The sequence below is a fragment of the Corvus moneduloides genome, chromosome 6 (assembly GCF_009650955.1).
Source record: "Corvus moneduloides isolate bCorMon1 chromosome 6, bCorMon1.pri, whole genome shotgun sequence".
Classification (NCBI taxonomy): Eukaryota; Metazoa; Chordata; class Aves; order Passeriformes; family Corvidae; genus Corvus; species Corvus moneduloides.
This window is the reverse complement of record NC_045481.1, coordinates 27,167,166-27,311,344: the sequence shown is the minus strand read 5'-3', so window position 1 is coordinate 27,311,344 and position 144,179 is coordinate 27,167,166. Positions and strand designations below refer to the sequence as shown.

General features: G+C 38.2%; 2 protein-coding genes and 1 long non-coding RNA gene across 7 annotated transcripts; 2 read left to right on the top strand and 1 right to left on the bottom strand.

Moving 5' to 3' along the window:
- The first annotated feature begins 45,911 nt into the window (after window positions 1–45,911).
- Window positions 45,912–55,433, top strand: LOC116446075. Of its 2 annotated transcripts, XR_004241030.1 has the most exons (3): window positions 45,912–49,355; window positions 49,674–53,264; window positions 54,897–55,433. It is a non-coding gene; the product is annotated as an uncharacterized LOC116446075 (long non-coding RNA). The 2 variants fall into 2 exon arrangements; XR_004241029.1 differs by having other exon boundaries at window positions 45,912–53,264.
- Window positions 55,434–56,750: 1,317 nt separating this feature from the next.
- On the bottom strand, window positions 56,751–59,753 carry LOC116445467 (transcription initiation factor TFIID subunit 4-like). Its single transcript, XM_032112054.1, has 3 exons — window positions 59,656–59,753; window positions 58,679–58,743; window positions 56,751–57,721 (listed from the first exon to the last, which is right to left on the bottom strand). Exons 1-3 carry the CDS (start codon window positions 59,751–59,753, stop codon window positions 56,751–56,753), a joined length of 1,134 nt encoding a protein of 377 aa, XP_031967945.1.
- On the top strand, window positions 57,119–104,920 carry ARHGAP5 (Rho GTPase activating protein 5). Of its 4 annotated transcripts, none has more exons than XM_032110647.1 (9): window positions 57,120–57,389; window positions 64,504–64,610; window positions 67,072–67,194; window positions 68,158–72,057; window positions 81,721–81,868; window positions 93,823–93,900; window positions 94,887–95,018; window positions 96,619–96,724; window positions 101,119–104,920. In XM_032110647.1, the coding sequence occupies exons 4-9, from the start codon at window positions 68,335–68,337 to the stop codon at window positions 101,447–101,449; spliced, it is 4,518 nt and encodes a 1,505-aa protein (XP_031966538.1). In that variant the 5' UTR covers window positions 57,120–57,389; window positions 64,504–64,610; window positions 67,072–67,194; window positions 68,158–68,334; the 3' UTR covers window positions 101,450–104,920. The 4 variants fall into 4 exon arrangements, with proteins under 4 accessions (XP_031966539.1, XP_031966538.1, XP_031966537.1 ...); XM_032110646.1 differs by lacking the exon at window positions 67,072–67,194 and adding an exon at window positions 62,634–62,727; XM_032110645.1 differs by lacking the exon at window positions 67,072–67,194.
- Window positions 104,921–144,179: the final 39,259 nt, after the last annotated feature.

The following is a 144,179-nucleotide window of genomic DNA, read 5'->3' as shown; positions in this document are numbered from 1 at the left end:
TCATAAGAAAAAACATATGCAGCAAACAGCAGATAGCCATAAGCCTGGACATACTTCAGTCATGTCCATATGTTGCCTGGATGTCGGATAATTAGTTTAATAAAGCCCAAGATGTTAGGTTCAATACAATTGAAATGCCTAACCCAATATGTTTCTTTTAAAAGCCTAACCTTCAGTTGTAATATATTTTAACCTTGTAGGCTAATTAAAAACCTGGATAAGGGTCTTTAAAAGACATTGATCTGGAACACCTAAAGACATTATTATGTCTATAGGTGTGGGATTAGGGCTGTGGCATACTGAGCTTTTTAACGCCCTGCATCCATTCCCATCATCCTTTGAAACACACTGTCTGAGCAATATATGGTTAAAAGAACAATCCCAGCCCGGGCCACGCTTCTATTTCAAAATCTTCAGGGTATATTGAATAGACTGCAGTTACCTCATTGCTGTGTCCTTGAACTCTCAGCTACTGGTTCCTGGCCTTCAGCTGAGGAGCATTTTGGGTTGACTGGGTTAGTCCTCCTGGCCCCTTCCAATGCCAAATCAGACAGATTAGGTTAAGTCATTTTGGTAGTGGTTAAACTTTGTAGTGAAGTATATTAAAGTGTTTTCCTGCATTCATCTTCTGCTTCTCATCACTTTGAACACCAGGAATTTACTGTCTGGAGCAGCTGTGACATATTTTCTTCTTGAACTGCTACAGCTGTTTCCCAAGCAAACTGAGGAGCTTGGCACTGACACCCCTGTACTTTTCCATTCCTACTGCCTTTGAAGAGAAGGTCAGATTCTCTTAAAAAGGGCCTCTAGCCCTCTGAGGGCTAAGAGACTTCCTTAGCCATTGGAGAAAAGGCATCCTGGCGTAGCTGCATGGCTGAACAACAGGTGCAGTGTTGTGAGAATCTAGTCTCAGTCCCAGGTCCTAAATACCGATGTGCAGGCCAGAGTTACTTCTGGCTTTACTCACTTGACATTAACTCTTCTTGCCCTATCACTGTGATAAAATTCAAGCAGCTTGTTTGGTAAAACCATCTCTGAGAAATAGTCACAGTCTGTGCAAGCACCAGGAAAATTATGGAACTGGCCCCCAGAACAACTGTGACCATTGCTGTACCTGACGAATTGCTGCTGTAACCTTGCAGAGGTCTGCTCATAAACCAATGGGGTGGTTGGGAGTGAGTGTACATCACTAGGAACTTATACCTGGGATCTGTACTCAGCATCGTTTGCACAGGAGATTTTTGCCAGTAGCTCACTGAAAACTCTACTGGAAAGTGCTCAGGAAATGGGGCAGTACAATCATAGCCAGGAGGACATGGGTAACATTGGCACAACAGCCCTGGATGCACTACAGAGGAATATCTGAGCCTGCTGCAGCCTTTGCATGTGAGTAATTGATTCTGTCTGTCACCTCTTCTAACCCAGGGAGAAGCAAAAAAATCCAGAGGAGACTGCTATTACTGAGCATTTTTCAAAAATAAAAGATGGTGGCTAATAATTACCTCAGTCTCATCTTAAGAGTAAAATAACAGTAATCAAATGAGCTGGGGACAGAACTAACCCGTGTGCCTAAAAAACAAAAATCTGAAAAGAGTAACAGAGGCTTTATACCATCATCATAATGAATGAAGTTGAGTGAATGCACATTAGCCATCACATTGATGTTAATAAGAAGTGAATTCTTTTTTTCTGGATGTAGATTAATGAGTGAACCCTATGCATTAGTAGTAGTGGAAATACTTTGTCTAAACCAAAGAAAATCAGAAACTGTTGTTTTCTAGCACCCTTCCTATGAAGAAACTCAGCTGCAAAGATTTTTCAGCCAGCATGAGGCAAGGCTGCATGTAGGGCAGATCCCAGCATTATCCAGCCCTCTAGCAGCATTTGCAGACCAACACAGCAGCCAGCTGCCCATCCAGCTCTCCCAAGGCTTGGCAAGACTTACAAAAAAAGCCGGTCACTTGGAAAGTGTGGGTTACAGTAGCAGGGGATGGTAGAGCTCTGCAAGAGAAGTTACGAGTATTTTATCCCACAGGGGTGTAAATCTCTGTCCTCAGTGGCTGCTCTAACTGCTTTGGGAGAGCAGCCAGCTGGATATTGCATAGCTGCACTCCTGTCAGGGCCTGGGTGCTAGGCCTCTTTCCAAAGCCTGGCAATTAAACCAGGAAAACATTCAGTTGAGGGTTAATTTAAAGCCTTAACTGTAGTACTAACCAGAACAGGAAATTCCATCATTTAGCAAGACTGGTAATAGTTCTTTGCTCTATGACGACGGGAGAAGCATGGAACAAAATCTAACACTGTGAATATATCTTTGCCCCTCTGGTGAATCAAGGTTCACCTTTGCACATATTTTACTGGATAATTTCAAGCTAGTCATAAAGAAAGAGTAACAAAGAAGCCTTTCCTCTCCCCCCACCAAGGAAAGGGTGGCTCATCTGGTGAGCACTGTGGGCTCTCACTGAGCTCTTCTGCAGGATGCTGCTCACCATCACTCAGGGTATGACACTCCCCTGCTAGCTGAGCAAGGCACTGTGCTGCTTAGAGCAAGGACTGTGAGAACAAGGATGTCCCTGGAAAACAACCTCTGTCATGACAGGACAGTCTGTGGGTGCCGTTAGGGTGAACTGTTCTCACTGCAGGGAAAAGCTCCAAAGGGATTGCTGATGGATACTGTACATCTCTGACAGGGTTTCAGTATAATCTTTTTGCACGTGGAAAACTTGAAGATGTTGCTTAATCTGTTCATTAATTTTTGTGGTTTCTTTTGGCTTGTGAAGAGGCATGGAGTGAGTGTAAATTGTCCGTATGTCTGTAGTCCAAGACAGACCTGTTGAACTTTCCTTTGAACATTGCTTTTCTACATAAAAATATCCCTATTGGAGGAGAAACTGAAGCATATTTTTTCCCAGGATGTGTCTTTACTAAGGCTATTAGACTGTTTTTTTAAGCTCTTTGTGTCACTGAATATTTAAGTGCTTTATCCAGACTGTTTCATTCAATCTCTTCTAGCAGCAGGAAACAGGTTTGCTAAACAGCCGGGGAAGGCTTTGAGAAGGAAGAAGGTAGTTAGTGTAGGTAGTAGCAAAAGTAGGTGGAAGCTACTCCTACTTTATATTTTTTTTTTTTCCCATCTGCTCTTTGTTCCCTTCTCAGTCTGCTGTTTGGGCAGAGCTTGATATGAAGAGTGTGTGGTGGAAGGAAGATGGAAAAGCAAGGGAGAGCCCTTGCCCTTGCCCTGGTTGCTCCTTCTGGATTGCTGACTGCTCACCTGAGCTCAGCCACGCTGTGAAATATCACAAGGCCTGACCAGTTTTATGTTGTGTTGCAAGACAGAGTGATGTGACATGGATGCTGATGTCTAGAAGAGGATCTAAATGTGAGTTTTTATGGCGGCTTAGAAAGTCCATGAGCACTCAAGGTCTCAAGCTCCAGCCTTTGCAGTGTTTCTTGCTGGAAAGCTGAGGTTGTTGCTTGGACTGTTAGCTGATGTCTGTGAACCCTACTTTTTAGCACTTATTTCTCTCTATGAAACATGAAACAGTGGCCTTAGGACCAGGACCCACTAGGCAGCAGGATGGTTAAGATGTTGAAACCAATTCACCTTTAGAAATTAAGTGCCTTTTTATTTCCTCTGTATGGTACAGTTCGCAATCTGGCAAGTGCAATTAGCTCTTGTCTCAGTCTCTATAGATACATAATGCTTTTTGTTTGCTTAAATCCTTCTACAAGGGCTCGTGTGTTTGAGGACTCATCAATAAATCTGGCAGGGTGACTGCTGTATGTTTCTAATCCTTTAACCATTTATTTACAAACAACAGTTGGTTGTCTATGCTGTGCAAATTAGTCAAAAGGAGGAGAATGTAACAAAAGGCAAATGAAGAAGGATTCAATTTTAACTATTTGTTTTTCAATTTCTAAGAAAATACACATAAATACCCATTTTTGTGGAATTTACATACTTCAGAATTTATTACCAAGTTCTTAATTTTCCTTTTTGAGATACTTGCTTTGTGTAGCTGTCAGAGTCCAAGTCTAAAGGTGGGGTGAGACAAAAATACCTATTCCATACTTGGGGATATCTTGAGTGAAAAAACTTCACTAATTCAATGTAACATCACGAATACAATTCTAGTTCTAAAGTACTTCATTTCTATGGAAGGTTTTAATCTGTATACTCTCATTCATGCACTTTAGTGAGCATGCCTACTTAAACTTCACCCCATTTTGCATGGGAAATGGGAGCACAGATCTGAGTGCCTTCTTCTGTACAGCAGGCACACCTGCAAATCTATACAAAGTCAGGACCCCCACCATCTAACAGATATTGGACTACCCTGTTCAGTGTTACTGGTGTATATATTGTTCTTAAATTAAATTCAATTAAAATATCATCCATATACAAGCTCTTCTGTCATATCTTAGAGGTAGCTATCAATTTATTATTAAAATTAAATACAAAAGTACATAAAAATAATCTTATCCTGAAGAAAAAACAATACTAGAAGCAATTGATTTTCACAAATGGCTTGATTTTGGTTGATACCAGTTTGGGGTGCCAGGCTTTAATGGATATTAGCATGGACTCTATGAAAAGATGCTTCAGTATATTTTAAAAGGTGCAGGTTTTAGAAAGCTCAAACAGTAGTAACTTGAAAATAATAGCCTATAATATTCTGTAGTAGAATTCTGTAATTGCTACATGCTTTTGGGCTACTGTTTCCAGAATGCTGTAGTGTTTTTATAAGATTGTTTAGACAGATGTTCTTCCTTTTTTGTATAAGAGCTATTTGCTCTTCTGGGGCTCAGAGATGTTCCTTCTGATGTTGAACTGACATCTGGTCTCTCTGTGGCAGGATGTCTGCAGGTAGAATTGCTGTAGAAATACATCTGTTAGATAATTTAGGTGCACTAAGTTTTAGAGTTGTGGCAGACAACAAGATTTGTAAGCTCACAAATCCTGACTGATATTAAAGGTACTTCCTACCGGGTATGAGAATTTAGGGACTTCGCAGGTCAGATTTTTCTCTTAGATGTTTCTGCTGCATCTTGAAAGTACAAGGACAGATTAATCCAATCATTAACTTAACATTTAGTTCTTGAGAATCTAAACAGTTTTCTAGGAGACTCAAGTCAAAGACAAAATGGATAACTCCTGAGCCAGAGGGAGCAGTATTAGAGACACTTAAAATTGCCTGGCTGTGAGACTACTCACTCCAGGGTTGTTGGTGAGTTTGTAGGGATGGATGAGCATGGGAAAGGTCACAACAGGGCTTATCCTCACTGCTCTGTCCTACTAGGATGACACAGTGAGATAATGGGATGAGCTTCCATTAGTTCAGAGAATACTTTTGTGTTTGAATCAGAGAGTATCAACCAATACCGAACTGGTTATCTTTGGTATCTGCTGACCATTGGAATATTTTCAATTTTCCAGATACTACAAGTTTCACCCTACAGAATATGCCTCTTTCCAAAATGAGGGGCCCTCATATTTCTGTCCAGGATTCCAACAAGGAAACTTTTGTGAGCGTACACTATGTCATTCATGTGTCATAAATCCAGCTTCTGGATATGTCACACTTACTGTGCGTACATTTAGAGTCATTTAGAGTCAACCTGATCATGTTTAGTTCTTATCTGCTCCAACCAGCATATCCAGAAAAATAACCTAAGTCCTCCTCTTACATCCAAGCATGTCCAGAGTAACTCAGACATACCACAGCCAGACAGGAGTTAGACTGTGGCTCGCTCTGTGAAAGAAACAATGTGGTTTCCTCATGCTTTTTGAACCTTTTTACATGGACTTCCTGTAGTCAGAGATGAGAAATAATGCCATGTTTTTCTTGTATGGACTGAAGCTGCTACCCTTCCAAAGCAAACAGGGCCACGGTATCCCACATTCCAGCAAAAGAAGGAATCTCCTTTTGTGTGGAAGGGCTTTCTCCTCTGTAGTCTCAGTCCTCTGGGTCATGCATTCCCATTCCAGCCAGGCCAGGTGTGACACTGCCTCAGTCCCTTTCAGATGGTTGTTTGCTCAAAACATGAAGCCTGTTGCAATCATTCGTCCTTCCCTTTTGCAACTATGAGTTTCTGTTCAAGCTGTGTCATTTTAGGAGAAAGTAAAAAAGATGGGAATGAGGTCTAGCTGCTGGTAGAAAAGGAGAAAGAAAATACAACATTGAATTATCCAATGTGTAGTGGGAAGTGCTGTTGGAAAAATACGGTGCATGTCTGTCACAACCTAAGAATCCGCCTCATCCAGAGTAGGATGTTTGATAAGCAGCTCTCTGTTCACAGTTCTGCTGTCACAGCCAAATTACCTATTCATGCTGCTGGGACTACCTTCAATGGAGCTCCCTGCAGAATTGATGTGCTTACTAGGTTTGCTGGTGTTTGTATTCTAAAGTTGCATGTACAACTGGGTAGAAAGCTGTCTTCCTACCTCAAAACACTGAATGCTAATTAAATAGAAAGCTACTTGCAAATGAGTTCTGTAGTCACTGGCCAGTTTTCACTGTGGTACCTCATTATTTCAAGCTATGTAATTGTCTTCTAATAGGAATTCTCATACTGGATCTTACTTCCTTCAAGTGAATTTCCACAGGTGCACCATTTCATACTTCAGCTGCAAGACATTGCAAATGACATAGTGCTATTTAAAGCCAGTGCTTCTCAAGGACAGAAAATCCTTTATTTTGAATCATCCCTAGTCAATCAGCTAAAAGCATCAGATTTGCCCTAATCCAGTAGTGGCTCCAAAGAGTTAAATACATTCCTCTGAAGCAATGCCACTGAGACAAATTAGATATTCCAAGCAGAACCAGGTTCATTGTGTAGTTTGCACATGTGAGACAGTGCTATTCATGGAGTTTTTATCAAGAAAAGATACTGAACTTGTCAGAAAATAGTATGTATTGGCCTAAATTGTGCAATTCTCATTCATGCTTGTGAACATTTGTACAAATAGACCCACTGACTTCATGAGGAAAGTGTTTCATTATGATCATTCCTATTTCAGTGATCTTTATGTGATTTGAAATAATAAAGCACCACAGGCCCATTGACTTCAGTGATAGTACTTGTTCCACCAACATGAGTTGGTGTGTTGTGCAATGTAGTTAAAAGGATCTTAATAACAGAACCTCTGTTACCAAGCTAAATATAACCCCCACCCCAACCCTGCCACAGAGTAGGCACAAAACTGCATGGACACAAGCTCCCCCATCCCCGCACATACACACACATCCCCCTCCAGTTTTTCTTTCAGAACAAAACCAGCTGTAACTAGAGTCTGAGTTTTACAAATTGAAAGGAGCTTGTAGCAAAAAGAACAAAAGTGCTAGTGTGCAGAAGCCACCCTGCAAAGAATGTTGGCAGGAGAGGAAGCCAGGCCCTTCCACTGCTGTAACCTTAAACTATCATTTGTTGATGTTGATGTATTTCTAATAAGAGAGGAAACGAGAACACAAGAAAAGGGAGATGGAGAACTTGAGACCTTTTGGAGACTAGGCTTTTCACATTTTTATGTAGCCTGGTAAGGCAGAAGGAACTCTGTTGAGTGATAATAGCATACACTGCACAATTTACCCGTACGCTAATGTGAACGGGATAGTGCCATAATCTTCAGGCTTTTCGTTTTACAGGAGTGAAACCAGTAAAGAAAAAATGCTTTGTTGCTCAAGTCTGAAGTGCAGACAGATATGGGATTGTGGCTCCAGTTTCAGAGAGAGCTGATGTTTCTCCACTGAGCAAGCTATTTAGCTATCACATCAAGTGGTGTGATCTGGAGCACAGCAGTGCATTGCTCTAGTGTGAAGTTTAGTCTCTTCATGCACACTGGGAAGGAGTCTTGCTTAAAAAAAAGCACCATTTTCGTAGCAGTGCTGCTGCTTAGGGAGCTGCAAAGCCTGATGCATGGATTAATCTGTAGTTTTGGACTAAAGGGCTGTTTTTACTTGCAAAACAAAAAAATCTCTTTAGGTGTCTTCTATTATATGAAGAAAACAAACTAATGTCCATAAGCAGTCACCTTCCACCTGAGGATCTCTAAGCACCTCAGAAATAGGCAGTGCTCTTATACCCATTTGACAAAGAAATTGTGACCAACAGAAGTTGTGGCAAAGCCATGCCCAGCACCCACATTTGCCAGCTCACTCTCTCTGACCCCAGAACATACCAGTAAAAGGAGTTTTCTATGTCAGTTTTACAGCTGCCTTCGACTTTGAGTGGTTGAGGTTGAAATCACAGATGCAGAGAAGTCAACAGCAATTGGGTCCCTCAGTGCATTGTCCCAGTTAAGTAGTAGATATTGTAATAAAAATATTTCACAGGCATCAACCCTATATGAATTATCAGCAGCTGTCAGTTTTTATACTGAAAAATATAGGCCAATAAAAGACATGGTATCTTTTTAAGTTATAATGCTATAAGAATGAAAAATTCAGTCTATTCCAAGGGTTAAACCCAAGCTTCTGCTCTAAAGTTTCTATGGCAACTAGATGCAATCTATAGTGATATTGTAGCTAATGAAATGCTTCTTCCAGACCAACAGGGCAACATGTAGCATTCAGTAATGAGGAATGTCTTTGGGGAAAGAAGAGTGGCATAAAAGATGCCTTCTAGCAAACTATATTGGATGATAAAAGCCTGCAGTAAAGTGTGTCCTGAAGTCCAAATTCCCTTCTGTTTATTCACAGTGCTTCCTTCATATCTGCTCTGATAATGAGAAATACTGGTAATAAGAACAGTACTTGAGAAGGAAGAGAGTAAGGAAAGAAAATGTATTTTATCACTTCTTTAATTGAATCATAAAAAAGAAAAAGAAAAGCTTGTAAAGAATATCTTTTGTGTGTTTGAAAGAGGTTTACTTTTCTTTATGAATGGAATAGCTAAATGTTGACATTTGGTGTCACCATGCTATATCATATCTGTATGTGCTCGTGTATGAATCATATGGATACAGATTAAATCTCTCTTCCTCTTGACTTCTCAGAAGCTGAAATCTATATTAGCCTCAATGCAAACCCCAACATTTTCCAGTTGTACTCAACCCATCTCATAAAAGACAGATTAAAGACGTGAAAGCCATGCCGTGTGTATCTGAGAGCTGGAGGCAGCAACTTGGACACAACACTGCACCTGAGCGGTGACACAAAACTCCCCTCGTGCCCTCTGGTCCCTTTCAGCAGGGGTTGGCCATGCTGCCAAGACCCTCTGCTTCTGGAAAGCAGCCCCTTTCCTGTGCACAGGGGCAGAGCTCCTCCTCTGCTGAAAAGGGAAGAAAGGCAGGTCAGAGCAGGGTGCAGGAGCTGTCTTGTGGCTTTGTGGTCTGCATGGGAAGGCCTCTTCCCTTTTCTGCTCTGCAGTGAGGCTGCTTAGCCACTTGTGCAGCTTTGTCCTTGCAGGCCCTCCAAACTTGCAAGAAATCTTAACAAACCTGTAAGTAAATATGACCACACATACCTGATATTAGATGTTCAGGTTTCTGAGTTTCTAGAATTACTTTGCTCCACACAGGCCTTGAAGAACTGTATTAATATTATTATTGAATTTAATTGAGTATATTGAATATAATTAATATTATTGGGAGGTATCTAGACCTAATGGATACCTAATGGACTGCCTCCTTTCCATGCAGTTAGTCGTTCTGTGTGTGTGCTGTGTTTATGTTGTACATGATATATCTGCTCTGCTGTAGTAATGCTGCTGTTGTAGCTATGGCAGGCTAAGAGCATAAAGAAAGCAAACAGGGCCTCCAACACAGAAATCCTTCTTCAGGGTTTGGAAAAATGTTTGGATGCTAAACTGCTTTCTGCTTCTTCTGGTGCTGTAAATGGATTCGGTAAGGAGAAGCATACTTTTTCTTTCCACTTGCCTGGCCTTGCTTCAGACACATACAAACGAGAAGAGAATAAAGTGGGTTACATGCAACACAAATTCTTACCCTGGACAGAGAAATGGTGGCTTATTTTAGCAGGGGAGTTTCAGAAATGCACTGAATATGGAAGTGAGAAGCGCTTGTGCTCAACACCAGCACATTGGCTGAGGGGCTGTGGTGCCATAGTTTCTTAGCCACAAGGTAGATGCTCTGTTAGGCCCTGGGTTTTTGTGGGGTTTTTTTTTGCAGAGCACTGCTGAATAGTGAGAAGGCTATGTCCTTTTAGCTGGACCTGTCAAGGATTTTCATGTCCATGTGACAGTCAGTGTTTTCATTTAGATATCTGCATTTGAAGAGTTTTAGCAAATCTAGTTTTAAATGTATAGACTGGCTTTAAAAAACCCTCACAGCTGTATCCTTGCCTGTGTACTATTAAAGTACAGTAGAAAAGACTGAACTCATCTCTAGTGGTGTGCTGGATAAGAAACAGTGTTTCCTTAGGCAAAATTACCAAGAATTTTTTTTTTTTTACTCTCTGGTTCTTGAAGTGGCATTTACAGCCACAGGAAATAAAGAACAAGGTACCTTAAAACACCCTTGTAAACTTTATACAGTCATTTAAAGTGAAGCACAGTAGTAATTTACTTCCAAAAGGCTGAACTTCGTAAAAATTTTTGTCACTCAGAGAAGCTTTCCCTTCCTTAGCCAGGTTACATTAAAATGTATAATGCCTCTTCTCTGAAAGGCCTTGTGCCCTCTGTCTCTCCTCTTTTCTCCACTCATACCAAATACTTTCATGGTTGAAGTACTGATAGTTAAAGCAGTGTTAGGTCCAGAAACCTTATCTTCATGTACAGGGATATTTGCCATTGTTTTAGCAGCTGCCTAAAGAAAGTCCTACAGTATTAAACAGAAGCACTCTGTTGGCAGCTTTCTCCTTATTTTGGAAACTGTTTGGATCACTAAAATGAAAACAAAACTGCAGGCAGGAATTTATATGCCTGAGAGAAGGATTCTAAAGCCTCATTTTTACAGCCTTCAGTTTTGTGAAATAACATCTTACTACAGATCCTTTGCTATTATCTGAGGTTCAGAATAGAATTTCTGTTTTAGATTTCACCTCTGTGCAAAAAAACCACCCCACACAGTCCATCAGGATCGTAATAAAATCTTGTGTCATCAAAATTCAATGAACCGTTCACAGGCAGTGAGAGCGCTTTAGTAGGACAGACAGTCATTTTGGTGGTCAGGGTATTGCACGTGTCAGCATGGCAGCTGCTGTGCTATGAAAAGATCACTGTGCATAGAGCTGAGGCACAAATAAAGTTGGCTGGGAAACATGTTAAGTTTGCTATGGCCAAAGAAATTAGATTCTTCTGCAAAAGTAAGTCAACTTTGTGATGAGTATACATTTTGCATTTTTATTAATTTGGTGAAAGTTTCGTTAGACAACTAGCTCATAAATACACTCACTTTTTGATAACAGTCTCAGAATAATTAATGTGTATGAGCACTGATCAGTTATCTGATGAACTGTGTATTGTAACAAGTGAGAAAAATTTCTTTGAGATGGATTATGACTTTGCCTTACAAAGTTAGGAAACTGAAGATACTGAATAAGCCCATCCAGAACATCTCAGGCAATAGACTGAACCTGCTGAGACCCTGTCCTCACTTCTGACCCTGTGTTTGCCCTGGTGCTCATGTGGTTGCAGAACAAATTGTTCCAGAGAAGTGATGAAAACTCATCCTACAGGAAAAGGCATTAGTTCATGGTTAGATCAGCTTTCTGGTCAAGCAAGGCTAGGAACACACAAACAGGAACAAGGGGGAAAGACTTAGGTGGATTTAAGTTGTCCTTGAGGCATTCTCTGGGGTTGCTTTTGCATTCCATTGGTAAAATTGCTGAGAAGGGTGTTGGAGGACCAAACCTGTTGGTGTATATTCAGTGAAATTTGCTGCTTTCAAGAGGAAGGGACCTGGAAAGCCCTGATATGAGGAGGCTTCTTCACCTTTGCCCACTGGATAGGTCTAGGTAAGCAGATCTGCATGTGTAGCTTTCGCTTGCCTTGCTCACAGTAATTTGGTTGGTATAGAGCTACAAACAATTCCCATGGCGAGTGGATTTAATTCCTTCTTGGATTTCTACAGTGTGAAAGGTAGAAAACAGAAAACTCCTTGCTGAATGTCTGCCCTTCCCAGTTTCTCACGAGTCATTTTTGTTCCATACCTAAAGAAAATGTGGTCTCACACTACTGAACCAGTACAAAACAGTAGACAGACACAGGATCCCTGCTCCTTCTACGCCACGGCAAAAGCACTGCATCCTGGCTGCAGTTTGTGAAGTCCCACACTGCTGTTACAAGTGACCTGTCCTTGCTCTTTCATTATTGATGTGCTTCCTCACTGCACTGAAAGATTCTTGACTCAGAGAGGTTTTCAGCACACGACTCTCATCCCCGTGAATCAAACACTGTAATATAGAGCTCATCATTTATCAAGCAGGCGCGGGGCTGAATTCAGATCCGGTGTAATGGCTATATAAAGATTACTGTACATGTGGTTTTTCTGGGTCACTCTGATTGTTTTGTGGCAGTATAATGTGTCGTATGAGCTGGGCTGATTGTGGCTGGTGTGACAGCTCTAGCAATGTGAGATATTAGTGTATGCTGTTTTACCACCACACCTACAAACTCAGTGTGCAGCAGCTTTGGTGAACGTGATGGTATAAATCATGAGATGTCTATAAAAGCATTGCAAGCATGACAACTGGGAAGGGTTTTCCCCAAAGCAGTGGCAGGGGAGTATGTACAGGAAACCAGATTTGGATGCTGAACTTGTTCCCTAACTGAGAAGAGCTTGTGCGAGTTTTACACAGAGAACATATTGGGTCTTTTAGCAAGAACACTGCACTTTTGGAGTCGGAGGTGCAGGACAGGAACACCAAACATAATGATGCTTCTCAAACACAGGGAAGGTTGTCATGATAAAAGACCAGTTGAGTAAGGAGGCAAAGGTTAATAAAGAGAATACATTGCATTTTGGGAGCAGGCCTCCTCTTCTTTACACACTGCTCAGTCATCGTAGATATGAAGGTCAAGGCTCATCAGTATTCCCCCGTCTGGAGTCAGTGTCACAGCTAACAGTTTGTTGTTCTTTATGATGAAGTCTTTGCTTCCCCAAATAAATAAAACTGTCCATACCACGTTGTCTATTGGAAATAAGATGTGCAGATTTGCGCAGCTCCTGGCTCCACAGGAAGCTCTAAAGCTGAGAATGGAGCTGGCTGAAAACCTGGGGAGTGAGGCGGCGTGACAGAACCAAGTGTACTGTTACTGCTGTCTCCATGTCTGCTCACAGTTTGGCTCGTTCCTCTCACCAGGTGAAGCAGCTGGGGCAGTACAAAGGGATTTCCAGGCTCTGATAGGGCCCAGATCCCCTGCGTGTGCAGTGGGGTGAGGGCTCACGTCCCCCTGCCCTGCCGTCAGTGGGGTGCCGCGTATCCAGCAGCAGGGGCCCGGGCAGCTGGCGGCAGAAAGCTGCTGGGAGCGAGGGACCCTCCCGGAGTGCCCCGGGCCACCGCAGCCCCAGGGCAGCGAGCCCCGCCCGGCTGCGCCCGGAGCGGAGCCGCGCCCGGAGCGGAGCCGCGCCCGTAACCACGGCACCCCTCGCTGCGCTCCCGCTCTGCAGCCAAGCGCTGTGCCCCTCCTGTCATTTCACGGCACGAACCTCCACTACTCGGTGTGCACCAGTATAAACTTTTTTTTCTTGAATATTCTTCCAGCACCGGTAATGTCACTAGGTGACCTAAATCCTTCATTCACTCACATTTATTTTTAGTGAATGTCAGATAAAATAAGAGCATCACTGTGCAGGGAAGAAAAAACCGACTGTGTGAACTTTTTTCCTAGAGGTGAACGGTCTGTGGGAAAATTAATGTCAATTTTTAATCACAACATCACAATAATATTTGACTGCCGCTAAAGTCTTTGCATTTCAAATGCAGGGGAAGAGCTAGAGTCTTAAATGCATGAAGTAAATAAATACAAAGGTATACAAAACTACTTTTGAAATGTGTAATTTAAGTGTAAGATAGCTGAAAACAAAGCTGCTATTCACTTATAGATGAGAAAAGAGACCTTAATTCATATAATTAGGCAGTTAATTGTCATAAATGTTATTTAAAGGTTCTAATCATAATCATGCATATCTAAGTAAAAACTTGGAGACTATTTAGCATTTGTAAACTTATTTATTCTAATATATTTATATATTCTAATACATATACATTATATGAGAATATAAATATATATAGCTCTATACACACAGCACATCCATTAACATAGAGTAATCTATTGCAGCTTTGCATGTATTGCAGATTGTTCTGTAAGTCTCCTTTTCTTTCCCTTTCATATGTACCAGGTGTGGTAGTAGGCCTCACTGCAAATGAAAGCTAACATTGTTGTTTAAAAATAAAATTCCGTTCAGTCATTTTACATGTAAAACAAAAGTTATGTATGTGTATGTAGACATACATATTTACGATTGCAGTATTCATAATGGTAGTATGGAAAGGCTGAACATCTGCCTGAATGTAGGAGAAAAAGCTCTGCTGAAGTGATAAGTGAAAGCTGGCCTCAAGTACTACCTGTATGCAAACTTTTTGCAGGCAGAAGTTAATCAGTGTAAACATTTTTTCATTTTGAATGGAGCAGAAAGAAGAAGGGTCACTAATAATAGGTAATGAAGTAGAAAGATAAAGTACTTGAAATGAAATAATGGATTGGGAAATGGACTAAAAATAGATATTTTTTTTCTATCAGGAATCTCACCATTAATTCCAGGCAACAACATTCACTGTGTCAGTTCCAGGTTTCTGTAAGTTCATGTCTGCAGCAATCACCGTTTAATCAGTGACGCAACAAACAGGCTTTCTAGATGTTCAAGGCTAGGCTTTGCTTTACACAGGGAACTGCCTCTGTGCTCCAGTTTAACAGTGTGTCTGGGACCCTGGCTCTGTGAACCTGCTTCCCCAGAGCCTTGCAGAGTTCACATCCAGGCCTGAACTCCATGGCATCGGTCTGTCAGCTGGGGCAGAGCTTTTACTGTACAAATAACAACCTCTGATTCCCCTTACTGTGTTTGCTACACATGTTCCAGTGAAACGAGACACAGGATTTGTCAGGGAGAGCAGATTAGCCTCACTGAGGCTGAAGTAGGAGCAGTGTATATGGTGAAATCAATTTACAGACACCTTTTATTTCTGGGGGGAACGGTATTTTGTGAATTGGATTAGTAGTAGAAAAATGTTTTAATTTACCTAATAGATTTTTGGGGGCATTATGCAGAATCTCCTGTGCAACACTTAGCGTTGCTCATGGGGAAAACAAAGTCATGCCTGAAAGAGAGCCATGCATAAAAATGATCTTAAGAGTACTTGTTTGTTAAAGCCTGCTTGGACTCCATTAACTGTAGCAACTGCTGCCTCCTGTCGCTTACCATCTGCTGGTCCTCAGTTAGACCATCCCCCGGGAACTGAGCTGCGCGGCTCCGCCCCGGCTGGCGCGTGCTTATTCCCATGGCTGGTCCTTACCGCTCCCATGAAAGTGCTCGATGCTGCACGAGCTGCCCAGTCCAGCTCTTAGTGGCTCTCCAGAGGGACCAAGTAGATGGACTGTGTTCAAAGTGTTTGGCAGGAACCATTCCCTCAGTGGAGGCAGCACCTGTGCCAGGGACCCTCTGGGACAGAGCAGAGAGGCTGGATGTCCATGTGCCAGTAGGTCGGACAGGAGCTGGGGCAGAACTGCATACTCTGTTACTCTCACTAATTTCCACTCTGATGGCTATTATGCCAGTGTTACATGTCAGAGAAGCTTCTTTGTGACTTTATTGCCACAGTCTCATAAACCTAAATCAAGGACATTGTCTTAATAGCTTCATCTGCTGCTCAGCTGAGTGGAATTTGGACAAAAACAATAACTGAAACTTTTCCTTTATGAGAAAACATTATTCTAAAGCACTGCTAGAAATATTGTCTAGAAATATTCCTTTGGAAAACCTCTCAGTGCCTGTCCAGTTCAAGAAGTGCCTTTGCAGGTTGAGAAATGGAAATGTTGCCATTAGAGGAGTGCTGTCCTGCTGTAATTTGGTTTGGCTTCATCCTTCAAATGTTGCTTTTTAAAACCAGACTATCACTGCAGCAGCCTACTAGAGACTCCTCATGCTGGAACAATTTCTTAAGCAGTAATTTGCAGCTAAAGTAGCTAGGCAAAGTTTAAAGACATGATCCTGAATTTTAGGAAGATGAATGAAGTTTTCTTGCTTTTTGGAATAGCAGTGTAGTTTATTATTGCCTGTAGTCCTTATGATGAGGATAACATGGCCATGCTCATAGGAAGTAACTGAGGAAGTGACCATTTATGCTGTTGCTGCCCAAAAGTCTACAGCATGTGGTTATTTATTTATCCACTGCAACAATTGCTCTATAAACACACAGTACATTCTTGGAGAGAAACAAGTCAGGATCTCTCAGCAGGGAAGAGGGAGCCCACTTGTGTGTCCCACCCAGCAGAGGCAGCCAGCCATTGTTCAGGGTTGTGCTCAGTTATTGCACAGGGGATCTCAGCCTGGGCTAAACACAGCCCTGGAAGCCATTCCTGTGCCAAAAATCAGTGTCCTCCCAGTCCAGATGAGAAATTTGAACTGAAACAGGTGAAGTTGCCCACAAGGAAGCATCCCATTTTCGTACTGCTGTCCATGTTAAATAAAAAGTGTGAGAAATTAAGCATAGAAAATGATACTAAAGTAAAATGGTTACTGAAAGGATACAAATTCCATTAAGCACCAGCAGCACTGAGTTCAGTAAATAGAAAGGTCATCTTTCTGTCTCTGCCTCATTCCCAATTGCAGCATGACTCAGAAGAACAATCGAATAGGTTTTGTTAGATGCTTGCATGCGTTCTGGGGTTTTTATTACTTGAAATTTCATTCTGTTCCCTGTTGATTGTACCACAATCAACAAAGTAAATACTTAAAAAATTAGTTGTAAACCAAATAATTTTTTGCATATGTTTAACAATCAAGTGTCCTGATTTCAGAAAGATTTCAGCTGATTTTATTACATGTCCCTGCTTTGGTGGAATTGTAGAAATTGAAGACAAAAAGGGAAGGGAGAAGTGAGAAGAAAAGCCATCCTCGACCTGTCGAGAGGTTGAAAGTGCATACACAGCAGGTGTGCATGTGCTTTACAGCTAACCATAGCAGTGGTAATGGTTGTCATAATCTGAAGAGGAATAAAAGGAGAGCTGGATACCACCAAGACTTCACTTAAACTATCAGATTTGGGATGCCTCTCTCTGCAGGGCAGACTTCTTTCCAAATACTTTGTGCCCTCTAGGACAGGCAGAAAAATCTAATCCTTGTGACCTTTTTTTAAAAAAAAAACATAAGTAAAGTTTGCAGCATGGTATTTGTATGCAGAGATTAGCTCTTGATTTCTTTGCTTGGTACCTTAGGGTATATTTTTAAAGTACTACACAGAATTTTGGTCTCACTTGTCAACTTCTATTGACTTTAAACCTCATGAGTCACTTTGACAATATATCCCAGAGGGTTCTATCTTACATCGGCTTTAATTTAAATTCCCCTGCTTTTAGGGGGGTTATTTCTGAATTTAGAGTTAGCTTGCATGGGAAGTTGGCTTTCAGGAGAATTTTCCTGTCTTAGAGATATTCTGCTTCCAGGTTTTCACAGTATTATTTTATGTTCTGGTTTTCTTTGGGGGGGGAAAAAAAAAAAAGACATTTTTGTTAGTATCTGCAATTTCTTTTACTTATTAGGTTTATTCATGCTGGCAGTGGCTGCATTACTCAATGTCAGTATGCATGGCCCCCTTGTGAGTGCTATTGTAACTCATGTGTAACTGTAAAAGTATGTACTTGGTAAGACTCGTAGTACAACAAAGGCGAAACTCTGTAAGTAAAACCTAGCCAAGCATTTATGCATTATTTTCTTTGCAGAAGGGCTATGTTCTTCTCTCTTAAGAAGAAAATCCCAGCTGATTTTCCATATCAAAAATTCCAGTGAGTCATGTGATGTCATAAATCCCTACGGGAGTGATATGCTGCTCCATGGCAGCTGGATGCACATCAAGTCCTCTGCCTGGTAATGTGTTAAGGTGCCCAGACTGGTGGATTGGTCATTATTTGTGGCTCTCACATAGAAGTTACGTCAAACAGATATATACAAGGGTGAGAGTGACATTTTGCTAGTCCCCAGAAGGGTTTTCTCACAGTTCACTCCATTACTCCTCCAAAATGGTAAATAAATAAATGACATTTAGAAAGGGAGCTCAGTGAGAGACAGGTCTGTGTTCTGCTAAATGTGGATGGCAGCCCGAGTTATCCGTAACTCCCCTCGTTGACTGGCAGCACCAGGGGGGCTAAAAGGCATGGCAAAGAGCCAGCTTCCTCAGCTGGAGAAATCCTGGGCATGGTAACCACCTTTGCCAGGCTGTGCCATCATGTACCTCTGGGTAGAGCATCAAACAAGTGTGCTAACAAAAGGGTAAGTATTTCCCCTGAAGTGTTTGACAGAAAATAAACAGCTGGAGCAACTGGCAGTAAATTCTAGTTTCCTCAACAGCATTCTGGTAACAATGGGAAAAGGAAGGAGAAGTCAAATCAACAGTACCTCTGTTATAATTGGCACAATAGTCTGGTTTCTCCTCTTTTGTCTTATGTGGTCATATACAAATATGCAAACAGCAACAAATACTGCCTTAGCTAAAGACAACTGCTCTCTGTCTAGGAATTCAGGTAGCAAGATGGTGAAAATTCAGGCTGAGCATTGCTTTCAACATAATTTTCTACTTTGCCATGAAATATGAGCTGATCTTCCATTTTCTCAGTATCTTTCTCATCTAAGGGACAAAACATTGCTCCAGGATTGGTAAGCATATTGAAAACATTAAACAATATAAATGAAATTCTTACTATTGGGCAGAGAAAATAAACTCTCAGTCTTTCCTTAGTTCTTGCCAGGATAATAACTATGGCATACATGACATTGCTACACATCATTATCAGCAGTACTAGTTTCATTAAAAGAAACATTTTCTCTAGCACCACTAGCCATTTCTCATTTGATTTTTTGATTCAAATGCTTTACTGACCTCTAATCAGCATAGGTGTACTGCACTACCTTTGCCTGGAGAGTTGGTTATCTTGGAAAAGGAAGATAAGATTTTGTTAGTATTTAGCTATTAAGTAAGCTCATGTTATATTCCATTCCATTTTCATTGCACCTTCAGGTCTTATTGTCTTCCCCTTCAAAACTCTTTCTACAGCTTTGCATTTTGTTTGGATCAGTCTAATGGGCCTGCCATGGTCCCAACCGCTCCTTTTTCTTCTTCCTTTCTTTCTTCTTCTACTTCATATGCACCTATCACAGACATAATTTTCTGGTTACTTAGTAGCATTCAATTGAATAAATTTATTCCTAATATTTGGTATCAGATCTGGAATTTTCTGTGTCCCTCCTTTTGAGATTCAGTTAAAGAGATGATCGAGCCCTTCACATGTGGACATTGGCTTCCAAGACAAGTTCCATACCCTTTTTCTAACCTGTCCTTGCTTAATTTTAGGAATGTACCTATGTGTCCTTTAATAAGTCTCCCTTCATGTATAATGAGCTTAATGTTATCTTTCCCTGCTTTTCAGTTTTATGACTAAAGGGCATTGTTTTAATTTCCTGTGAGTATTGAATATATTGACTTTATTCTTACACCTCCTGACTAGCAAAATGTTTGTTTCTTGGCTGACTGTTGGTGTTTTTTTGTGATTTCCTTATCTTCAGTAATGTTTTTGAGACTCTTCCTACAAACCTTTGCCTTAGTGTATGAATTCCAGATAAGATTGGCACCTTTGACTTAATGACATTCCCGCCTTCCTGAAGACAGAGGTGTTTTGCCTGGCTGACTTCACTAGTCCCCTCACTTCCTTAAAGTTTGTCCTTCTAAGTCTGGAGCTTTCACTATTATGAGCATTGCAACCCTTGCAGTAATAAAAGTGTAGTGTAAACATCCGTGGCAGCTTTGATTTAGGTTACTCATGCACTGCTCTAACTGCAGCAGTTAGTTTTGCTTAGACTAACTTACTCAATTTCTTAGGTAGGTTTTGCAGCCTGCCCTGAGCTCCAGGCTGCTTTATTTCAACCTCTGCTAATGCCCCAGTTTATTACAGTTTACTGAGTTACAGCTTCTGTTTGTTCTTCCATTCCATTTAAATGGCATCAGCTTCAGACTATTCAATTCACGTGTTCCTGTGACCAAATTCTGTTATTAATGTTCTCACTACTAACAAAACCAAGCTTCAAATAGAATTCTGTCCAGTTGTTTTAAGAGTTATTTGGTAAAAATATCAGTTGGTTATTGTACTGGGGAATAGCAGGCCTCTGAATTATTAGTGGCATTTCTCTCAATCATTTTGCTTGGGAAGCTAATGTCACTTACAATTTGTCTCCTTCCAAAGCCACAAATTTCTCTTTATGTACACAGAATTTCCTCTAAGTAATTCTTGGTCAGAGGAAAAGTGGTTTTGACTAGACCTCATTTTGTCACTTGTTCCTTAGCAATAGTCTCTGTTTTAGCTGCCGTTTTTTCTACTATCTGAATAATTGGGTATGTTTGCTCTTAAATATCTTCATTCTTCTGTGGTGGAAGTTACATCCTTTGTTCTAGATCCAAAAGAAAACAATAGATGGCAATTTCTTTGATGGACTTTCTGCTGCAGTTTGGCATCCTACCGTTATCTCTTTGTGTAGCATCAACCCTGACCCTAATGAGCAAATTTACTTTTGTATCCTCCTACCTGGCAACAAGTCTTTGCAACACTTCTCTGTATATCTGGCAGAGATGCTGGCTGTAGCAGCATCTGCAGGCAAGTGAGGAGCAATTGTTATTGAGTTGTAGTAGAGACGCATTTCAGGGATGTGCTCTTAAGTATTCCTGAGTTGAAGTGTAGGAAAGAAAGTCAGGGAGAATTCTCTCAAGGTCGCAGAGTAAACCACATTCTTGTTCCTATGCACTGTTTCTCTACTGACATCCCGTCAATGAAAATCTGATAAAAAAATGAGTAACTTGAGGAAGTCATGCTTTATTTATGGAATTTGGTTTGCTATTTATTTATTTATTTTGTATTCTCAAAATTTCTGCTGAAAGGGTGGAAAATTGGTGCCTGGAAGCAAAACTGGAGAAAATTCAAAGCACAAACATAGAAATTCTCCTTGCATATTCATGTAGAATAAATATTCCACATTTTATTACTCTATTTAGGAGTGACTGTGCCTAAATTCACAGACAGTCCGCGGGTAAGTTTTAGAAAAGATAGTGGATCTCATGTCATTCTGTTTAAAAAAACTTCAGAATATTAAAAGTAACTGAGTATATTAACTGTAAAACACAACAATTTATGTTCATTCTAATTTCACTTCAATACCTATGAGAATTTTAGTACTTTTTATTACTCTTTCTGAAAGAAGCTAAAAATTACAGTTCAACATTCACCCTAATGCATTTTCATTTTAAATCAAGATTTGATTACAAATGCCAATGGAAAAATATCATTCAGAAAATCTAAATCTCCATAAAACTGTTTCTTTTTGAGCAGTGTCCTTCAAAGTTAATACAAGCTATTTACATGCGTGCTTGGGCATTTACCTACATATCCGTATTTTTTATTCCTTTTTTCTCTTCATGTGTATACAGGGAAAGGCAAAAGAAAAGAAGGAGAAAAGGGAGACAGAAAGTTGAGAAATCTCTGCTTTGATTGCTGATAAAATATTTTCTACAGAAGTCACAAGTGTTCAAGGAGCTTGTAGAGAGGTTTAACCACTACCATCAATAAAATATTTCAATGGTTTATAATCTCAAAGAGTGAGATCCTTTCAAATTTGTTGCCTCTTTCTGTTACGAAATCTGCAGCTGGCTCTTCAGTGTGCTTTGCCTGATATATTATGTTAATCAGCTCCCTTATTTTTGCTAGGCAGCAACCACTCCTTCAAAAACCCCACCTAATTGAGTGCACTATTTTGGGGTGTTTTGTCTTGCAGCTGGGAAGCCACATTTTTTGCCAGTAATTTGTAGTCTCTACTTATGAATGAAACATCTTTGTAGCTTCCTCAAGCTGAGTTTTTGGAAGCTATTTGTCAAAGCATTTTTCATAGTTCAAGGCAGAAGCCTCCACTGCGGAAGTAATGAGAAACATTTGGCAACTAGCGGAATTTGTTGATACTATTTTTTCTGGTTTTAATCATAGAGGTGGTCTCCTGCTGGGAGTTTCCCCTGTTATATAAATCTTCTGTAGAGAAGACATTTCATGTCTCTCTCCTGTAAGACAGTTTGGATTCTTCAGATTCTTCCTCTAAAGTATCTTTCTTCTCCTGTGGCTTGGTTTTTAAATTTATTTATTTTCTTTTCCTATGAAAACTGTACATATTCAATAGTACTTTAAAAAGTTTTAAATATCCTCTCTTGGTTTTTTGTCTCCTTGAAGACTTTAATTGCTTTGGAATTTAACAATCCCTGTGTTATTAAAGTTTAGTTCTTAGATTTACCTGCACTTTCACCTTTATAAGAGCAGTCTTCTGGTTCCTAGTGTTTCACAGTGCTGGAGAGATTGCAAAAATATTGACATGCTCTTTTCTGTCTCTGAAAAACTGCCCGAAACAGATTTTTCTCAAGCCTGTTCCATTTCCAATTTAGTCAAGCCACTAGGCTGCATCAGTAACTCTTCCTCTGTTAAGATTGTTTAAAGCAAATACTGTATTTTCCTATTAAAGAATCTCCCTATTTCCCTCTAGAGATGCACTGCTGCTAGAGGCTGCAGGGCTGCCTGCTCAGTATTGTGAGGTATCAATTTTTCCCTCACCAGCCATGAATAACTCTATTCACAGCCTTCAATCTGATTATGACTTTTCAGATGAAGGTTGTCTGAGGGTGGTGGAACTGTATAAAACACGGGTATTTGTGCTCACAGACACTGATGGCAGTGGGTAGTGTAGCCTTTTTCTCTAAGGAATAACCATTTCAAGTCTTTTGTTGGCACTCTCTACTGCTTTGGCAGATGGGCACAGGGTGGGCAGGCATTCTCCTGCTTGAGGGATGGGCTCAGAATCCCCAGGGGATCATCTCAACTGCAGGAGACGTCCTTTGTAAAAGCTCTGCCACAAAGTGCCAAAGGCAGGAAGCAGGATGCAATAGCCAACACAACTGCCAAATGTAGCAGGACGGGATTTGGTACAAACTGAATTGTTAAGAATTCTGTAGGCTGACATCTGGAAGTGGTAGAGCTCTAACCAAGGGCAGCAAAGTCTAATTATTTTCTCTTTATCTTCTCCCAATGTCTTCCATGTATCTCATCAAAGTGTGAAATTTTCAAGGGAGATACTGACCTCTTCCCACTTTGAGAGCATGGTCCTTGCTAGAGTGCTGGGGCCACAGAAGGCAGGAGTTACCAACTGAGTTGCCTTCTATTTAGATCTTTGCTTACCTCCTACCAATAAATAATAATCTAAGAAGTTACACTAGTGGTATTTACAGCCTCTTCTGTAGAACTGAAAGGCATCTTTTCTATTAAAAAGTGAATGTAGAGCATTTCCAAAGGCTCTTGACTTTGGTAAAGAGACCCTTTACCCAGGAGACAGCCTAATCTTTTAAACTTCCTTCCCAATGAGCCTGTTTTTTGGATAATCCATCTTTGCCTGCTAGCATGCTACCCTTGATAATGAGCCTGTCGTGACATCAGGTTAAAATGTATCACTACAATTAATTTCTGTAAAATATATTGTTCAGAGGATAATGAGAAGTAAGTCCTATTTTAAAGCTGATCAGGCGGTGCAAGACAAGAATCTCATTCTTTTAATGAAAACCTACAGACTTTTACTTCAAAACCAACTATACTTGATTAAAACTGTGATAAAAGCCTGCAAAGTAGAGCTAAAATGTTGCAGCTGGGATTTCTTCAAAGTAAGAGAAGAGCTCTTATATTGTTTCAGTATGACGTAATGTGCATGTGATGGATTAACTCTATTTCCAGCTACATTTGCACCTGAAGTTTTGATTTTCTTCCTTCCTGTTCATATAATTAAAGGAATTTGGAGCCAGACCCAAGAAAGGACTTCTAGGCACTTCAGGTGGAATTTAGATGCCTATATCCAACATTTTAGTGCTTAAAACCTTTGCTTGATTTGCCAGCTGATCTTGAAGATACCAGAATTCTTATCTTTTGATCTAAAGCTTTCCAGGCATTTTTTTTTGTACAAGCTCCAAGCTGTCTCAGTTCTGTGATCAGATGTAATCAAAATCACCAACTGGAGAGTAGACACTTTCCTTCTCAAGGGCTTGAGGCTGTAGGTATTTCTAGAATGCACTTAATACTACTGACCCCTCTAAAAATAAATTAGTGGTAGCCACTGTCTTCTTGTAAGGCATAAGAGGAAGCACATGCCATTTCTTCTAGCTTGGGGCCCTGAGGTACCCTAGGAGAACCCAGATCGGTCCTTTCCTTTTGATCACATGAGGAAATTAGATAGTGTTCTCAATGTATGGCATATTCTGCATGGGGGGAACCAAAGAGGAACAGAAAAGAGATTAAATATTTCACTGAGGAGGAAGAACACTGAAGGTGATATAATTTTGTGACTAGGAGGTTAAGGTAAACCTCACAGATGCTAGGGAGGTAAATTCTACTTCCACATTTTTTTCAATGTTCAGTGTAAAGCATTATTTTATATAATCCAGTATTTTTTTCCCAAATAAACTGATTTAAGGCAAAATGATTTTTAATTTGGTACTATTGCATAATGGTGCTGGCTTCTGATAGAATGCTGGGGTTTTTTGATGCTTGTTTGTTTCTTAAGTAATTTAATTGCAAAGGGTGCAATAAAAATACAAACCGATATAGGAAGGGTAAAACAAGTACAGAATGATGTGGTGTATTTCTTATTCCTCACATGTTTGTAGCTTGCAGCTTGCAGCAGTATTTTGCCAGTCAAACTCTTTACAAAAAATAATGGTATTAGAAATAGGTTGATCTCATCTGTATGTCATGGAAATAACTTGTGATTCAGATGACAGCTGAAACCCACTATCCTTACTACAAATAAGCAGTTCAAACACATTGAACTTCTAAGGATAAAATTTTTAGACATAAACTTAGAGTATGATTTCTTAGTGTTTAAAATAACAAAATTAAAAATTCTTCGTGAGTAATAATTTCCTTTATGTAAGAGTAACCATCCTAAGAGACATCATTGGCAGCCTGGCTGTGTATGTCATTACAAGCTCTGGGTGGACACTCAGCATATGACATTATGGAAAAAGGTGGGGTGCTAACAGTTCCATACGTAATTATGGTGATATTCCTATCAACTCATATGGTGAAAACAACTAATCAGACATGGAGGACATCTCTACAGAGGAAGATATTACAACTGGGAAGCAAGATGATGTTATGTGGCTTTTCTTCACCAGAAATGCAGATGCTGGGGTGATGAGGAGAACTTGGATGCTGGATGCCAAAACAGGCTGCTAAGAGACATCTAAGCACAGAATTGCAGTGCCACAGGAGAATACTTTGAAACATTTGCTGGGTTATCTGTGAAAACAACACAACAATGCAAAGAGAATTTAATTAAATTTAGAAAAGGGCTTGAGAGCAAAACAAAAATATTATTATAGCACATTGTGGACCTGTAATATTCCCACATCTTGATTATTGCTTTAAGTTTGGTGATTTAATCTCTAAATGAATACAGAAGAATTAGAAAAGAAGAACTGAACAGGACTATAAAACCATGTATTCTGCATACCTTCTGAGTGAGGCTAGAGCGGGACAAATTTTGGGAGAGGATAGATGCCCACAATTTCATCGATGAAATGGGAGAAGAAAATGGGAAATACTTAGTGAATATGTGAGTCAGTATAAAGGGGATCCCGATGAAATAAGGTTTTAAAACAAACCAGCGGAAGTTGTTCAATTGTGCAAGTTCAGCTGTAGAAGTGAAGGTATTGTCTTATCCAGAAAAAGGTTGGAATAATCTATGAAAAATAAGGAATCTTCTTAACATCTAGCATAGGAACTCCTTCTATTCGTGACCTAGGTAAAGGTCATTCAGCTTGACTTTACTCTGACCTGATATGGATTTCTCAGGTGGAGAGAAGGCTGGCAACATGAAAATTGTAGTTGCTGAAAGAACCATGCTAACAGTGTTCATGAGCATAAAATATTGCTCAGAATGGCTTAGAGAAAACTGTGAAAATTAAAATAGAGACCATCAACAATCTTTCTCACCAGCCCAATTGAAATGTGTGAAAACTTTTTAAGTCCTAAATGTAAAAAAGAGCAGAACTCTCCATTTCCAGAGATGCTATCTGTAGCTGGTGTAAAGTTACTATGATTGCAAAGCCTGCTACAACACTTTAGGAGTGCTGTGACACAGCCTGCAAACTAAGAGGTGGTGAGCATTTTGTAGAAAAAGAGTAAAGAAGTTATGGGGTGAGGAGCTTCCTTACTGATCCACAGTGAGAACTTTGATAACATCTTTTCTACCTAATTGTAAAGGCAGAAAGTTTTTTGTACAGTATTGAGAACAAATGTTGATTTGCAGAAATAAATTTGTTCCTTACAGTATTTTTTTTATGTACTGCAAAACATAGAAACCATTGGAAATACCACTCCCAGTGCTACAACGTGTCTGTTTCCCCCTAGTACAAGCATTTTTGTACAGGCCTAATCAGGATTTGAGCATTCTCTGAGGCTATGACTTTAATGATTGGTTTGTGAAAAGATATTAAAAATCATTGAAAATATTACTGAGTTCATTGCCTGATCTGCCAGTAGGCAGGATCTGAACAAAAGTGTTATTTCCCTGTCTGAATCATGAGCACTATTGATTGTCTTTCCAGTAAATGTGTAGAGCTATAGAAAGAATATTATAACTTGTCCCTGTAAGTCATATTCTGAGTGAATGAGCTTTTAGAAATGGAAGTTCTGGTGATTTATATTTACAGCAGCTGAGTTTGAATTTCAGGAGGATGCTTGGTAAAATTGAATGAGGACAGAGGCTGGATGGCTTAGCTTGTGCTCAAGGAGTCACAGGATGTAAAACAATTATTATTATGGTTGCTGCTAATAATGAATAGAACTTCTCTGCCTCTCTTTGTGTAGATCCTTGTGGCTGAAAACATGCAACTTGCCTCACATGCTGTGTGAGAAGAAATAAGCATGTATATTTACTGGTAAGAAATATATATTTGTACTGGTAAGAAATTTTCTCTTATTTAATGAAAGCCCAGTGCTGCAACCTGCTAAGCATTCTTGATATACATTTAAGGCAGATGCTCATATTTTTTATTAGTCAGTTGGCATACTTGAGTTCTTTAAAACCTTTTGAGCTTTTAGTAATCCCAAAGTGGTGCCAATGTACAAGACTTACCTTGTCTTTCATGAAATTTTAGCAGGAATTTTTGGAAAACATGCTGAATCACTCACCTGCTATATAATATCTATTATTATTTATAAGAACTTACCTGTTGCCTTTAGTGACATAGGAAATTATTTCAGATGAAACACTAATCATATCACTATAAAATTCACCTTAATTACTCTGCCTTATTTTTGGAATTGCTTATTTGGAATGACCACTGCACAAATCCATCACCATGCGCAGCTGGGTATTTTCAGCTCACTTACATCTATATATATAATAATACAATGTAGAAAATAAGCAGAATGCTATCCTGGGGAGCATTCAAGGTCAGCTTGGATGGGGTTCTGAGCAACCTGACCTAGCTGAAGACCTCTCTGCTCTTTACAGAGGGGTGGGTCTAGCTGATCTTTAAGCTCCCTTCCAACCCAAACCATTCTATGATTCTGATGAAGCTGTATCATTGCTATCTCAATGATCAGGAAAAGCACAATTATGTGGTTGGTAAGTGTAAGAAAGTGGGTGGACTAATATACCTGATAGAACACAGCCAATATTTTGGGTTAACCTGACCTCTCCCTCTACAGACACTTTCTTAAGAACAGAGAGGTATGATAACAATGCTGCTTTTTAAAATATCCACGTTGAATTATTCATTGTATTTTAATAGAGAATAATCACATGCAACAGGTGTTTTTCCTCTGGCTTGTTGAATTTCAGTGTAACTAGCCTCCAGTTATTGGCCTCAGGGAAAGAAGCAGTAGAACAAATCAGCCTTATTTTAAAATAATTACTGCAATCCTACAGTGCCTGTCAGTTGTTGTTTTCCTATTTTATGTCAATGTACAGTACATGTACAAATAGGACTCTGAAACTGGGAGAAGAAAAATGCAACCTATTAAATAAAATTGAGAAAATAACTGGTGGATTTAGTAAATATGTTTTTAGTAGAAGTGAAGGGCCCTTTCTGTATGTTGTATTAAAATCCTTTTGAGCAAAGCAATAATAAATTGCTAGCATGATGATAAAAGGAATAAGGATTATTATAATTTTTCTCCAAGTAATTGCTATGATATAAAAATGCATTTGGGGGCTCCTTTTGTGGCTTTTACATCAGCATTTAAACATGATTAATTTAATTTAAGGAGGATTAAGTAAAATTTCAAAAGGGATAGAAAGTATGTTTCACTAGTCTGATTCTTTTACATTTCAAAAATACAATGGCTGTTAATAAGATATTAGGGAGAACTGCATACCTATTTAATTTGACTGATGCAGCAAGGCCTTCTGATGGATCCTGGGTACTCATGAAGGGAAAATCCAGCTCATTCCCTATTCCCACACTTCTGCATTTAAAACACTGCACGAAGTCTACAGGTCAAGGAAGAGGTTGGAAATAAAATAATCTCTGAATCTGGGCCTCTCTTAAATCTGCAGAAAACTCATGTACTGGATGGATATTTTGGAAGAGGGCATAGTGATCAGAGGCATGCATCTGCATGTCCACCTCTTCACCTGATGGTTCTTCCTGTTAGAGCTCTTCTCCCACATGCTGGTCAGACCCCAGCTCTGAATGATCTCTGCCTGATGCCTGTTAAGGAAGATTCTCCTTCCTGTGACAGGACACTGATTCTGCACTGCTCTTAAGTGCATCTGCAGGTGTAGATGCACTTAGTGGGTATAGGTTTTGGTGTCAAGGAATGACCCTCCTGAAGGCGAACCACCCACACCTAACAGCAACATCTGGCAGCCTTTGAACAACACAGCGCCGCTCTTTGCGTGGGGTTAGCTCAGGGACTTAAAAGGTGGGGGCTTTCCAGAGGTGGTAAATTACTCAGAGAAGGCTTAGGATACACACAACTGAACAGTTGCTGTATTTCTCATAATTTTTTTCAGTCTCTCCCAGGCTAACATATCAGCAGGACTGGGAGAGACTTTTGATGGACTGCAATGCACTGCAGCAAGATGCTACTCAAGCATGCAGCCTTCATGGAGCTGGTGCAGTGTGAGGTGGAGTTCTTCCTTGTAGCAGGCTCAGAATTTGAAAAATTTATTTCACTGTCATCAGATCTACCTATTGGAATGTAAAGACAAGTGAAGAAGTAGTTTAAATTGGAAGTTATTAAACTTATGTAAATGGATAGACTGCTAAGAGGACTTTCCCAACCATAAAAAGAATATAAATGTTTTTATTATGCTTTATTCTTGTAAGTTGATAATTTTTTAATAACTATATCTCAGTGCTAGAAGACTCTTGTGCTTCTGAATGAGGCAGGGAAGATTTTGTTTCTATTTTAGCAATTAAAGATCCTCTCACAGCACAAATATGGACATAAATTCTTTATAATTTTCACCTTGTCCCTTTACAGCAAATTATGTTCAGAACATAAAGTGTTACCCAAAAATTGAAAGATGAGATAAAAGAGATATTTTCAGATTTGGAGAATAATATGAATAAGATCATATTTGTTGGAAAATAGACTAAAAGAATTGATGCTTTGTGCCACAAAGGCTAGGTGGGAATAGTAATCATCACAGCTCTTTTCACAGTCTGCATCATCACCAGTAGTGTTTCATAGTATGAAGACTGGACAGTAGACCAGCACACAGGTAAATGATAACTAATACAACACATTTCTCCTATGTGTTTTTAATTAATGTAATTTGTTATTTTGGTACTTTTTAAATAGTAAAAATCTTTTAATAATTTTTTTTTAAGTAATAAAAGCATTCCTGTTAGCTTTTTACAATGAGAACATTAAAATAAGAAAAAACGTAGTCCTATATTTATTCAGAAATAATAAAAATTATGCATTTAAAATGTTAATGAAAGCTGGTGAGTAATTAAATGTAATAATTTTGTACATTTATTCTTCAAATTCTTCACTAGCCTGTATTAGTGAAATACACAGATAATGAAAATTAGAAAATGGACTTCACCGCTCAATTAAAGATAAAACAGGAGACACTTTAAATGTTTTCCTTTCTATTCTATTTCTATCTTGTGCTTCTCTGTCTCAGTTTCAGAGGGAAGCAGAAACTCAAGGAGTTGCTGCACTAACAAAAAGACACTTACACAGGTGCATTCCCATTTCTCCCTCTTAGTGCCATGCAAACATTTATTTCCCTTCCCTTCAGCCAGGAAGGAGACACATTCTGTGTCAGATTCTCAATCCAGAAGAACTCTCCATGCCCTTCAGTGAAGTTATTGTGAACTTACTTTTACCTAATTGAATCGTCACTAAAATCAGAATCCAGCTCTACATCTCTGACAAGAGATGGAACAGCTGAACAAGAGTAGGCATAGAAGAAACACTCAGCTTTTCTTTGTATTTTCCTCCTTTGGCATCTTCACAATTCCTTCTGAAAGCTGGAGACACAGGAGCTGGGAATCCTGCTTTTACTCCAAACTGAGGTTCAACAGGGAAAAACAACTATTTTGCAACAAATTTGAGAGACACGCAGCTTAGATCTTGATGTCTTATTTCTTCTGAGTTGTATTAATAAAGGCCCCTATTTTTTTCCTACCGAGGAAGAGATGGAGCAAGATTATGTAAAAATTATAGAAGAGATTTGACTTATTTTAATACTATTTTCTTTTGAAACAGGAGGAAAGTATGAAATGTTTCTTACCTTTTAAGTAATTTTTCTTATGTCATTTATTGTTCTAGTGATGAATGGTTAAAACTTACTTCGATAAAATATCAGGCTAAGTGAAGTTAGTTATGATGAATCTTTCATTTGTAGATCAAGATTTGTTGCAACTAGCCTACATTTTCTTTATACACTTTAAAAGACATCATCAGTTCCAGAATTCCTTCATCTAAGAATGCACACATGTACAGACTAACACATCTTCTTTGGAGGGCTTCTCCTCTGTTAGAAATTGTATACTTGTGGTCCTTTTGGAAGCCTGGACCCTAGTGGAACACTTAAAAATGCTCAACAGATGTAGATAGTTAAAAGCTCAGTAGAGGGGCCTTCATGCATCTTCAGTTATGTTTAAACTTTTTTTAAATATCTGAGAGCTGGAAATTCAGCTCTGAGTCAATTTTCAGATGTTTTCATAAAGTTTTACTCTGCGGCCATTTTTCATGGTTTTGATGTTTAGCTTCTATCAGTTAGAAACTAATTTAATGAATGCATCAATACATAAATTAGTCTAAATATGTCAGAATATAAGCCTTATGTCCCACAAACACTCGTTCTTGTATCATCTGTACATGGGGTTTATTCTTGTCTTTTACAAGGTGCAGTAGAAGGAACAAGCACACAAAATGTACAGTTATTCAGACAGAGTACCTCAACTGTGTGCATCACTAGACAGGAAGTCATTTGGGAGTGTGTCTGTCACCATTGTCACCTGCTGTAATTAACAGCATGCTAAGAGCTATAAGCAACCCGAGAAACTTGATTGCATCACACGTTGAGGAAAGGACAGCTAAAAGTTTTTCTAAATAAAAACCAAAAAAATAACTTCAGATATGGTTCTCTGTTCTGTAGGTTCAATAAAAATCCTGCATAAGTAGTGAAGGTGATTTGACAAGAAGAGCCATTATAAGAGACAAATAAAATAAAATAAATCAAGTGAATTACTGATAAGATGAATTTCAACTTAGATGGTTTGATTTGATCATGCTCAGTGTTTCTGGTTCATTGTGATTATAGGGTCTGATTTCCCAGCTTTATACTCTTGATTTATGCCAAAGAATGAGGTATACCATTGATTTCAGACTTCCTGTTTTAATGCAATGCTAAATTATGGGTTGCATCTCATTACATTTCTGATTCCCAAAATTAAAAGTGTGTTTGAGAAGAGACTGCGAAGGAGAGAGAAGACAGGAGTGCGATGAACTGCCCAGCTGTCTCTAGCAGGAGCTCTATCTAATGCTGGGAAGCAACACAGAACAGCAGTGTTCCTAAATCTCTTTTTCATTTGTGAATGTTTGCCAGAGATTACAATCACACCACTTCTCATCAGAGCTGGAGTTCGAGTTTATCAAAGTGTCAGTATGAAGACTAACACTAGGGAAAATTTGCTGCAATATGGCTGGAATATGAGCCCTAGTCTGACAGCTACAACATAGAATCAAACCCATCTCTGTAGCCGAAAGGTTTTGTAAACATTATTGGGCAGGAAGGCACAGCTTTTACAGGTACTTAAGGCTTAAATAGTTTATTGTGGAGTGTGCCATTATAGTTTTTAAAGCATTTGCATGTCTGGTACTGTTATTTTACTGGGAAGCAGGCATAAAGGCATTTTGTAAAACCGTAGTGACTTTTGTTTCCAATGCTACTGCACACCTAACACTACAAAGTATATCCAGTTTCTCCCTGGTGGGGGTTTCACACAACAGGAGGTGCCACACCTCTCAGGAGGCTCCAAACTTTGTCCTTAGAGCCTACACTCACAGTCACAAGGGAAGTGCCATCTGGGCTTATGATAGTGCCCCACCCCGTTCTGTTTTTCAATGGTTCTAATCATCAAGGAATTACTCACAAATATTGCAGATTTAAAAATTATGATGCATATAGCAAATATGAGTGTGCATAGTCACTCTTTTTAGAAATGGAACTCATTTAACAATGTAGTCTGCACCAATAAACTTTGGGTATTCCTTACCCCAGTCTTAATTATATTTGAACTTTAAAAAGCTCTCAGACTATTTGCAATCTTTTATATGTTTAGTGTATTCATGATACAGAAATGCAAAGCTCATGGCTCAAAAAGAGTAGGGGACAAAAGGGAGGCAGTAAGATGAGGGCTCGAAATACCAAAGAACTGACATTCATCATTGTATCAATGGTAGCACATAGCTGTATGGACACCTGCAGGGAACTGTTTGGCAGCCTAACTCCAAACCAGGACAGCAGAAGGCTGTCACAGAAAGAGTCTGCAATGCTTTCTTACAGACCCCAAGATTCATTATGCAGTTCTGAATCACAGTATCATTTCCACTCACATCACCTGGCCTTGCAGAATAAAGCTGAAGAGGTTGGGATTGTAATTCCCAAAAGCACACTAATGCACTCATGCACTTTTCCTGGGATCAAATCTCCCCCAAAGTCATAAACCCTTGCTGCATGCTCTGGTGACTAACTAAAACTTTAACTATGCCTATAAATTGATCCTTTATGTCAGCAAAGTTTTTACTAGACACAATTTTTCTTCAAGATGTGTTTGGTTAGTGGAACTAGAGTAAATATTTCATAGGATGATAGTAGTAAAACTGAATGGCAAGCAAATACCTTTATTGATCTTGGACTTGCTGACTAGACATCATAATGAAAGACACACTGGGAACTCGTGAATGGATGACTGGTCACTGTTCACTGTGAAGCATTATACTGGTACTCAAATCCTGGGCCTGAAGTGCTTATGCAGAGAAAACACTGTCCGCTGGAAATCTGTGGGAGATTTGCCCAAGTAAAAGTTGATGGAAGGGTCCCAAAGAGCAGTCATCTACAGGGGAACTCATGGATTAAGGTCACCTCTGTCTTTCTACGGGAGATGAGTCAAGGACCTTCTGCCAGGAGTGCTTTCCTGGGTCTAGCCTGGCTCAGGCTCTGGTGTTGTTGACAATCTTAGTGGGTAGCCTCTGTGGTGAAAAATTACCAGGACATCTTTGAAGGGGTGTAATTTTTGGGATCTAAAGATTTCTTTTTTCAGAAATAAAAGGCAAACCATACCTGTTTAAGAGAGTTTCTTTATCCTGCCACTGAAGGGATATAAATACGAATTGAATGTTTTTGTTTGTTTTTCTATGGCTCTGGAGCTTGTATCAAATCTCTATGGTTACTTATTTGTATTTTGTTTTAGAAGTATCTTAAAATATTCAGTGTTCATGGAATATTTTCTCCAGAACAAAGACTGCTCTGAAGGATAGCATCAAATGCTAAAAGGTTGCATGATCCAAATTTGTTGGTTTTAGAAGAAAGGCACTTCCTCCTTTTTTGAAATCTTCTGAATTATTATGAGCCCCTTTCTGTAACAACTCTTTGCTTCTACAAGAAATATTCTGAATAACCAAAAGGTAGAAAAAAAAGTAGCTAGAGAACAACCTTCTACCAGGTCTATTTTTAAAATGGAACTTTGCTTTCTTCTCCAGGGCTGTGACCAGACATTTATTGCTAAACTGAGGTGTTTCATCAAAGCTCTGAGTAATATGGTGGGATACATGTGACCCAAAAGTGTGTATTGGGGATTGAAAGCTTACCTATTTAATGGAGGACCTTGAGACAGGAGCACCTTGCACTATGAGTACTATGTGTAGGTGCTGCCATGTTGAAAGAAACTGTACTCATACAGGCCATTTATTGCTGTTTTTTGTTATTCCTTTTAAAATTGATTCACAGACATTAGAATCAGGTAAAAATATGATTTGTATAAATAAATATATGCAAATTCACTGGTTCACTCTCTAGGTTGCAAGAGATTGTGAAAACTTCAGCTTAGTTGGAAGATGCTGTTTACCAGATTATTTATTAGGTCTCCTTCAGCTTTGTCCAAGGGTGAGAATTTGGCTTTAAATACACTTCATTTATTTAATGCAAGCCTCCATTGAATTATTCTGATTCTGCTTTTATTGCTGTGTAAATACATTTCTGTTATTTTTCAACCTAATAGCTTTTCTAAATTTCTGCTATTTCACTTCTGGTCATTTTGAACTTAGAGGATTTTGTTTTGGGGGGGATGAGGTTTTGTAGAACTGTGCTTTGAAAACATGATGTGTGCAATTTGCTACTGGCCCCCTTCAGTGTGCAGCACGGCTGCCTGCTACGCACCATGTGCTTCACCTACAGTCAGGTGCTAGAAACAACAGTCCTGTTTTGTCCCTCTGCCCCATATGTTTCCACTCCATCCTTCATATGAAATCTAGGCTGAAAATTGACTTAATTCAATTCACTGGTTTGCCAGTACTTTTGTAGTTTTGTGCTTGGCTCTTGCTTTAGTTGAGTCAGACATCTGCTAAAGCAGTGAGCTGGCCCAACTCACCCTACAGCCACTGAGCTAGTGGGCTGAATGTAAGTAATGAGGGACAGACCACACAGATAAGGTGTGACACAAAATAAGTAGTCTCAGTGACTGTTCTTTACTCCTGATATTAGCTATGTCTGAGCCAAAGTCCACTGCTCCATGGTGCTTGTGCCAGCTGCGTCTACACTGCCTGTAGCAGCAGGAGTGCGTTGCACTGGTTTTGAGCTTGGAATCTTCCCCACCCGTGCCTGAGTCGTCCCTCTTGGCAAGCCAGGATGGGAGCAGTAACAGAGCTTTGGCTTAATCCTGTGTGATGATATTGTCATAGTCTGAACTCCAGAATCTGCAGCCATTTTGTGAGGCCAGACTGCCCAGCTGTAGCACCACACCACAAGGGGCTGGCCAGCACAGGTGGCAGAGCTCAGCGCTGTCACGCAGCCTGTGGTGGGTAACCCTTGGCAGCAAGGGAGGGAGCATCCTTCTCACCAGAGATCCAAGCTCTGGGCATCTGTCCTGTCTACAATGTGGTGACAGAAACAAACTGTTCTAGTTTGTGTTTTCTTTCTGTGAAAGAAAATGTGTAAAATAGGACTGAAGAGATACATACAATCTTTCACAGACCTTTATTTTAACTGAGGAATTTAATCCAATGTAAATAGATTGCATTTGAGTAAAACAATGCAAATATGTATATTAATGTAATTAGAAGACACTTATCTGCCTGAAGGACCTTTTAATGATTTTATTTTTATGGGTTTTTTTCCCCTGGAATGAAGAAAAGTTCATTTTTATAGAATCCTCTGAAGTCTCTGGGATATGTATTCTATGTATCTTCTGCATGTAAATTTACATATATTTTGGAATGTAAATACAGTGGCACTCTATATGGGGGGGGGGGCATTAGAATCTAATAACAACTCCAATCTCCAATAACAAAAAGTGTTCATATGAATAAAAGAATTGTTGTGGTTATACAGTAAAGAGACTAAAAATGTATATGAAGTTAGGGAACTGGAAAAACACATAATTTTTATCATCACTAGAAAAATATCTGGTAGAAGTCAGTGGAGGTACTTGGTTACCATTGTCATTAGTCTGAGTATTACCCAAAGAGAGAGGTAACTAGAAATAAAATACGAAAAATATTTTTAGAAGAGAAAAGCAAATCACTGCGCAGTTGCTTCTTTATCATTCAGAGCATGAGATGCATATTAGTCATAATAAGTGTTGTGCTGGGGGAGTAGATGCTTTAAAAGCTTTCTTCCTCTTCTGGAAACATCTTGAATGAAGAGCTTAGGAAGAAATCCCTAGAAGAGAATAAACTATCGTGTTTATTAAGAACATCCTATTGATGGATTATTTGGAATGGTACTAAAAGTTTCCCAAGGGAAATATCTATGACTTTTACAATCAACACTTGAAACAATTTTTTTTATAATGTCATAGAAATCCATTTAAATTGAAAATACTTTGTATCAAACTTTCTAATATGACCAAAGATTTAAATCCAACCAGTAACAGTGAACATAATGATAAAATTAAGCATGTGGTAGAGAAAAAATATCCTGTAACAGACAGTATGGCCCTAAGTTCAATGTTGCTTTAATATTTAAATTTGTGAGAGTTTATTTCAGTAGAAAAGAATCAAATGCCATATCTGAAAAACAAAATGCTTTCCTTAGAACAAAAATTAATGCCCCAAATCTACAACACACTGTCCAAAGGGTTGGTCTCTCCTCTGCATTTCATTTTCAGGCTGCCTTGTATTACAACAAAAGTACTGCAAAGGCAATCAGAATGATGTTACTAAGGAAAAGTCTGCAAGCAGAAGCTAAGGGGGTTTCTGTCTTTGCAACAGAAAACATGAGAAAACTCAAGAGCTTTTCAGGGAAAATGTAGGAATCAAGCAGAGAAGCAGGTCAGTGAATCCAGCATTTAACTTTTCTGGTGAATTCCTGCACCAACCATTGCTCATCTTTTATTTAGTTTCTGATCTCTAGCCCCTCTCTGAACCCTCTCTATCTGTCAAATTTTTTTCTCTCTGATACAGCCAACTTCAAGGAAATGTCAAGATCATCTTCAGGAGTTTACTGTGTCAATTGCCAGCTATTTAGAGCTAGCCTACAAAAAGTACTACTTAACACTGTTAAAAATATGTTACCTGATTATAACTGTATCTGAAGAACCAACTCCCCCAACCATAACTGTTACAGGAATGTCATACAGCTGAGCCATATCAGTCTTTGGAATGTCCAGAAAATTATTCATATCCTTTTTTTAAAAAATGTTGGTGAAAATGAATAATGATGAACTTGAAAAATACATAATTTTGTTCCATACTTCTCTTAACTTCAAAGCCATGCTTGTAAGACATGTTACAAGTTTGTTTCCATTATCTTTACAGTGACCATATCTTACACACATATTATGAGCTCACAAGCCTGAAAAGCAAACTTCAGTTGTAAATTCAGTATGCTCTACCTGTCTGCTAGTGAATAAATGTAAAAGAATATTCAATTCAGCGATACATTAAACATATCCTCTGTACTCATCCCAGGGAGGATATATACAATATAAAAGATTTATATGGATTGGTTTCACATAATACCATGATTTCCTTGGTCTTGTGTTTTTGTTACCTTGTATATATAGCACCAGCAGAGACTAGAAATTTGTTTTTATCTGGAGCTCTGCTACAGCTCTGCCTATCATGTAGACAAGAAATTAACATGGCTTTCTTCAAACAAAATACAATTATTCTGAAGGTCTTTCTGGTTCCAGTTGTGACTGAACATTCTGCTACAGGTTCCCGTGTTATTTCACTTCAAGCTAACATTTCATTACCTTTGCCAGTTCTTTCTGGCAAATACAAATCATTCCCATGACGAGGAATGAGAGTGGAAAAGGAAAATAATCTGTCCTTTCTCAGCATCAGACGTGCTCTCTTCCCACTGTCCAGCTGGCATCCAGAACCTAAAGTGCGGTTTGAACAGGTATCAGCAGGCATATGGCAAGAGATAGACAAGTCTGACCTGAAGTTTGTGGTCAGACTTTTTTTGCAATCATGGTGCTACATGTTTAGCAGAAATATTTTTTTCATTTTTCCAAATGACCTCAGTGATGCTCCTTGTATGCTTCCTCTCTAGACTCTTCACTATCTTTGTACCCCTCATTTAGATGCTCTTTAATATCCTTCTTATCCTATCCTAGCTAATGTCCTTCTTATACTGTGGCACCCAAAACTGGACACAGTATTCAAGGTGAGGCCGCCCCAGTGCAGAGCAGAGTGGAACAATCCCCCCTCACCTGGCTGGCAATGCTGTGCCTGATGCCCCCTGGGACATGCTTGGCCCTCCTGGCTGCCGGGGCACTGCTGACTCATGTTCAACTTGCCATTGACCAGGACCCCCCAGATACCTTTCCACGGAGCCTCTCATTTCCCAGTCTGTGTGTACTTCCAGGATTGCCCCATCCCAGGTGCAGAACCCAGCATTTGCCCTTGTTAAATTTCATATGGTGGGTGATTTCCCAGCCCTCTGATTTGTTTAGATCTCACTGCAGAGACCCCCTGCCTCTGAGGTAGTCAACAGCTCCTCCTAACTTTGTGTCATCAGCAAACTTAGCATACTTTTGAGTCCTGTGTCCAGTTAGTTTATGAAGACAGTGTTGGAAGGCCTTTATTTCTCAAGTTACACAGACCTTCCCAGGCATCTGCAAGTGACTTGTACACACAGCCTTCCTTCCCCTTTCTATACCAGCCTAGATTAGCTGCCATGGCAGCATGTTCAAGTTGTTCTACACAACTGCTGAAAGCAAACACACCATTCAGATTGGTAAACAATTACCTGGCAGGACTCTGTTATGATTACATGGCGTGATCTGGTTCTGATGAGGCCCTCCCCACCCTAAGTAGACAATCTCTCAGGCACCTCCCCCTTCTTCTGGCTTTGGCTCGACTCATGGGCTTGTTGAGGCACAAGTCAGTATCATTCCCCCTGAGGATTTTCTACTCATGATCTTTGTCGCATCCTGGTCACTTCTCCTCTGCACTGACAGCTTGATAGTTAAACAAGGTATGGCTCAGAGCAATATCAAATAACTCTAGGAAGGAAAAAGGGTTTTCCTGCCACCCATTGGGAAAGCAGGACAAATTGGCAACTGCTGCATTCTTTCTGTGGAATGGATCTTAGGCAAAGGGACAACAGTAGGGTTATGTGCCAGGCTTAGATAAGGGCTATGTCCCACCCACTCCTCGAGCTGCCAGGTCCTTGGTAAAGCACTCCATTAGTACACAAATATGTATCCTCTGAGAATAAGGAAGCTTGGGAAGGCAGTGTAGTTGGTAACTTGGTGTGTGGACCCTGACTGACTAGTTAGGGTGATATGGTCCATAGTCCAAGAATTGTTCTATCTGCAGGGCAAGCAGGTAACTTGCAATCAGGAATGTCTCTCTGCTGTCATGAAAGGAGTGTTACCTTATGTGTGGTGAAAAGGAGCAGAATACCTGGACAGGAGAAGGTGAACTTGATTAGTATAGCTGCTCATGGCACTTGAGCCACTTGAGAGTGAGAAAACACTGAAGCACCCTGGGCAGATATCCTATACTGGCTTGCTAACTTGTAGGTGTACCTTTTAAAGTGGTAAAATGTAAAGTATGTTCCTCAGTTTTTCTGCAGAGACAAAATTTAACCCTTGTCCAGGCTCAGCACTAGCTAAAAAAGACTTCTGGCTCTGGCAAGGCTGGAGTGCTGTGTGGTTGGTGCTATCTTTTTTTGTTCATGCCTGGCCCTCTGCAAAGGTGAGACTATTTTGGTCTATACCTGAAGCCTGGTATACAGAGAGGCAGGTCTGCTCTTCTCCTGTGTGTGGGTATGGATCCGGTAGGGCATGCTAGATCCCTCCCCTTTGCCTAGACATCTGATGGAGATGGAGAATGGCCCTAAAGTGGGTTTGCTGCCCCCCAGTTTCAGGATGGAGCCTGAAGGACAGCAAAAGAAGAGATCTAGATTATATAAAGCACACTGGGGTGATCGCAGGAGATATCTGTCAGGAAAATACCAAATAACAAAGTTTGGCAAGAAGGAGTGCACGTGTTGGCTATAGTTTGCTAGGGACAAACTGTCTGCACACCTTAGGAGGAGGAACACTGAAGGAGCTTGGTGTGCCACTCTGAAAGAGGCATGAAATAAAGGGTGGATCAGCATGGAGGTGTTGCAGTCATACTCTGTTTAAAACAATGCAGATAATGGCATCAAAGGAATGACCAAGAGCTGAACTTTGCTTCAATAACACAGAAATACATGTTACTTTTCATGCCCTGCATATGCTAATGAAGTAAAAACTTGCACATGCTTTTTATGTGCTACTAAAATCACTGAAATTTCACCTAAACATGAAATGACATCAATTGTAACTTTATGTTTTCTCCTCCCTCAAAGGAAACAATATAAATATAGCTTCAGTGGGGAAGGGGATCAGAGGGGGCTCCACCTTTGTATCCTGGGACAGTCGATGGGCTGTAGTTATCTCCTTTCCCATAAGGACTCCTATGGCTATTGGCTAGGACCTGAACACTTGGCTGTGCCAAGTGCTTCTTCAGGAAATTCAGAAAGCAAGCTTGTGTTTGTGGTTAAACTTGCAGTGCTATATAGTCATCTTGCAATTTAATGTATTTTTCACTGGCTGTATTATTTGTATTTCATGTATTCATGCCCACTTCTGAGGACAGTATATCACCACAACAAGTAAGAACTTGCATTTCTGTTTCTCAATAAACGACACTATTTTGCACCTGACCATGAGAGATATTGAATGTGACTGGACTTTTAGTCTGGCTGTGAGAGTTCTTTGGGCGCAACCAGGCTTAGAGTGGATCGCATTATTTGTGAATCCATAATCATGGTAGTTCTTATTGAACATGACCAGACTTACAGTGCCACGCTGGCTCTGCATTTCTGTTGCTTAGTGTTGAATTGGCTATCACTCAGAATCTAAGCCCAGTGACCCCCAGCCACCTGACATCTGAGGACCAGCTGGAATGCAAGGAGGTTTATTTTCTGTCAGATCTTCCTCTTAACGCAAAAGAAACATTATCCTTACTCTTAACACAAAAATGTCTGTGGCAGCAGAGTTTACTGAATCTTGCACAGTATAAAAGCTGGTGTTTGGAGATTGCAAAGACCTGTGGGATAGTTCACAGTGCTCCTTCCAAAGCATGAGATGGACATCATTATGGCATTTGCCAAGGCCAGGGCACTGGACTGGGTCTGGCAAATGATTTGTGCATCTGTGTGCTGTTAAAAGAGATAGAATGGGCATAGCCAGAGTAATCAGTTTAATTAACTTCTTTGTATCTATAATTAGTCTGATTTTAGAGCATATTAAAATCGAAATTAAACTTCCAATACATTATTACAGGAACATATTATCTTTCCTTTATGTCCCATTATAGCTGTAATTAATATATTCAAAAGTATACATTACACTGTCACAATAATGAACAAAGCTAAATGAATATAAATATCTGCAGTAAAATACAGTGAAGTCCTGTGGTGCAATGGTAATGTTAGTCATTTTTGCATGAATAAATTGAAGTAGAGTGTGAAATTCCATAACTCTGCTGTGAAGCAAAGTCTCCAGCTGGCATGGACTGTCAAGTCTTTGCAGGACTAGTCTGTTGTAAATATTCATTATTACTAATTTAACGCTTAGTCACAAAATAAACCTCTTATTCTTCTGTGTGATTTCCTATCTGCACTGTGTTCCATTTTCATTCTTTTCTGGAAATGAAAGCTTGAGATATGATTCTGACAGTGTGAACTTTGGAAGTAAAAATCAACAGAGAAACACTTGCTCTAGTCTCGTACAACAACTGATTCAGCACTTGTGGCTGATTACTGAGAATCTTTAGATATTGAATTGTATTGGCCGAATTCATTGATTTTTTTAAGATCAGAGAACAGTATTATTTAGTTTCAGCTCCTTTCATAGCACAGACACCACATCAAATGAATTTATTATTAAAATAAAAACATCAGCAACCTGTAATCACTATTCCCTTGATTACTTGAGAATTCTCTTAATTACTAAACTAAGGGGTCCTTTACTATGCAAGTCTTCTCCGTTGCAAACAAATAGAGAGCATAAACAAGACAGCTCTTATTCTGATGGAGAAATAAAAAGTATAGGGCAAGACAGGCTTTTCAAACTTTTGTCCAAGCTTGCAATGCATTTCCAAAGTCTTTCTGATTTAAAATGCAAATTCTGAACAGGTATATAGATTTTCTAGTACTTTCATTACAAACATGAGTTCAGATGTGCTAGCAATGTTATTATACTGATGTGTATTTGTAAAATTGGAGTATCATGTAGTTTGGAAGGGATGTCTAGACCTTGTCTGGAACAATGTCCTGCTTAAAGCAGGGTCACCTAGAGTGGATAATTGAGGGTAATTCCCAGCCTGTACAAAGATTACTTTAAACAGTGCACTGGAACTTGTATTCAGACATTATTTGCCATGAACCTTGATCCTTTTTCTAAGTCACCTCTTGACAGGTAAGGAAGTCCTGACTTAAAGAAGAACGGTTTAGATCTGTTGACCTTTCGGATGCAATCTCCACATCTTCCTGACAGATTCTCAGTGCATGTTAAAACGGCATAAAATATCTCCAATGCATTTCTAAATGTGCTGTTAAGGGTACCGTTGGCATGAAGGAATCCTGAGGTACCCCAAAGGCAACTTTGTACTTCTCTTTGCTACCCTTGCCAGGGTGACTTGTCAAGATTACTTTGGGGATGGAAGAGTAAACCAGGAGTGTCATTCACTCCATGATCAGTTGCAAGATCTGTAGTCTTTCCTGCTTTTGTGGAAGAATTCTAGCTTGTGTTGGGGCCTGCTTTGACCTCAGGTAGTTTCAGGAAGAAGGGGAAGCCATTGGTTGCTGCCTTCCAGGGAGTGGTTGCTGCCTTCCAGGGAGTGCCTGGAACAAGGCCAGAAAGTCTCCTTAGCCTAGTCAATTGTGCGCCTTGAGATCCCCTTCAATCCAGGCTTAGTAGACTGAAGAATTCAATATGACAAATATTGCTGTGACAGTAGGTCATGGACAGAGCCCTACTGCCAGGCTACGTGGCTGCATGAAGAAATTCTTTGAACTTAAAAATACCCAGTTACCTAAATCCCAGGTGAAATGCTCTCTAAAGCAGCAACTGAGCATTTTGTACTGCTAGTAGGCTTTAACAATTCTTGGATAAAAACCATAAGTAGGGGCAAAAAAGGTCACATTTCTATATCATGGCTGAAAAGCCCTTATACAAAAGGAATATGCACATTCTTCTAGGAATCTGAAGACAGAAAATGTTTCTTACTATTTACCTGGCAGATTATCAGGAGGAGATAGTAAGTTCCTGTGCTAACCACGTTTTTGACACATAAAAGGACATTGTCCTACTTAGAGTTCAAAGAAGGTTTCAGTTAAGTGTTTTACTCTTTCCTGTGTACTTCTGTGCTGCTGTCTTCAGCAGGTTATGCTTGAGCCAGTTTTTTTTTTTTTTTTCCTTTTTTGAGACATTCACTATTTCTATTTTTGAAAACAAAGTTGTGGAAACTATGTCAATGTCAAATACTGGGTAAAACCTGCTAGAAGTGATGGTATCAGAATGTGGTTTTACAGGCTTGTATAATTTTTGGACATGATAAAATAAAAATTCCTTTTGTGATATGTTAATTCTTTATAAATACGGGTTTTCTTTGTTCAGCATAGACCCTTGAAGGACTTCAGCAGTCCCACTGGAAACCTGATTTTATTAGTGTTTTAGAAGAAGTACTTGTTGAAAAATCTTTAAAAATTTGTTTGGAGAACTTTGGAACATAGCCTTACTTTACCCATCCACAGTAATGTCTGATCTTCTAAAATGAAATGTTAATTTTGTTCAAATTGAGTAAATGTTATGACAGGGATGGTCTCATGGTCATTTACAAGCTGATGTCTGATGGCACTGTTAAAATACTTTAGTAGCTTTAAGTCATTGCTCCTTTGTAATATATGGATTTATCCATGAATTTAATATTTCTGGTCCTAAGACCTGGATTACAATCAGAGGGTTTTGGTCTATGTTGTGATCAGTGCAGCTACTGTACTCATTTTCAGGAATACGGAAGTTTAATTTACAGCAAAAGCAGGTTTCTTTACATTACTTTGTGCTGACTTTCCCTAGTACAACTTCTGCAATTTCTGCTGACTCTGCCAACATATTAAAGGGCAAGAGTGGCAAGCAGTCAGAGGACCCTGAGTGTATGGGGATGAACTGAGGAAACCTTTACAGTCAAGCAGTTCTTCAGGATTATATTTCTCTTACCTGTCCATTAATTTAATTCTAAAATGTACCATATAAAAAGACCCCTTATTATTTTCAAGGTATATAGAAAGTGACATCAACTCACTTAAAAATCTTAATTGTGGAGAGAAGCAAGAGATTTTGAACAGCTAAACTACCTCACTTTAAAATCCCAGCAACAAGAAATAGTCTTATAAATTAATGCCTTGCCTTATCTCTGAATAATTTACAGTGTTACTTGTGCCACTATCAGAATGGCTTACTGATCAGAGTTATGCACTGTTTCAAGTCCTGAGAAAGTGCTAGTGAGTTTTTGCAGCAATTCCCAGGCTGGCTGTGTCTAGATCTGGGCTTACACCTTCTAATGCCAGGCCTGGACCTAATTCTTCAATCTCAGGAAGTATGTATTGGAGAATTTTAATCAGAAAATAGGGAAGAGAGTTAAAAAGCTTGTGTTTCAAAGAAATAAAATGAAAATTGGATAGCTGTACCAAGGTAGTGCTCTATTTGTAGTATGAAGAGTCAAGGAATCTGAATGAGAAGAAACAGAGTGAAAATGCTCAGTTAGATCATAGCATAAAAATAAACAATTAGTCTGAACTGAATTAAATTACAGATATTTAGATCAAAATGTAAAAGACTATAAGAACAGTATATGCATTACTGAAACGCCCTAAGATCATTGTGCTTCAAAACACACCACAGATTTACATTATGCTGGAAGATTTATTAAAAATGCAATTTTAAAAGAAGAATTAAGAAGATGACTATGGTATTTTTGGAAACTAACAAGAACCAAGGAGAAACCTTGCCTGACACAGGAGAACATACAGCAAACACTTCACAGAATCACAGAATATGCTGAGTAGGAAGGGAGCCACAATGATCATCAAGTCCAACTCTTATCCCTGCACAGGACACCCCAAGAGTCATTCCATGTGCGTGAGAACATTGTCCAAATGCTTCTTGAACTCTGTCAGGCTGGTGCTGTGACCACTGCCCTGGGGCACCTGTTCAAGTGCCCAAACATCCTTTGGGTGAAGAACCTTTCCCTAATATCCAACCTAAACCTGAACCTGGCACAGCTTCAGGCCATTCCCTTGGGTCCTGTCACTGGTCCCCACAGAGGAGAGATCAGTGCCTGCCCCTCCTCTTCCCCACAAGGAAGTTGTAACTGCAGTGAGGTCTCCCCTCAGTCTCCTCTTCTCCAGGCTGAACAGACCAAGTGACCTCAGCTGCTCCTCCTATGGCTTCCCCTCCAGGCCCTTCACCATCTTCACTGCCCTCCTTTGGATGCTCTCTAACAGCTCAGTGTCTTTCTCATATTGCAGTGACCAAAATTGCCCACAATATTCAAGGTGAGGCTGCACCAGTGCAGAGCAGAGAGGAACAATTACCTCCTTTGACTGGCTTGACAGATTACATTTATTTAAATGATGGATAAACTAGAATATTACTGACTTAACGTCTCAAGTTACTGTTGAATCTTGTAACTTCGGAAATTAAAATAATTTGTGGTGATTTTCTTATTGATTTACTCAGAAGCATGATTGCTATATTAGACACACAATTTTTCTAAGATTTCTGAAAATTGCAATATCAATTATAAGAGCAAACAAAAGGAAATATAGAAACCACTCAAACAAACAAACAAACAAACAAAACCACACAAAAAACCAAGCAACCAAAAAAACCCCACCAACAACCAAAAAGAATACTAACCAATGGTAAATCTATATGCCAGGGAATAAATTTTCCTATAATCCCCCAAAGAAAAGCATTTATAAATTTCATAGAATCATATCATAATGCAGGTTGGAAGGGACCTTTGAAGGTGTTCTAGTCCAAAACCACGCAATAAGGAGGGCCATTTTTAACTAGACCAGGTTGCTTGGAGTCCCATTCAACCTGATCTTGAAGGTTTCCAGGGATGAGACATCCAATACCACTCTGGGTACCCTGTTCCAGTGTTTCACCACCCTAATTGTAAATATTTCTTCCTTGTATCTACTCTGAATCTATCTTCTTTTGGTTTAAAACCATTAACCCTTGTCCTACCAGACAGACCCTGCTAAAAAGTATGTCCTCAATTTTTTGAAAACTACTGCAAATTATTTTAGAGCAAATTCATTAGTAGCTTTTCTTTATTCAGGTTGTCCATTTCAAATTGTTAAATAAATTCACTATGCAATCTATAGTTCATAGCTACCAAATTGAAATTAGGTCACATCACAAGATAGGTATCTTCCTTTGTTAGAAAATGGAACCAGAAAGTACAACTTGTTGTATTTTAGGGGCCTCTATGTATTGTTTACTATAGACTTCATGTACAAACAGAAACCTAAAACATTCTTCTACATATGGCATATCCTAATAAAGTCACATTCTCTACCTACTAAATCAGTAAGTGTCTACCTGGAATTAAAGTGCATGTCAGAAAAATAAAAGCTCAGAAAAATAATGACGGATGTTGTTTCTTTTAATGTCATTTTCTCTTATTCATCACATGGGGACAAACTGTGGCCCTGTAGTCACTGAAATATATGCTCCAAATGTTCAAACTTCGCATATTGAACTTGGCTCAAAAGACTAACTAACATGTAGAAAGTTAACATATAGGGATGTTCAGACCCATTATCTTACAGAAAAACAATGACAGCAAGAGTACTATGCATTTTTCTGGTGGTTCCTAGGCCTTTTACAGATCTGAAATTATGAAGCCTAACAATAACCTGAGAGATTGCATTACAATTTGTTTGTGGATCTGAGCAGAAAATCTGAGCTGTAAAAATGAAGAAGTATTTATAGTGAAAGGCAGAAGTACCTATAAATTAGGTGTACAACTTTTAAGTATAAGGCACCTGGTGCTAAGAATGGGATTCAAAACCAGGCTAGATGCTCAGGCTCCCCTTAGCAATTCATGGCACCTTTGCTATTCAAAGCACCATCTGGTGAATGGAAAGGGATGTAAAGATGCCCAAAGGAAGTTTGGGAAGCCACCTTGGAGGTGACTGTGCCTCTTAGTTCGAAGACCTGAGTGCTGTGGAAAGTCACCTAGGGAAACAGAGAAGTGGATGTGTTCAATGTGGTCTTTACCTTTTCTCTTCAGATGGTGAAAATTCAAACTTCTCTAATTACCATGGAAAGACCAAACCATAGACAGGAGGAAAATATTTCCATTGAAGCTGTGCCACTGGGCAGAATGGAAGGAAAGATTCACATGATTACTAAGAGTTAAGAAGAGCCTGACACTGTAGTTGGAACACTAGCTGTATTGGAGGATGCTGAAACACTGTCCTCCTATCCATCCTATGTTAGACAGTTGCTAGAGAAAAATATAAGGACTGAAATAGTTTACAGCACTGAAGCAGTGGGCCAGGATTCCTTACTCCTAAGGAAATTCCCTGGCCAATACAACACAGAGTGATCTGACAACAGTCGGTTGGGAAGGGTTTTCTGCATGTGTTTGTGTCCTGCTTTGTATATGTCCTCATATTTTTTGAATCTGGCCCTAAGCAATTGTTGATTCCACATAGCAATTTAACAGCAAAACTAATCCATGCTTCCATTCCATGACCAGAAACTGTAACTCCTGCAGAGCACTTTTGAAAGGAATTTTAAAAGCCTGAGGCAGACTCAGCAATTTGTGTGATGTACAAATGTGCAAATACCAGAGAATCTGGTTACCTCTCCTGGCGGAGAATGGGTTTTTGACAGCGGAAAAAGAGTCATTTTTTTTCCTTTGTTGGCCACAATGGGTTGCACACCCTAATGTAAGGTGGGGAAACCTTGTAAGTACCTGGGAAAGAGTTCTTCCTCTATTTGTATTCTAGATGTAGGTTTGGCTTAGCTCTGCTGGGGATTATTTGCCACACACTGCTTGCATCTTATTATACTAATGAATCATATACAGGCATCATGGGAGAAATTTGGATCCTAGTGGAGATGTTGGCAAACATCCCACTGACTAAACAGCAGACTTAGATGAACCCAGTGAAGACTAAGGACACTAATGGATTCCTGTAGGGTGTTTCTCAGCAAAAATGGCCTGCCCTGCTGCTGCTAAGCTTCTGAAACAAGCCAACCATTAGCTGTCCCACCAACTCTTCAGGTTGTCCTTCAGGTAATGCATTTAACTTGAAATAGAAATGAACTGTTACTTTTATTTTTCAGACAAAGCTAAAATGATACTTCTAGAAAGGTGAGACTAAATGTTCTTTTTTAAAGCAAAGAGCAAAACCAACGAGTCAGTTTTCTGAATGCAATCTGTGTGATTAATGTGTCTCGAAATACAGACATTTCTATAAAATATTAATCACTTCACTTCTGGACTGTATTAAATTACATTTAGCAGTTTTGAAATTCCTTCCATATACTTTTATAAGCAAATAATATTTATTAAAATTTTTGATCCTGTAAACCACTTCTTGCATGATTTTACTCTTTTTGTTAAAAAATCTGATTTGTTTGCCAGGCAAAATAGAAGTTCAAGGAGCTTCCTAGGAGAAGAGATGACTTTTGTGAGCAGGAATTCAAGGAATGTACTTTTTTCCTTATAGCTACAGTGCACAAAATTTCAGACACGTGAATGTTGAAGAGTAACTGATTTTTTAAAAAACATTTTGCTTTTTTAACAGGATATCGTCATCATAGCTTCTCTAATTAAAATTATTTACATAGGTAAGTCTATATTAAAGTTATGAATACAGTTTAAATTCTTGATGTATCTTATAGTACCCAGAATGATTGAAATGTGTTTCTGTTTTACTAAAAAGAAAAATTCCCCTAATTGCAGAAGTAATGTGGTTCCATATTGGTTGTTTGATGAATTAAGGTGTAAAGTTCACAAATCTATCTATTAGTTGACATGATTATTTTCATTTCAGTCTTATTAAGGTGAAACTTGGTAATGAAGGATTAGATTATAAAAAAACAAAATGGCAATAATGATACCTAGTGTTTAATAAACACCGTATTTTCTCTTATTGGTGTCTTCAGAGATAGAGAAGAGTGCCACACCTCTTTCATGAGCACAACAGATTCACTGTCAGACAAGGAAGGAGTTGGCAGGCTCATGAATACACTAAAGGAGGAGAGCAGCTGTTTAGCAACAAAACCTTCCTAGCAGAGCCTTTCAGCCAGTTGCTGGACCATTTGATGTGGTGCTTGTGAGAGCGTGCGCACGTGTACGTAACTGGAAAGGCAGGAATGCAGGAAAAAAGCTTACAGTGGATGCACTGATTGTCATGTTAACTAGGTAAATATGTAACTTTTATAAGTGGGAGGTATTTTAAGATTTTACATATGAAAGAACCACTTTCATGCTTTTCAGACACCAAATGAGAAAAATGTCTATGTTGTTGTTTATTGGGATAGTTCCCATAAATGTATATGCACTCAAGTTGTTTCTAGTCCGTAGAGTACTTCTCTTGACTGCAGTCTGTAAAATCTACGATGAAGAATGGGAAGAATAGGTCTGTTATCCTGAATTGATACCAAAAAAGGGCAAAAGGAGAGAACTGCATATCTATTCAAGGCAATTATCATCCATTATGAAGACATGGCTGTTCTGCATTCTTCACACAGGCTAAAGAGCCATATACACTTTTGATGAAAAAATAGAACACGTGTGCAGAACAATAGGTTTCTAGAGGATATATTCCATAGTTGTATTTCTTTGCTGTTGTCCAGGACTCCAAAGCACATTCTCCACACCAAGGACCTAAATCCAAAGGTTTTGCATTTTTTTCTTCAAAAGTTGGGCAGAAATTATCTTAAAAAAAGAGATGTGTATACCATAATGTCAAAAATCCTATTACATGAATAAATTTTGATTTGCATTTAAATGTGTTCATATGAATCCATTAACTCATCTTACAATGACAACAAAAGATCTTTTTTCCTGTTTATTTTAGGTGGATAATAACTTGGGCTTTTATTTGGCATCACGTCTTAAGACATGTTTGCTCAACTGACTATTTTCATGCATATATGTTTTAATGCATGATGTAAAGTATTTATCATAGGCATGTAGACCCCATTTCAGAGTCATAGCTTAGAATCCAAGTTTTAGAAGTAAATGTTTACTGTTTTATTAACTTACTATGAGCTCAGTCTGAACTCTCCTAATGTAGTCTCACCTGACTAAATACTGGATTTATAACACTGAGCAAAAGAATAGAGATCTGTTTCTGTTGAAGGCAATTAGGACCTATGAGGAAAATAATGGCTGTTCTGTGTTCTTCACACTGGGGAAAAAAAAAAAAAAAAAAGAGCCACATACAATTTTGGTGAAAAAACCAGAGCACAAATGCACAAACAGTAGATTTCCAGAAGAGGTATTTGTTTGCCTTTGTCCAGGATTCTGATAGATATACAAAAGAAAAGCGTATTCTGCCTCTCCAACCTTTAAGGCAAGATTCAGCTACTCTTCCCAGCACACTTTTTTCCCAGCTCTGCCTTTATATCTGGGGAGGGAAGACACAAGAACATACAGTCCTATAATTGTAATTTGTCTTGAAAATATTCCAGCTTGGTAGTTGGTGAATATTCTTTATGTGTATTAGATTAGCTATTTAAGATAATTTCTATATAAGTAAAGTACCTTCACAAGGATAGTTGCAATAGTAGAAGTCAGCATGATCACTGGTGTGATCACTTTGTAATAGTAATCTGTTGCTAAAATGAATGTCTTTCCTGCTCCTTCCCTTGGCATTTGTTGCCTTTAAATCTCCTGCGATGTTTGCAATTTGGAGGAATCTTCTCTTCCTGTGATATTAAAAAACCTACAGTCTCTGACAACATTTTATTAGAGAAGGAAAGGTGCTTTCCCTATAAGAAAGACTGCTTTAAAGCACAATGCTTAGTACTGTTTCTTTAGAAATGCAGTATTTTAGCATATTTTTCTCGTAACACCTAAACTGTTACTATTTGATAGCACAATAACTTGGTTATTGAAATCACCTTGTTATGTTCAGAATTTGACCAGAAATATTGTAGTCAAATGAAGCAATGTACTATTCATGCTTAGTTAGGTCAGCTGAACACATTTCAGCCTCACCGTGTTTGCAATCATCTTGACTAGTGTCATAATATTTTCCATCACCTCTCCCGAGGCACATTTATCACCTTTTTTTTTCCCCCTTTTTAGAAAAAGAAATTCTCAATTATAGCTGTAAAAAAAACAGGCAACTGAAACCCACCCATTTCCTAAAGCTCTATTATCCCTGAGGCATCTGAAACAAAAACATATCAATACCAATTACTTAGCAGAAAGCAATCAAGAAAACCTTCTCACTTTCAAATCTCTCTTCTCCCTGTACTCCTATAACCAATGTGCCTCTAAAAGAAAAGCCTGAGCTGTCTGAAAGCACACAGGGAGACATGGTGATAGCGAAAGCAAGCCTCCTTTATGACCTTGACCCCATGAGTCTTTTGTGGTATCTTCTTCTCACAGCCCTCTCCTGGTTCACCTGTGATAAGTGTAATCTCTTCTCAGCAGCTCCCAATGCTTCAACTCACTGATTTCAACAAGCAAGCAAGCAACAGAAGAGGTGTTGTTCATACAAATCTATCCTCTCCCTTCATCAGGCCGATGCCTGTACTGAAATGAGCTATCATCAGTAAGTCCATAAGAACTGGCACCCACGCCTGCGCAGGACTGGCACCCAGCCTCACAGCAGTATCCTCTGTGGGCTGGAGAGGATGCTGCGGGCAGGCCTGTTGGGAGGCTCCAGCAAAGGCTGCAGGGTGCTGTGGGTGGCTCGGTGCTCTGCTGTGGCCAAGGCTTCTGTAAGGCTGGGCTAGAGCAGCCAGGGGCTTGGGACAGGAGTTAAAAGTGGCTCATTATAAGTGAAATAACAAACTGAAACAATCCTCTATTTCCTTCTCTATGTTCTCTGTGTTGAGCTAGGCAATCACTCCTCAGTATTTAGGTTTCATTAGTATAGATACAGATACAGATATAGATATAGATATATATAGTAAGTGGTAAACGTACTCTGGAAGGTTTGGGTTTTTTTTTCCCCTTTTTCTGAACTAATTAATACATGTACGGTGTCTGGCTAGTTTTCTTTTCCAGTTAATTTTTAAAAGGATTATGGATTCCATAATTTTTCTCAGTCTCCCTCTCATGCTCTGTTAGATCTTTCTGCACTCATTTGGGATTTTCCAGTCCCTGGGAGTCATGGGGTTCATACCAGCAGAGTAGAACATAGCAAGGCTTAGAAAAAGGCACGGCTTCATAACACAAAATGCTGAATGTGTGAATTATGTGAATGCTTGATTTTGCATAAGCCAGGTTCACTGCAATCACTGGTCATACTCTTGATGTTTCTTTTGAAATGGTAGATGATCAAAATTATCAAAAATGGTGATCAATGTAGTATTTAATTTAAAAAAATGAATAAAATATTTGTTACAAAAACACAACCCCAAAACCTGAATCCCCAAGGGTGGAGTAGGAGAAAGGTAAAGTTTACTACCTGCTCTTTGTTTCGTCAGGTGTACTGATGATCAGAAAACCAATAATGTTGGTGAGCTTTCCCCTCAATGCCATGGGATTATGCAGTGATGTGGGTCTCTTGGCAAGTAAGTGCATTTATCTAAATTATTCCTATTAGAAACCAAAAAGTCTTCAATAATTTGATATGATGGTGTAAGTATTTATGCTTCTATTTTGCCGTCTCTTCCTGTATACAAATGTTTTTACATGGAGCGCAATGAATTAACGTGAGCATAAATAGCAGAACAATTTCAAAGTATGTGAAGATTTTCTCACAAAGAAGGTGTTGTAACATTGATTCTTAAACTTTATGCAAAACAGTGCCTTTCCCTTGAAGTGAGACAGACCTGGGAGTTCTCCTGTTTAGTTAGGGATGTTGGGGAAGAGGTCTGAAAGGCAGCTTGTAGTAAAATCATATGTGCAGATTTCATGTCCTGCAACCACCAATAGCACATTGATTTTTAGTTCAGTACACTGGTAAGATTGCTTGTTTTGCACTTCCAAGTGCTGCAATGAAAGCAGTGATGGAGGAGCGAGGGCAATTAAGAAAATGCTGTACCCATGAGAAGTACGTGCACTGCTCATCTGATTTGTGGTTTGAAATCCACCAATTCCAGAAGCATGGGGAGATATGCACTTGCCTCTCATTTGGCTTCAGATCACCAGAATCAGATGAAATTGATATTCAGGCTTCTAGAGATATACCAAGTGCTTACTTTGTGTTTATAATCAGCCCTTGAACTATGAGGATATTTCTAAGGGGAAATCTGCTACAGGAAAAGGCTCAAGTAACAATAGTCATTATAAATAACAAATGTTGCAAATCATTAATGTAATGACTTTCTTCTGAGTTTCTCAAGGTTTACTAAGATGTTTCTTTGAAGTGCCTTTCTGTATAATTTACAAAACACTAACCTACTTAAATTATTAATCAGCTTTCATTATTATAGTTTATTTTTATGCCTTCTCTGAGTTACTGTGCTCCCTGTATTCTACTCAGTCATTGAAAAGGCTTTTTGAAAGATTTCTTCTGACAAACATTCACAAATATTTCCGATCTATTTTAATAAAATTTTATATGAAAATGCCTTGACAGAGTTGCTTTCATTTATCTTACTTCATTAGTGACATAAAATCTTAAAGTAGCCCTAGAAATCTAAATATTTTGCTCTCATAAGGGCATAAAACTACCTGTTCTCTCATGGATTTGCAGTTTTCTCACCACTTTCCCTTTGAAACTTTATAAACCTTGCATGTCTTTTTAATATGCATCTGAAACAGTCCATGGATATATCCCTATCCAATAGTTAACATTAAACTGCAAAGTTATAAATTTCATAGAGTCTAGGAAAAACACTGTGTCACAAGTCTGCTTAGAACCCTCCTTGTTGATTCATTGGACATAATTATTGACTTTTTGTAGCTTTATGCAAAATCAAGGGGTTTAATATGTTGTGCAATACCATAGCAAGCTGCCTACTGCAGCCTGACAGAAGTTTTGCATGCTTCCTGGAAGGCCACAAGCAAAGTAAGTTTCTGCACATCAGTTTCCTCTGATTCTGGTGATCTGATGTGAGGAAATCTATATGAAAATCAATTTTCTGGCTTTACAGTCTTCCTGTGTTACATTAATTTTTGGACGACTATTTAGGATCAGAGGAAGAAGAATTAGCTGATCTAATTCTGCCTGAAAACCTGTTTTGTTTTCTTTCAACAAGGAGTGCTTTTGGAGCTGATGGTGTCTCTTACCAGGGTAACATCACAGGAAACTACTGGTGCCTGTTGCCTTTTGTCTGGCTGCTGTGCATTCTTGTGAAGAGGGTACCTCCACACTCCCTGCAGCCAATGGTGCTGCCAGCTGTTTCCAGCTGAGGCACTCCTTGCTGGCTTTGCACGCTTCAGGTTTGAGCTTGCTGGGAAAAACTTCCTGCTATTCCCAAGCCTATTTACCTTACTGAGTTTTTTTTAAACTAAAATCAGGATCAAAGTAATTTATACAATCAATTCCTACATGAGAGATCTTATATGTGATGGACCTTTATGAAAATTCTCTAATATTAACGCTTATGGTAATTAATAACTAAGCAGACTTTCAGAAGGATACAGATTCAAATTTAATTTAAAGATTCCTTTAAGTTTGTGTTAAGCTAAGAAATCTCAAAAGATTTTCATCATATGAATACAAGCTTTTAATTCTGCTAATGCAAAATGGGACTTTAATACTCCAAGGTATTTATTTTCAACTCCCCCCCCCCCCCAAAAAAAAAAAACAACCTCAAAATCAGGCAATTCAAATTAAAATTCAGTTTTGGTTATATGCTTGTTTAGCTTGCCTTTTGGTCCTTTTTTTTTTTTTTTTTTAAACTGGGATGTGACTGCAAAAACTCTTGCGCAAATGCTGTGATTACAATGCCAAATAATTTTACATTTCTTTAATGTGGACCTACCTAAGGTAAGTATTTCTGGAAATATCCTCGTATAAGGCAGTGTCCATACTAGGTTGTTCAGCCAAATATAACACAAACAGTTTTAGCTAGTTCGAATTTTCTCAAAAATTCGAGTTTACAGGCAATGTGTCTTTAGAAAAGATCTAATTTTGTAAAACTTTTAATTTCCTAATTTTCAGATGTAATATTTAAGATGTTGTCTTGGGGTGACATATGCACAGATGTGCACGCAGTATGTAAAATTGCACAGAATGAACCATATTGTTATTAAATATTATGATTACAAATATAACACTCAAAACTTGGACTGTGCCAAGAATGAGGTTGCTAGCAAAATATTAATTTGTTCCTTTGTATGCATACATATAAACTATTTTTAGTAATAAATCATGCACAGAATATGCATTTCTGTGTGCACAGAAATAAGGTGTATGTGCATGATGACTAGAGATGTCCTGTTCCCTAAGGTGGATAGAATAGATTAGCACCTACTTACTAGCTCTTTTATATGTGCCATGCCTCACCTGCCACTGCTTGAGGAAACCCAGCCCCAGGGGCAGGAGCACAAAGCTCCTCAACTCTATCCCTGTGGGTTTACGTACAACCCTGGAGGGCTCTGAGAGTGGGAGGGGGATTTCATCTCCTGCAAGCCATGTGGGCACCCCTCCGAGTGCCTGTGCTGCCTTGGGTTGCTTTAACCCGACTTCCAGGCTGTCCAGTGCCTGGTAGGCCCTGCGAAGGAATGTCCTACAGTGATTCCCAAGCTATCCAGGGCCTGGTATCCCCTGTGAAGGAATGTCCTGCGCCTTGTCCCACAAAGGCGGGTGTCACACCTGCCGGCTGCGAGAGGCCCCACTGCAGTGCTCTTTCTCTTTTTAATGACTGACAAACCAAAGAAGTACTCTGTTACACCGGCTGAATCTAGGAAATATTGTGAAATTTACAGGTGGCCAGGCAGGAGAGGACCTGGGGGCACAGGATTGACCAATACAGCATTTTGGCATCTTTTAATTTCATCCCAGTCATCCGCCAGTTTCTTCCCCGGGAGGCAGCGCTGCTGGCTGTAGGTTTAGGGTAGGCCCCAGCTTAGGCTGGCCCCCACCCGCCAGAGCCGGTGGCCCGGGATCAAGCCCGTGGCCACCTGCACACCTCGGAGCCACTCTCGCGAAGGGGCGTCGCGGCGTCCCGGCCTGCGCCGCTGCCCGAGGCGGGACTCGAACTCCAGGCCCTGCGACTCCCGACTCCCCGCGCTAACCGCGCGGCCACCAGAGCACGAGCGGGTGCGCGCCGCGCGCGCCCCCGCACGGGCCGGGGAGGGGGCGGGAGGCGGGGCGGCGCGCGTGCGCGCGCAGCTGGGTGCCGGCCGCGCGCGCCCTCCCAGGCTTCCCAGGGAATCCAGCGGCAGCAGGAAGAGGCTCTTTCCCGCGCACGCGCAGCTGTCCGGGCGGGCGCGCGCTGAGCCGCGGCGGCGGGAGGGAGGGGGGAGGGGAGGGAAGCTGCTGAGGTAAAGTTAGGGGGAGAGAGAGACTCCGTCAGCGAAGCGAGAGCCGGGGAGGCTCGGCGGCCGCCATTACTGAGCGCCGGGGAGAGAGCGGAGAGGCGGGACGGGGCTGCGGCGGCCGGGAGCGCTCGGGAGCTGCGGGCCGGAGAGCGGAGAGAGCCCCGCGGGGAGGAGAAGCCGCCGGGGGCGCCGGCGTGGAGAGAGCGTCCCGGGAATGCTGCCGCTCCCGCCGCCGCCGAGGAGCCGGATCCCGACGGCGCGAGGTGAGGGGAGGAATGCGGTCCCGTGGGAGCCAGCCCGGCCTGGAGCGGGGCGGCCGGCCCGGCAGGCGGAAGGGGAGCGGGGGGAGGAGGCGGCTGCAGCCCGGCGAGCCGGCGCGGCGGCCGCTGGCTGTAACCAGTTCGGAGGGCTGGGGCCGCGTGGGGAGCGGGCACCGGCCCCGCGCCCCCCGCCCGGCCCCCTCGGCCCCTCCGCGCCACGGAGGGCGGGCGGGAAGGGCAGGGAGCGGAGTGCCTGGTCCCAGACAGGTGATGAAGGCCTGAGCAATGGGAGGGTCTGAGCCTGCTCTGCGAGGCTGCCAGCTGGTCACGGCTCTCTAGGGAGGGAGGAAGGCAGGAAGGGGAGCTTCCCTGCTCCTCTCTTCTTCCTTCCTCATTCCCTTCTTCTGCCTACTCCTTTAGCTTCCTCCCTTCTTCCATTCCCACTGCCTTTCCTCCCTTTTCTCCTTTCTCTGTACTTATTTTCCTCCTCATTACCCCCTAATACTCATTCACGCCTTCTCTGTTCTTTTCCTCCTCTACTAAATTTGAACAGTTGTCCATTCCCCTCCTCCTTCCTTTCACCTTCAAATATTGCTCGATATTAAATTTCAGAAAACTTCACTCTCCTAATGATGTGTGTGCATTTCTGTTTTTCCACCAGGTGGATTTTAAGGCTTTGGAATAGGGTAGCCAGTTGCAGTGTTGCAGCTTTGAAGCATTTTGAATCCCTTCAAGCAGCATAACCTTTAGACTCTCTCCACCCAAGGGAATCACCAGAGACATACAGATGTAATGCCATGGTGTTGTAGCTATAAGACATAAGGAATATGAAACACTGCTTTAATTAAAAAAAGAAGCAGGACTGTGTAGTTATAAAAGGAAGACATACTTGTCACCTTCTCCCCATTATACACCCCACCCCTCTGTATCCCCCTCTTTTGCTCTCTACAGTATCGCTTTTGATATCAGCGTGGAATATTTCCTTAATAAGTAGCAGGGGAACGTTTTTAATCTAGACCAAAATAGGCCTGTGGGAGTATGTGTGTATTCTTTAGTTTCGTGTCATGCAGATAAACTGGAGGATTTTTTTTCTTAATAAAATCCTTGACAGAAATTTGAAAACTCTACACTGCAGAGTAAAAGCAGTAGAGAGAGAACAGCGTTTGCTGGTCAATTGGACGTCCATTTTAAACCTGTGCATTGAAGCCAGTTGCAGCACTGATGCCTGTATACTTATTTCATCAAGAATGAGGAGTCAATAGGTGGCTTTTTTGTCAGTTGTGCTGTCTTACCTTCTGAAGGGTCTTCTGCATGACAGTTGTTTTCAGCAGTGACATCAGTGACCAGAGTTGGCTGCCTTCTGATAAAACCCGTACTTATTTATAGTACAAATCTAAAGTAAAGAGTATTACAAATATTCATCCAGGTGCATTTTTGTAAGGGTTTACTATCATTTTTGTGTTGCTTTGAAAACTATTTTTAAGAAGTGCTAAAAATCTTAAAATTATATTTATAGTACTCTACTAAAACTCAGTATTACTAGATCTTAAGAAGTATGATGCAAATGTAGGGGTTTTTTTAAAGTCTATAGTACTTAAAGTATGGGAAGTTGTTGAAGCATTTGTTATCACTGACTTGTTTTAGTATAAGTTGCTTTAGGCATGGAACATACTGAACTGAAATTGCATTTTTTTCTAAAGTATCGCTATCTAAAGCAGCTGCCATTGTTGTAAAATTGTAAATAATTGCAACCAAATGCCTACCACTCCCTGGTATTGGACTTTACTTTAGCTAAGGTGTTGCATGTGTAACATAATCTGATTAAATACTTTAGGGTCAGACTAAATTGTTTTAAAATGCTATATTTAGCACTAACAGAACCAAATGCTCCACATGTTTTTCCAGCTATGTGCTTTCCTAAAGCTGTAGGTGTTCTTTCGGTGTGCAGACTTTGTAGAAAAGAAAAGCACTGATTATAATAATAGATTGTTCTGTGTAAGTTTCCCTGTTGGGACTTGTTATTTGAGGAGATGGTGGAAAAATAATTCCTTTATGTTTAATAAAGATATTAAAAGGATGCTGACGCTATCTTTAGGCTTCCAAAAGTACTTTCTTGACACAAGATAAATCCCATGTACTGGCATCCTTCAGGAGTATGTCGCATAAAACTTCACAAAGCACTGCACATCACTCCGTGTAGTAGACTGCTCCGCGGTGTGTCCTTAGGATTCTGTGCAGAGGGCGTTCTTGGGGGGTGACACTCCCTGACCTCCGAGAGAGTGGCACTTTGGAAGGCAGATACCCACGGCTGAGTTCTGCTGGCACGGTTACGTCGGGCGGACTGAAAACAGCCCGATTCGTGGCCATGACGTAGCTGTGCGAGCGAGCCCGTGGTGCATTCCTGCTCGGTGATAAGGAAGGAATGCTTTCCAGAGGGGCCTGCGTCCCGCGGCCAGGGAGGGCTCGCGCCGCCAGAGGGCTTTGTGCGCGCGGCGCTGGCGGGCGCGGGGCTGTCCGGCGCGGTGCCCGCGCCCCCGCTGCCCTCAAGGCCCCCGCAGGGCCCGGCGGGGAGCTCAGCGCAGTTTAGGGGGGTCGCGGTCACGCTGGGAGGTCAGGACTAGCGCTCCCGGTGCTTTTTCCTCCCCTGTATCTGTGTTACGTCTCACCTAATGGGCACACAAAATACTTAATCGCTCTTTAATCACTCTTTGTTTGGTTGTTTGGTTCTTTTTCACTCTTGAGAATTTTTAGCCTAAAGGTCAGTGTAAGTGAGCTGGAAGAGTATTGCATTTTACAGATTATTGTTTGAACTATCTCATCACTTCCTTATGTTTATAGATTTGGTGAAATATTTAAAGAAAAGCAAGTTCATAGTTCCTCACAAGAAAATCTGAAACAATTGTGAAGTTATTTTGCATTTGCATGTTAACTGTGTCTTTCTAGTCACTAACATCTATTGGAAAACAAAATAATTAATCTTTGGCTAGTTCTGCCCATTACATTTTGTGGTAAATAAAGAGGTTTTTTGGCTTTGAGTTAAAATTCCCACACATTTTTGCAGTTCTGCATCAGTTGACATTCAAACATGACAGAAGAATGTTTGCATTTAAAAAAGCAAAACCAATACCTGCATGCGCAGTTTTTGGAAAAGTGTATATTGTTGCATTTTGGCATTTATTAAAGTTGGCTAATTTTTACGCAGAATATTATTTGCTGCTTATATATGCCATTTCTCTTTCTCGTTTCGTAATTTTAAGAAGGGGATAACCAGTGTTGTTTTACACAGGTAGATATGACATATATTGCTTGTACAAGGTCAAACAACAAACTAAGCTTTATGGTGTCGAGTCCTGGATTCTATACTGCAGTTGCTCATGAAGCAAAATAATCTGAAACGATCCAGATCTGGGGATCAGTGAAATTAGCTGTAGTTGCTGATACAGGATGTAAATGTTCTTGTTTTTTTTCTTCCAGGCAATGCATTTTACCTCTTTTTCTGTCCTTACTTTGATCCTTCCTTCTTTGTCTGCTTCTTTTTCTTTCTTCTATTTTTATAAGTTTTTTGATGGATCCCCTTTTTCCGATTTCTCCATTAGTTCTTTTGTGTTCTTCCTGAGTACCTCTGTAAATAAGCCTGATTGGAGACTTGCCCTGAGAAACTTCTCTGACCACTCTCCATGTTTTCGGTTGGAGCTTATCCTATGCATAAAGAATTAAGAATTTATTATTTCTGTAAACTTGCACTTTCCTTCCCTGTGGAAGTACAGGCTTTGAAACTATACTGAATGCTTTCAGATTTTCAAAAATCTGAAGATAGGTAACTTGAGAGGCCTAAGTTCAGAATACTGCGGTGCTGGTAATTTGAACCTTTGCAATTTACCTGTTTATTGTACCTTGGTTTAATTTATTTAGGTTGGTTTGGTTTTTCTCTTGTTTGTTTGGTTTTTTTCTTTGTGGAGAGCAATGATGATAATAGGTGCCCTGGGACTGCTAGATTCCACCTAAAAAATAATGTTTTGTTTAGAATTCAGAAATAATATTTAGGCTCTGATTTAATTTGGGTAATACACAGTCTTCAGTGTATTATTATTAATAGAAGACATTTATTGAACTTAGCAGGAATGAAGAGCTTTGAACTTCTGTTTTTAAACACAGTTTTTCATTGCTTTGTAATATGAAGTTGTCTCTCTCTCTTTTTTTTTTTTTTTTTTTTAAATACATTGGTTACTTTGCTTTTGTATGGAAAGAATAATCTAGGCTACAGAACTACTGTAGGGATGGTAGTTGGCCATCATACTAACCAAATCTGAAATGAACGGTGATTGTAGTCACCCATTCTCATCCTTCATTTCCCTGGCATGATTAATCAGCATACCAGTTACACCATATTCCTTTTCAGCCAGAGGATCACTCTTGAGGGCATTGCAAGATACTGTCCTTTACAGTCTGGATGTTGCTTGATTGAGCTTACTTTGTGATAATGTGATAATGTCTGTATAGTGTTTTTTCTCATGTTGGCTGATACTTGGGTAATTGTTGTATTTATCATTATTTATAAGTAAGATTTCAAGTGTGATTAATTAAGGTTACCAGCACTTGTGCAGGCAAGAATATTGGTATGCTTGTGAAGTGGACAGGACACATTAAGTGTTAGGACCTCAACAGACTTAGGTGATTTGAAATTGTTGATAAGGTGACATCAGTATACTCTGGTTTCATTTCTAAAAAGGATTTTCACTTGAAGGGAAGATTTCTTATGCTTGCTTGAGTGAAAAAGGTAACTCCTGGTAAATACTGAACAAGAAATGACAACATTACATTAGGGTACATCAACTTTTTTTTTTTACTGGTTGTAGAAGGGAACACAGTTGAATTCTTACTCTGTTTTGAGTAGGGCTATAGTTATTGTTGTGCTGATAGATCTTGGGCATTGGGTACTGTAGTAAATGTTTTCCAATGCCAAGTTTTGGTTCTCAAAAAGTATCAAGTGAGGAATGACTCAATATAAAAACTTGGTGTCAGTAGTAACTTGAATCTGGAGCTGTAACTTTCTTGGAATCATGGTCAGTGATATTTTGAGTGCGCAACACTTTCAAACTCATCCTCCAGACCATTTCAGTGATACCTACTGTGTTTGAATTTACTTTGTGATCTGCTGTAGAGGTTACAGTAAGTTTCTGTTGGTGTATTCGTGTACCTGGTAAAGCAGACTAGGCTGTTCACGTATGCTTTTCTTTGCTTCTCCAGGTGATTTACAAACAGACTTGCAAGACTATGCTAATTGAAACTAACCCCAGAAAATACTAATCCATAAACGATTGGGTCTATACAACACTACAGAGTGAGTAAAGGACTTGGGGAAAAAACTCTTTATTTTTCCCATTGGCAGCTGCTTAAATAGTTGACAGTCATAAGCAATTCTGTAGACTCTTTCAGACAACATTTTTACTTCAGCCATGTTAGGTCTAAAACATTTTTAGGTTCAGAAAACAGGAGGGTATTGAGAAATACTCAGGAGTATTTATCTGTAAGTGATTTTCTTGACTGTGAACTCATCTACAAGTTCCTGTGCAGCCACAATTACTAAATAATGATAGGTGATTAACTCTTCAAGTATTTATTACTTGCTAATAATATGTCATTCTACTCTAGTGTTTAGAATTCAGCTCAGAAGATTTTGGGAAACATGTATTTGTAAATAGAGATTTCTCTGGCCTCGTAACGTTTCTGACTGATGTTGTGGGGGCCTGTTTTTGAGCTTTCTCTTGTGGCCGTGTCCGTCAAACCTCAGATGCCATCTTGCAAGCAGAGACACTTTTCTCTCAGCTCTTCCACATATTCCTGAGTTCTTCAGAGTCCCATTGTCTTTTTCCTCATGAGCAACTATCTGCTCTGCTCAGGTAGCTGTGGATGTAGAGGAGTGCCACAGCTTGGAGATAAGGGCAGGGAACAGCACTTACCGCCTGTCTTCTTGTTCAAGTGATAGAATTTAGCACTGAAGCTCAGCCAGGCTTAATGCAGGACTGATAGACTGCTGCCTATTAATTCAGGTGTTGTTTGGTACCACCAGATTAGTTACTGTTGTGATATTGGTATATTGTTTATCAGTATAGCCAAACCGTTTTTGTCCAAAAGAAAATTTTGCTAAAGCTTAGACTCTTTCAGTTACCTGCATTATTCCCAATGCCGAGTGAAATTACTAAGAATATAATTGTAAGTGGCAAAACAAAAAAAAGCTCTGCTGTTTTGATATAGTATTTAGCATATATAGTGTGGTGCTGCATCTTGCCTAACAATGACACCTTTCCTTAGTTCAGAATGGCTTACATAATATTCCAGTGCAGGTGACTCAAGTTCCTTTCCTTTTCTGCATCATAATGTATGGATCACTGGCCTGGCAAAGTCTGGGTTTTGTGTGAATGCAAAGGGAAGAACAGTGGAAGAGAGTTCAGTTTTTTGTTACTTTATAGTAGCATCCCTGCAGTGAGATCAGCACTTAAGAGGGTTATATTAATAACTTGTACCCTAGTTGAGAATTCAAAATCTTCAAATATAATTATACTTTCAATTTCTAATTTGTCACAGTTCAGGAGGCCTTTTAATTTAGAAGTGGTGTATTACAAGTAAAAAGGTTTTGAGGTAGACTGTACTTTTTTTCCTAGTAATAAAATATATGTACATAGACATACATTTGTTTAATATATTTTGTGCTTATGACTATACCAACTTCATCTGACAAAGCTGTGTTCTAAATACTTTAGAATTCCAAATTACTCTACAAGTGATTAGTGATTTTTGTAGCTCACATTTTATATGTTATCTGAGAAACTGCATTAATTTTTTTCAGAACAGCCTTCTGCAAACTAGGTATTGTTGAAATATCAAGTTGAAATTCAAATCACAGTCATGTAAGAACTCTCCCCTTTAACAGGTGTACTTACAGGATTTAAAACTTCTAAACTTAGATAAGTACCAGCTTGAGATCTTGAGTTTTGTTTATGGGTTTAAAATAAGGAAAACAATCCTCATGCATAGCTGAAGTGTTGTACCTTCTCTGATTGCTGCTTCTTCCTTCATAAACTTGAAAGTTTTAATGGTTCTTATTTTTTGTTTTCAGATCCCTCAGGGAAGGACTTACTGAAGGGCACTGTTTAAATGTGTGACATTACTGCAGGAGGATCACAGCAGGATAGTCATCTTGCTTTGCACCTCGTTTTCCTAAGGGTAAGTTTGGGCTTTAGGCCTTTATTATGTTTAAGGGGGAAGGTGGGTAAATAAGTACAAGATGCTACCTTAATTTCTTTATAACTACACTTGGAAATCTAAAAATCTGTAGAGACAAGGTCCTACAGTGCATCTGTAGATGGTTAGAGATTATTCCTGTGGTGATGTCAGACACTTTGTATCTTCTGAGTGCCTCAGAATTTTCTGTATATCATAGATGTATTATTTTCAATCCTAAGATTGAAATTAATTGGGGAAATCAAACAACCCCTTGTTTGAATCTGTAACAAAGGTGGGGGGGAGGGTTGGGTGAATCGTAGTATTTACAATTTGTTATAATTGAATTAGGCAGATTGAACTAAGATAATGGAACTAATTTACAATTAATTTCCAGTGTACGTGCTTTAAAACAGTACAAAACTATAAAAGTATCTTTACATTCGTGGTATAGTGAAATGAAAAATCTTCCATTTGGAGAGCAATTTAATGATGATTACATATTAAATGTGAAGCCATTATAATGTCAGATTTTTACCAGTCGTATTACTTAATTAAAATAGATTTCATTTTGTGACTTTGTACAATCAGTGCAAAGTAGGAACTGTATTTAAAAAAAAACCAAACCCACACTGATTTTAAATCTCTTTAGTGATTCAGCTTCTGCTATGGTTAAAATCTTCCATGTCAGAACTTTAATGATAGACTGATGTGTTTGTTCTCCCTTTGTCAGTGTCCCCTTTCATCTTACTCCTTGTACTTACTTGCTTAAAAATGTATCAATTTAACAAAACATTTCATAGATGGAGGAGGAACAACCTTTGTTACTGATGATGTAGAGTAGCTGAAAGTATTAATTGTTTCTTATAAACTAATTGCAAATTGACAGTGTCTTCCTGATGAAATGAAGTAATCCTGTGGATGAAGATTTTTGTGTTCTAGTTTAGTCCACATGAAATCTGTATTGTGCTGTGGCAAACAGAAAACATTTTATAGTGAAAGTGCTGACTAAATTTCTCATTCTAACAGTTTGAATGATGCTACTATGATAAGCTTTGCTTTAGAAAGAAAACACTGGGTTTATTTGTAGTAATATAAATACTGCTTGTAAAGGATGTTACTTTTGCTAAGTATTTTTATTCCTGGAGCCATTTTCTGTTAGCTCCAAATTCTGTGTTTTAAGAATATAATAAACACAGTGGAAACAGTGAAAAGCAAAATTCCAAATACAAGTTGTCTTTCTGAATGTGTCTTTGAGTAATCTGATTTAAACAAAAAATAATTCTAAAATCTGGCATAAAAGTTTCAGTTTTTGCAATAGAAGAGCTCTCAAGTATGAAAATTAGGTGTTCCTCTTCATTTTGTAATGAAGTTGATACTTTTTTCCTAAAAAAAGTACTTTCCTTTTTCTGTAATTTCTATAACTAATAGCTGGTTTTATGTATGTAGTTTGTATTTTATATTTTGGTTAGTTAATTGATGCTAAGAAGGGCAAAGTATGTAACACTAAAATTTCAGTACCTATGCTTGTTATATTTGTGTTCTTATAAGGGCTGTTTGCATGTTTGTTTTAAGTACCTTTATGTTGTTACTTTGTACTCTACAAATGTAAAAGCATTTACAAATATGTTAAGTACCGTGGTATCTACCTTTCATTTACAGTGCCATGTAATAGTTGTCTTCTTACCAAGAAAATGAGAAGTATTTTAATCAAAATATTTTCACAGAGTATAGAACAGTCACCTAGGGCAGATTTCCCAGGTCTGTGTCCAGGTTTCTTTTGAATATCTTTGGTGCAGGAGCCTTTGCAACCTCTCTGGGCAAACCAGACCAGTGCTCAGTCACCCTCACAATAAAAAAAGTATTTTCTGATGTTCATTTGGCATCTTGTGTATTTTAGTCTGTGCCCATTGCCTCCTGTCCTCTTCCGGGGCACAACTGAAAAGAGTCTGGCTCTGCCTTCCTTGCACCTTTCCTCCCAATACTTGTACACATTGATGTTCCCCTGAGATCTTCCCTGAGTCTTCTCTTTGCCAGGTTAAACAGTCCTAGCCCTCCTAGCCTTTCCTTGAATGAGAGATGCTGGTGGTGCTTTAACCCCCTGCTGCATTCTCCAATAGTTCTGTATCTCTCCTGTACTGTAGAACTGGGCGCAGTGCATCAGGTGTGGCCTTACCAGTGCTGCAAAGAGGGGAAGGTTCACCTGCCTTGACCTGCTGGCAGTAAATTGTCTAGTGCTGCCCAGGGGACTCTTAGCCTTGTTTGCCACAAGTGCACACCGCTGGGGTTCACGTCCACTGGGATCCCCAGGTCCCCTTCTGTCCAGCTGCTCTTCAGGCAGGTGGCTCCCAGCATATACTGGTACATGGAGTTATTCCTCCCTGCATGCAGGCCTGTATCACCCGCGCCTCCTAATTTTGTCATCAGCAAACTTGCTGAGGATACATTCTCCCCTGTCATCCAGGTAATTAATGAAGATACTGAACAGTGTTGGACCCAGTACTGGCCTATGGAGTGCACTTCTAGTTACTGGCCCCCAACTAGATTTCATGCCACTTGTCACAATCTACTGGGACCAGTTATTTGGGTATTCAGTTTTTTCTTTCTTCCTCATAATGTAATTGATTCAAAACCAACAAATACATTTCCATTTGCAGTATGCATGCAAGCAAAGTCTTCTGATTAATAATTGAGACGTAGTCTTAATTGTTATACTTGATGACAGCTTCAATAAGGCCACTGGAACCTTGTAGTAATTCTGTTAACATCTGAATGTAGATATAGTAGTTTTTTTGTTTCCAGTTAATAAAAGTCTGGTTTTTTTTAATAGAAACAGAAGAAGTGACAACACTGTATTCTTAAAATCTATACATAAGTCCTACTCTTAGTATTTTTATGATATTTGTGTTTTCCTGTAGTATTCAGGTTTGAAACATCACCTTAAAAGCAGTTTGCTGTTAGTGTACAAATAAAGTAGTCTACTTTGGCAGATAGGTAGCAGCTGAGCCATGCGGCCAACTGCCTGCTTTTACAACTACTTATTTTGAAGTTTTCTTTACTGCAACCTAAGCTCAAAACTACAAATGCACATAAAAGTAGTGTTATTCATGCAGATGAGCATACCTAGTGAAAATGTGAGTGTGAGTAGAAGTACATGAATATTGGGTTGGGTTTAGAGGTTTTATGTTGTATTTTTGCTTTTTAGTGCCCAGTATTCATAAGTTAAGGAGGAAAAGAGTAATTTGGGGATTTGGGTGTGGGTTTTCTTTTTTTAGAAGTAATGCTGATCAGCTATCAAAACAGCTGACAAACTACTACTAAACTGTGCCTAAAATCTGTTTATTTTTAAATTTGTCGTATAAATAGCATTAACTATAGTTCATACTGAACTGTGAATTTAAAACCTTGTTCAAAGAAGTTGAAGAATTTTCATATACACAGAAAATCAGGGTGATCAAGTAAAAGTGCTTCTTAAAATCTCCTTTTTTAATGAATATTTTAAAGAAATACCTGCAATCTTGAACAATCTTTTTTTCTCTGTATTTTTTAGGAAGATGATCCTCCTTGTCATGGTTGTCTGAGTTTGTCTTAATCACAAGCTGAAGCAGGAATGACTGAAAGCGATTTTTGGAACCCTGGATATACAATTTAAATTTGTAGGAACCTTTTCCAGAATGAAAACTGCATACAGTTACCTTGATAATTGCAAAAGGATGAGAGGAAAGTTATGATGGCAAAAAACAAAGAGCCACGCCCCCCATCTTATGCTGTTAGTGTTGTTGGACTGTCTGGAACTGAAAAGGATAAAGGTAATTGTGGAGTCGGAAAGTCATGTTTGTGCAATAGATTCGTTCGATCAAAAGCAGATGAATATTATCCTGAGCATACCTCTGTGCTTAGCACAATTGACTTTGGAGGAAGAGTTGTTAACAATGATCACTTTTTGTACTGGGGTGACGTAACACAAAGTGGTGAGGATGGAATTGAGTGCAGAATTCATGTAATTGAACAGACTGAGTTCATTGATGATCAGACTTTCTTGCCTCATCGGAGTACAAATTTACAACCGTACATAAAACGTGCAGCTGCCTCCAAACTGCAGTCCGCAGAAAAACTAATGTACATTTGCACAGATCAGCTAGGCTTGGAGCAAGACTTTGAGCAAAAACAAATGCCTGAAGGGAAATTAAACATAGATGGGTTTTTATTGTGCATTGATGTAAGCCAAGGATGCAATAGGAAGTTTGATGATCAACTTAAATTTGTGAATAATCTTTATATCCAGCTCTCAAAGTCTAAAAAACCCATAATAATAGCAGCAACAAAATGTGATGAATGTGTGGATCATTATCTGCGAGAGGTTCAGGCCTTTGCTTCAAATAAGAAGAACCTTGTGGTCGTGGAAACATCGGCAAGATTCAATGTCAATGTTGAAACATGTTTTACTGCACTGGTACAAATGATGGATAAAACTCGTGGTAAACCTAAAATAATCCCCTATCTGGATGCCTATAAAACTCAAAGACAGTTAGTTGTTACGGCAACAGATAAGTTTGAAAAACTTGTCCAAACTGTGAGAGACTATCATGCAACTTGGAAAACCGTTAGTAACAAGCTGAAAAACCACCCTGATTATGAAGAGTACATAAATTTGGAAGGAACAAAAAAGGCCAAAACCACATTTTCAAAACACATAGAGCAACTTAAACAGGAACATATTAGAAAGAGAAAAGAGGAGTACATTAATGCATTGCCAAGAGCTCTTAATACTCTTCTGTCAAATCTAGATGAGATTGAACTTTTGAGCTGGTCAGAAGCCTTGAAGGTAATGGAGAAAAGGCCTGACTTCCAGTCCTGTTTTGTAGTGCTTGAAAAAACACCCTGGGATGAAACTGACCACATAGATAAAGTGAATGACAGAAGGATTCCATTTGACCTTCTCACTACCCTAGAGGCAGAAAAAGTTTATCAAAACCATGTGCAGCATCTTATATCCGAAAAAAGGAGGGTTGAAATGAAAGAGAAATTCAAAAAAACTCTTGAGAAAATCCAATTCATTTCACCCGGGCAGCCGTGGGAAGAAGTTATATGTTTTGTGGTGGATGACGAAGCATTCAAATACATCACTGATGCAGATAGTAAGGAAGTGTATGGTAGGCATCAGAGGGAGATTGTTGAAAAAGCCAAAGAGGAGTTTCAGGAAATGCTTTTTGAACATTCAGAGCTATTTTATGATCTGGATCTTAATGCAACACCAAGTACAGATAAAATGAGTGAAATTCATGCAGTTCTGAGTGAAGAACCTAGATACAAAGCTTTACAGAAACTTGCACCTGATAGAGAATCTCTTCTGCTCAAACACATAGGATTTGTATATCACCCAACTAAAGAAACTTGTCTTAGTGGCCAAAACTGCATGGACATAAAAGTAGAAGAGTTGCTTGCCAACAGTCTTCTGCAACTAGACCATGGACGCTCAAATTTATACCATGATAGTGCCAACATTGATAAAATTAATCTTTTCATTTTGGGCAAAGATGGCCTTGCACAAGAATTGGCAAATGAAATTCGGACACAATCCACTGATGATGAATATGCATTAGATGGAAAAATATATGAACTAGATCTTAGGCCTGTTGATGCCAAATCCCCATACCTGCTGACTCAGTTGTGGACCTCAGCCTTCAAACCACATGGTTGTTTCTGCGTGTTTAACTCTATTGAATCACTGACTTTTATTGGGGAGTGCATTGCAAAAATAAGGGCTGAAGCATCTCAGATAAGGAGAGACAAGTATATGGCTAATCTTTCATTTACATTAATATTGGCTAACCAGAGGGACAGTGTTAGCAAGAATCTACCTATTCTGAGACATCAGGGACAGCAATTGGCTAACAAGTTACAGTGTCCTTTTGTAGATGTGCCTGCTGGTACATACCCACGCAAATTTAATGAGGCCCAAATAAAACAAGCTCTAAGGGGAGTACTGGAAGCAGTTAAACACAATTTTGATGTTGTAAGTCCAGTTCCCACTATTAAAGATCTGTCAGAAGCTGACTTAAGGATTGTCATGTGTGCCATGTGTGGTGATCCATTCAGTGTGGATCTTATTCTTTCACCTTTCCTTGATTCTCACTCCTGTAGTGCTGCTCAGGCTGGCCAGAATAATTCTTTGATGCTTGATAAAATAATAGGTGAAAAGAGACGTCGAATACAGATAACTATATTATCATACCATTCTTCAATTGGTGTAAGGAAAGATGAACTTGTTCATGGATATATACTGGTCTATTCTGCGAAGCGAAAGGCATCCATGGGAATGCTTCGGGCATTTCTTTCTGAAGTTCAGGATACGATTCCTGTCCAGTTAGTGGCTGTTACTGATAGCCAGGCGGACTTCTTTGAGAATGAAGCAATCAAGGAACTCATGACTGAAGGAGAACACATAGCAACAGAAATTACTGCGAAGTTTACAGCTTTATATTCATTATCTCAATATCATCGTCAAACTGAGGTTTTCACATTGTTCTTCAGTGATGTATTAGAGAAGAAAAACATGATTGAAAGTTCCTACATGTCAGACAGCACAAGGGAATCAACGCATACAAGTGAAGATGTTTTTCCAAGATCGCCGAGAGGAAGTTCCCTTGACTATAATTACCCAGATTCAGAGGATGATGCCGAAGGACCACCGCCTTACAGTCCGATTGGTGATGATGTAAGGTTACTCCCAGCACCTAGTGATCGTTCGAAGTACCGACTGGATTTGGAAGGAAATGAGTATCCTATTCACAGTACGCCAATCAATTGTCATGACCATGAACGCAACCATAAAGTGCCTCCTCCAATAAAACCGAAACCACTTGTTCCAAGAACAAATGTGAAAAAACTGGATCCTAACCTCCTGAAAACAATTGAGGCAGGTATTGGCAAAAACCCCAGGAAACAGCCTTCTCGAGTGCCTGCAGCACCACCAGAAGATACAGACCAATCTGACAACTATGCTGAACCTATTGACATGGTTTACAAACACAAAGGCTTTGCAGATGATATCTATGCAGTTCCAGAGGATAGTCAGAATCGTATTATTAAAGTTCGAAACTCAATTGTTATAAATACCCAAGGTGAGGAAGAAAATGGGTTTTCTGATAGAGTAGCCAAAAGTCATGGGGAAAGAAGGCCTTCAAAATACAAATACAAGTCTAAGACACTGTTCAGCAAAGCCAAGTCTTACTATAGGAGAACACATTCAGATGCAAGTGATGATGAGGCTTTTACCACCTCTAAACCTAAAAGAAAAGGAAGACATCGTGGAAGTGAAGAAGACCCACTTCTTTCACCTGTTGAAACATGGAAGGGTGGCATAGATAATCCTGCTATTACATCGGATCAAGAATTGGATGATAAAAAAATGAAAAAGAAACCCCACAAAGTAAAAGAAGATAAAAAGGTAAGTCAGTTAATTTAAATTTTATTTACAACTTCTGGTGCGTTGTAAAAAGGGAAGACACAAAATATGAAAGAGTTGCACCCTGTTTTGAAACAGGTGCTTTAAAATTTCCAATCAATATTTGTTAGATTTTTTTTGTCTTAAGTTCCTGTTAAGTTGCTTGGAACTAGCAAACCTTAGGGAATGAGATGGTTTGTCACCTTATCAGCTGTTTAATAAATTTCAGTTGTTTTCATCTCTGTACTTACATGTGGAGGCTTCCTTTCTTTTAAGTGAGGTGGTGGGGGTTTTTTTAAGGAAAAAGATGCTTTATGACTTCTTGAGTAGAACCGGTTCTTTCAATTCTTGCAGTTTTTGCTGTTGGAATGAGGTTTAGGGCTGGTGAATGAAAGGAGTGATTTCTTTTTAAGTCTTGGTTGTCTACCTGGAACTCTAGAACAAGTGCATGAAAAGGAAACTTTGTATAGTAGTTCTACTGACTGCTGCATTTTCCTAGTGTGAGCAAACAGCTGATCAAGTTGAAAGTTATACCACTTGTAAGGTTCTCTATTCAAGCAGAGTAAAAGGAACAAAATAGGGAAATAAAAGGAAAATAACAATGTTGCAGTTTACTTGAAAAATGTTTCATTTTCATCTTTATGCCTGAGAGTTACTTATTTTTTGACTTACTGTCTGAGAAGTTTTATCATCCAAGGTAGTGTTGTGGTGTGGGTTCTATATGTACATTCTTTATAGTTTAGATTTTAATTTTAGGCCAGCAGTCATTGTGTTGGGTATAGTTTTGACATGAAATCAAGACTGTTCCTGATCAGTTAGATACTTTCTGTCTTGTCTAAAAATAATCTGACCTTTTTAATATTATCTTTTGTAGCATTTTCAAAATGTCACTTTTTTAGCTTAAATCTGATGGTACTTGAAAACCAGGTAGAAATAAGTTTTGTTAAAGTAGAGCATAGTTACATTTTACTAGTAGATAAAATTTTTCCTGGTGTGCAGCTGTGATTTGAATTACACATGACTGATTTAAAGGGCACTAAATTTTCTTAGGGCTTACTCATAAGCATGGATAATGATGTCTTGTGGGCATAAAATCATATGGTTAAAAATACCTTGAAGTTATCCTTGTGGAGAAACTTCGATTTAAAAAAACCCCAATAATTTATATACTTTTCATAGGATCGTTGAATATCCTGAGTTGGAAGGAACCCACAAAGATAATCAAGTCCAACTTCTGGACTCCTTTTGCTTGAAATAATCTTGTTACATAGAAATTGAAATGTAGTTTCATAATCTTCCTGCTGTCCCAGCTGTGTTGAGTTGACACAGAGTTATTCTGTGTTGAATATTTATGTTTTAAACTGAGTAGATCTAGTAGAGTGGGGTCTTCTCTTCCTATAATTGTGTCAGGAAACCTGCTGATGCCTCTACCAAAGCCTCCACTTTTGGCTTTAGCCTGTTGAGAAGAAGCCTGAGTTGCAAGTTTCAGGCTGTTTTAATTTTTGTAGTGGGTAAGTTTCTTGAAGAGTAGAATTGTTTTAAGTTTTGGTTGGTTGGTTTTGCTTTGGTTTGTGATTTGTTGGTTATCTGGGGGTTTTTTTTGGGAAGGGGTTGTATGTGTTTTGTTTTTTTTTTTACTCGCAAGTAGCAAAGCTGCTACTATTAGAGAAAACTTTTAATAATCGTGGAAATTATTGTAATGATTGAGAAAACAAATTTAACTTGATAGCTCAAATGTTTGCAAGTTTTTAAAGTATCTTGAGTGCTATTTTGAGTGCTCAGTGCTTTTGATAAGTAGTGACTTCTGTGTTGACTTGAATGAAGTTGAAGTGAGAGCAGTTCCAGTTCAAGTGAGTCATTCTAGTTCATTACCTGTTCCTTTGGGTTTTTTAATGCTTAATTTTATTTCAGAAGAGATGCAGTTTTATTAATTTTGGAACTTTTTCCACATGTTTTCCTGTGTTGTTTTGGATGAGGAACTAGCAGTCTTTTATTACAGAAACAAAAAATTATTCAAATTATATTTTCCTTGTCAAGTGTTCTTTGGTCCATGTGAGAGATGTTAGTGCACCACTATTTACAGATTACTTGCCGAGTTTTTTTGAGAATTTTGACTGCTTGAATGTGAAAGAGATAAATAGAACTTGTGTACTTTCTTTCTGACTATTTCTTAAATCTCTTGCTGATACTTTTTCTGAATTGTTCAGCTCTTTGTAAAGGGAACATAGGATACATGTGTAACTATTCTTGCTTTAATTACAGTGGTTCTGAAATACAGAAATCCTATGAACAAAATTAATTTGTTTGGAAAAACTTGAACTTTGAAGTCTGAAGTCCTAGTTGTCTTTTTCAGAGATTGATTGTTTTATTTTAAGCCTGAATAGGGTGTAACACTCTTGATACTCCTTGCATTTTTGTTTGAGATGTGATGTGTTTCTGGGTGGGTTTCTTGTAAGGTGTCTCAGGAGAGACATAACTGTGCTGCAGGATGCTCATTCTGCCCTGATGCTTTCAGGACCCCGGTCTCCCAACTCACAAGATAAAATCACGTAAAAATATGGGCACTAGGACATTTATAGGGAGGCAGAAAATGGATGTAGAGTGATTGTAGGGTTCAGGTAAAAAAACTGAAGGCAAAAAGGCAAGAGTTGGGTGGGTAGGAAGGAGGAGTCAAGATCTGACGAACAGTAGAGTGGGAAAATGAACAGCTGTAGTTTGGCTAACACTTACGTATCAAACTTTGAAAATCTATTGTGAACACATGTTATTAAAGGCAGAAGTAAATAGTCAGAATTGTGCTACTTGTTGCTATTTGGAAGCATAAATTAAAATGTTTTACTGTGGAAAGTAATAGCAATGACAAATCTGTGGAAAGCAGGTAACATTACTTGCAAGGTCATCTAACGTTTTTTACTACCAAAAGAAACAATTTAAAATTCAGGCCAGTTAAGCAAGTGTGCTTTGGTCTGAATTATTTGCCCATTATTTTTGTCCATAACACTGTGCTAGTGTTCTTAGGTCTTCTTTCAGTATACTGGTAGTCAGAACTGGAAGAGAATTGTCCTTGAGCTCTTCTTTAAATTATCACAGCAATACAATTCCTCTGAAAACTTTTATCCCCTCATTACTCATTTACTCTGAAAAACTCATCCAGAGCTTCTGTTTCCTCTGTATTGGTGAGCAATCTTGCAATTCCTAGTTTTCACCTTTCCATGTGGTAACCTCTCTCCTGGAATGTTTTTTTCTCTGTCTGGTCACCTCCAAACTGGTAAAGAAAAAATGGCTGCTTCTTGACCTGAGTTTTAGAAGATTTAAAGAGAAATTGGAATTGTCCTCTGAACCTGTGTTTTTGAATGAGGGTGACTGAAACTGTGCATAGTATTGCAAGGAATGTCATAACAGTGCGTCATATAATATTAATGTTTGCTGATGTCTACTAGAAATTACTACCCGACACAGTTGTGTGATTGTACCCAACCTTTGCTTAGCTGCAGTTGCTGTCACTTTAGGTACCTTTGGCCTGCTCTTGTCCTTGATAATTTCCAGGTAATGACTTCACACTGTATAGTACAGGTGGTTTATTGTACATACACACCTGTATAGTATATACACACAGTATCCGTACATTAGAGCACGTGCTACAGGCACATTACAGCGCATAACTGTTACTAGTTGCGCATTCCAGTGCATGATTTTTCCATTACTCTACGACTTTGTCCTTTTTGTTGTTGAGTATCATCTTTTTTCTGCTCCTCCAGTTGTCACTGTAGTTTCCTATATGCCATCACCAAGTGCCTTACTAAAGTTCAGATTGGTACGACCAACAAAGAGATGGTAGTTCTATCTTTGCCTCTAGAAAAGTGGAAAAGGTTGAATCAGTATAGTCTAATCTGTGATACACCCACCTTTATCCTATTTTATTTTATTAGCGTGTGTCTAAATGTTCTGAAAAATCCATTATATGGCCTTGCATGTGCTATTAACAAGTTGACCATTGAACTTTTTCTGGTGGGGATAAATATGAAGAGAAGTGAGGACGTGGTGAAGAAAGCAAGCAGACTGGCTTCAATCACAGGACTTTTTAGCCACGTTCATGTGGAGTTGTGTGTGCACACTGAGCTTGAAATACTTCAAGTGCATGTTGTTCAATATTTGAAGTGCATGCTGTGTGCTAGTATTTGTTAAGCTGTAGTGGCCTGTTTCTTCACCTACAGAACTTCTTCTGTAAAGTTTCTCTTATGAGAAAAGCATCTTGTCCTTTCTGTTGTTGCTAAACAAAATAGCAAAAAAATGCATTTTGTGGAGTAAATTCTCCTCTATATTGTCATGCTTTCTATGTTTGATTGTTTATTTCCATCATGGTGTTCACAAACTTTAAAGGATCTAAGCACAGACTAAAATGTTAAAATGTAGCTTTGTGCTGTTTCTTCTTTGCCAAGTTAGACCTCTCCAGCTGTGATGTATGCTCACTCATCTCCATGTCTTTATCAGAAACTGGAAGTGGGAATTACAAGTAGATGCTCATCTCAATTAGAATTTTTAACATTAAGGTCTAGTATAAACATTATTGGTGTTGGTACACATGAAAAGCAGCAGCCTTGCAAGCTGTATCATAAACTGAAGACAAAAATAGTTTAACTTAATTACTTTGGAGATACAAAACAACAAACTACAGAAAATTTCAGGTCATGAAAGGGCATGAACATTCCTAGAGAGGAAAAGGATCTTGCTGAAGGAAGCCTTCTAATATCTTAGGAAGAACTGTTTCATGTGTGTGCAATAACCTTAAAGCTGCAACTGATGCATTTTATGCATTAATAGAAAGCCCAAACCACAGTAGTCCTTGCCTTTCCATTCTCACTGTGTAAACAAGCCCAGTGTAAATATTTAAAAAACTAGTCATCAATTATTATCAATGATTTTTTTTTTATTATTATTATTACTATGAAATAATAGCCAGTTGTTTTTGATCCTTGTCTTAATTTAGTAATTCCCTCTTCAGCAGGAAGCCTGCCTGATGTGGAAACCGGTAGCTATTCCATATAGTGACAACTAATAACCTTGTTATTTGTTTTTACAATGGAATTGATGTGTATTAAAACTTTACCCACCTGCTTTAGAGCTCTTATCTTTGTGAACACTTTGAGATATGTTCAGTGTCTAATTTAAGCTGTTTTTTTTCTCCTCTTATAGATTATGGTTGTTTAGGTTTTTGTCCTCCACAACATATAAAGAACAGCAAATATCCTGACTAAATTTTTGCAAAGGGAAAGGAAAAGCCTTATCTTGAATTTTTTAAGTACTTCTGAAAAGAAATCCTAACAAATCCACCCACCACAGAGACTAGAGAGATCTTGTAAACAATACAATCAATTACCTGTTCGGTGATAATTCTTTGGCATGTCATTGTTGAAATCTGAAAAAGTTCCACTATATGTTCTTTGACCAATGGTCAGTAGTTTGGTTATTCAATGTCTGATGGGTTTTTTTTTTTTTTGGTGAATGGAGTTTCCATCTGTATTGCTAAATCTGAGAAACAGTGTTTTAAAACATTGCTTTGTAATCCTGTTTGCAAACAACACTGGTTGCTTCCAGAGAAGTTTGTGAATTACTTCTTTCCATTTTCATTTATACCAAGATGATTGATTGTAAGATGCTTTTTACTTTAAATGAATCTGAACACTTTCCTCAGTTATTTCAGCAAGAAAAATCCACTAGCATCTTGATGAAGTCTCACATATTTTACTTTTGACTTTTTAGAACATGATATAAGCAGTACGTTTCTCATCTATTTTTCTATGCTTGAACTTGCTTGCTGCCATTATAATTTCAAAACTATATGAAATTTTGTGTTAAAACTATTACAGAAATAGTGTGAGGAACTGTAGAGCCCATGTGTGTTGATCTCAGTTTTAATAAGACTATGGTAAACATGTGAGCAATGGCAGATCAACTTACATTTTTATTCAGCTGTTCTTGTGTAAATTCAGTGGTTAATTTAGCAAAATACTGTACTTCAGACTGGAATGTGCAGTGAATTTTTTTTTGTTCTGAGGAATATAGGAAATATTAGAATCTGTACTTTCAGGTTTCATCTGTTCAAATTTAACACTCTTAATATGCATATTGAGAGCCATATGCCTTCTTGAGCCACTGTAGTTTAAAACAGTGTAACAAGCTGGAATTCTAAAAATGGCAGAAGGCATGAAGTGAAGAAAGAGCATGTTAGGGACAGTGATCTGCATTATTCATATATCATATAATTTCTGAAGAGCTGGCTGTGAATTAGAGATTACAAATACTTTATTAAGTATATTTATTCACTATAAAGTGAATGCTGTTCATGGTGTGTGGTTTTATGAAGTCCTGAAAATACAGACTTTGCCCTCCATGACCCTAGGGCTGACTGCAAATGATGCAGGCAGAAAATTTCCTTTGCATCAAAAGTAGCAGTGAAGTCTTTTGGAGGTAGAGAAGTGGTTGAATTTTGTACTTAATAAATAAATTATTGATGGTAGTTCTGGTGGGATGGCAGTGAGAGGAAAAAAAAGCCTGTCTTGAACAGAGGGCTTGCTAGAGTAAGCAGCCCATCCATAAAGGGACTTGATAGGATTTTGGCAGTTTTTAGTTTTCTAGGTTAATTTTAAAAGGTTGTATTTAAGTGCATTATACCCTCAAGGCTCACAACCGGCTAAAGTCTTAGCCTAGTTTCTCTCTAGATGATGAGTGTTACTTAGCTGGTTCCCTAGTACCTGCAGTCAAGAGGTTAAGCTTGGGTATTCTTTACATCTATATTTTCAAAGTTAATGTTCTTTGTAATAATATTTCTTTGAAATCAAGAATTGGATACTGTGCCATGCTAAACTGTTTTTGTGTTTACCTTGTCTTATGTTAAGAGGACTTTAGCTAATCTTTTGCAACATGTATCTTGGTGATTGAAGTACTGCAAAATAAAGCAGTATTGCAAGTAAATGCAATGCAAGGCAAGTTTGGAATTATCAGAGTTATAATGCTTTCCTGCCAAAATATATAAGGATCAGTTGAAAGTTTGGCATTAATCTGTTAGGGTATGACGAGAAGTTGTCTTTGGCAAGAAGCAAGTGGTGAAACCCATGCTGAAAGCTCAACGTAAGTGCAGCAATCAATTATACAAAGCCCCACAGATCTATACGAAAACGAAGGATTTCAACTTCATGGTCTTGGGCCTGTATTTTAATTACTAGCAGGAAAACAGTGGTATGTGAAACAATGAGCTTTTTGCTAGGCTTAAGTCACAAAACTTTTGTGCTGGTTCTTGTCTTCTTTAACTTGGTGCCTATTAGTTATTTTTTTATGATGATGTAGGAGAAGCATACAAAATTGGTTTTGGCTGTGCCTAGATTAGTACTTGCTGCATGCAGTATTACGTGACTGCTGCATTGTCGGGCGTAGGTGTTTTGGGAGGATGATTGAACTAAAAATACCTGGGGCAAAATCATAATCTCTTTGCCAAAATCTAGGAATTATGGTTCACCTTACTCAGGTGCTGTTTAACTAAATGAATAATTTAATGTTTAACAGTTTCTGTTTATTGTTTCATTAGAGATATTTTAAAAGAATTTTTTCTGCGTAAAATTAAATGGTAGTTACTATCTTGACTAGAAAATCTGAAAGTTCCATTCTATGTCTGATAGATCAGAAAAAAAAGGTGTTTTCTCAGAGTGGGGAACAGGGCTTAAAGAAAGGCTTTCACTAAGACTTAATTTTGTTAGAAATAAGACCCATATTTTTTTCCCTGAAGCCGATTGGTCTTTTGGCAAAGATTAGGTCTTTTGCACAGTACACCTTTTTGTTCAGAACAAGTTCTCCACTTAAGAAATCTAGACCAACAACTTCAGGAAGGTGTGGAAGTCTAAAATCAGGAAGTAGCATGTTGGTTTTTCTTAATGCCTTAAAGTTTTGTTTTTAATTTACAGAAGTATTTTTTGTAAAGATCATGTAGATAGTGTTATTTGCAGGAGGATTTGATTTATGCTGTCAGTGGAGAGTTTATGCACTCATATACCCCAAAAGAAAGGAAAATAATGAGGGAGATATTTTAATAAATACTGGCCAGGAGAGGTACAAAATACATAATGATACATAATGAGAAACAGCTGATAAACTTATTGTTGTAGCGGCCTTGTGAAATTGTAATTTCATGTTTATGGAATAGTCTTGCAGTGATCATATCTTGTACTCTGCCTTTAGACCAGTTTGCAAAAGGACTTCAGGGTTCTCTCCTTTTTCTCTTTATTGTTTTATTCTTTATGCTTCATTAAGTTCTTTAGACAAATTTTCACTTTCCAAACTGGGGATTAAACTGTTTTCAAGTAAAGAGTTCATCTAAGAAATCTTTTTGCATTTGTGTGTGCATAATGTCAAACGTGATATCACAGTCCCTTGCAACCTTTCTTCTAAAAGCAGGACAATTATTGGAAAAGAGCACTATTTAGTCCGATTTTGTAGCTGTGTCTGGTATTTCATACTATGTCCAGGTATTCTACACAGATAATATTCATAATTTTCATAAAATTTCTGTGGAGTCCTAGTTTATTATTCCATTTGCCTGACTGCTTTCCAAGAGACACACAGAGTCTTTTTCTATCTTGTTGATCTTAAATACACAGTCTTGAGTGTTGCTTCATTTATTCTGTGATGGTGAAGATGTGCAGTGAACACCCTGGGAAAAAAAATTGAGTTGTTTCTCCTTTCTTTACCGCCTTAATATATGTATCTAAAATGATCTTTTGTTTAACATTTGACAAAAATGTTTTCAGTGAGTTTTATACATTGTTTAGCTTCAGCTTGGCCCTTTCAGCTGTTGCTCATCTGAGCTGGATGCTGCCTAAATAAATATTTTTGATGTACTTTATATTTTCATCAATATTCAGAATGCATTATGGTATCTGATACAATATAACTCTTGTAATCATCCAAGGCTGGTTTATCAGTTCCACTGATACAAGTCCTTCTCAGTGGAAAAAAAAAAAATAAAAACAGGAAAATTCCGTATGAAACTCTCCATCTTAGATTTGATTGTGTGCAAACCTCCTTTTGGCTAAAATCCTATGCCTGTAACAAAGCATCCATGCATAATAGGAGTGCCTGCAACTTTAACTTCAAGACTGATTGTTAGTCATTCTCCATTGTCATGTTTCTTGTATAGTCGCAATATAAAGATTGTTTAGTATCTTTAAATATATGCATAAGACACCAGCCTTGTTTTGGTGATATGACACCGGAGTTTTATCCTGACAATTTATAAGGAGGTGTGGTTCGGATGTGATTCCTGTGAGCTGTGCTGAAAGACTTGTCACAGCACTCTAAACAAGTGGTGTCTTTACTTCTGTTCCTGTGGTCTTTCAGTTACTGATATATTGGGTCATCCTGTTCCTAGTGTAATACAAAACGGATCAAAACTTTTAGAAGTTGAGTGCTTTGTATCTAATGTATTATTACTTTATAATTAAGTATTTATAAATTTATCATTTTAAAAGTGCATTTAATTTTTATTCATTCAGTTTGCTGTAGAGGAATTTTAATGTCTGATAGATATATGATCTGGTTGTGTTTACTGAATGATTGAAATATGAGTTGGTTAAAATTTTACTTGAATATTACTTAAATAACTCTGTTTTGTTGTAGCCGAAAAAGAAAACTAAGACATTCAATCCTCCAATCCGTAGAAACTGGGAAAGTAATTACTTTGGGATGCCCCTACAGGATTTGGTTACACCCGAGAAACCAATACCTCTGTTTGTTGAAAAATGTGTGCAATTCATTGAAGATACAGGTAAGATAGGAGGACTGTTAGAGGAAAGACTTGCCCATTTTGCATAACAAGTAAAGCCTCTCGTTTTCTGTTATAAAGTACTTACAGAATTTTTTACTATAAATAAATACATGGAGTTAGGCACATTTAGAAAGAATGTTTTCTAAATTGTGTGCTTAATATGTGATTTTTTTTTTGACTTAATTTATACAAATACTTAATTACTTTTTGACAAATGTCTGAAGTTTAACATGTTCCCTGTAATTTAAAAAACTTGTATCACTGTCTAATGCCAAATGACGTTTAACCCAATGGCAGTCCAGTCTTACATGTCTTACTATTGCCACTGCATTTTCTTTCATATATTTAAAAGCTCTGAAATCCGCCTTTTCCAATTATAGAAAACAGGGACTTGAAATGGCTTCTGACTTGGTTTGATTAGTCAGCTTGCTTTCTTGATTTTGAAGGTGAACCTAGTTTTGCATTCTAACTTGTCACAGAGACAGAAACATTATTTTCTAAACACTGTGTAATTCTCCATGAAAAATGTTAATCTATTTAAGATGTAATTTCACAGTATGGTTTTCTCTCTCTCCTTTTTCCCTGGCTTCCTGGTTGTGTGTTTGTCCCTGCTTTCAGCCTATTTACTGTGTGACCATGAGGCAAGTAGGATGATTTTGCTGGTCCAACAGAAGACTACAGTTAGGAGTGGGGATTTGTTTTGAGGTTTGGGAATGACCTGTGGTTGGGTTTTGTTTGGGGTTTTGGGGGGATTTTTTTTGGTTTGTTTGTTTTTGTGAGCACTGTTTTTCAGTTAGTGTGTAGATCCTGCTTGCTCTGAAGTTTTATAAATGCTATATTGCTGTATTTAAAGTAGATGACAGTGTGACAGCTGAAACATGCAGGACCATCTTTTGATGTGTGTCTGCAATTGGATGTTGTTTAGTGTAAAGTAAAACAGCATCTTTTTTCTAATTTGCTTAGATCTCTAATACAATTTTGGCTGTAAGATGACAGTAGCAGTTTTAGCCAGAGTAAAGCTGAAAGGTTTTTTTTCTTATAATAAAATTCAGTTTTACTGCCATCTGTAAGAATAGTGTTTCCAAAAGAATTACCACAGCTGGTAAGCCTAATAGCTGTTTTTAAAGACTTACATACTGCATTATTGCAATAAAAAAATTAGGTGACCTAAACCTCAGGCACTTCAGAGTCAGAGATACTTGTATAGGTCTGTCTTTAACCTTTACTTTCTATGGATTAAAGGTAAGAGCTGTATTTTCTTCCCTCTTGCTTTTTGCTTTTTTTTTTTCACCCAGTTAAAAATGGGAAAGGAGGAAGAAGGGCAAGGAGTAGTAGAGTAGCATAGGCAGTTTAACATATATATATATGTTGTGTTTGCTGTTTTCTGTAGCAAAAAAAAACCCCAACCCAAAACAAACCAGCATAAATTATGGGTGAGTCACTGTTGGAATTGGTGTTCTTTAAAAGTGGGTACATACAGCTACTATGTGTAGCTATATGAAACAGGTATTAACAGGTATTGAAGACCAATTTCAAGAGTTTGTAGAATCTAGCAATAACTTAATCTGAGCATGTTTCACTTTTTAAGAATACTTTCAAACAACAAAATTACAAATCCAGTTCTAAGGGTTTTATTTGCTTAAAAATATTGTTGTCTTTGTGGTAAACTTTCTAAAAAAAGGTGTTTGTCCTGAAGAATTTTCACCAGCTTGTGGGGTGAGAGAGAGAACTATAAGAGTGTGGAAACATTATTTGTTGTCTTTTTTTTTTCTTCATGATTGTCAAACCGTGCGACCAGCTGAAAGATTCAGGACATCTTTTCTGGTGGTCTGTCTTGGGAAAATGTTTGGTTTAGCTGCTGTGTGTTCAAAATGTAGGGTCTCCTCAAAAGTGGTGACTCAGAAGGCACAACTTCACTGTTAGGTGCATATATGTTAGTTCATCCTGGGATGCTGCTATACTGCTGGAGAATTTTAATTCTGGCCATAAATGTAAGCTGGACAAACATTGTGCCATCTGCATACTTAGTGACTGTGAAGACAGTAGTTGTCTTGCTAGTTTTGTTTAAGCACTTAGAACAAAACCTCTACTTTTGATCTGTATTACAATTTTCTTTCTCTTACTCTGGATTCTGTGTAAGTAGTTTTGGTGTTGTTTTCAGCTTCCATAGTTGGCTGTGGGAGTTTTATTTTTGGTGTATTATTTTTATACTGAATTAATATGCTGTAGGCATTTGAGGTTCAAGCAGGGTTCTGATAGAATGTATTTGTTACCTTTGAGAGAGGAGAATGTTCACTTGCATTGCCTTCAAATCCTGTACTGAGATAGATTCACATCATTGACTTTGTGACTGTGAGAAAATTCCACAAATACAGTTTTGAAGATTTATCAGTCTGCACAAGACAAGTCAGGACCTACTGTCTCCAGGCTGGAGTTCAGAATGGTACCGTTCCTTTATGATAAAGCTGCTTGGCCCTGGGGAGTTATTCAGTACTCCTCTGTCTATTAGCAAGTCAGCCTGCTGTCAATTTGAACTGCACTGAATTACCAGTGTTTATTATCATGGTCTTTTTAATCAAGAAGTGCAGTCTTTTCCAGTTTGGCTAATCTGTATCTTTCTCTTACAGAGGATATAATTGTTTAGCATTTCCTTTTCAGGTACTTTCATGGAGTTCAGCTTCTTCCTATGTAATTTAGATTGTGGCTGAATTTGTGAAGCTGTGATTAATCTCTGTTTGAAGGGCTTATCTTAATTTTTAATGTTCCCTCTTTCTGTCTCATGAAATTATGCAAGGCAATGCTTTGTACCGAGACTAAATTTTGGCCGAGGCTAGAAAGTACACAGTGTGAAAAAGTTTTCTGTATTTCAGATGCCTAGATGAGACAATAGCACCTTAAAGTGTCTTTGAAGATTCTTGCTCCACCATAAACCTTAAAGAATCGAGCACATGCAGAAAATACTATCAGATTTTTGTTTTACCATAATATTCTGGAATAGCCTCACAAAAAAAAGTGTTTGTCAGTAGAAGAGGGACAGTTTGGAAAAACTAAAGTAAATTCAGGAACTTAAAAGTTCTAGCCTTTTGTAAATAAACAGATTTTTTTCTTCTGAAGAAGCCGTATTGTTCCTGTCAATGTAAAGGGTGATCTGGTAAAGATCAGGGATCCTAAGTCTGTGCCTGCAGGTGAAGGTTATTGTCTCTGTGTTCCTCTTTAGTGTGTTTCAACAAAAAGCTTTCTTCTAAATTGGTTTAGCTTTATGGAGCCGACCAGTTAGTTTTTGAAATATAATACAGAGTTTGAATCCCCTTGTAATCTTCTGATAGTACTGGAAGCAGAAACTGGGGGGCAAAGTGGTTAATACCTGAGTAGATCTAAAGCTGGTAAGCTGTAAATATATGTCAGAACCTCCATTTCAGAGCAGTCTGCACTGTCACTGGTACTGGGGGTATGAAGCAGCAATAGCACATAATGGTCTTGTTGGAATCTATTGATTTAAAAAAAAAAATAGCACAATATCATGTGTGAACATCTTAAATTTTATACCACTGGCACTTCTGGATAAGAAGGAAGGAAAAATTTGCTAAGTATTGTAAACAAACTTTGCTTCTGTGTTTCTGCATTGTCCATGATTACAGGAAAACCTTTTTTCTATCCAAGCCTTTAATTTTTGAATTCATTGTAATTATAGCAGGATGAGTAATATTTTGTTTGGTTGTCAGAGCTCTTTCTTGGTTCACTGAAGATGATCAAAAGATTTTTTTTTTTCAGGTAAGTGACTTGCCAATGGTGAATTACGAAGTTTTCCACTAAACATCTTAGTATAAATGTATAATGTTTTCAGGAAAACTGATTTTTTTGTAAAGATCCTGTGATCTTATCTGTAACCTTTTACAGACTATATGAACACTTTTCTGTCACTAGTGACATGTATGATATTTGTATGCTTTTACCTCTGTCACAACCTTTGCAAATCAGTTTGTAACTTGCCTATGAGGGCAGCTATTTCAATTGACTCTTTGTCATTGGTAGCCATTTTTGATTATGGGCTTCCAAAAGAGTATTTTGATGATACAGTTGTTCTGGTCTGTTTTTTGCTTTCTCCTGATGGACTCAAGAGAACTTAATTTTGTTGCATCATTTGAAATGAACTTCTAAAGTATATTAGTTTTCTGCAAACTAGGTTTATGAAAATGTATTTAGCAGGGAAACTAGAGTTTTAATTTTTAAGAAAATTGTAGTGGCTGTTTTTGTGTAGAAGTAATGGTGCTATGCTAAGACATACTAGAAAAAAGATTACCTGCTCTTTAAAAAAAAAAAAAAGTCCAATGTAGACCATTACCTTTTTTAGGGCAATTCATTTTTTTGAAATATAGGCAGCAGAATTGAGATACTTTTTGAAACTAAACTGTTTAGCTGTATGAATTGCATGAATTCTGTGTTTCTCTAATAATTATCATGGAGAGAATAAGGTAGATATTCTGATACGCTGATAATTTTTTTTGAGAGAGAGGAGCAGATTTCTGAAGGCTAATTCAATGTCTTCAACAAAATGTTAATATGGTTTGAATTTTGTATTGCAGTGTAATGGAAAAATATTTACTGAATGTTCGATTGTAAGTGTAAAGAGTGTACATGTTTATGCCAACTTTGTAGCTTGAGTGTTTTGTTAGTAACATTTTTATGCTGTTATACACACCCTGAATTTAGTGATGAACTATTCCATGTACTGTTTGTGTACTGTTCAGCACCTACTGTTGTTGATTTTTAACTTTTCCCAAACTTAAAATAATTCAGGCAAGATGACTTATGCTAACTGATACTATTAGCGTATGAGGGGTTTTCTAATATTTCAGTATTTTTTTGGGTTTACTTTTTGTATTTGTTCAGGCATTGGTGGAAAGTTTGGTATAGATCACATTTCATTATGTTTACCAAGGAAGGAGACAGCAAATTAACATTACAAATACTAGCAGTTTTGCCATTTAGTACATATAGCTCTTGAAGATATTCAACTTTAATATCAGTATTTTAAAGTTTTTTTTCTCTGAGCTTTCGAATGTTTTAAATTTTTTTGTAGAATATTGCTATCCATGTACTTCATTGAGCAGATTATAAGTTTTAAATTCCGTACTTCATAGAAAACTGATAATATTAATAGATTGTTAATTGTACATGAAATAATTTAGCAAAGAGAGGCTTACTAGAATAATTTGTGGTTTAATAATTTAGTTACTCAATTAATATGAGACAAGGAATGGAATAAAGATGGAAGAAGGAATTTGACAGAGTTAAATGTCAATATCTCACATGGTTTCTATGGAGAGCTATAAGAGAAATTAAAAATTGTGTACTTGGTATATGTACAATAATTACTGCTTTTGATATTGAGACCATTTTTGTAATGCTGCTAAATTCAGTTTTGGAGGTAATTCAAGTAAAAAAATATTGCCTTCTGTGATTCCTTCAAACCTAGGTTACACCAAGGTCTTTTATGCTGTATCTGCAGTGAGGCCAGATTTTTACACTGACAGTATAGATAAGGCAAAGTTTGTCTCCAGAGAATGAGGTTTGATAGAAATAGGTGAAGAAAATGAATCAGCAGTGCTGCTTGTGGTAAAAATGTCAGGTAAATCATTGAAATATATTCCTAGTGGCTGGAAAATCCGGAAATCCAAGGTTGTTTACCTTACCTTTTATTCAAGGGGCTTGGGAGAGCTAGAGGGTTTTAGGAGCTTGGTGTTTTGGACAGAGAGAACAGAACCGGACATCCCCCTGGCCTGGTGTATGAGAGCTGGCATTCTCAGCGTAATTTCATAAGAAATAGTATAATAGCCAGAAAGATGCTCTCCTGCTGTATGCTTCTGCCACTTTTTACTTTGGGTACTTGTCAGATGTCTCTGAATCAGTGGCGTTCGCTGTTTTGAAAAGCTGTATCAGCAAAAATGATTAAAGTCCTGCTGTGTAGTATTACAGCTGGTAAGTTACGGGTCAAATATGTGCCAAAACAAGTGCAAGGCAGGGAGCAGGAGCAAGGGAAGGACAGAAACAGTGATTGATGAGGCAGGGAGTTAGACCATCTTTTTCAGTCGTATTGTTCAGTTAAGTTGACCCAACTGCCCATGAAGCTTTATGTTTAGCAAAAAACACACATGGGCCATGCCTCTGCTACTTTTGTTTCTGGATAGGTACAGTAACAATAGATTTAAATAGTTATACAACACATTTTGTACCCTCATCAAGTTGGCGAGTGATTCTAGAGTGGGTGGTGTGGTTAATGTATTTAAGACCAGGGCTTCTGCTCAAGGGAACATATCCCAGCTGGAGGAATGGGATAGTAGGAACCTGAAGGAATTCATTGAGGACAAATGCCTTCAACTAGAATTGCAAGGACTAAACACCTGCAATAGTACACGCTGAGGACTTGACTGGCGCCGTATCAGTGCTAATGAAAAGAATCTTGCAGTCATGGTGGATAATAGGCTGATCATGCCTTCTGTATTGGACTGTCCCAGTAGAAGGGCAGGCACTACAGAGCAGAAGTGGTTACTAAGCTTTGCTCTGCACTTGTTGGACATCATCTGAAATACTGAAAGAAAGGCGTTGACAAACTTGAGTCTGGCAAAAAGAGGTCAGAGGCTGGAGTTCCTAATATGTGGGTTTATTCAGGTTGGAGAGAGAGGCTGAGGAGGCCCCCAGAAGCGGCTTCCCATACCTATGAGGAGGTTACTGATAAGGTGTAGCCAGGCGAAAGAACTGAAGAGCAGTGTCACTAATATAGGAGGTTCTGATTAAAAAGAAAGGCAGTACTTTTGCTCTGAAGGTTATTAAAGCACTGGTTCAGGTTAACCAGAGAGGTTGTGGGGTATCTTGGAGACATTCAAGGGAAGTTTAGACAAGCATCCGAATCTAAATTCTATGTTGACTGTTGTTTGAGCAAGAGGTTGCACTAGATGATCTCCTGAGAATTCCTTCTGTGATCACTTCAAAACTGGCATAGAATTGGTTTCAGTAGTTAGGAGACTGTACACCGGTTTGTGTTTTGTAACTTTGAAATTAATCAACAGGGAGGAAACAAACTCAAGAGGGTAAAACAGGCATCAGTCATTTCTCCTAATGGAAGACTGACTACCAAACAGGGGAGGAGCAGATGCATTTAGTTAGTAGTGTAGAGAAATAGTAGTAGTAGAGAGAATCACTGAAAACTGTAAACAAATATGTTTTGAAATACTCATAAAACACATGTTGTGCACTTGGGTTGTATGGCTAATGAGTTGTCTCTTCAAAGGAAACATCATGGGAGTTATAAAAAGAATTCCTAAACAATGCAGGTAGGACCAAGATGCCAGGGTATGTACGATAGTTACGCTGCTCCACTTACTCCATCTGCATTCTCCAGACCCAAAGTGACTAAACAGCTGTACTATATGCCTGGAAAACTACAATGCTTCAGTTGTCACCCATTTTTAATGAAGCAAAGAATGCACCTACCTTTTCCTAGGCATGTTTGTAATGTCATATTAATTGTAGTCTCTTGTTCTTTTTTTCAAAATGAACAGGCCATAAAATATGGGCTTGAGGGGCACTTCATAAATGATTGAGGCCTTGTTTAATAATCAGTTAGTGTAAATTGTAGAAATGTTAATTCAGCTTTGGAGAGCTTCCTATTATAAGAGTCTTTCTAAAAGTACTGCTTACTTCCTTACACTGCTTATTGTTTATTGAACATTTCAATATGCTATAAATTATTTTATTTCAAGAAGCAGTTAGAAACTTATTTGTGGTTCTGGTTTTCAGTGTGTGAATTGAATATCATATGTCTTTAAATGTCAGTGTTGAAAAGGACACATTAAGTGTGTTTTATGTAAGTAAAGTTAGTGCTAGATTCTTACTTAGAGTTTGACTTTTTTGCTTGGTAATTACATGCATTCTAGGTGTACATAGAAATTAATGTTTTGGATCAGTAAATTGGTGGTTCCTTTAGTCTTGTGTTGTAGCATAGGGGTTGAAAAGAGGTACAGCAGATCCGTGGAATCAATCCATGGAATAAAATTAGAGAAATATATAGATCACCAAATTTATAAAGATAAGTGTGGGAATGATAGTCTTAGCTATTGTAATGAAGAAGGAGTCCTTAAAGTACCATTGGGCACTGTAGAGGAAGGAATTGAACTGGGGAGAGACAGGCTTGCTGTGATTGTGGCATGTATTCAGAAACACAGACAGAACATAGCAGAATCTGGCTGTGGATGTTCTTAGCAGACACTCCATGACTTTCCAGCAGTCTAAATGTTAGTGTAGCTGTTGTCACTTTGGAAAAGGCTTTGGAAATCATCACAGACAGCTCTCTGAAAACTTAAACTCTCCATACTTGCTATCAAGCAAGCAAAAACCAAAAAAAATAGAGTGTTATGGAGGAAGAAAAATCATGCTATTACATAATGCCATGTATATGTACAATTTGGATACTGGTTGCAATTTGGTTCAGCCTTTCTCAGAATAGAAAAGAATTGGAAAAGATAATACATATGGCAGTAAAAGTAATTCTTGGATAAAGATGAACTGAATGGATTAGCTTAGAACATTTCTGAGGAAGAGAAATTACATAAATTTAAAAAACGTGCTGGGAAAATGTAGAGAAGTTAGTACTTCTTGTTAAGAATAAAAACTATGCAAACTTCAAATACTGAGCATAAACTCAGTGTGCTTTCATAATGTACATTCTGGAATGACAAAGCTGCGTTCACCATGATGTAAAGACCACAAGACTAGAAGGGGTTTGGGTGAATTAGTGATGGATAAATCCCCAGGTGGCTATTACAACGCCTTATGCAAAAGCCTGTGTAAGCCACCATCTGCAGGAAGCTGACAGGATATACCACAGAAAGATTGCTGGTAGGTTTTGGTTTTTTTCCTCTCCTGTCCTTTCTACGTTTCTCCTCAAGCACCTACTACTTAGTGTAGTATATGGGATGGAAAGTAGATATTGTACCAGGTTGACTTCGGTCTTCTCTTGTGCTGTAGTTAATTCATTCTATGGAGGAACCAAGAATTGTGAAAATATATTGAAGCCTAAGAATGGAAGTGTCCTACAAACTGATTATGCATATAGGTGCAGGTCCACCTTGCTCATTTTCTCTGAAATGCTTTGAACCCCATGTGGCGAAATTCCAGTTAGATGGGATGGAGCCCTGGTCACAACTGGCAGCACAAAAGAAGTTTATTAGGCTCTAGAAAACTTTGAGAAAAGAGTAGTCTAGGCAAAGGGGATATGATTGTTAAATATATATAGGTTATTGTGATGTGAAGTAAGGAGAATCTAAGTTTTTAAACCTAGTGGTGTTGTAAAGCTAGCAGGACAGAGAAGCAAATAAATCATATGATTCTGATGTATAATATTACAGTAGCAGTTGTGTTCAGTAAGGGTATATTGAAAATTACGACTGGACCAGAATGCAAGCAGGGTAAGAACATAGAAAAAAATTCTGAAAAACCAAGAGGCTTGCAGATGAAGGAACCGAATTTTTAAAAGGGTGCCAGAAAAAAGAAATGTTGAGTGCTCTCTGTCTCTCCCTCTTTTATTATAGATATACATTATAGATATACAAGAAGTTTAAAAGCTAAAACTTGTGAACTAGAGTGTCTGGTACTTGCTGAAGGTCCTGATGTAAGAAGTGTTGGAGAGACCTGGTTGCATGATAGAAAGCAACAGAGAATTGGAGCAGTACTTAAAGAATACTTTCAGACTTCTAGCTGTGTGTATACTCACAAACAGCTTAAACTTAGAAAAAGTGTAATGGCAATTGACCAACTGTTTCATGAAGTGTGACTTTCTAGAATATACACAAGCAAGAAAAAGTTTTTCCTTGAGGAAGAAGACAAATTTAGTTAGCTTAATCCAGAATTGCAGCACTTCACTATTTTTGGAAGATGCCTAAATTCAGTAGGCATCTCTGTGTTTAACCTGAAAATTTTCTGAAGTACTATAAGTTGTTTTTCTATGTTTCTTAGAGCTGTAGCCCAGATACCACACTAGAGCATTTATGTCCAGAGCCAGTTGAAGTATTCAGGGTCTATACACTAAACAGTGGCTGGGTCAGAAACTGCTATTTGCAGCACATTCAGGTTTTTTTTTTTTTGCAGAAAGAAATTGAATTGTAATTGGATAAGACAAAGAATATCCTGGGGCTGTAGGGTCTCCAATTGAGAATTCTCCCATACTAGACAAAGAGAATCTTGATCATAGCTTGTTCTTATCTACCAGTGGTCTTTTGTGTTTATTTACAGCTTCTGGAAGAAGAATGCAAAGTGTTTCTGGCTTTGATCACATATAGCACATTTGGGGCATTCTTTTGAAGGCAGGTTTGAAAACCCTTTCAGATGGATTGAGTCATTGAAACCACTTTTTGCCCTGTGCCACCAGATTATACCTTCTGGTGGTGTTCAAGGATATCAGTGAACAAGGCTCAGGTTTTTTGAAAGGACTGTTCTGGTGTCTGGCTACAATAGGAGAACTCCTGGCTATGAAATTGGAAAGCTAAAAGGTAGACATGAAAGTTTATTGAAGAATTGCTTACTAAAATAGCCTTGATGCAGCCAGTAAAGAGACACATGAGTTGTTGAGGCATTAAGAAGGAAATGAGTTAGAAGAGTCATATGAAATCATTAAAAATTTCCCAGCTGTATGAACCAGTCAAGTGCTTCTTGTACTTTGAACATTGTAATAGGGTTCTTAATTGTTGTTGGTAACTTAAAAGGAACACTTGGTGGATTGTGGTGTGTCAGAGCAGTTAAGTATTGATCTGATGATCTAAAATGCATTCAGTTTTTGACCTGTGATGGCAAAAGGCCAAGAGATTCCATAAAGCTGTGAAACCTGTGAATTTTTTAATACAACTATGTAGTGTTATGGAGATCTAGCATACAGAGAATTTTGCACCCATACAGGTAACTTGCAGAGTTATGGACCTATAAGTTGTTTAAATTCCCTAATAGTTTCTAAATTAGAAAAATACCTCGGGTAATGGTGTGAATATCAGGATGGACTCTTTCATTCAGTGAGTAGCTGTGGGCAAAAAAAGATAACGATATGATAGGAAGCATAATCACTGGAGTGGAGTGTGCAAGTGTGTGTGTGCATAATTAAGGTGTACTGTTCAATGTTTACCATGAAAGGCTGATGGAATTATGATGACTCTGTAATGTGTGGTAAAACAAAGTAATAATGAGAAGCTTGGGGAACCTCTGCTTCCTAAGTCCTTTCCTCTTTTTCCCTTTTCCCCCACCCCTTAAAGAAAGACTTGTAAGTGATGTGGTAATTTACCTTAGATAAGAAGTGAGGGGAAATGGATTCAAAGTTTATAAAATATAAATGTTAAAAGGGAAAGAATGTTGGAAGATTAAGTTCTTATCATATACAGGAGTGTGTTACACCATGAAATTAAAAGATCAGGATTCAGTTACAAAGGCTTAATTTTTATTTATTTATTTTTTTTTCTCCCTGCAGAGTATTTTTAGTGTGTTGTTGCTTACCACAGTAAGTTGTTAAGCCTAAACTGTGAAGACAGTTTTTAAAACCATAAATGTTGTGGGTACCACAGAATTTAGGTTTTTGATTATTATTTAAAAAACTGTATAAATAACAACAGTCTAATAGAGATCAGTGAGAGAATAATTTTGGGTACATTATTGAACAAATATCTGCCATCAGAGTTTTGTTATCCTACAATGTCATTTCCTCTGATTCATATTAAATGGAATAGTGGACTCTAGACAACTGACATTTTGTGTTTTGGTAGTCCTATATCCCTGTAACGGTTAATGTGTTAACTTTTTAGGCACTTAAGAATTGTATTCCTACTTTTGGTTTCTGAATTAGTAGTTATAACTGGTTCTGCTTTGCTCTATAGTATATAAACTTGCTTTTAATTATTTATTTTTCTTCCTCTTCTAAGGATTGTGTACTGAAGGCCTGTACCGTGTTAGTGGGAATAAAACAGATCAAGACAACATTCAAAAACAGTTTGATCAAGGTAATCAGAGATTTTATTATTTAAAGCCAAAACAGAACATGAATTCTCCATGGATTTATCACAGTGCAATATAAAAGGATTGCACTTTCAAATCAACTTCCATAGCACTGAGTACTTCACGCTCTGGTGGGTTGTATTGGTATAGTCCAGGTTATTACCAGTGAAACTCCAAGGATGGGAAGGGAATCTTGTTGCAGCTGGATTAAGTGCTATTAAAATATTATCTAAGTGGTATTTGAAGGTTTTAAAGAGTTTAAGTGCAGTCGTAGCTGCTCCTTGTGTTAGCAGTTCATCAGTCCTAAGGCATTAAGGCATTCACTTCTGCTTCTTACGCCCCAAAGATAGTAATTCTTGATATTTACTGGAGTGAAAGGTCTCTTGAATAATACACATTAACAATTAAGTCTGGATAATTTCTAACACAGCCTTTGTCACTGTAGAATATAGTGAAATGTGATTGGTGGATTAGGCTGTTCACTTTGGTGTATTTGTTTTTTAAAATGATAACTCTTATTAAAAATTCTTGGATGTTAATAATGAAGTTGAGCCTGTGAAAAATAGTAAAATATCTCCTAGATGTTAAAGAAAATAAATGTACTATTTCTTAATGCCTTGCTTTGCTGTTTAGCAGCATTTGGGAAATAGAATTTATAACTCCTTACTGGGCAAAATTGATTAATCGGAAGCCAGTTAAATGACAAATACAGAATCATTCAAGTCTTCATTGAGAATTAGACAACTTTATTTTTCTGATCTTCTACTGTTTTGTAATACTGTCAGAGTTTGTCATATTTGATTCCTTGTTGGTCGGTGTGATAGCAACTTATCAATATATTTGCCTTTTCATGCCTTATTTAATAACCATTTGGCAAAATTTTAGTTTTCAGTGTTTTGAATAAATTCTTGTTTTCATAAAGTATTATAAGGAATGATAACAGTAGGTTTTACTTACACTGCTATTTAATTTTTCAAATTTTGTTTTGCAGATCATAATATCAGTCTAGAGTCAATGGGAGTAACAGTGAATGCCGTGGCTGGGGCTCTTAAAGCTTTTTTTGCAGATCTGCCAGATCCATTAGTTCCTTACTCTTTGCATCAAGAGTTGTTAGAAACATCAAGTAAGTACTAAACAGCCTTTTCTTTATTTGTGTTATTTCCATTGCCCTTATTGCTATTTTTACTTCATTGTAAGTTGAAAGGACTATCTGCACTGAATATTTTTTAAATTGCTTAGATATGTGCATTTTTTAATATTCTTTAAACTTAGAAGAACTATATGATGAGATGAATGTAATACATTTTTTCTTCAGAATGAATTTGGCTTATTTCTCCTTTTCCTAGAAAATTTAATTGGGAGAAATCTACTTTTTTCCGTTTTTTGTTAAGTGATGAAAATGATGAAAGCTCTTGGAGCGGCTTTGCAGTTCTTAACAGGAAAAACCTCTTGAATTCATGAAGTCCTACATTCAGAGTAGGCTTTAAAAATCAGACACATCTATGGGATATTATGGTAATTCTCTAATTCTCTTAGATTTTTTTCAAATTCTTTTTTGAGCTCTTATAAAAGATGCTTAGTTTTGTTTGCCTTGCAAACATTTTTCAGACATTTCATAGTATTCCTATCTTTGAAGTTAATGTCTTGTGTTGGCAGCAGGCTGTTCCACAACATGACCACCACACTTTTTACAGAATACAACTGTGACATACAGTATTCCAAAGTATTTTTTGTTCAAAACATGGAAACACTAGTATAAGCCTAAGGCTGGGGCCTGGGCTTGAGTCATATATAGCCCATTAGAAATTTTGTATTTTTTGATGATATCTGTAGATACCTGTTTCTGGTGTTTTTACTGTACATTTCAGGCATATTGCTTGTTTAATGTAATTACCTTAGTTTTATTTTTTCTTAAAAGTATAGCAGTTAAATTCCAGTCAAAGCATAAAGTAGCTTAGAATATAAGTGGAATTACTGTTTTAAAATCCCATTAATACTGCTTTAAATTTATATTTGGGATATACTGGACCGTATTTAACATTTTTTCTATGACATTAGGATAGATCAAATTTCTTTTTAGCAATGCGACCTTGTATTCCTTTTTATGATATGAATCATCATTGATGAGAAGTGTATTCTGCAGAATGTATGGGTCCACAGCATTAGTTGCTGGGTTTTTAAAAATAAAATTGTTACTTTATTTCATATTCCTTTCCTACATGTTGGTTATTTCCTGTTTGAAACATGAATAATGTCCTTTGGTCCTGTGAAAAATCTCTGCTCTTCTTTAAACAGTATATTTAAAATAGCTGCACTAGCCCTATTAGTAATTATTTTCTTATTTGAGTAACTGTGAAGTTTAAGATACTCTAAGCTCATGTGAATGTCTTTCTGTCATAATGTTTTGCAAGCAGAGGGAACTCTTAACAAGAAATGACCCTGTCACATTGTTATTCTACAGGCCAGCAGTAAGCTAGTCAAGTTCAGTTACTTGCTGAACACATAAATAATTCTGCTTAAATTCAGAAAAATATTTTTGTGCTTAGTTAAACTCTATCATAAAAAAGTTACTCTGTGGAAATAGGAATTTTATTAAATATTTTCTCACTTGATATTTCTCTGTGGGTATCTTATCTGTACTGTTATACTAGGGAAAAGACTTAGCAACACTTTGTTCAGTATGTCTTTCTAGATGTGTCAGAAAATGTCACTTATTTCTATAGAAATCGTGGATAAGACAGAACGGCTACACGAGTTAAAAGAAATTGTGAAGAAATTCCACCCAGTGAACTATGATGTCTTCAGATACATAATAACACATCTAAACAGGTTTAGTATTTTTCAATTTCATTTAAGTTGTAATAATTGCAAAAAAGATTGTGTTTTTAACAATGAAATATCTACTAGAATTGAAAATGTGGAAAAATAAATTAGGAGTTACAGTTGATTATTAAAGCCTTGTAGATTTGTTTCTCACATTTTACTGATATATTTATCTGGCATCATTGCTACTATAAAGCTATAAGAATGATTGCTCTACATAAAAAAAGCTTGAAAGAATAACTGCACCTAATAATAACAGCGTACCTAATTACAACTATTACAGACACCCCCACCCCCCCCCAGGAAATAATAGCCATTAAAATTACAGACTAATCTAGCTTTTAAGGAATTTGAGTCATTTGGCCTCTTCCCCCTGTCCCCCTCCTGCCAAAATATCAAAATCTAAAATATAGAGCCCAAACCTTGTGCTGAATAGTAAAACGTAGAACAAATCTGTAAGTAACAGTAACTTGGTTACATTTTCTTCTTAAATTTTGCCTCTTGCATAAAAATTTAGTGTTTTTGTCTTTAAAAGTTATTTCCATATTTACTAAAATAGTATTTATTAATGGATGTATATCACATCATAATCTGAGCCTTTACATATACAATATTGTCATAAAAAAAGAGAGAAAAAGACTAGCTTACTTGTGCTTCTTATGAAATTATTCTCTGGAATCCACAGAATGAGATAAACAGTATTGTTGTTGAGGTTCAGGGAGAGATTGATCTTTGGAGATTGTTTTGTTCAACACCATTGCTTTGACAGAGTCAATTACAACAGATTGCCCAGGATGGTGTCCAGTTTGGTTTTCAGTATCTCCGGGAAGTGAGACTCCAATTTCTCAGAACAACTTGTTCAGTGCTCAGTCACCCTCACAGTAAAGAAGTGTTTTCATATGCTAAGAGAATTTCCTGTGGATATTTGTGCCTGCTGCCTTTTGTCCTATGCTGAATACCACTCCAAAGAGTCTCAATTCATCATCTTTACATCCTCCTATCAGATACTTAAAACCAATGATAAGACTTTCCCTGGCCTTATCCAGGCTAAGCAGTATTAACATTCTTGGCTTTTCCTCATTTGAGGAATCTTGGATCTCTTAGTGATCTTCTTTGTCCCTTCATTGGGCTCACTCCAGTAGTATGTTTATATGTCTGTTGTGCTGGAGAGTCCAGAGCTGGATCCCAGACTCCAGATACGGCCTTTGCAGTGCTGAGCGGAGGGGAAAGATCACCTCCCTAGATCTGCTGGCAGCACTCCTAATGCAGCCTTGGGTGCTGTTGGCCTTCTTTGCCACAGGGTCACCTGGCTGACTCATGCTCAGTTTGTTGTCCATCAGGACTTTTTCCTCTCTCTCTCTGCGCTGTTACTTTTCAGCCAGGCAGTTTTGTGTATACACGCATATGTAAGCTTTTCATGACATATAATTGTTCTGGACTACTCTCTGTGTGTTTGTGTTTCTGCAGGTATTTGTCATGATCTAACTGTGCTTGTATTATGGAGGTAGAAATAAGAACCTTTAACTTCCCTACTTAGTCAACAGGGAGAGTGTGGGTAGTCTGTTGCAGTTTGGAAGGAGTCCTTTTTCATGGAATGTGTAAGATTTTAGAATTTAGGTGCCTACTTTTACACTTCTCTCCATCACATATACAACTTGCTTAACGTTTATAAAGTCATCCATTTTCCTTTTCAGGGAAATGGATCAATTTTTCCATTGTAGTCTTGTCCAATACAAATTCAGCCCTAAATTAGATTAAACCATATCAATGAACAAATACCCATATTAGAGAACTTCATGATGTGCTTGCAAGTATCTAAAGTAAAACTAAATGTGTCAGACTTGACTTGGTTATTAGTTACCTGAAATGTTTTGTTAATTCTTAATCAACCTGATAAAAATTTTTGTGGAAGAATGGCAGTCTTGGAATTGTCAAAAGTCTTCATCTGGTCACCTATTTGCGTAGCACAGCTGAATGTACAATGTCAAGTACCTGGATTGCTGCAAGTAAAAGCGCTAAACATAATTTTAAAAATCCCTGAATAGGTTCTAATGCATGCATATCTACAAACAAATGAAACATATTAATCATGGAATTCACTGGAGAACATAAGTGATGTATGCTGGCCTTTACTTTCTGGTCTGGTCCACTCTATTAATTGGTGATTTACATTACAGGTTGCTAGTAACAACATGATCTTTTCTTAAAGAAAGGCTGTCATTTTTTGTCTCATTTGCAGTGTCAGGTAGTTGCATTCCATTCAGCAAGAAATCTGCTTCAATGTAAGCAATTGCATATATAGAAAGAGGTGGATACAGCTGTGTACAGGATCTTAAAGGCTACTTGCAGCTAAACTCTTGACAGTCTGTATTTATTTTTAAGAGATTAATTTGTGGTAAATTACTGCTGGTATATAATTAAAATGGAAATGTTGTTTGCCAAATGAATTGCTCATTTAATGAGGTAAAGCAGTCTTCTACATGATGAAAGAGCTCTCATCACAAGCTAATGTTTTAGATGCTTTGTTTTTACATCCTATGTCATTACACTAAAATGTGTGCTATTGTTGTATAGTTAGTAATGGTTGATTGATAATATTTTGGTGTGTCCACAAGCACAAGACCTGGTTATTGAAACAAAAAAATGTAAGTATTGTCCACATCGTATGAGACCAGTAAGCATAAGAATTCAGTAAATGGCAACAGTGAGATGAATTTTTCATTAGTGTTATAAGCACCTCTCTGAGCATTTCAGGTAATTGTGGTTGATTAACTGTAAGCAGAAGTGAGCTTTTAAAACAGGATAGTATTGGATTGAAATTGGCTTTTTTGATACTGGTTGTGTTTTATGCACGTTTTTTGGTGACAAGATCCTTTATACATAAGGACTAATATGGCATAATATACTTCTGAAGTCTGGGAAAGCACCAGTGTACAGCTTTTGAAGTCTGATCAGAGTGGGTTTACAGTCTGAATTTCCTCAGACTTGGCAGTGGAGGAAGTGGGCAAGATCAGGAGAGATACTCGTCATTTTTCATTTTGAGTGAACATAGAAGGTAAATGAGCATTTGCTGAGCACTTAGAAGAGGATTCTGAAGTAGTTTGGGAAAGTTTGGTAGGAGTTAGCATAGAGGTTTGGTAGGGTTTTGCTTACTCTTAGAAAGTACAAAGGTAAAGTTGAAGCACAGGAGGGTATACAGTTGATTGTTGATTTTGTTTAATCTGATAGTGAGCTGTTGTTGGGGATGAGGTGCAATGCCTTTCTGTTTATTCTGACCTCTAGCCATAGGTTCCCATTGCTTCATTTATTGGGTGTAATGATTGTGGAGATACAGCATGTTAATAATAATGCTAAGCAAAATGTAGCTTACATTTATTCTTTTATCTGTAAATTAATTTAAAATGTAATTTTTTAGCAAAGAGATTATGCATGTTACTGCCATTCAGAAATAGTATCCAAATGTCCTTTCGACCAAACTTACTCAAAACAGATTGAGAGGCAGTATTTGTATACCTTCACACTATTTTTTATGCTTTATAGTTACCAGGATACATGCATTGTAAATGAGTGGAAATATTTTCTTATAGTGTTAATTCTAGTGTTTACTATGACTTTCACAGCTTTTGAATCTATGGGCTACAGCCAGCTGTCAGAATTTCTTGTGGGCTGCTCTTGTTAATCATCAAAATTGTAACTGACAAATTTCTGAAGTTTTATTTTCTATTTCTACAGGACAATTGTAGGTCTATTGCCTTTGTGATGTGTACTGTAATATAGAAAATGCATGTTGCCAGCTGAACGCGTATCTTAGGTGTTTTTCAGATGTATTAACACATGCTTTTTAATGTATCTCTCAGTAATTACTTCTTGATAAAATTGTGATGTTGGTTTAGAATGCAGAATATTTTAGAAAACAAAATATCCAGGCTCTTTGTAGCCTATTACTCTGAAAAGCATTTTGTTTTTTCTGAGGAGGCATTTACTTGTAGGTGATAAATTTGGTAACAGGATGGTTTGTTATTCTTTGGATGTTTGTTTTTGGGTTTTTTTTGTAATACTATTGCAATAATGAATTCAGATAAGTGAATAACTTGTTTCAGTTTGTTTATTATTGTCAGTTCAAAATGCTGGTGGAATGTTGAATTTCTTTCTTGATTAAAACTTAATCAGATTTATATTAGTTAACTATCCAAATCTGGAAACAGCACGGTTTCTGAATTTTCTTCTGCATAATTGCATAAAGTATTCCAGCACAATTGTTTTAATGGATTGCTGGAGGAAAGGAGCAAAAATCTTGAGATTGTTTAGTAATGATGCCTGCAGTTAGAGCGTGATGAGAATATTTCTAGTCGATTGCATACTGGTTTTAATTCACGCTGTGTGTATCATTCTCATTTCAGGGTTAGTCAGCAATATAAGACCAACTTTATGACTGCTGATAACTTATCGATTTGTTTCTGGCCTACTTTGATGAGACCTGATTTTGAAAACAGAGAGTTTCTTTCTACCACCAAAATCCACCAGTCGGTTATAGAGACCTTCATTCAACAATGTCAGTTTTTCTTTTACAACGGGGAGATTGTAGAAGCACCTAACCCAGTGGCTTGTCAGCCACCGCCTTCCAACCCAGTGCAGATGGTGGAACCCATGGTACCCCTGCAGCTGCCCCCCCCGCTGCAGCCTCAGCTGATACAGTCGCAGTTACCAGCAGACCCTCTCGGTATTATATAGACAGAAGATGATTGCAGGCAGCCTGGCGCTGGACAGTAGAGACAAGCTATAGACATGCATGTTTCAGGATACAGTAATGTACTTCATATTTATGAAAAATAATTCCCATCCAGCTGATTGGACATCTTTTTGTTATATCCCGTACTGTGCTCCTCATTTGTACACACTGCAGATAAAAACTATGTGATAAGCATGACTGGAGAGGTTTAATTTTTAAAAGCAAAAAATAGCTATAAAGTACAAAGCTGCTGCTGCATGATACCTTATTGCAATCACTATATCATTCCTGTGACGGTTTGTCACAATATATTGTGAATAAAATTTTTCTATAGAAATGAAATGATTAAAAAAAATTACATTTATGAAACATTCAGTGCTTACAGCCTGCTTTATGGCTGGTTTTTGTTATTTAACATGCTATTTTTGGCAATTTGCTTCACATTCAAGCATTCTGTGTAAACAACTAAAGCCCAGCTATAGTTCATTTTGTAATCTCCTGGCTACTTATGTGACTTTATGCTTAGGGTGGTTTATAGAAGAATGCAAAATGCACTGTTGAGAATTTTACGATCCTTCACCATCCATCTTTACTTATAAGTAAACCTGTGGACAGTTTAAGGGTGGGTGAACTTGCTTATTATTTCTTACAGCACAATACCAAGGACATGCTTGTTGTAAAAGTGAGTTTCAAATATTGTACAAAAATTTTGATGTTGCCTACTTATTTCTTTATGTTCCATTACTGAACTAAACATTTTGTAAAACTGTTAATTCTGTAAACAGCTGCATGTTTAAAAGATCATTGACGGTCTTGTAAACTTAATCTAATATATTTTAGATATTTTAATTTTTCCCACTTGGGAATACATGTAGTGTTTAGAAAATAGTTCATGACATTTTCGTATAAGGTTATATAACTTTTCATACATAAACATGATTTTTGTTGTAGTAAAATTCTCTAAACCAAACAATGTTTTAATCTAGGACTTCAATTAATCTATTCTTTAAATCTATTTTTATGTGACCCTCTAAAGATATACAAAAATGCATTGCTAATACATAGCAATAAATACTTTGGGTACTGACAATTAACCTCTTTGGAGTGTGTATATATAAAATCACATAAACTTGTATTCATATTTTTTTCCTGTGGTATGTTGTACTAAAATTTCAAATGACTCTCTTTTTTTCACCATATTTTTAAATTATCTTTTTTTTTCATTTATTTTACTTTTATATTGGTACCAATTTTGCTGTAAAAGAATGCTGCTTAATTTAAACAAATCTTTTGGTTAAATATTTTGATAGTGGTAAAAAAATTAGAAGGTTACAAATTGTAGCAAAGGGGAGACCATAGATAAACACTACCTGTGAGACTTTTCACAGCAGCTTTTTTTCTTTCATGCTCAAAATGTACCTTTTTAGGTCTGCAAAGAAGAAAGTTTATTTCTCATTCAGCTGCTAGAATGTTTTGTGTAGTTTTAAAAAAAAAAGCTTTATGATGGTCACTGTTGTAATCTTCACTTATAACAAGATTTAAGATCGTCTTGTATGTATTATAGTAAATAGATGATTTTGAGAATTAAGGCTTTTATTAAGAGATTGATTTGCTCCATTTCCCCAAAATAAAAATTGCCTTTCCCACTTATGTCCTAGGTATTGTACTTCTAATGACTTGGATTATCATTCTAGATTACTAAGATACCATAAACCTGGCTGCTGTTTGAAGTACATGTATATTATAAATTATCTTGATATTGTGTTATATTCTTGCAAGTAATTATCTTTTTTAAGAAAACATAAAAAAGAAAAGTCAACCCTATTCCTATTGCAAAGCACACAGGAGCTAATAGTCCAATAAAGTCTGTCCTGTAAATTGTAGCATTTCTAACTTGTTCTACTTTACCTGTTGTCTATATAGCTTTTATTTATAGTTTTCAGTCTAATCTTGGCATGTTTAGCAAAGAAAATGAAACTTCAAGAGTTTTTATAAACTATTTCTAGGTTGCTAAAGAATTTATTTTTCTACTGTATATGGCATAGACAAAGCATCACCTGTACAGGAAACAAGTGTATTTCTAATAGAAGTAAGCTTAAAAATAAATGCCAGTCATATCCATATTTAAAAATTCCATCTATAAAGTATCTCCAGTCTTCGTAATGTGAATTACATTTTAAACTTTCTATAAATTGCAAGTTTTTTGCCATAATACTTAACTAATCTTTGAATACTAATTTTTAGAATACTTTACATTCCATTTTCATGATGAACTTTCATGCTGAACTTTTGATCAGCAGTATTTGCAGTATCATTTCTTCGTGTATGATGTTATGGCTAAATCACCATTATTTTTAAGAATCTTTACACTGACATTCAGCCAAATATGGAAGTGTTATTACATTTACTGCATAAACATAGAGAAATAAGAAAGCGTGGCATGCGGCACCTGGTTGTCGCATAGAAGAGTCCCTGCATACTGTTTGCATTATGGAAGTGTTGTATGCAGGAATGTGGATATGTGTGTATGTGTAATAGATACACTTTGAGGTTTTTTATCTGTTTGTGTGTTTATGCAGACATGCATGCACATACACCCACATAGTAAAGTTTTTAAAATATACTAGGAAATTAAACTGTGGTTATTAAAGATTTATAATAGAGCTTTCTCTAATATTATTTTTATTAGTGCTATAAAATGAGGAAGCATGTCAGTTTATCCAAATTCCTCATACTTTGGCTCATGTAGTCCCTTCTAGTTTTAATGAAAATCCAAACAATAATAACTATATTTTTTAATGTGAGCATTTTTACCGTAATATCTATCTTGATGAATATACAAATGTATATTACTTGATCGAGCCGTCTCAGTGACACTTTATGGAGTAGTTTCTTTTTTATGTTATAATGATATAGACATACTGCAGTGTATTGTCTTTCACTGTTTCAGCAATTCTAAAATCCCAGACCTGAGTTACAAAAGTGCCATTTTAAGTAATGCTTAACAGGTTATTTCAAAATTCCTTACCCTTCATGATCTTGTGGAATTTAAACTCATATAGTGTAAATAGATTGCAGATGTCAACTTAAGTGAAAAGAAACTTTGTTGTTGTTGTATGTTTTCTCCTTTATTTGAATCCTGGTTGCTAGGAATTTATAGGTATGTCTCTTTTTAGTTGCTGGAGTTTAGCTTCCCATATTTATGATAAACATAGAAAAACTATCAATTGGAGATTAAAAAATGAGCCATAGTTTATGTGCTTCTTTCATTTTTTTTTTCAGTAATTGTGATGCTGTTTGTCAATTGCAAAAATTGCACACATTTAAAAAAAAATTCAAGTCAAAATTTTGTTCTTTGTTTATAATGTAATCTTTTATTGCTACATCAGGAGAATACTGCAGTGAATTAAATATCAGTGAAGCTTATTCTGTATAAAAGATGCAACGAATAAAATAATAAGATGCTTACTGTGTATAATGTTCAGTTTAGTTGCCTACTAAATTTTTAAAGGCAGAAGCACCCCATCTTTCACAGACACAGAAATGAAATTTAGCAGTAAATCTTGTTAAAGTGAGTGCAGTGTGTGTTTTAAGTTTTTCTTGGGTGGGAGGCTTTCTCTCATGGGTCTCTTAAATTTATTTTTCCTGTGGAATTTTAAAACCTGAAGTAACAGCGGTGGGCTTTTAAGGTCAGCTTTAAGTCATCAGAGTTGTACATTACTGGTCATAATTCTGCTAATGATATGGGATAAATGCAGCTTTGATAGTAGTACTGGTTTTAGTTCTCATGTTTGCAGTGTCTGTGCTTGCTTTGTTTCTTCAGAACATCTTGAGTATATGGCTGCTGCAGAAGTAACTGCACAACCTTCCTGACACTCTTCAAATCTGAACACTGTTCAGGTTTTATTATACTTATTATATATATACATATCTATATATATTTTTATATATATCATAACACATTCAGATACTGGAGCACTTTAATTTCAAATAGGATTCATCTTGCACACTGAGTAAATTACGTGTAAATCTCAGTTATTTGGATTGCTGTATCAAAACACAGCTCTACTGAATCTGACTGAAGTATAATGTGCTGTTCAGACTCAAGTTTCTGAGAGTAGCTAACCCAGAAAACCAAAGTGTAACATCAGTGTTCACTTGTGTCAAATTCAGTTCTTCACCTAATTCATAGTTTCCATGGAATCAGAAAGAGATGAAGTTAATCTGTCATCATAGCTAGTGAACTGAACACTTCCTGCCTTTCCTTACTGATAATTTCTTTCCCAAGTGTGTAGCTGGTGCATCTTATGGCTGTTTCCCATGTGTTTCTCATCTTCCTTATGGAATACAATGCATGTGTATTTAGAGCTGGCACTTTTGTTGCTGAACTGAGTGTTATTGATGCCCAGCTGACCTCATAGTGCTTTTATATTGCAGAACAGGGTTTAGTATAATTGATTAGTAATAATTTGACCATTACTGATTTTTATTTGGTGTGATTTAGAAAATAGAGAAAATTAAATAGTTTCACTGAAGGCCTGCAGTGCAGCACCTGGGGTTTTTTTTTGTTTTACAATGTGATACTAACAAAGACTGTTGTTTCTTCTACTTAGAAGCTGTTTGATTTGAGAAAGGATGGAAAGGAAATCTTGTGGTGAGTCTAGCAAATGACTGCATGTCAGTGCTTCAGGGTTAGATGCACTGACTTGCAGAGTACCTCTGGCTGCTTATGTGACTGACCAATTTCTGCAGTGTAGCCGTAGCTTGTATTGCCCCCAAAATTATGGTATCACAATCTATCTGTTCTTGTAGCTCTTTCTGCTTCACAACTCAAGAAGTGAGGTGGCTGTTCTCATCAATTCCTGCAGTTCTCAGCTTTGTCACTGATGAGAATTGTCAGGGGCCCCTAAATTGCTTTTGCAGTGTTTTACTGAAGTAGGAAACGTATGGAGTGGTTAGTTTTGAGTTAACTGACACTGAGTGCAATCAGTTGATGAAGCAAATAGAAAAAACCCAAGTTGCACTGTTATAAAGTGCAGGTGTCACGGTCTCCCCTTGAAGACTCCACTCAGTACTTGACAGTGTAACCTGAGTTTCTGTAGTGACAGCCCTTGGTCATACTGATGCTGTGCCAGTTGGGAATGAAGAAGAGATCAAGAAACCTCAAAAAAAAAAATTGAACTTTGAACAGCTGTCTCTGAAAATATTTAGATGAAATTATTAAAAATAGAGTGTAGCAAATAAAATAAATATCAGGAATGAAATGTCCATGGTTGATTATTGAAATATCTATGTATGTACATTTACTTTTTTTAGCTTAGTAAAGAAGTGGATGTTGATGCAGGGGTTTTAGTATAGTAAAGGGGGCCAGCCTGCTACAGGTAAATATTGCTTACAACTCACACGTTAAATTTTGAAAAATGAATGTCAACAGTTACACCTAATTTTGATACTGTGTTGGTGAATTGTCTAGCTCTAATGGTTTAATTTTGTTACCATATTATCTTGTGGTCACACAAGCCTGATTTTATGTTCTTGATGTAACTCTTATGAGTTGGAAAGTTTATTTTCACAGATAACTGCTTTCTTTACTCTTCTTTTTGACTTAAAGCCAAAACTTAAAATTTATAACATGATCATACTACTTGTCTCGTATAAAACAGACCAGGTCCCACATAAGGTTTATAAAAGTCTGACGATACTCTTTTGTCCCCTTTTGTCTGCACTTTTATGTGTGTACTCATTTGCAGTTTTGGGGATGGACTTGTCCATGTCTGGAGATTTCTGATCACTAGCAGGTATATATATTGGGGTGATCCCTTTCCATATCCTAACCTGCTTTTTATAAAAGAGTGCTGGAAAGACCAGCTAGGAAACCATTAAAAATGGTGAAGGATAAATACGAGCTCTTAGTACATCGATGAGATGAAGATGCTCATCTCAACTGGGCTTCCTTTCTTTGCTAGAAATTTGTGTGTAGGGTGGTTTTAAGCCTTCCACTGATAGTGTAAGAGGGAGGAGGAGATTGAAAAACTCTTCCCTCTATACCCTTGTCTCTGACCTCAAGGGTCATTGTTATTCTTACAGAGTTTGGGGCATAAAGTTCCCTATGTCCAGCGTGGAGTTTTGGCCCCACAAAGTTGTGGATTAGCATGTGGCCTTCAACTGAATTTGGCACACCAAAGCAGTGGGGACATATATATGAGCCTTAAATTGTTCATCAGCATTCCTTCTCCTGAAGTGTGCTGGCCTGAGAGTTTTGTTGGTTTTTACTTTAAAATAGTTTTGAGTGGTATTACCACCACAATCTGCAGGTCCAGGTGATTTTTAGAGGATACAAAGATTCTCTGACCTGAAATACTTCTGAGGAAGTAGAAATCAAGCTCCATTCTCCTTGGGATTGTGCACAGCACTATCAAGTGTTACTTTGTTTCCTCTCTTCAAAGAAAACCATTTCTAAGAAGAATCAGAGGACTGAACTGTTATCTGTCAGAGGTGTGTTTTTGTAGCATGATAGTGACACCATGAGGTAAATGCCCAGGTCATTCAATGAAGGTATTGAAGCAGTCTATGAAAATGTAAATCCTGCTGGAATCATTTGGAAGACTGTGGCAGAGTGAATTGCAGAAGAAATTCTCAGTCATGGCTGTAGTTCGAAACTTAATACTTTGTTTTGTTTGTTTTCTTTTTTGTTCTTCAGGAGGGGGATAAACTGGCATGCATGTAATGTGATTGTCAAAGCTGAGCTCTGACCCCAATGGGAAATGAGCAAAAAATTTGACACCAAGCACACTAAAAGGCAATGCAGACATCTATGTCCTGTTGTAGTATTCAGAGTACTGGGAGGAACTGGATGCTTCTGTTTTTCTCCAAGGCTATGCGCTTTTCATAAACTGAAGGGAAGGGTCCCGTAGCTCCCTTTGGATTTTGACTACTGCCCCATATCCATTATTTTACTTAAAACATTTGCTGTAATAAATGTGGTTTTTAGGTACTGATCTGTAAATGGATTGAGTCTGATTTCCTGAAACGCTATTCTTTCCCTTCCTTCATTCTTCTTTATTTACTTTCTCTCCCTATACACACCCTGACCCTCCCCAAAATGGCAGAGCTACTCAGCTAGAGTTCTGTCAATATGAAGAAAGGATTCTCCTGCAGGCTGCTGGGCTTTCTCATTTGAGAGTACTTGGCTTTAGATCTCAGCTCTCTTCCTTTGCGCTATAAGAATTTGTTTCTTAACTTCTGAGCTTCCTACAAACCCTGTTTTTTCTCCTCCCTAAAGTTGGTGAGGATGAGTTGGCCAAAACGAATGTCTACAGGCAGTTACTTGTTTTTGTGCATTAATTTATGGGACAGATGCCCAGAGCCCTAGGATGGCAAAATTTCTTCAGAAACAAAAAGAATAGCTTAAAACTTGTGAGTCTCCTTCCTTCTGATGTACTCCTTAAGGAAACCTACAGTTATTCTTGCAGTGAATAGTAGTAAAAACATTGTTGCTGTGCTGATCTGGATGATAAATATCTCTATATTAGAATTGTCTAGCAAAAAAAGATGTAAGCAATTGCCTTCTTGACAACATATTGCATGTCCAGCTGAAGTGAAGGACTACTAGAAAGTGTGCTAAATACAAGCCAATAGGATGTGCAAATAGCTTAGCTCATCTGAAGAAAACCATGATAGAGTGGGGATTTTAAGAGCTGAGAAGTTTTAAACTGACCGCAAGGAAATATTTATGATGGGTATTCTTTCCATTCTAGGGTTTTCAGAGGCTTTTGTTTGTGTTTTTTTAACATGAGAACATGTTCTGACACATTCCCACTGCTGCAATGCTCTTAACTAATGTCTAGCTGTGTGCTTGATGAGGAGGTGCTGAAGGCAGTTTGCATCATCCTTTTCCCTTTCAGTGTAAAACCCAAGGGCTTTAAAAGGCTTCATGTAGGATAAGAGTTTCCCACCTTCACAAAATTCTCAGGAATATAGATTGTTGGCCAAAACCAATCTCAACAGTTTCTATGGGGATGTTTTTTTGGACTGGTTGTCCTTTTTTTAAAAAAAAAAAAAAAAAAAAAAAAAAAAAAAAATTTTTGAATTTGGCACAACTTTATTTTTTTTTTCCCTTTGGAGAGGTGTTAGAATTTACTATTAAAAGAAACTATTAGAATTAGCTAAGTAACCTTCTGGAAATACCAGTGAAATATTCATATTAAAGGCAATAATCTTTGATTAGTTTTTCTAGTGGCCACATAATTTTCTGACTACCAGCTAGATTCTTTTTAAGTCATTAAATGTGTTTTATTTGCAGGGATATTAATGCCATTTTTAAACTACAGTTGCATGTATTAGTTTTAAAAAAATCTATGTTGAAGTAGCTGCATACAGGAGGCCCTGGATTATTCATTATTCTGATGGTGAGTGAAAGAGATCCAGATTTCTTCCTGAGAATATAAAAAGGAGAGAGCTGGCATTCTTTATTGTTAAAGAACAACTAGGGTGACCTTTTTTTGCCTGAATTGGCAGAAGTTTGGTTTCAACTGCAACTGGCAATAGTGCAACTGCAGTATCTGGAGCACCCATGTACAAAGGAAAGAGAACCCGTTCTGTGAATGTAACTTCCAGAGAGAGAAGCATTAGGTAGAGCAGATGAAAGCATGTCTTAATTTTTTTCCTTACTGGAAATTTGACTACAAGACTGACTATCTTAGTCTGTTTTATAGTCTTAGGACATACTCTGTCTGAATATAAATGCCAGATGTATATTTTCTAACCCATCTTTCAAAAATGCTTAGCAGACCTGTGTTCCTGCATTCATTATATTTTCATTTCTGACTGTACCCAGTTTGGTTTTTTTTAAAGAGATGATGTCTACACACGCCCAAAATCATACTGACACAATGGCAGTATTAGTTCAGATTAAAAGGTTTAGTGAGTGTTGTCAGAAAACAGTTTTTGGTTAGAGTTAATCTGATAAAGGTAGAGCAAGTTGTGTTATTGTTAAAATGCTGCTCTTCACCTTAAAGGTGAAGTAGAAGTTAAGTGGGGATGGAAATGTTGCACTTCTGCTTTGGTGTAGGTTCAGTTAGTGAGGAGGGAATGAAAGTTTCTATTTACTTGTGAAGTCCTCGGCAGACGGCTCCGACGTGATCAGCGGAAGTCTCACATACGTGCATGTGTGCACGGAGGGTTATGAAAATGGCTCTCTGACGCTGCAGTTTGCTCATTAATCTAGTAACTCTGTGTCCCCAAATGTCTCAGATTCAGCTATGTATAGCACAACATGTTGAGTTTTCCAGCTTGTCTTGGAAACTAAAACTCGAATTTGCTCTAAGTGCATTAACTTTTAGTCTCTCTGCTTCCTGAACAGCATCCTTGCTTTGTCAATACAGCTGGTATTTAAGAAGCAGAGAAAATAAAGGTGTATGAATTTCTGAAAAATCTGGGAGTTTCTGTATTGGGAATTTGCCCCTGTTCTCTGTCTGTGGAAGAGATCCAGCTGCATCGTTCCTACAGGCACTCTGAGGGTAGCCGAGTATTTTGTTTCTAGGCAGGGCACAGTCTCAAAGGCTGGCATTTCATATGCGGTTGTATCCTTGAAACCTTTGGTAAATGGCTGTGTACTGTTCTCTTTAAATACTGCAGAGGAAAAGTTCTCTCCCTCTGATTTTGAAAATAAAGTTTAGAAAACTATCCTCTTGTTTCACATCAGCAATGTGAGTCTTTGCCCTTTTCCTCAAGACGCTTAAAGGAACACACTTCTATTCCTCAACTGCAAACTTTCCCTCATCCTTCTGATTTTAATTGATGTAGGAGATAAATTGTGTAAATGGAAGAAAAGTTCAAATATGTGCATGACATCATGTGCACATACTCACTGAGCAGGAAATAATTGAAGTCCTTTTCCCTTTTGACTCTGAAAAATAGTTGTTTTAAAGATGTGTGTAAAAATGCATGGGCACAAGTATGGTGGTCTTCTCAAATCTAGGGCTCTGATCACGCCCTTTGGTTTATTGGAAGACCTGCAAATGATATTTCTAGCTTACTGCTTAAATCCTTGGCCCTCTCTGCTTCCCCAAAAGAAACAGGTAGCAAAGAGTGACCTTGCCTGAATCACGTCACCCACTGTACACTCTGTTACCCATTTACTACAGCCAGCTGTTGTCTCTTGCCTTATGCTTAAGTCACAAGTTTCTGGAACAAGGAAGTTTTCATGCTGTGGGGTATTTGGCACCTTCTTGGGACCACACCTGTACAGTAATAAGTGTACAATAGCTGGGATTATGCTGAGTTTTGTAAATCGTATTGGCAAAATTTAATTGGATGCAATACCAATAGGATGGCAGTAACTTTGTGTATATTTTTAGAAAGAATGAGGATGCCATAGGAACTGCATTTAGAATTGAGAGACCTTAAAATGATTTTATCTTCACTCACTTTTTTTTCCCCCTGACCTACTTTCTTTCTGTTTTCCCTTGCTAGGTGGTAGACCTCTATGGCCATTTGGTTGTTCCTGCTAACAAAATTCTGGAAGTTGTGGAGACTGCACAGATTGTTTAAGAAACGTGTGGTTGGGGGCAGGGGGGCGGAGTTATATATTTAATTATAATTTAACATTTAATAATAATTTTAGAAAGGCCATAAAATAGGGACCCAAATATGGAAATGGTTAAGAAGTAGAGTTAAGGCAAAGGTCTTCAAAGGAGGAAGAACTTAGTTGTTAATAAAGGTGAAGATGTAAAAATAAGGCTGCATGAAATGTGGGAATGGTTGCATGTGTTAATATAAGGGTTCTAGCTCTAGGCTATGCAAATGGGTTTGTTTGACTATTTCTGTATATTTGTCTTGTTTAATCAATACATATACGCTTGTTAGGTTTTTAAATTTACACTACTATTGAGATAAAACAATTCTTGACACACCAGAGATTTTATATAATAAGTATTATTGAATATTCAAATGTAGATTGTAATCATTCTTGTTTGGATATTGATCTATGCTTTTTTTCTAAACCTGTGAAATAGATTCCACGGTTTTCTCCCTGTCTTATGTTAGTGATTCAGTAGCCTTATGGGGAGAAAGATTTTCCAGGTAGCCAAGCTAAGTCTTCCTTACTGCAAGATGAACTGAATTCTTCTAGTTCTACTGCAAGTGGATGTGGTGGATATTTATCACTGTCACCTTTATGGTGGTCTTTAGAGGCTTGAAGACTTCTGTGGCCCATTTTTCTCTCACTGCTTTCCATGACTCTCTTACCTTTGTCCAAGTAACACAATCTCTTAAGTTTTTTTGTAGTTTTGTTTAAAACCTATGTAGTATTTTTGTTGCCTTTCTTTTAAGTATATTGGTGGTCCAAACTGGGCACAGTCCTGATCACTCTATGAGTACAAATGACACCCCATTTAATACCTCTTATGTCGTGTAAATAACAAGTAAGGCTGATTTACCCCTTGCCTAATATACTATAGGCCCTGATTTTATTACCAGACTGTCCTTTTAAAATAGTACCCTTCATTCAGGGACACTGGTTTGTTCCTCTATTGCACAGTTTTGTGGGTGTTTCTGTCCACTCAAGGGGCTCAAGTGGTGTGAACCACTGTGCTACAGGCACCGCTCAGTAGGCGCATGAGTGACAGGGAGATGTGGGATGAGGCATTCTGCCTTTCAGAGAATTGAGAGGCAGGTGGCTTTCTTATTAATTGCTCCTGAAACACTCGCTATTAAATCATGCTGCAACTCTGTGATCTGATGCTGTCATTGAGAAGGATGATAGGGAAAACACAAAAGACACAGTAAGCCTGGGTGAGAGCAAAGGCAGCCTTTTAAAATGGTTACTGAATTGAGTGATGAGAATAGATGTGTCTCTTCTTAAAGCATGTATACTTAATGCAAATGCCATTATCATGGCTGCCTTGCTTTAAAGAAATAACAAAAATTGCTTTGTTCAGTGAGGATTCAAGAATTAATGTTTGTTCTTTATTGGATGCTTCTAACATTCAAGAGAGAAATATAGTTGGGTGAGTTAGGTGTCTTCATGCCTGAATTACTTCAGTATATCCAAAATGTTTAAATACCTCCCATTTATCAGAGTACCTAATCAACATTTTATAACTCCTTGTTCTAAAACTGAAAACATTCTTTCAGTGTTCTTAGCTTTGTCTGCAAAGATACAAGCGACATTTTACAAACAATGCAAATATATTTGGCACTGAATCCCATAATAAATGTCTCATTTAGTACATGCTAATTTAAGACTCAATGTCATGTTTCCATAAGGTTTATTGACTATTAAGTTTATGGCTCCCTTCATCAGTTCCAGGGCTAGATAAAAGCAACTATCCCCCCACCCCCAAATCCAAAAACTTTAATTTGTACAATAAATACCATTGTCTGAAGGTCTGTGATCTGGCCTTTTAAATGCTCATCTGTCCTCCTCTCATTCTTCTCACTTTCTTTACATTTATAGGAAATGTAAGTCCATAGCACTGCAGTGTGATTCCTTATTGCAATAGAGGCCATTAATCAAGTTTTGCTGGTTTTGAAATGTGATATCAGTATCAGTTCCTTCAGTGTTGACAGTGCATTCCAAAATCTCAAAGCAACAGTTTCTTAAATGACAAGGCAAACAACTTACTATACACCTGTAACAGGTAATAACATGAAAGGATTGCTTTAAGAAAAATATCCTATTAGGAAGCATATTTCTCTAATGTTCTTGATGATGTATTTACATTCAGCTATGCGCACATCATCTGATACAGAATGCACCGTATATTGTCCTAGAAATGCAATAATTTGTGGTTTGAATGTGAAGGTTTTATTGGCAAAAGTGTGGGATAACCATAGGACCAATTGATTGCAAAGCCACTGAGACAGAGCTAGTACATTGGAGTGGTTTAAAATCCAGTTGGAAAATTGAACCCCACTCAAGCTTCTCCCTTTCTCCCCCTGCCCCTTCTGGTAATGAAGAAACAATAAGGAGACATTATAAATTGGAATAACAGTTTACTAAAATCACAATAACCATAGCACTACCAAGAGCAAAGAGCATCTCAGAGAGGGTGCTTTACCCACAGAGGGGCATTCACCACAGGGAACAAAATAAATGCCTCCCAGAAATAGTGCTGCCCATGTGGTCTCCAGACAAAAGACAATATGGTGAGGAGAGCCCAGGGAACCAGGACCCAACAAAGCCCTTGGGAGCTTGGACCCTCCATGCTGTGCTGTGCCCTGGTCCTTCTGGACCACTGCACCCGAATTATGTCACACAACTGGAATTTTTTAACATGTGTCTGGGAACTGAGAGGCTTTACTGGGTACTGCTCATGTTACGGAAGATCAGGTGTCTTTCAGTTTGGAGTGGAAGGAGAAGAGTGCAAGTCTATTTTGCATTGCACTGCTTTGAATAGGCACAAAAATACCATATCTATTACAGGGACACGTGAATTCTTTTGGCTAGCAAAGGCTCTTCTGGGAATGTGGTTTAGATAAGCTCCCTTCATCATTTCAGTGGTTTGGGTGATCTGATGACTTGCTACCTGAGTTTAGTGTTATTCATTTGGCCCACAAGTTGTTTTTTTATTCTGAGCAGCAGCCCACTGCTTGGGTGTGAGCAGTGAGATTTTCCATCTGGCATGTGTTGGTGTGCTCCCTGTGAAGGCAGGAGAAGGTGTGATGTGGCCTGGGGTTTCCAGCCGTGGACCTGGTGCTGTGAACGGACCACAAGTAAGCTGCCTTCAGTTGATCTTCAGAGCTCAGTGAATGAATTTCTTTTAACAATGAAGCAGGCAAAAGAAAGTGTAGAACTAGGCAGATGAAAAACAAACCCCAAAATGTTTCTGTTCTCCATGAAATGGCATAATGCTTTCAGGAGCACAATAGGATTTGTGAAATACTTCAGTACACAGCTTTCAGTAATAATGTGTTAAAAGTAAAGTTTTAATTTATTTTAAAATGAAGCCCTAATTGTTTGATCTATGAAAGTTACTTCTTTTAAAATGAATTTATCACTTTAAAAAATCAGACCTGCTTGAACCATTCTAAGAAAATTACTTTCCTATTTGATTAAAATACTTTGGCCAGTTTTCAGGTTTCTTGTCTTAATCATACAGAACTCAATTTGCACAACTTGATGTTCATCATTGAAAGCATTCACTGACAGTTTCAGGTCTTCTCAGGCTGAATTAGATGTAGGAGTGATGCTCATGTTTTCAGTCTGAATGGCTTCTTCCTTTCTCTCCTGAGAGATTCTGCTCAGCAATGCTGATCAGCAGCTTGGACAACAAATCAAGCAGAGCCCTTGCAGACCTTGTGCATACAGAAGTTGTTGAGCAACATCATGTGAATTCCTTCTCTCTCTGCCACTTGGCTGTCTGTTGAGATGATGGTTTGTATTGGCTGCAGCCCTCCAGCCACAAAATGTTTGCCAGGGGACAGGACACACCTGAGTCAATGGCCCAGCGGACAGCTGTGCCTTAAGACAGCAGACAAGTTCATTATAGACAGCTAAAGACCAGGAGGCACACAGCCCCGAGTGCTTGTGTTGTGTGGAAAGGAGGACAGGATGCCTTCCCTCTGAGGTTTTGTGTCATGGCTCAGATCTCCAGGTTAACATCTGGGAGCTGGCATGTTGCCAGCCCTGTGAACAAAGCGGCCGAGTGTGCCCCGGGAGAACTGACCCCTGCAGAGTTCCAACACCTCTGCTCCTTTCTTCACTCTGTCCCAGTTTGCCTGTGCTCACATGCCTCCACTGAGCATTTGCTCATATTTTATCATGGTGTTTTGCTTTCTTTTCTCACAGATGGATTTGCTTGCATTTTTGCTGGCTAAAAATCTTGGTTCTGCTACTACTGAATCCTTCCTTAATCTCTTCTCTTAGTTCATGAGAACTTTACTAAGAATTTGACCCATATGCATAGATAAATAAGTATTTTTGTGTTTCTAAATTAATTACTTCTCCTTGTCATTTAAAAAAAGGTTATGTTTGAGCCTGTTCATGGTCAGAAAATAAGCATATGTAGTGGTTAGGATGTAAAATAGAACTTATGGCATTTATACATATTTTTGTGTTGGCTGTTACTTTGAGGTGTCCTTATTATGCCTATAGTTCAAGTCTGCACTTTTAAGAAAACATCTTTTCTCTTTCTCTACCACTGTGAGACACTCACTACTGCCCCTTTAAGTAATTATCTTTGTGAAAACAAATGCCAACTTGCTGTTGGTACTGTTTCTTTATTTTTGTCAGGAATGCAACTGAGGCAAATCACTAAAATTTCTTGGTGTTAAGTAATGACCTTACCATAAAAACCAACTATCCCTGTTTAACAAAATACATAAGAATAATAATCCTCACCGCTGGTTAGTTTTAAAAAAAGAGGTTTGGGTTTGTTGTTTCTTTTCCTTCCTGTATTTCATGCAGTAGGTTTGACCTCTAAGCTAAAAAAGAAAAGGTCTGTGAGACCTCCGTTCGCATTTACTGCTGAACCTTAGAGCTCAGCAAACAGGAAAAATAAAGACTTAATGCATCAGGCCTGCATGACGGACAGACCCTCTCTATGCATTACATCTCTTTTAACCAGATGTGAATTGTATTATAGCTGGAATAAAGGTTTTGTGTGCTAGAGGCTAATCTCTTGAATGAGAAAGCTATTTGTTTTATTATTCTTCAGGCTTTTATACCGCAGAATCCTGCTGCAATTCAAAAGTGTCTGCAGACAAGCTGATGCTGACAAAAGTAAATATTGCAAAAAACCTGTTTATAGAGAGAATCATAAACTGATGTGTCTGAGCATGTTATTTCCATTTAGAAGATTTCCAGTGTTGCATCAGTGCATTTCACTGCAGATAACTGAAATTAATATTATTAGGTTTTGTTTTGTGGGTGCAGTCATTACTGTGGCTTTGTGTCTACGTTTACTACATGTTGAAATGATTTTAATATTTTGACTTGCAATAAGTAAAAATAACATTTTTACTGTTTTTTTTCCCCCTTTCTGATCATACTTTACTGAATGTTATGTACATAAATGTTAATTGTAACAAAAATTCCAAGCCCAGTTTTTATAAAAGCAATTAAAGCAGCCTGTGTAGGAAAAAATGTTCAAAGAGTTGCAAGCAGAGAATGGATCTGGATACAACTCTTCTGTGTCTCAAATGAACATTGCAGACATTTAATGGTAGGATGAAACTAAAGAACCACTTCATGAGCCAGGCTGTCGGAGACTGAATTTCAGAAGCAGTCTCAAGACCATGATTCCCACACAGACACAACCCCTCAGTTTGGTCTGCTTTTTGCTTCCAGGACTGGGCTTTTTGTACTTCCACTTTTTAGTTATCAGGTCTTTCCCCACATCATAAGAGAAGTCTAAGTCCCAGTTAAAAGCTCCATGTTGTGCTAGACTCTGAAGTGCTGAAAGCTAGGTGCTCCGAGAGCCAGCTGTGGATCCAGCCAGATTAATGAAGAGTATTCTCAGGCCTCGGAAGGTAAGCACGGAAGGCATACGCTGGGACAACTTTCACTCTAACTTCTCCAGGTTTTCTGCCCTATTCTGTGCGTGTCCAAGTTGTTTATGATTCAGGGGCTATGTTTTAGGTTAAAATGTAACATTTTACAGAGAACTATCTCTCATTTCCATGTGCTTTAAAGCTGTACTGCATTACAGCCCTCTGGGAGCTGTCTCACAAACTGTTTGAAAATCCATGCAATGGAGTTAGCAAGATGTAACCTTGTCATGTGTCCCAAGGTAATACGTTCTGGATGGTTAATCAAATCCTTCAGTTCAAGCAGGGATTGGAGTGACTGACTTCTTTTGTGTCCTTGGAGCATATTTGGAAAATTTGCACTCAAAAGACTTACGAGGTTGTTAAAAGATGCTCCTCTGAGGGAGGACAGCTTGCTTTGATGCAAACTCTTGTCTGACAAGCCAACTCAAGTCCATTTACAGCATCAGAAGTGGACTGCAGAGAAGCTTCTTTTGACTGTCTGTTCAGTTGTTATCTGGTGAAAGTGGTTTGACTTCGAGTACGTTTCAGTATGATGCTGTGGTATGCATCTGTTATTTTTTCACAAGTTACTTTTATTGCCTTTGTCCCAATTTTGTGACATGAAACAAGCATGAAGTGGGAGATAAAGGCAGTGGCTGAGAGACAGAAATGCTTGTTTAGCTGCCTTCCTCACTACATCCTGGTAGAGTTGTCTCTAATTCTCATTTATACTTGCTACACTGGAGTTAACATTTATTCATGCTTTTTTCCTTTGTTCACCTTTATTTGGTTTTCTTTTCCAGGCAGTTACTCTGCTTTATTGTTCTTGTGTGCACAATTCCACTGCAGTTATATTTATGAAAGATTTTAGCCAAACAAACAAGCTTGGCCTGTGCTCCACAGGGACTCATTAAAGTTCTTCTTATTCTTACTATTCATGTTAATGCTTTGAATTTTAATTACTTACACATGCAGATAAATAGAACACATTCTTTATACTTGTAAAGCAGGTTCTATGAATTCTGTAAAGTCACTTCTGTTTCATCTAGTATTTGTTTTACAAGGTTTTCAAAAGGAGCAAATTCTGAGGAGTTTGGTGGGTTAACATTCACACTGAAATCCCTGGTGTTTTTTATCCATGCTAGATTTAACTTTTTATAGTGTTTTGTACATAACAGTAAACTTTTGCCATATGCATGTGTCAGGCCCATGTTTAGTGTCCTCACACTTCTACAAAGTGAATGTCACTTGTGATCCCTTTTTGAATTTTAAGCACACAGAAACAAACACGGAGAGCTTGAGCATTGATAGAGCAGACAGAACACCTACTGAGGCAGTACACGACACAAATAATAATACAACAGCTGAGACCTGGGTAAGATCTTACTGGGCTGCAGGATCAGCAAGATGATTTCAATGGAGTTCACGGAGTGGTGTGGATGTACCGGAGTGGGAAGAACACTGCTCTCCCCAAAGAGCCGTGGGAAACCACCATTAGCAGTGGCTAGTTCAGAGGCAGGTGTGTTCTTTGGAACTGTCTGAAAGGCAGCTCCTTCCATAGATAACATGCCATGTTAATTGGTATTGTGCAGCTAATTCAAGTTCAGTAATGATGCTTACATCTGTCTGACTTTCTAAACCCACAGCAGTGCAGGATATTATGAGTTGCAGTATTTTTCTGTGGGAAAAGAAGATTTCTTGACACCCAAGATAGTGCTAAGAAACCATACAATTATTTCTTAATATCACAAGCAATTTGGTTGTTAAGTAAATGATTCCATATGTGGAATTAACCACAAAACATTTAGTTCTTGAGATCTGCTGTTTCAAATGCCTCTATAGCTGTGGATTAGGAGGGAGGTCTAACAGACTTAAAAGGTAAAATCCCATATTATGAATTTAAACAAGGGTAATTTTTCATTTTCTCTTTTGGTTTTCCCCTCAGAGAGAACATTTCTACCTCTGACAAAGATTTTGAAAAGTTTAGTGATGTTTGTGCTTTAACTTTGTTAGACAAAACTGTATATATTCTCCTCTCCCTTAGCACAGGTTTATTTCAAATTGTAGCTGATAAGATGTTCAAAGATAAAAATAGAGATCATAGGTTTTCCTTGGGCTGCTGTAGCAAAACATGTTTTCCTTAAAGTAATGAAATTTATTTCAACTTCTAAATTAATTTGTGCACACATTTAATTCTCTAGAATATTTACAAGATAAAGAACACCTTAACTCCCTAATGATATAAAAAAACAAACAAAAGAAGCCATTTTCATGTGGTCTTCCAAACCATCAGACAAACCAAGATCTTTAAACTTCTTGTAGTGTTGAAATGAAAATGTTAACTCAATTTTTTTTTCAAGAAAGAAATGTCAGAGAAAACAATGCTTAGTTTTCACTGGAGGGTAGTATCCATTTTCCTTAGGTTTACAATGGGCTGGTTGTGCTCAGATGAACAGTTAGTACATCATAATTCATGTAACAAGGCTAACAGGAGTTCAAGCCTTCGTTGCATTAAAACCTCTAGAGACAGGAAGGCAGCTTATATACTTTAATATTCTCTGGCTTGATGCCCTGATTTAAAATACTCCTACAGCACCTTTTGCACAAACTTTGGATTGGCTGTGTTCAAAGTAATGGTATGCAAGTTGTGGTAGTTAACAAAGATTTAGAATATATGTAGTGTTTTCCATCCCAAGATCCCAGAGCAGTTCAACACATAATTTCCTTATAACCTTTCTGAAAACACAGTTTAGATTTTAAATCTGTATCAAAACAGATTATAACTGTTACTACAGAGGTTTACTGGTATTTTTTATTTTCTTAATTCTCTGTTACACATTTGGTTTATCTGCTTTGGAGATGGAATGCGAGAGCCAAGCAGAATTACAGCCAGGGTGAATTTGGCTGGGTACCGGCAGCCACTGTGTGTGCTATTTAAATTATTTATATGCTCCTTTGGGAGACTTTCTTCACTTCTGTCAATTATAAAAGAAAACAGCCAACAGACAATGAATACCTTGTGGTTAGATCTTTGGAAGAAACGGTACACAGAAATCTTTGGGTATTTCTTTCTTTCTCTTGGTATCTCTGACTAGGAATGTTGGTGATCAGTAAAATAAGAATGAATTTTTCAGCTATTGCATAAGAATTAGTTTTTAAGCTATTAGATTGTGAGGTTCAATATCCTCAGGTTTATTTATGAGGATCTCCGCATAAACACTGTGTACAAAAGAAAGGCAAAAAGACAATTAGTGATTCAGACTGACAAAGGTAAGTACTAGGGCAAACCTAATTTCATTGCTGCAAATCTTGGCTAGTTAGGCCAGTTTTTCAGTTTAACTACTGGGAGCTGTGGATCTTTTAATGTATTTATATCCCTGTCTTCAGAATTTGTAGGAGAATGAATGAAGTTTACTGAAATGATCCTTTAGTTTTTTACCTACAACAAAGAGCATCCTGTAACTCCTGGAGACAAGGCTTACACTCTGACCTCTATCCTTGCTCCAGACCACCCTGTGCAGCCCTGCTGGCCCATGGCTGAGCAGCGAGCAGGCACAGGTGGGTGTCTGTTCTCAGCTCCTTGGTTTGTCCTTTTAGCCCAGACCAATGCTGTTGCTGCCTCGCTGACCTGCTGTGCTTCTTTCTGCTTCTTGGGCTGCAGAGCCACCTCACAAGTGCCCAGCAGGATTGTCCCCTGCCCCAGCACCTGCAGCCCTGCCTCTGCATGTCCCTGGCATCAGCCACACACCCTTTGCAGGGCACTTCCCGGACAGCAGGCTCCAGGTAAGCCATAGCCATCTCTCTCAACCCATGCCTGCCTTTTTTTGCTGTGGAAAGGAGGAGAAGATGGGTGGAAGATGCTAAATCCTGATACTCAAAACTTGAGACAGCATCCTGGCTGTGCTTAATGCGAAGGAGAGCAGAGCCCAGTGCTGCGGGAGACTGCAAGGACTGACCTCACCCTCAGGGCCGCTTTCCCCTGGACTGCTTTGGGGTTTGAATGTGTGCGTGTTTGCAGGGTTTGTTTTCTTTACAGTGGCATTATTAATAACTAAAACTCTATTTTCATTGGACTCCTGACCCTAAGTAGTGCTGGCTGTGATTTAATGCTTTTTTCCTCACTGGCAGTCCCTGCAGTTGGCTCCTGGTATGAGGCTGTGGCAGGACTTGGAATCCAGCAACCTTAGTATGGGCTCCAGCTCTCTCTTGTTTGAACTGGGAGATATCCTAATTCTAGCTTGCTTTTCCTGTAAGATATTTCATTACTGTTTCCATGTTATGAGGAAGAAATGATATTCAGACTATTTTTTTTTGCACAGACAGATGGCCAATAACTGAGCCTAATGAAGAGAATAAGTTGGATCATGGTGCTAGTGTCAAAGAGAGGATAACTGGAAGTCTGTCTTGTACAAGATGAGAATGCAACAAACATAAATTGTAGCCAAGCTATATTGCCACGTGGCTTTCTTATTTAATTTGTTCCCTCTTCACCAACGTTTTTGCAATTGTGCTTGTTAATGAAAGGTAAATCAATGTCATTCATGTGTAGGCATGTGGCCTTGTCAAAAAATAGCTTTAAAATCTCCTTTCCTAGCTCTGCCCATATGTGCATTTTAGTATTTCTCTTCCCAGATCTCAAATTTTCTCACTCTTTTTCTCCAAAGTGATAGGAATTGAACAAATTTTTAATTTCTTTTTTTTACTCGTGTTGTACTTGAAAAACGTTTGGCAAGTGTTGCTATGCCTAAGGATTGCTCTGACTGACTGGTGAACTGAGAACACTTAATTGAACTTTGCTGTCTGTCTGCTCTTGGGAGATTATGGTTGTGCATGCATCCCCAGGCCTGGCAGTTGGCCTAATTTAGGTTTAGGACCCATTGTATCCAGAGGTATTCAGGGCTGGCATTTGGCCAGGCCTATTTTAATTGCAGCTTCTCTCAGGCTCCTTCCTGGAGTTTTGCTTTTCTCTCTCCCCTTCCCTTCAGTTGTGTGGCTGGAGAGGGTGTAGAAGAGCAAACTGCTCACAAAGACTCAAATCTTGGAAGGCTTACACAGCCAACCCCCTTTGCTGCAGACTAGCCACCCATGAACTCTCCTCATCCAACTGGGTAAAGCCCTTGGCACTCAGTGGATTGATTTTTTTGGACTATAGATGGTAACAGGAGCGAGCTCAAAAATCAAGAAGGAAGATAGAGTTTTCACCCCCTCTGTTCTATGAGGAACAGTAATCCCTGCCCACGAAAAAGATTTTTGTTTGCAAAATTATGGCCTGCAGTCAGGCTTAGGTTCCTGAGTGGGTTGTTTAAATCAGACTGTACATTTTACTTACAATTTTCTTTGTCAGAGGTTGAATCTTGAGCCAGAGTCTACTTACTGCTGTATTTTGATTTGCAATATGCGAATGCTTCAGCAGACAACTGAAATTTAGGAGAAAAAAATCGTGTTTCTAATGTCTCAAATGTTTTAAACAAAAAGAAGAGTCTTGCTTGTGAGTTATTTCTTTACTTTCATGTTATCCTTCATAACTCACTCACCATCTAACTATAATTTTTCTTCCATTTGCCTTTGATAGCAAGAGGGGAAAGAAACCTTCCTGTAACTGAGCTGTAGCCTTGCAGATAGGTTATCTGCTTCACTACTAGTGTGTGGGGTGATGTGGGAGCATTTAGTTCAGTGGGAAACGTGACCACATTTTCCCCCTACCTTTTTCTTCATCTACAAAACTTTCATTCTGCTGATTTCTGGTGGTACACTCCTGCTTTTTTGTTAACACATCTTTTCATCCATTTACAATTGAAATGCAGAGTCATGAATCTTGAAATCTCACATTAAAAAATATTTAATACAGGAAGATGAATTAAGTGAGTTTCAGAAGAACATGGTGAATCCTCCCTTTTTTTTTTACATACATACGTACATATATATATATTTATATACACAGGAAACTTGGCACCATATTTTAGAAAAACATGCAGTAGGCTGAAAGTTCTGACATTTCTCTCTTTCCTGGAAAAAAATTAATTAGCTCAAAACAATCAATCCAGTATCCTATTGATGCTTTATTTGCAAGATTGGTTGCACATCTGGAGCAAGGCTGTGAAGAGTTTTTTTCCAACAGGAAATAACTATTAGAGGAACTGCTCGTTTTTCACCACACTTTTTTCCTTCCTATCTGATGTGATCTGTTCTGCAGCACAGCACAGGTGCTCCCAAGCACCTCTTCCTAATGTAAGTATTGACTATTATTTCCAACAATAGAAAGTGCTCTCAGAAAAAGATCATCACTTGATGGGTAATGATAGGGAATAGAAGCTAGGGAAAAGCCTATGATAAAAATTGCAATCAGATCTCCTGAAAGTGAGAATAAAATTCACTTATGCATTGAAGTCAACAAGACTTTTTGCAGAAAAGTTGCTCAGAGAGAGTAAGGTTGGGAAAATGTGGCTCACAGCATCTGCTCCATGGTACTGAAAAAGATGGTACTGGCAGAATGAGTAGCTGATATGCATGACTGACTTCCCTGATCACAAATCTGATTTGTGGTGGTCGAATTCAACTGCATCTGATGTTGCTATTGAAATACCTGAAAAAGTTTAACACTGAAAAATTAATGAACAAAGCACACGAGCCTTAATGTTTGCCAGAGGAAACTGCCGTGATCGTTCCATGAAAGACCCTTTCTTCTTGAAGGCTCTCATACCTTCCATGGTTTGCCAGCCTTTTGTAACCAGTTCTCCAGAAAACACAACTTTAAGACAGTCTCACTGTCCTCTGAATTTTTATTCTAAACACCCTCCATACCGTGTCTGTTCATTACATCAGAATGCAGATGAGATTTTTGCATTTCCGCATAGGATGTTGCAGCTGAGCTTCCCAAGTCAGTTAAGTGGTGCTAATGGATGGAGCCTCTGAGCCTCACCTGGTTTGACAGTTGCTGTTACACAGAAGTTTCACAAAGGCCCATGATGTTTAAATGAAAGACACACACATAATATTTCAAGGCAATAGAAAAGGAACTGAAATAGCCTGTTCTCTCTTGAATATGCAGGTGCTCATTTCTTTCTTCTTTCTCTTCATAAGAATAATAATAAAAATAAAAATAAAGATCTTTACATCTTTTTTGCATCTCTTTTTTTTACATTTTTTTGGACACCATCATTTGCTTGGGGTTTTTTTTTTGGTCAACTGTGAGAATTAAATTTCATCTTTTCCTTGCCGAAAATTGACAATATTTTGTAAATACGTGTTCTTTCAGGACTATCTCCAACAATCTCATTCCACTTTTCTTTTCTAGTAAAAATATTTTTCACAGATGATGTTTTTGTCAACTTAATCCTGAGTCAGCAACAATATTTGCCCGCCTCCCTAACCTTTTTGTTCTGAAAATATTTTACATCTTTGGATTAATTTTTTCTTTACCAGAAAAGGCTGTTTCAGATTCTTACCAAAATCGATCAGTCATCACAACAATACTTACCAAAAGAAAAAAATCCTTTTCACTTAATTTGAAAAAGAAAACTAAAACTAAATATCTGAGAAGTCTGATGCTTCTAAGTTTCAAAAGGAAAAACTAAAATCTTTTTATTGCAAGAGTGTCTTGTCACTGCTTTGTCTATTCTGGCTTTACAAGGGCTTTTTAGGTGAAAATCTTCGTACTAATTGGGGAGCAATTATGTACTATGCAGGAAATGTCATCTTGACCTTCTCGAGCCCTGGAAGTAGTTATCCTGAAACATGAGGATTAATATTTCCTGTGTTCCCATAGTGTGTTTTACAAGTTGTTATATCACAAGATCTCAGCGTACATCTGAAATATCAGTATTACTTATCTAGCAGCTGTGAGCACAAATATTACTTCAGAGCACTAACAACTGAAAAAAAGAGCAGAAGTTAAGGGAATGCTACCACTCATCTCTGGTAAAAAAGAGTATTCTTTTCTGTATGTGTATGATTGTGTTATCTCCTCTGCATGGTTTTCAGAGGTACAGTGCTATTACTCTAAATTTGTCTTCATATCAAGACACGATTTTCTCTGTTTTTATTTTCTTGTCTTTTTTTTTCTGTATTAAATTTGTTCGAAGAGATGCAATAACTGAATATCTTTTCAATACAGAATACAACATTAGTTTGTATTTAAAAACTTGTAGTAGTTTTACATGGTCTATTAAAGTGCTCATTAATTCCAGCTGGTCACTAGCATTTATGTGGTTAGGAGAGTGAAAAGTCAGTGAGGAAATGGTGTGTCATAAGGGAAAGGATAACAGGGTTTTTTATGGCAAAAGCCATTTAACATCTGGTATCACAGAGATTATTCACTCTCCTTACCTATCAGTGGCCTTGGAGAATGTTTGTGAAATCCTCAGAAATCCATTAAAAAATGCAATTTCACTAGCATGAGAAGAGATTGTCCTTCTCCCCCATAGCAGTTGGGGAAGTCATCATTTGTCATGCACTGGAAGTCAACTGAGAATCAACTCCAATAATTACAAATCCATATTGGGTGCCAGGTGGACACCCTTCATTTTTACTGCCAAATACCGAGAGAGATCATTTTGGTAAATAGGATATAACTAATCCTTGTTTATTTATCTGCTTTCCTAGACCCAGTGCTGAATGGGATGTTCATACCCGAGCTCTCCAAAATTCAAACATAGGATTATTCACTTCAGACAATGAAAGGATGTCCTCTTTGATCAGAACTCCAGCTTCCCAGGTCCTTTAAAGTAGACCGTCCATAGCACATGTGCGCTAGACATCCCTCAGCTGCCTTGAAAGAGAAAATCAGGAGAAGATGAGCAAAAGTGTCCTTTTTTCTCTTTAAAGAGAAAAAGCTATAGAGAAATACAGTTTTCTCAGCCAAAGGAAAGGGTACCTAGTGTAGCTGGTAATAATGTTTAATGAATTACAAATGTTGTTTAATTAACTGACAGATGTTCACAAAAAACCCCTTGTATGAGAGAAGTGTAAGCCTTATTATGAACACATATACAGAGAGGGAGAACGCTGTGGGGTGGCTAAATAAACTGTATTCAGGACCTAACGCAGAAGTAGAGCAGGACACAGAAGGAAGATGCAACCTATGAAAAACCTCACTGGGATGCACTTTCCAAAAAACACCTCAGTTTGAAGCTTCCTGCAAGTGAATGTTTGCCTTTAGATTACATACTGGCCAGGATCCCATCAATTTTGCTCTCTGAGCTGTACAGGCAAGACATGGGAGACTGACAACTTGGCTTTCATTTTTCCAAGCCTTCTCTTTCTTTTCCGTCCTAGTGATTGTTGCTGTTTATGTAGCTGGGTCTGGTATGTTAATCCCATAAGAGATTTCTCTTGCCTTGACTCATATACAATTTATGGGAAACATGCCCATCTGATGTAAAGAAATTCCAAGTGTCACCTTTATTTTAAAGTCCATAAAATTGCTTGTCCAATAGGTTTAGCTAAGTATGTCCCCTATAGGCCCTACAGAAACAGAAAATGTCAAACATTCATATTTATCAAATTATATACTTGTATGTAAAAATATAAGTATGTATTTCTATACTTATATTCAGGATATTGAATACAATGAATTTTTTTCAATACAAAATCAGTTTGTCTCGTCTTTGCTCTAATTGAAACAAAGTGATTATTTGGTTATAAAGGCTTTAAAAACCACCATCTCACCCAGAAATAAACAGGTCTTTAGTAGTGTTATCACAGGGTTTTTAAATAATAGTTTTCAATTATGAGGCAATGGCTGGTGATTATTTCTATGAATGAATTTCAGTGCTGTCTGTTCGCCTCTGGACCCAAACTGCACTCTCTCTTTCCTCTCTCTTTCTTACTTTAGCATGCCATTAATAAAGAATGCTATCAAACACCTTTATCTTTTCCTACTCTTCTGGAGAACATTAAAATGTCTGTGCTGCATTCACCACTCTGTTTCTGCTTTATAGAGGGTAACCTATTTTTTGATCCTCAGTAATATGTCCATTTCCGTTAACTTCTCAGAATCTTTTCATTAATATAAGGATGCTTTGTTTTACACTGACAACACTTATTTATTAGTCCAGTTAAACATGGTCCTTTCACTGAACATGCCATCTATCTGAGTAGATTACTCTTCATAATTAGAGATCCTTTCCTAAGGACCTCGGGCCTTCCCATCAGTTGTGCCAATCTCAGGGCCAAAAACTGTTTCTCCAGATTCTCTTGTAGCATCCACTCTCCAGAATAAGTATTTTAATGCAAGTTCCGCCCTAGGAATTATATATATTTTCATATTAAAAAAAGTTCTAGATGCAGTAATCCTTGAGCCTTCTATTAGTCCATATTATTTGTCACTGCAGTTTCCTTTTCAGAAACTCTAAAATTTTAGCATAACTGAACAGCGAGGAAATTTTTGGTTTTGAAAAAATGTTGCTTGATAGTACTTCCCCCCCAGCACCTATAACCTGTCCACATGCTCTACTATTAATACCTGTTACTGCCCAAGTATTGACAATCAGGGTAGGATTTGTTTTCAAGAAAGTGTCACTTGATTCATCATTTTTAGACCAGCTTATAAGAGCTTCTTTACAACCATTGATTAGTCTTTGCCTGTGAATATTAATTAGATGCTTAAACATCCTGTACCATCAAGGATTATCATGCTTCATTAGTACTGTTTTTTGAACTGAATGCCAAGAAAGTGTTTGGTCACAATGGATTGTAATATCTATTTTTAGAAACATTTGAATTTGCTGCCTTGCTTACTAAAAGAATCAAATCTGTATCTTATTAAGATACAGCTGAAGTTCAAGTTATTAACAGATTTCAGATGCTTTTCCTATGAAGGGTGAGACTGTAACATTTGAGTTAGGACATTTTTTGTGTAATGTATTTGCTTATGGTTTCTGTAGATGCTAGTAAATGAGCACATCTATGGCAACAGATATCAGTAAGCATTATATCTTATCTACTGTATGTGCTAGGAAGTTAGGACACATTTGGCAACTATTTATTAGCATTTCAAACTCCTAATTACTGTGATAACTAGCAACTATTAGTAAGGTTAGGAATCTTTATATACAGGTTGTTTAGTGATGGAGAGGATAGGCATACTGTGTATAAGGATCTTCTTGTTTCCTGAAATAGCAAAGAACAAATATCCTTATAAAAAGGGCAGCTTTGCGTGCTCTGAGCACTTTTCTGAAAGGCAAGTCTTTGAATGGTTATATGTTATTTCAATTTCTTCTGCATTTGAAGCAATGAGCCAAGTTCCAATAGTCTTAAAAAAAACATCACCAGCTGTGAACAGTTTGATTTGTTTATCTGGAACAACACCACCTGTAGAAAAGGGGATAGAGGCTGAATTTTATGGAGCAGACTTGCTGCTGTCAAAGAGTCAAGTCCTCCCATGCTGTCATTTTTGTGTAGCAAGTACATGATGAATCTATCATGATGTGTGTCTCTGATTCACTGAAGACATTTGATTTCCAAGAGTTGCCCGATGATGTGGGATGGCAAAGTCTGGGATTTTTGATAAGGGAAAGGTGGGTAATACTTCTCTCCTCTTTCCCTGCCAGAGTTACTCTGATTGCCACCTCCATTACCCCATACCAATATTTTTAAATGTTTGCCCTAAGAAGAAGTCAGTAGTGAACAGCTGTGATGTGATGATAGTAATGTGTGGAATTTTTTTCTGTTTACCAGCTGTGTTCTAATGTAAAAGATCACCTGTGGTAGTTTTAGGTCTTCCTTCTTCTGTCTTCAGCATAACTTTTCAAACAAGCAGTCAGGAGGCCTGTTCTAGGGGTATGGCTGTAGAATGAAACTAGCATGAATTGCACTGAAAGGTTAAATGTGTGGACAGTTACTGTGGACCATGAAATTCATGGTAACACTTTGTCTATGTGCTCTTAACCAGAATAAATGTTAGGTAATTAGATTTAGCCCATTTTCATTGAAAGTCATTAGTACAGCTTCTATATAGACTAATTATCCCTGCTTATTAGTCAGACTAATACTGCACTGTCTTTCTTGTTTCTGGTACTTGAATTAATGTTTTCAGAGGCAGCTTTGGTGGCTCACCTCAGGTTTGATTTGTGTGATGTAGACATACCCCTGTTATACTGTTTATTAGAGCTATGCCAGGCCACCCCTGCCCCATGGAGCAAAGCAGACAGACACAGCTCTTCCACATGTAGTAGAGGCCAGGTCAAAGTTGGTCCAAACTAGCCCTAGCAAACAGCCAGGTATGCCACAAAATGTAGTATGGTACTTGGGAGTATCTAAGATGCAGCTAAAATAGGTTCTAAGATTTCTTTTTCCTATGCTAAACAAAGTCAAATTTTTTGCAGCTGAGATGTATGTGCAGTTGTCTCTTCTTGTTACTAAAAGTAGCCTTCAGCAAAACGGCTTAAAGTCTTGAAAACACATTAAGGTAGTGGAAAGTGTGTTTTCTTCTTTTATAGGTGTATCTTTTGGTCAGTGCTTTAATGCAATGATTGATGAAAATGTTGTCTGTGGCTGACATCTGGGATTATTAATGGAAGTAGAATCAAATTTCTTTGGCATTAGAGGAAAAAGGAGATCTGTGTCTCACTAGATAAAATGTTCGAATGGGAATGGACCTTCAGTTTAATTTTAGGTATTGCACTTTAAACTCGCCAGTCTAATAAATGTTGCTTTTTGCGACTATTACTTAGCTCTGTTTTACTTATGAAAGTGTGCAACTTGGTAATGAATAAGAACAAGAGCTGGGAGTTTCCTGGCTAAAATCGGAAGCTTTTGTATATGCAAAGTTCTAATAAGAGACAAAAGGGCATAAAGTAAAAGCAAATAGGAAGTTTAGAAGGCAGCACATTACTCTGTGATTGTTGCATTTTGTAGCTCTCCATGAGTTAAAACTAGAGCACAGCACAAGGCTGCTATTGTGAGAAGCCAGCTCAAGGATTTTTAATGCTGTAAGACAAAGGGTTCCCTTAGCTAAAAATAATCTTTTCTTTCCTCCTGCTCCTAAGCTTTTTCCTTCAGGGAGCAGAATCATTATGCTACATGTGTGTGCTCAGTGCATTGCAGGAGTTGCTGAGATTTGTGACGTCATGGCTCCAAGCTTTCCTCTTTTGCCACAAGGTCTGCACGCGTAGCTGTTGCCCTTTGTGTCTTTCTAAAATACCACTTTGATGTACTAATGTGCTCTTTACCTATGTAGATGGCAGCGTTTTCTGTTCTAGGTCAGTAAATTTACAAAGGGAAAGCATGGATAAAGAAAGTTGCCCTTTTTTTGTTAGACAAAGCTTTCCCTCGATTTTTAGGGCTTGTTAATCAAACAAAACAAAACACACACCTCATCAAGATTTTACATGGTTCACTTGTCAGGCAGAAGTGTGCCTGGAATCCATTTCCCTCAGAGGTCAAAGATCAGCAGCGCTAAGGCAGCCAAGGGAATGATTCCCCTGTGACACTTTTGCTGTGTTTTGATGAAAGTGAAAGCCATGTGGTAGAGCGATGAAAAAGCAAACAGACCTTTTTTTTTTCCTGTGGCAGTCGTGAATTTTGAAGCTAAGCACAGCAGGTAGGAAGTGTCTAATATTTGAACAGCACTGGTACACCAAGACACTAATGCACTTATCTCTGTCTTTTTAACAGCTTGCTACATTTCCTACACAAATCTGTGGGTTTTAAGATTCACAGTAAATTTTTTTCTCCTAAGAGCTTGGGTGTTTCTCTTCATTAATCCCACATTGGCACCAGGAGAATTGTGTATGCAACACACGGGAGGTCATAATGTGGCAAATGATATGTATAGTATGTTACTAGAAGAAGTATGCTTCACAGAATCACAGAATATGCTGAGTCAGAAGGGACCCACAAGGAAGTGGCCATGTTAACTTAAATATGCAAGTGATATATGCTGGAGTATTACCTAAGGATGGGGTTAAAAGCCAAGGTTATAATTCATATACTATAGCTTTTTTTACTATGCCAGATGTAATGTATTACTCATATATTTGGTTATACAATTCTATTCTCCTGACAGAGTATTTCCTTTCAGTGGGTCACAAGCCTCTTACTTCCGACCCATTTGACGGTTATATGGTGTTGATTCCATTGTATTGCCCCATTTTGAAGGTCATTTAATGCAAATATTTCCATCGCTTCTATGTACAGCTTTTTATTTTGCATTTTCCTGATGCTTGATGAACATGGAATTTTTATAAGATAATAAATAACAATACTGCAAAAGCCAGCTAGGAAAAAATTATCAAGGGATTTTATGACTCAGGGGATCAGTAATGGAATACAGAGTTTTTCACCTCTAGGGCATTGATTCAAATATAACCTAGGTCATTAGTGAGCAAAAATCATTATCAGCAGCTGTTCAGTGACCTACAGAATGTGAAATGAGTTTATGGTCTCAATACAGTTTCTACTAGATGTGTATACAGATACCACAGAAATCACAGTCAACTTTGGCCTCCTTGTTGGCACTCTCACTGAAGAAACTAAAATCCAAACAGATGCACAGAGTGACTAAATGGCTCTCACATTTGTGAGTATGAAAAGCATTTGGCTGCTATAAGGAAGGAGAAATCCCATAGACAGCATGTTTAAGAAAATGTACAGCTGACAGTTATTGATTGAAAATCCTCTCTCCCCTAATAAGGATAGATTCCCTTTCAAGTGACTGCTGCTGTGGACATCCGAAGGTCCTGAATTAGGCGTGTAGAGATTTAATTGTCATTAACATATGCCGCCAACAAAGCAAAGAATCGTGGGTTGAAATAACAAAACATTAGGATTGCCAAGAGATGAATTTCAGTTTCTAAAAGTTTAGGTGGGGATTGTGCAGCAGCACAAACAATGTGGGTGGAAAAATGTTGTGGGTGGTGGGAGGGATTTCATGGCAGCTCTTTCCACATGACTGAATTAGTTATTGGCTTATCTTCTAAACCAGTTATGTGTTCTTGCCTCAGCTGATGGATGTAGGAAAAAGATAGATTTTTTGCTTGGCCTTTTTACGAAGAACAAATATATCCTCAGCTTACTATCTGATACATCTTCTCTGACAGCCCTTGCAGTCACATAAATTTGATGAGCTCTGTAAGTTATTTCCATCTTAAACTACAGTGCAATTAGAGCTTAACTGACTAAGGATTTGACATTGAGAAAATTTTCTTCTTGTGTGATTTTTATAGAATCTGCTGTATTCTTGGTTGTGTTAGATTCTTCCTTTTTCATTTAATATTCCCAGCAAATGAATATACAGTATTATAAATGCTTTCATATTTTCAGATGATTGATCAGATTTGCTACATTATATGATAGGGCTCTGACTTTCTTTTAAAGAACTACAAACTTGATTGTACTTCAGATAAGGTTTCTTGGAATAAGAAAGACAGTCATGCTGTTTATGCTACATTTAGTTAATTAAACAGGTTAGTCTGGGATAAATCATCTGTGAACATGCCATGAAAACAAACAGCTGCAAGAGAGGTTCTTGACTGCATTGTTTTTAGGACTTCGTACTATTTATCTAGGTGTGATACTAAATCATTGCTGCTGGGTTAGAGACACAAAGTGCATGAAACTGTTCTCAGTTTTGCAGAAAGTGGGAAAGGCAGCTATGGCTGTGTGAACATGATCAGTCATGGCTGTATGAGACCAGTGGTGTTTTAACTTGGCAGCAAAATGCCTTCCTTGTGTGTAGTGCTCCAGTAACTTACCTTTATTTTCCTAAGCCCATTTGGTCATACCCTGATATCCATTAACTACAACAAATAGCTTTGCAAAGTAGATTATCCTTTATATAGTGACCCCCACCTTGTTGAAAACTGGAAACCATTTGCAGGGTTTCCTCTGGCTGTTTCTTCATGGAGAGGAGCAGACTGTTCTTAAAGAGTAACTCAAGTAAGTACAGGCAGCTTAGGAAGGCTGCAGGATCTCAGCAAAAGGACATAAAAGCCAGTGTGCTGCTTCATTTCCTTCATTTCTTCATGTCCCATGTTCTGGCAGTATGAAAGCCTAAAGGCTGCCAGGCAGAATAAGCATGCACCTGGTATAGCATGGGGATGCTTATCAAGTGGAGAATTTGCAGCATGGTCTAGGGAGATCAGATTCAACCCTGCTTGGCTCGACCCGAAAGTACAGATCCAGCATACCCTGGAGATGGCATCTTCATGGAAAAAGTACATTTGGCCTACTCTGATACACTTCCTTCTTGGCTCAGATAGAAACCTTCCCAGGGATCAAGGCAAGAAAGAAGCTCCCTCACTCAACAGCCAGTGCAGGGCCTGCCATTCCTTCATCTCCTCGCTCCTCTGTGGTGCCATAAGTAGTTTAATGCAAGAATTTTAATTTAGTGCAGGGCATTTTATTGATGTTTACCTTATCAGTCTTCATCTATTAAGTAAAAGTGAACCCTCAGCATCTGTTCCTGTTCTAAAAAGAAAACAATTTAAATAGATCAGAAAGGCCCAGATGAAGGAAATGTGACACACCACCTCTGTTACTTCTCAGGTGACAGTAGGGATGGAGCTCACCTGAGGCTATGTGGAGATCTGTGAACCATATTTGTGACAAATCCCTGTCTCCTGAACTTCAGCTGTAAGATAATCTCTTTTCCAGCTTAGGTCATGGATAAGAATGTCATCATTTTAATCTTTTTCATACATGAAATAGAAGCACTTGAAATGTGGGGTTTTTTTGTAAGGAGGATCTTGTTACATGCCCTGGCTTCTCTTAAATTTAGGGCAATGTCTCTGTGGATGCACAGTCCCACTGGTATAAACAGAAGCTATTCTTAAACTCCACTAAATTACCTCAGAGACTCTGGCTTCTTTAAACTGAAAATCCAAAATCCAGTGAAAGGTACAACAAAGTTTTCTTGTGGCACCCCAAACACATTAATGTGTTTCAGTGAATTAATTTTTCTAGCTTGGGTCTGGCTCACCTGATTGTAGAAGAGAGGGAAAGGCACAAAAATGGCCAACTGAATCCTTACAAACCTATTTTCCTGACCTCTAGGCCCAGAGCAGGAGGGAGGGGTGACACTGCTGAGGCTGCAGTCACTGTGTCACTATGGTGGACATTGAAGCTGTCGCATAGCACGGCCTGGCTTCTTGCAGCTGTTCTGTTTGTGTGTGGGCAACATTCTCAGGCAAATGATGTACTTTCTTCCTAACAGGCAAAAGTGATTTAAAAATCCCTTTTTCTACACTTCACAAAAATTCTAATCACTTTAAGCTGATTTTTAAATGCTTTCTTAATTTGATTTTCTGGCTTGAACAGACTTTGGAATATTTTTCCTAAAAAAACATGGGAATTTTCACAAGTTGAAGAGGATGTTTGTTATTGAGACAAGGTTGTGTCCAGCCTTTTTGGCACTTGACTGTTTACTGCCATTGCTACTATATACTTGACTTTAATGCTTCTGTTCACTTTAACTGGCTTTTGCCTTGACTTCAGGTTATCTTTTTCTTCTTATTTTATTCTGAAATAACTACAGCAGTCAGTTCTACTGAAAGATATTTCCAAAATTGTTGTTTTTTAAGCGTCTTAAAAGGCCAGTTACTCATATGGTATGCTGGGGCTGGAGCCCTTTCTAGAGCTTGTGAGGATTATTCCTAATGCTGATCCTCAAGGGGGAAATTGCAATTTATTGATTGGAGGTGTAGGACAAACTGTGGGATCTGGTACAGAGGTAGATGGGGATTCTAATGTACATGCAGCATGTCTTTTTGTCTGCTGTAAAAAAAACCAAAACAGTGTCAGCTGGATTCTAAGATACTGTAAGGGGAGAGGTTGAAAAATACGCTGTTGGGCAAGAGCTGCTTCCTTTGTGCATCACTGTGATCAGCCATCTTAGGTGAATCCAGGAGAGGAGCACAGATGTAATCACTAGTTTAGAGAATCCCTTATACCTTTTTTGTAAGGAGGGGGCCTATGGCACATGGCAGGGCCCTGGCCAAGCAGCAGGGCTAAGGCTCAGCCCCAGGCTCATCCATCCCCTGTGTGGTGTAGGAGGGCACCCCAGCCTGACAGGCATGGAGGGAACTCACGAGTTGCTCCGGGCTGTAGAGTCTGTTACCATAATCCTGAGTCTGCTTCATGCTGAGGTCATGTCTTTCTCCTGCCCGTGCCCTGGATCCTGGGTCTCATGTCCTGCCAGAAGGCTGTCATGACCGGCTGTCCAGGCAACCTTTTCCCTGCCTGCCTCCCACCTCTCCTGGTGACCCTGCCCAGGAGAGCCCTGTGCTCCAGAGCCGACTGCTGCCCCATTCCATGGCCCCATTCTATGAACAGCCTCATTCCATGGCACAGCCCTGTGTGATCTGAGGCTGGGGCATTCTCCACATGGCATATGCCCTCATTAACCATCTTGAAAGTTATGTTTTAAAAGCCCGATCATGAGTTTCTTTTAATGAATCTCTATTATTTGAAAGCTCATCCAACAGGAGGTTATTGCCCTCCAGGCTGAGTTCATTTGTATTAAAATTTGATCCTCTTTTTTACCTAAATTGTTTTCATATCCATTTCCATTCAGATGACCAAGGCATGATCCCTAGTTGGCATTTGTGCAAAACCTCCACTTGCATAATAATGTTTGAGTAGGTCATGATGATTAAGCAGTTTAATTTCTCCTGTTTGTGATCTTCGTCCTTAAACATTTGTTATATCAGATGGATATGTTGCACTTTTCCAATTAACATATAATTAATTCTTTAAGGATTTGTTTTGCCTGGGTGCTAGGACGTTTAAGGTGGCAATTCTGTGACAAGGCAGAGGTTGGTTGTAACCATTATTGGTCAACTGTGTGGTCTTTCTGCCACCTTGTGGGGAAGAATAACTAAACTGTTGAGATGAAATGGAAAAGAAGACATGAATATTAAAATCCATATTTTTCATAGGTGGGTCTATGAGCTGCTGTAGCAGAACAGAAATCATTGCTCTCTCCAAAAGTGCTTTAAATTTGTTAATAAAAAGTGCTAAGATCACCCCAGATTGCTAAAACCTCAACCACTTACAATTATACCAAACTATCACCACATGTTTTCTGTGATTAGTTTTCTGTGATTAGTTTTCTGTATTTCCCATCCATACCTTCATAACACCAGTCCTTCTGGCCTCCCCAGCTCACCCATTTTGAGTAATATAGGTTGATAGGCCTGCAACTTCATAGCATATTTTACAAGGGTTACCATGGCTATTCTTTAATTCAGTCACAGCAAATGTAATTAGCCTAAGAGATGCACCAGCCTGTGTTCAGTGGCTATGCTGAATGTTAGTGAGCACCAGGTGTTAATCATTTCCTTCTTCTAATTCCTGGCTGAGCCCCCAGCATCCAGCCTGTATTTAGACACTGAAATAGTACTATTGCCAAATGAGCAACTTTTCGCCAAGGGTAGCCAAGTTATTCGAAGATGAATCTTACCTGGAAGCACTATTTGTTTCACACAGACAAGTCAGAATTTGTTAACTGACTATATTTAACCCTCTGCTGCGTATATGCAAAACCTCTGTGGTATATACTGTATGTAGAAAATTCAGAATGTTGCAGCTTTGTGCATTACAGATTTTCAATTCACCAGGAGGTAAAATCTTCTTTAAAGATTCTTGGCATTTGACAGTCAGTCATGAAGTGCAACTTCTTGATTGACTGTCAAATTTCCTTCATCTCTTCCTTCTTCTTTTCCTTCTCTGCTGTGTAAAGGACAGAAAATTCAGCTTTTCCTCTTCCATGTTTCGGGACTTCAAAGAAATGGAAAAGATTCATTTAGTTCACTCCCACTTCCATTTTGTATGATCAATAATTATGTGAATCCTTTAAACTAGATTTAAAAAAAAGCCCTCTGATTTTAGAGTATTTTACAAAGGTGAACTATTCAAACAGAAGATTTTTATCAGCTACTGTTAGAATGATGTATGCCAACCAAATCTGGGTTCCTTTTGCGCTAGATCCTCTACACATCTAGACTACCCAGAGGGTAGTGAGACATTGGAACAGGTTGCCCAGAGAAACTGAGGATGTGCTATCCCTGGCAGTGTTCAAGGCCAGGCTGGATGGGGCCCTTAGGAACCTGGTCTAGTGGGTGGTGTCCCTGCCCACAGTGGGGAGTTGGGACAACATGATCTTTAAGGCCCCTTTCAACTAAAGCCCCTCTATGATGATTCTGTGAAAGGTCACCCAGACATGTTCTGATCTGATCAAGACAAAGAGTGGGGCAGTAGAGATACATAAATAGAAAAGTGCCATTAGCTCATTACTTATTGTTCTGTGTCATATGGAATGGATGATTCGTGCTGCAGACAGATAATGTTTGTGAATACTTTAACTTACATGAAAAGAGGGGGGTACTGCATTGAGTAAGATTCATCATCTGCACAAGAATACATATGCCTCTGAAGATCATGAAGATAGTGTGCATCATAACCTCCAAATTAACTCAGATTTCTTCCTGTCAAATTCTGTAAACATTCATAGTCTTCCATATGAATACTTCTATGGATTAAAATAAAAAATGTATCAATTTAATAGCATTTATATGTTTATATATATAGATTATAAATTATTACAGTTTCTAAATTATTTTATTATTATTTATTTATATTTTTATTATTAATTTTATTTTTTAACAACAGCAATGCATTTTTCATAGAGGACAACAGAAATTTATATTTTGCTGGTTTTCCTTTCTTTGCTTCTACAGCTCTGCAGAGAAAGAGTTCATGCATTAGTTTATCTTTCTTTTGTTTGTTTGTTTGTTTTTCTTCCTGGTAAGAACAAATGATAGAACATAGGTGTTGGTGGTAGAACTATCTGTATCTTGGTTTTGATTAGCTGTATAATTCCGGTCCCTATAATTTTCCAGTTCCACCATGCCAATGCTCTGACTCCTCCTCGCTCTGGATGGCAGAAATCTACTGTAACTTCCTCCAGGATCTGTAGCAAGTGACCAACATTTTGTGGCGTGCTTTTGGGGAACACATTTTCAGTTCGACAGTTCTTCTTTCAGTTCACTTGGCTTTCTTCTTACGTTTCACTGCTAGATGTAGCAAAGAACACAGTCCCTAGATTTTTCTTGTATTTTATCATAGTACTTAAATACAGGTTGTGAACATAAGGATATCAGAGAATAGAAATGAAGTTGGTTACCAAGCTGTATCTTACTGTATTTTTGACTCAATGTAGGCCAAAGCAGTACAGCACAGAAAAGCACAATATAGGTGGGAGTGAGATCTCTGTGTGTCACCGCATTCTGCTTTTTATAGAAGAGAGGAGCCAGATTTGTTGTAAGTTGCTGTGTGAAATCTTTCAGTGTAGTCCTGGCAAGCTTCGCCCTCAGTCAGTGGAAATCACCTTGATTTTTCTTTCTGCTGAGAATGGGTATCACAACATGAAATGGTCTTAATTGCTGTGACTGTTAATTAATCATACTTATTCCATTGTGCTGTGGAGGATCAGTTCTGAGGTGAGTACCTGGATGCTCTTTCTATGTTAGCTGAGCCCTGGGAAGTTTGATTGCAAGGAGATTTGGAGGGAACTGTGTGAGCGAAGCAGACAAAAAAGCTGGAGAAGAAGGGAATTCCCACTTCCCCAGAGGGAGTGGCTTTATGTTATGGCTGTCTGGCCTGTAGCAAAATTTATCAGCTCTGGAATATTTCTTCCTTTGAGGAATAAATACAAATGCTGAGACTCAGGTTAGTTACGTGTAGACAGTGATATTGAGGTTGTTATCTGTGCCTAAGAAAGAAAAAAAAAACACCTGTTTTTTTTACTCCTTGAATGTATAGTCAAAATTCTGTGCAGTCCCTGCCCTGGTGCCTCAGGCAAAGATAATTTTACAAAGAAGGAAACTGCCTCAACAGAGGGAGCAACCTCTTCCTCGGTGGCTGTGTCACCAGAAGAGAAACTTTGTTTTGTCTGTGTAGATAAATGCAGGTTATCACTGAAGAAAATGGGCTCTAGGCATCTTGTGAGTCAGCAAAGTTGAGTCTTAATTCAGTACTGTGCAGAGCTCAGCTTAATACTTAAAAAACACTTAGTAAATTCACAAAAGGTGAGTTATTAATTATTTTCTCTGTTTACTCCTCCTGCTAAAGTTTTTACTTTACTATCTTTAATTTAAAGAATTAATTAGAACAGGTGGCCTTTTAATGTGAAAAGTAAATTCTATGTTACTTTTAAACACCTACAAATAAAGAATTCCATTCATTCAAAATTCACACTTGAGCCTATTAAAGTGATTTATTGCTCTCATATGACATATGATCTGTAAACTCTGAGAATTTTAATATACACTTTATGTAGAACAATCTAGGCAAGGTAGAAAGATATTTTTGTCTCTTCAATCACCTTCACTCTTTTCTTTTTTATTTTCAAAGGGCAAGACATTCTTCCTTGAGAGAACATATTGCAGGTTTGGGGTTTATTGTTTTCCCCATATGTGAAGAGGTCAAATACCAGTGTGTGATTGAGCTTGGAGGGCAGTGACTGAATTAAATGAAGTAGTAGCTACTGAATGAAACCTTTTGAGACATATATATATATATACACACATATACTTATAGTATATATATTTATATTATATACACACATATATATAAAAGCTGTTTCCCAGTACAACTCAGAAATGCTATTCTCTAGAGTCAGATAAAGTGGTAGTTAGTTGAAACTATGGGTCACAATTTTGGTAGAACCTCTGCTAGGTTTTAACTTCTTTTCCAAAATAAAAGCTCAAGTATAAAGAATTTTCAGTGCAGTTTGGGATTCTAAATGGTCAAGTCAACCTGCAGTGCAGGACTTGACAACTTAAGTTTTTTGTTGCAGACCAATTTCATCTCAATGACTGTCATGTTCTGTTGCATCATGGTAAGCTGTAGGTGAGTCATCCTATCTGTGTAGGCTAAAATCTACACTCAGGCGGTCCCACAGATTCTTTCAATTTGGTCATAAGAGGAAAAATTTCAAAAAAAATCAGCAGGAGGAAAAAATTTCAATTGAACAGAAACGGCTTTATTGCAAATATTTCAATCTAATGCCCTTAGTAAGCTTTAGCAGGTTTCACACCCCATGGCGACTCTTTCATTCTTCTGTGCAGAAGCTTAAAGCAGAGCTAAGATGTGTTGAGATGTGCAACCTGTGGCTAACCAGTTCCATCTTGTCCCCTGCTAGTAGCATCCAGCCTTTTGCAAATGAAGCTAAGAAAAGTCTTACAGACAGCAGGATTTTCACTACTTCCCCTGCAGAATTTGTGTAGAAGAAAATGCACATATGCTTCCCTGTCTTTGAGCCAAATGGCATTGTGAGATGATGTTCATAGTCTTATTATCTCGGAGGTTGCACACAACGATATGATTCATGAAATGATGGGATATCTTTTGAAAGCACTGGGAGCAGGCTGACACCTCCCATTGAAGCTGTCAGAGTGTTGCTGCTTGGGCTCTCTGAACTGGGAAACGCTCAGAGAGCTGGAGGCAGCATGAATCAGGCTGGCACTCCTGTGTCCAAGGCTCAGGGAGCAGTATCTAGGGAGACTTGATGGTCGGACTGGTTTCAAATCTAGAAAAGAAAACAAGACCAGTGAACAAATATTTGAAAAAATAGTGAATTTAGACATACATGTTTCCCCATTGCATTCAAAAGCTGCCAAAGATTTATGCTGTTAAACCCTGCCTCCTTCTAGTCCTTAGCCCATGATAACTTTTAATTTCACCCAAGACCACTACTGCTAAACCACCGCAGCCTAAATCTGATTTCAGTTTCTTGCGGCATTTTAGTCAAAACCCTCCATGACCCATTGTAGCCAGAGGGTCCAGAACTGGGATGCTTTCTACTGTTTTAACCCTATCTCATTGAGGCAGACTGCTTTCAAGAAAAACGGGTGGGGGGCTATGTAACTGTGTAACAAAGGGGAAGGCTCTCTTGTGTTTTCTCAGGGGCAGCTTTGCAAGAAGGGCAGAAGGGAAGCTCTGCTCCTTCCTCCCACTATTAGCTACCATGCTGCTTCTCACTGTTCCATCAGGGCACTGGTACTTCATATGCTCTTTACTGTTGTGAGTTGTCACTCCTGTTTCCCTGCTCACATCAAGAGACAGACTATGACACTACCATCAGGATATGCAGCATATATAGTGTGGGGGGTTTTTTTATGGTGTCCTGTCATTTCTGAACTTTCCACTCCCATCTAGACAAAACAAACCCCAAACAAACCAGCTTCTTCACTAGGAGGGTGGAGTAGCACTGGAGCAGGTTATGCAGAGACTGGGACAGTTCCATCCTTGGATGGTTTCAAGATTTGGCAGACAAAGCTGTGGCTGACCTGATCTAGTGCTGGCAACAGCCCAGCATTATTCGAGCCATGGTTTGGACCAAACACCTCCTGAAGTCCTTGCCAACTATCATTTCTATGATTGATCCATCCTCTGTAGCTGTAAGCTGCAAAATCTTGGAGGGATGTGACCCAGTGTAAAGGAAGAATTCAGTTCTTGTCTTTCACAGTTGAGTTGTGTCTTCTGCAGGAGTAATATGCATGTCTGTTCTTGCCTTGCAGTAAGACTACTTAAGCACACCTGCTTTTATGGACTTTATTGTCTTCTTTCTTTTTTTTTATAAAGGTACTTTTTTGTCTCTTTATAAAAGAAGACAAAGGAATGTAAAAAAACCTAAGAACAACAATAATGTTGCTACTTTCAGAGATGTGTAGCTATGGAAAAGGTAGATGGAGTGGAAACCCATGCTGCACCAGAACATTCTGCAGATTCAAAGTGCTTACATTCCTGTCCTTATCTGTTGCTTTTGTGCAAATTTGGATAGTGACTAAGCACATTTCCAAGAAGAGATGATGTATTGAAATGGGCGTGTTCCATTCATTTTCCTGGCAAGGCCTGGTTAAACATACCGTGTCACTCATCCCTTTGGGAGAGAGCATATATCCTTAATTAGCCAGGAAATAACATCAGTGATGTGCCCAAAGCTACTTCTGGGATATCTCTCTCAAAATTCTGACATAACATTTACAGGAGGATTCCTGGAATAACTCTCTCTTCTCTTTCAGTGTTTCTGAAATGCCCTGTAGATAGTGTTCAGTTACTTCTATATCTTACAAAAATACTTCTGGAAAATAATTTTTTGAAAATTGAAGGCTTATTGTTGTCATAAATTGCCCTAGGATATGGGACCTATGGATTTCTCCTTCCATTTTGCAATAGTTTTTCTCTCACCACTTTAAAATAAGTATATAACTGTCTGTCTATGTTCCAGAGCATCCAAGTTTTATGGGAAAGTCTAGTTTATTCGAGGATTTTTCATTAAATTGTGCTGCTTTATGGATGCTGAAGTTAGCTCTTTGCACTACTACAGAAAATATTTACATCTTACTGCACCAAACAAATAACTGTCTTCAGGAAGGGAAACACACAATCTTTGTTCCCTTTGCCATCTTTTCTGTGTCTTTATACATCTTCAGGATACAAGTTACAAGAGTTAAGGAGGCAAACATTTTGGTAGTTCTGTGTTCTGCTACTGATTCGATTAGAGATGTGAAAGAGCACCTTGTAAAATGTAGACTTCTGAAAAAAAATTTCACCAAATATCTGAGAAGTAAAATAGTCTCACAATTTTAGTAATATCAGTAAGCAATTAGTATTTAGGAAAAGGTAGGTGACAGACATTTAAACAAACTGTTCTTTTATTCCCAGTTGCATTAATGTGATTGACATATATTTTAAATAACCTCTCTAATAAGGAGAGTTTCTGAACAGACATTATAAAATACATGTAAGGTTTAATTTTACTGAATAACATGACAATCATTTCTAGCTGCTGGGAACCAGCAAAGGATCTTCAGTGCACTGCCAACAAAGTTATTCCCTCAGCAGGTTAAACAGGGTAGTTGGTAGAGTATTTGAGCATTTTCAAGCAGAACCATGAGCAAATACCAGACTTGAATGAGGAAATTACGAATCACATGTGTTATTCCTGCTTGTGGAGCAAAGGAGAAAAGTGACCAGAATTTCCATGCAAAGGAAGAGAGACAGATGGGCTGTGGGCTCCCTTCCAGTAGGAAAGACATTGACTTTGGCTTCAATACCCTCATTAGAACAGGGTGAGCTGATGACTTGGTGGTGCCACTCTCTCAGAAATAAGTAAATTGTTTAATTTGGTTTGTTTTATGTTTTTGTTTGCGGGTTTGTTTTATTTCTACAGCACTGAGCTCAGGTTTGCATTGAATTATGTATGAAGTCCACAAGATTTCATTCCTGATTCACAGTGAACACCTCAGCACCTACCAC

Excerpts from the sequence above, each read along its gene's own strand:
- LOC116445467 (XM_032112054.1), bottom strand. The coding sequence starts at position 59,753 with ATGGCCACGAATCGGGCTGTTTTCAGTCCGCCCGACGTAACCGTGCCA. Across the intron at positions 58,744-59,655 it reads AAAGTGCCACTCTCTCGGAG|GCAGCCAACTCTGGTCACTG; the intron begins GTCAGGGAGTGT and ends TTTTATCAGAAG. Across the intron at positions 57,722-58,678 it reads TGCAGAAGACCCTTCAGAAG|AGAGCCGTGACCAGCTGGCA; the intron begins GTAAGACAGCAC and ends CTCCCTCCCTAG.
- ARHGAP5 (XM_032110645.1), top strand. The coding sequence starts at position 68,335 with ATGATGGCAAAAAACAAAGAGCCACGCCCCCCATCTTATGCTGTTAGT. Across the intron at positions 81,869-93,822 it reads GCAATTCATTGAAGATACAG|GATTGTGTACTGAAGGCCTG; the intron begins GTAAGATAGGAG and ends TCCTCTTCTAAG. Across the intron at positions 96,725-101,118 it reads ATAATAACACATCTAAACAG|GGTTAGTCAGCAATATAAGA; the intron begins GTTTAGTATTTT and ends TTCTCATTTCAG.